Here is a 144179-nt window from a genome sequence, read left to right as displayed (position 1 = left end):
CTGAAATCCCATGCTGTACAAGAATCTGCTAATCCTCTCACACTAAGCTCTTGGTGCTTGCTTTAGTCCATACAATGCCTTCTTTAACTTGCATACATAATGCAGATATTTAGGATTCACATACCCTTCAAGCTAATCCCATTCTAAATTCCTCTTCTAAAATTCCCATTCTAGAATGCATTTTTCACATCCATTTGATACACTTTCTAGCCATATATAGAAGCCAAAGCAATCATTGATCTCAGTGTAGTCATCTTTGCAAAAGGACTGAATGTCTCCTCATAATCTAATCCATATGTTTGTGCATAACCCTTTGCAACTAGCCTTGCTTTACATCTTTCTAGATAACCATCCAATTTTCACTTGATTTTGTACACACATTTACAACCAATTGATTTCTTTCCATGAGGTAATTGCATTAAATCCCAAGTCTTGTTTTTCTTCAATGCATTCATCTCCTCATCCATAGCTTGTCTCCATTCTTTGCTTTCCACTGCTTCCTCAAAGCAAGTAGGTTCCACATGCTATACATTAGAAACCATATAAGCATAATGCATCTTTATGAATCCATTATATGCCAATCTATCAACAGGATATCTAACCCTTTCTAATCTCCTCAAAACTGAGTTGCACTACTTGGTGTCTCAATTGCTCTTGTATGTGGTGGCACATATTTTCCTGCACTTCTAGTACCCGGAGTTTTCACATGAGGAATACCATACTCATCATCGATGGATTAATTCTCTGAACTTTCAGCCATAGGCCTCTTGCCTTTTGCAATTTTTGCACTCTTTTGTGAACTCCTCAACCTACCGCTCCATGGACTATAGCTGCCACTACTTTTTGCGTTCTCCTTAGGTCTAGACATATCTTCCAAGTGTTGATTTCCAAGCTTACCATTTGCTGAAATTTTCTTCCCATGAGCATCAGCATCACTACTCTCATAGGAATCCAAGTCCACTGCAATCTTGGGCTTGTACCATGATTCATACTCACTGAATCTGATATCCCTACTAATGTAAAATTCCTTAGTCACTGGATCATAGCATTTGTAACCCTTTTTCTCATTAGGGTATCCAAGAAAGGTGCACTTTATAGCCTTTGGTTCCATCTTCTTCCTCAAATCATCAGGAACATGAACATAACAAACACATCCAAAAACCTTGAAGTAAGCAACAGTGGGTGTCTTGCCATACATATTTTCATATGGTGATACATGATGAGTCAATGCTATAGGTGTCCTATTCATGATATGCATTGTAGTATGCACTGCCTCTGCCCAATATGTCAATGGCATATTCATTTGGTTCATCATTGCCCTAGCAATCAATGATACGATTCTTCCTTTTTGCCACACCATTCTATTGAGGTGTGTACCTACATGTCACCTATCTTTTGATTCCATGATCTCTCAAAAAATCTGAAAATTCATGACATGTACTCTCCTCCATTATCAGACCTTAAGCATTTTGTGTAACACCCAAATTGTTTTTCAACCATAGCTTTAAACTCCAAAAATATTTCAAAGGCTTCACTTTATATGCTACATGAAATAACCCAAGTCATTCTAGTAAAATCATCAATAAAAGTGATATAAAACCTGCATCTCCCACTCAATGAGAGATTCTAACATGGACCCCAAATATCAGAATGCACCATTTCCAAAGGATAACCGCTAATTCTCCCCCTCTTTCAAAATGGTAATCTATCTTGCTTGCCAAACTGGCAAGCCTCACATACATTATCATAATTAACATAACCAAAATGAGGCAAACCACGAACCACCTGTTTAGTTTGCATTTGTTTCAGTCTTTGCAGGTTTACATGACCAATTCTCCTATGCCATAATTCAACATCCTTATCTTGACCATTCCCACTTTCAACATACATATAATTTTGAATGACGGGAGTACTTGGATCCAAGGCAAATAACTTGCCCTTCTTCTTCCCTTTTGTAATCAATTTGCCATGCCTTCCATTTCAAAATTCCTCAATGAAACATCCATATCTATTGAATCTCACCTGCATTCCTTGGTTTGCCATTTGACCAATTGATGCTAAGTTCTTAGTGATTGTAGGTACATAAAGTACATCCCCAAGATTATTTTCAACTCCTTCTCTAGTAACAAGTGGCACACTACCAATATGAGTAGTTTTATGCAAAGTGTCATCTCCAATAGCCACATATTCTTCATTCTACATTTGCTACTTTGTGTCAAACCACTCAACATGATGAGTCATGTGATTTGTAGCCCTTGAGTCCTCATCTTCACTGAGAGGGTGTGTCATGCTCCCTAGTAAATGTTCCATGGCAAATAAATGGCCTCTAGCATAGCCACCTCTAGATCCATAACCTACACCTCCATAATCACCTACATAATGGTTATATTGAGTCCTTCCTTGTTGACCCCTAGACATAGCCTTTTTCTTGTGATAACATTCTCTTTCAAAATTTCCATACTGCCCACAATAATTACATGCACCATCTCTATGTGGAGGACTAGACCATCCTCTACCTCTAGAGTAAGCTCTCCCCTTGCCTCTAGGTATGAAATCACCACGACCAAAGGTACCTCGACCACGTGCAAAGCTATGCCATAAGATGAGCCTCTAGCTCTAGATGGGCTGCCATGCCCTCTTTGATGATAAAAGACACTATCTCCACTTCCATTGTTGCTACTAATAGATGCATTCAAACCCAACTTTGTTTCTTCTATGAGTAGCAAGGCAATCAATTCTTCAAAGTTTGGCATAAAGCATCCTCTAACTAAAATATAGGTATCCAAATATTTATATGCTGGGCCAAGTTAATTAAGTGTGACTGAAACCAAGTCATCATCATCCACTGGTGTATCTATAGATGCAAAATCTTTTGCAACACATTTTCTCAATGATCTCCCATGCCTCTTTACAAGTATTTGCCTTCTTGATATGAGGAATCAAAGTCTCTGATATGCATATAGAGATCCAATGCAAAACCTTCATGTTCTTTTTTGTCCAATCCTTGTATGCCTTTTTTTCCTCTTCCGTGGGCTCCTCAAGAAGCTCTAGACATGCATCATCACTTCTAATGAGGTCCCAAAGACCTCTCCCCATCAGAAAGTTCTCCATCCTATATGACGAGACACTATGGTTGTCCTTAATTGTCCTTGGTCAATTTATCTCCAACAATCTTGGTAATTTGAGCTGTGTCTGACATTTTGATGGCTAAAATTTTAGAAAAACTAGCAATATGTGTTGTCCCAATCAAGCATTCAGCAACATGAACCAATCCACTACCTCAAATGGTCAACCCGAGACCAAAAATCACCATAAATAGCCCAAAAATTTCATGCTAATTCCCTTCCAAGAGAATGGTTGCTACACATAAATAGCCCAAAAAATTCATGCAAATTCCCTTCCAAGATAATGGTTGCTACACATAAGCTCAAATGCTATCATATACATTCATACACAATGCCCATACATCATACAATGATTGTCCAGCAAGAAACATCCAAAACAAACCTCAAACGGTGCTCATATGACCCAAAAAGCATCAAAATACATGCTTAAAATCAACCAAATTTCTTGCCCTTTTTCTATAGTTTTTGTTGGGGGTAAAGGCGCCTCCGTCGTGCCGCCCCGTGTATTACTACACTGACAGTACCCGCCACTGCACACTGCAGGTGGCGGGCGCCCGTCACGTCACTTTATTCTTTATTCTTTTAGTGACAGTTTGAATAAAGGAAGGCCCGGTCACACATTGTGACTGTTGGAGTTTCCATTTCTTGTCTCTCTCTTTCTTTATCTTGCTCTCCCGCCATAGCTCGCGTGCAAGCTTCGATCCTTCTCACCTTTCAACTGGTATCAGAGCTTGGCATTCTCTTGCTCGAGCTCGACTCGGTGCTTCCCGACCTTCGCATCGACTCGCTTCACGCATTGGGTCTCCATCCCGGCAGCCATAGCCGACCTCTTGAGCTCCCGACTCTCCCCGGCTTCCTGAGCTCCATCCTGGCCTTCTTGAGCTTCATCAGGGCCTTGCCCTTGAGGTATTGCTTCAGCATTTGCAGGCATTTGAGTGTATTCTCAGATTGAAACAGGGCAGGAACAAAGGGCAGCCACTCTTCTTGAGCTCCATAGCTCATATCTTCCCTCCCCTTTGCATTGGGCCTTCATGGCTTGGTATGTGCCTACCTTGGGCCATCATTGAGCCCCCCATTACCCCCTTTTTAGCCCATGTGGAGCAACAACAAGTTCAGCACCAACAGGGCAGATTGCATCATTTTTTCCAGGCTGTGAGCACTCATCTACTTCAGCTCCACACTTGGCCATTGCTTCTTGCTCTCTACCTTGATCAAGAGGGCTATAGACTTCATGTTTGATGTCATTCAAGCTTTGGGTATTGGTCTTGATCTTTCAGGGCTGATTTCTTCAGATTTGGGACTGTCATAAACTGTCATAACAGGCTGAAAACAGGACAGCACCATTGGCATTAGCATTTGTTGCTTATACTCCATTCCGGTTGTGCTATTTGATGCCCGTATGCGGTCTACATGATGCCTAGTGCCTTGGGAATGTATGCACATGATTATGCCATGATTTTGGCTTGAAATATTGGCTGATTTGGGACAGTTGGATGATGCAGGATTTCATGTCTGTTTTGGGGATTCTGCCTGGAAGATTACCAAAGCCGATGTAGACCTTGATTCGGCGACCTTCTTGCTCCAATTTTTTGCTCCTGTGCTTATGCTCTGATACCAACTGAGAATAGATGAGAGATTCAATGGGGATGCACAACGGAAGGTGGTTGAGACACAGATATGGAGGCTCAAGCTTTCTTCATTCTCTTCTTCTTCATTCTTCTCATTCTATCTTCTCTATAGTCTACTTTTTCAAGTCTCTCTCTAGGAGATAGACCCTTCCTTTTAGACACTTTGCACAACCTCTTACACGCTTACTTAGTGAAACCATAGGATAAGGCTTAGGCTATGCCTTGTTTCAGGGGGAGGTGTTGTGAACATGACTTAGAGAGACAAGTCTAATGAGCATGAGCTCAGGAGTTGGTGTGTCCTGCCCTTGATCTGTCCTAAGTGTGCAATGGAGGAAAATGGCTATGGTACACCCTAGGTGCAGTGATGGTGACTCTTAGTGGAGAAATATGGCCCTTGTTTTTGTTGTTGTTTTTTTTTTCTCTTTCTTTCCTTCTTCTTGATTATGACCTTCAAGGAGCAATACAAAATTGAGGATCTATTCCTCGGGCTCTTGAGTGTGAGATGGGGTGGTAGTGGGCTTTAGTGATTTACTAAGGAAGCTCCTACTTAGCATGTACCCTTTTTGGCCTATCCTAACACGAAGAGGAGTGATGGACAAAAATGGATGGCTATAGCTAGTGAAATGGCTATCGTTCATATCCTCAAGGATGGTTAAAAAATGACAGGAGTAGAGCAGCACTGCAACATCAGCTGGGTCATGGCACAGCTATCTATTCTCACATTAATATAAAAAAAGAGCAACAAAAGATGGTATTTTGTAGGTGTGGGGTGTTTCTTGAGGAGTGTCCTAAGTAATCTAATATAGTTACATGTTCTTATAAAGGTGAGGTTTGGGCAAGAAGAGAATTCACCTAAGAAGTGGGCCATGGAGTCCCCTAAATCTTTTTCTAAGAAGGTGAGTGCTTCCTCGAGCATTGTGGTGTTGATGTTGTATATCTTAGGGATTTCATATCAGCCATGGATGTCAGGATAAAAATCTACTCCTACCCTCCTAGGATACCGTAGGTAGGTCAGATCATTTCGCTCAAAGGGCAGGAAGCCATAAAATGACATCCATGCATCTAAATTACCATTCAAGACTCTTCTCCTCCATTTAGGTTGGGATTCATAGCCTTTCACTATGTGGGGTACCTCCTCAACCTTATTTTCCCACTGGCCTAGAGATTCCGTCCCCCATGCAGTTGGGTTCTTCTCTCTTTCAATGGCAAGACATTGATCACCAAGCCATCTTCCCATGGTGATCACTTCCTTTACTACTTAGGTTGATAGCACTCTGCTCAAGGCCGCTAGCTATCAAAAATTGAAATCAAAGGGTTGGCCCCGATGGTTTTCCCACTGCTCCCACACTGATAGCTCTGTGTTCCAATTCATGGGTAAGAAGTCTTTCTTTGGTGGGATGGGAGACTTTGGGATTGCATGGTGGTTAGAATTTTACTTTTTTGCATGCCTATTCAAGAATTCTAGCTCTTTTCTTTTTAGCTTAAGCTTTTCTTTCTCTTGAGGTATTGTGTTCTTGAGCGGGTTCTGGCTGTGGCGAGGGAGGTGGTGGGACCATCTCCTCATCTCGTTGTGCCTTGTCATGGCTTGATCCTACTTCTGCTTCCTGTGATTGTTCCTCTTGGAGTCCTAATGCATTCATTTCACGCCGCGTCAAGCCTGCTCTCAACAGATTTCTCATTGGACTTGCCAAGTCAGCCTGACTCTTATTACCTGGACTTGGGAGCACATCCCTTGCCTTATTGCCTTGCAAGCTATTTCCAGGTTCCTTTTAAGCGTATCAACTACCTGCTCCTCTTTAGAGAGTGTGATGTTCAAGATTGTGTTAAGGAAGGCACCTTGCTGGGCCTCTAGACTTGCTTGAGTGGTATTTGCCCTGCTTTCGGCTAGTATTCTATTTCCTTTTGCAAGGGTCAATCAGCTCACCAGGTCTTTCACTTTCTTCTCACTCTTGGCCTCCCATTCCTTTGCCTTCTTTTTCATTTCTTCCAAGCCTTCACGTTTCCTTTCTGATAGGGCCACTATTGTCAACTCCTGCCCCTTCCATTTTTGTGCCATTTCTTCTTTCTCCTTTGTTAGGCACTCGATCTCTCTTTCCAATCTCCTTTGTTCTTATATCTCCCTTTGCACTCTATACTCCACTTCTTCCTTCTCTCTTTGATGTTCATCTTTTTCTTGTGCTCTCTCTACATCTAGTGAGCTGAGCTCTTCATGTCCTCCTGGAGTCTTCTCATCCATGTTTTGAGCTTCGCTTGCTATAGGACCAGGAGCTTGTACTCCCTTTGCATTCCTACTAGCTCCTGGTTCTCTTCTTCTAGTCTTTCTCACCAGTATTTGTCATTATCTTCCTTGGCCTTGGGGTTTGCTTTTAGCTCCTTGATTTCTTTTTGTTGTATGGCCACTTGGTGTGTATTTTCTAGTTGGAAAGTAGACGACATTTCTCTTTCAGCTTCTAGCTTTGCCACCACAGTTTTCTTCTCCTCCTTTGCTCTTTCCAATTGAGCATAAAGCTCCTTGACATGCTCATCATGATTAGTGGGTTGCGGCCACGTAGTGGTGGTAACCTCGACTCTTTGTCGCTTGGGCCCCTACTAGGATTCAGCATCCACAGCTACCGGTCTTTTCATTCCTGTCATTGGGGTCCTTGCATGAGTGTTGGGGTATGTGCTTTGTCTACTAAGAACTGCACCCATGCCATGATGTTGCTAGTATCAACTATGGTTGGGGTGCCTTGTGTCACTGTAATGGTTGGGGTGGCGAACCATATGGTGGGTGGGATTGGGTGGAGTGCAGCCTTACCTTTTTCTTTTGGAACGGGATTGGAGGCAAGTCTTTTGGCACTTGACCACTAGTCCTCGGTCTGTCTTGCCTTGGTGGGCTCATTGTTGCCAAATCCTCGTGTCTGCATTGCTACTCAATGGACATGTGCACAACTCGTGTTGCCAAGTCCTCTTCTTCCTTCCTCCCCAACTCTTTGTCTCCTTCTTTTGCCTTCCTTCTCCTTTCCTCCTTTGCCCTTTTTTATTCTTCTATTATTCTCTATAGTTTAGCCTTCTCTTTGTTTCTTCTCTCTTCTTCATCATTGTTGGACTTTGCAATTTTAGTAGCTCTTCCTTCTCCTTCTTTGTCATTCTTTCTTTAGTTTCTCTTTTTGATTTTGGGAGTCTCTTTCCTTGGTATTTGGGGCTTCCTTTGGGTTGACTCGGTCTGTTTTCCTCAGTTCTTTCACTTGATGGCATTCTTGGCCTCTCTTGCCTTCTCTTGGTGTGTCTTTCAACCCTCTCCTTCTCCATCATTTCTTCTTCTAGTTCTTGTTCTCTTCTTGTATTTGGAGACTACGATGGGCTTCTGGGGCTTGGTGGTACATCTTGCTCTTGAGAGGGTGTCCTATTTGGCATCTCCTCTATGTGCTAGAGTCCTTCCACCTCCCCAATGGGATCTCTAATTAAAGCCATGAGAATCCCCTTAAAGCCGATAAATGAGGGCTTTGATGTAGGGATTTTGCATTCCTTTTCTATGGTTGATGCCGGGGATTCTCCTCCTACCTACCTTGCTGATAGTGCCTTAGCTGAGGCCTGGATTGTCTTTTGCACATATGAGTTTAAGTTCACTTCATCCAGGGCAGCCTTGGCTGCCACGCTTTGCACTCGGCTAGTGTTTTTATCTCCATATCCAACACATCTTCCAAGTTGATGCCATCATTGGTGTGTATCTTGTCCTTATCCATCTATAGCATGGAGTATACATCTCTTTTAGGCCTTCTTTTGGGATTTTGGACCAATCCTAAGGATCGTTCTTGATTAGATCTAAGTTGAGTCTCACCTCCATCTCCTTAATCTCTCCTCCTTGTTTTATCTTCACTTTTCCAACATCCCTCCTGGCATCATAAGTCCTCAGGAAATCTAAACACTTTTGGTGGTCGAACTTCTCTACATATCTGACTAGGTTGCATTGATCCACAACTTGCTTTGCTACTGGTTCCTTGGCTTCCAACTCATTCAGGCTAGTGACACTTCAAAAATTGAGTTGGTTGTAGTTGCAGGTCTCAAAGCCAATGCCATATCTATGGTACTCATCGTGGGTGAAAGGAAATAGATGTCCCTTGTTCTTGTGTGCTACCATTCTTGGTTATTGCATGGCAAAAATGGCTTTTCATTAGCTCGTTATTGAGGTAATTTTACATTGTGGAGTGACAAGAATGACAAGCTTCTTTAATATTGACAAAGATTTTCCTTTTATGTCATTCATACATTCCAAGCAAGCATAAGTATACCATTATTTCGCCCTTCCTTTCACTTTATGTTGTTTTCTTTTTATTTTCTATACTTATTCTATTGTTTGGTTTGAGTTTTGGTTTTTTGATTTTGGTTTAATTTTTCCATCATTTTTTCCCCTCCTCTCCAAATTTGACAAAAATACTTCCTAGGGTTGGAGAATGAAGGGTTAAGGGCATTCAGCATGTGTGGGGCATTACTTTCACATGAGCCACACATAGAAGTTTGGATTGTACTTTAGGGTACCATAATAGTCCATGTCCAAAGGTCGGATGCCTATGTGAGTGATGTAGGTTAGGGCATCTATTAGGAAGTCACCGAAGTTGATTCTGCTAGCAATATGTAACTCCTCCTCGGAGATAATGCAGTTTGAATAAGGATGGGTCATGAAGTGTTCCTCTAGGGGTTGATTGTGGATGATGGTCAACACCCTATATGAGGTTGGAGCCAAATCATGATAGACGTGCAATAAAAACCTCGGATGGATTGTCATTAGCATTTGATTGTCAGGCATTGGAGAGGGCTTGGGGACATTAGCAGTGCTAGGTTGAGGTGGTTTAGGGACAGCATGCTGTGGTTTTGGTTGATAGATTAGTTGAGGCTCTATAGACTTAGTGATCTTGTGTTTGGATGGGCTTAGCAGCTTGATCTATTGGTGGTTTTGGTTATGGATTTATCATTTAATCTTACACGGTCAAGCTCGAGGGTTGTAGCTGAAGGGTGCCATTGGCAGTTTTGGCTTTAGGTACCCATATCCAGGTATTTCCCTCATAATAACCTTGTGCCTGCAATAAGATCTTAGGGATCCATCTCAGTTTGATTGTTCTTTTATGCCCATAATGTCTTTTTTGCCTCCTAGGTATAGAGTACAGGTTCCTAGCATTGTGATGTTGTGTTTGAGTACTTTGAGGTGGTGGTCTTTGATGTTTAGGGACCCAAGTGAGCCTGGGTTCATGGGTCTTGGTTCCACTCGCAATGGTGCATTGGTGTTGAGACTCGGCAGGTTGTGACAAGTCACCACCCCCTTTTGAGACTTAGTTATGTGTGTCTCTATCAGTGGCTTTGCGATCTTTGATAGAGTCGTGCTACCCTTGCTGAAAGCCATCACTATGCATACATTGCCAATGGCAAGGTGGATGTGCTACGACTCATAATCAACATGATAGTGGGTCTGTTTTTTAAACGTGTGTCCTGGTAGTGATTCCTTACCCACATCTTTTGCATTCGGAAACACATAAAAGATTATGGGTATGCTCTCAAACTCGATAAAGACTACGACATTGCATTTTATCAAAAGTGCACGTGATTGACTAGGATTGAGCTTTGCATTTGTGGGTTATAGCTACGATTGGCCAATTTGGGTCCAATGATTGTGGGCCAGAATGTTACAGTCAGCTCCTTCATCTATCAATGCATCAAATGAGGTCATGTTCTGAGCAGTGACTGTTATATGTAATTAGGCGAGTGCTACAGTTTCTTCATCCTCATCTTCCATCTTTGTGAGGGTGGCAACTTTGACATTGACAGGGGGTTCCAGCATCGGGGGTTCGTGGAGTGGATGAGTTAGAGGATAGTACCTCTTGATGCGACTACTATTGAAAAAACCTATGCCCTTGATGTCTAGGGTTTCCAGTTCCACATTATCTATTCGGTTGGTGGCACGGACTCTAAAAGGTCCTAAGCCTTTGAACTTCATCTTTTTCTTATCTCCCTTTACTGAATATAGTAGTACAAGGTCGCATTGGTTAAAGTCCCTCTGTTTGACATGCTTGTCAAACAAACTTTTTTTTTGTGCCTTCTCACAAATCAATGCATGTGTTGCCAGAAATCGAGTCTTGGATAAGCCTTCCAACTCAGCTAAATGATCCATCCATGCTTCCCTTCCTTCCCATCTCTCCTGGATGGCTACCCTTAGACTAAGAACGAAGAATTTTGTTGGTAGAATAGCTTCTATACCATAGGTCAGTTGGAAAGGAGTCTATCCCACAGCCCTTTTTAGGCTGTACAATAAGCCCATAGTGCTGCCATCAATTTGTTGTCCCAGTCAATGTGCAAGGCAGAGACAACGTTGGTCAGCACATTCACGAGAATTTTATTCGTGGATTCTACTTCATCATTTTCCTAAGGATAGTAGAGTGAGGACTTTTGATGCATGATCAGGAAGGTGGACACGAGGTGGAAAATCACTTTGTTGGTGAAGTGTGTGCCTTGGTCACTAACTTGCTCGATGGGACAACTGAATCGTGAGATCACGAACTATAGGAAACTGCCCCCCTGAATTGCAGGAAACTGCTATGAATCGCAGGAAATTGTCCTGAATTGCAGGAAACTATCCTGAATAGCAAAAAATTAGTCCTGAATTTTATGAAAAGGAGTCATATACTTACAGGTTATATACATCACTGAATACCTAAGCTGCAACTATGGCAAATGCTCAAGGCATTGACAATATCACTCAAATTGTGGGACAAAAGCTAGATAACAAAAATTTTGCTTTATGGAAGTTTCATATGAATAATTTTTTGGTTGGCTGAGGTTATTGTGACTTATGTATAGGTGATGAGTATGTATAGGTGATGAGGCTGAACCTGAAATGCCTGAAAGGAATCTGACAAATGATCAGAAAATGGCTCATAAGCTATGGATTGAGAGAGCATGCAAGGTGTTACATTGGTTTTCCTTATGTATATCAGATACTATGGTTATACAGATTACTGGATGGAGTTTCCCAAAGGATGCATGGGATATACTCATGAAGAATTATGGAAATGTAACACATGCAAGAAATATTTAGCTGAAGCAATAGTTCAATAACATGTCTAGGAATGGCAGAAGCATTCAAGCCTACACTACAAAGATCAAGAACATAGCGGATCAACTTTCCACCATTGGATCTTCAGTGTTTGAGGATGATATGATTGCATTGACATTGAATGAAGTTAGCAAAGAGTATAAAGCATTTGATACGTCTATTTTTGTGAGAGTTGAATCCCTTGATTGGGATGAGCTGATTGCTCTGCTGTTGCATGAGGAATTTAAGATTGGGCAGAATACAGGTTCTAGTACGTCTCAAAGCAGAGACATTGCTATTTACTCTAGCTAGCATGGCAGAGGCAGCAGAGGCTATGGCTCTTTTTGAGGTTGAGGAGACACTCAAAACACTTATGGACAACATCAGTAGAATGCCTGGCATGGCACGAATACACAGGGACAGCGTGGATCTAGCGGTTTTCGAGGTAGAGGGAGATTCCCTAGAGGCACAAGGATCCTAGCACTCAAATGGTCAGTCCAATAGGGATAAGGACTTTCATCATTGTGGTAGATATGGGTATATATCCAAATATTTTCATAAGAAGCAGGCTGACACGAAAGCCAAGGGTAGACATCATGGAAATTATGCTTCATCTAGCGAAGTTCTTGATGATCAAGGTGATAGGTTGTTTGCTATGACTCATGTGTCTAAGAATGCATCTAGGCAGAATAGAGATGAGAGATGGTACATTGATTCAAGGGCTTCAAATCATATGACACCCCATGGAGAATGGTTTGATGAGATGGTTGTAGGTTTGCATGGACATGTTTGTACTGGGGATGACACCCAGCATACTATTAAGCATAAAGAATTTGTACCTTTGTTGATGCATGATGGTAAGAAAAAGAGCCTGCATGATGTACTACATGTGCCTACAATAAACAAGAATATTTTGTTAGTTGGACATATGGCAAAACAAAATCTGCAGGGTGAGATTAAATAGAGATGGATGCTTTGTTGAAGAATATGTTAATGGCTGCAAATTGATTGCTAGAGGCCGAAGAGATGGTAGAATGTTTACTCTTGATGCATCAATTCCAGAATTGAAAGTAGCCATGTTTGCACATGATAATGGTGCTATACGGGATGTTGAGATATGGCATAAGCAGATTGGCCATGTGAATGTACAAAATCTGAAATCTATGCAGCAGAAGGAGATTGTGCTTGGACTACCTAAGTTCAAGTATCATGACTTTGGACATGTATGTGATGCATGTCAATTTGGAAAGCAGGCAAGGTTTCCATTTATGAGACATGTACAAAATAGCTTACGACCCTTACAGTTGATACATTCAAATGTATGGGGTCTGTCTCATAATGCTTCATTGGTGGTACTCGTTACTATGTATCTTTCATTGATGATTTTAGTAGGTACACTTGGCTTTACATATTGAAACATAAGGATGATGTGTTTGATGCATTCAAGGACTTTAAGAAGCATAATGAAAATGAGTTGAGCTGTAAAATTTCATGTCTTAGATCAGATGGAGGTGGAGAATATGTCTCAAATTACTTTGACAGGTACCTTGCTAAATATGGGATCAGATGACACTTAACTTGTAGCTATACACCACAGCAAAATGGTGTAACAGAAAGGAAAAATAGGGTACTGATGGAATCGGCAAGAGCTATGCTGAATGAGAAGAGTTTGCCAAATGGTTATTGGGTTGAAGTAGTAGTGACTGTTGTCTATGTGCTGTGAATAGAGCCCCTACAGCAGGGATTCATGATGTAACTCCATATGAGAGGTTGTATGGTCATAATCCTGACATTTCACACTTGAAGGTATTTGTCAGCATTGCATATGTGCATGTTCCTAATGAGAAGAGGAAGAAATTGGATCCTAAAGCTATCAAGAGTGTGTTCCTTGGTTATGCACAAGATCGGATAACTAGTGTGCTACCATGGATGAGGAGTAGGCAGCCCTGGTTGAAAATGAGACATGGGAATTGGTTGAGTTGCTTGAAGGCAAAGTCCCCATTGGTTGCAAATGGGTGTACAAGGTTAAGTGCAAGTCAGATGGTTCGTTAGAACGCTATAAGGCCAGGCTGGTTGCGAAAGGGTATGCACAGTAGTATGGCCTTGACTATGAGGAGACTTTCAGTCCGGTGGCTAAAATGCAAATAGTCAGAACTCTCATTGCTTTGGCAGCATGCAAATGCTAGAAATTATGGAAAATGGACGTCAAGAATGCTTTCTTGAATGGTGATTTGGTTGAGGAAGTATATATGGAGCAGCTTGAAGGCTATGTTCACCCGAACTTTCCTACATATGTATGTAAGCTGAACAAGGATTTATATGGGCTGAAATAGGCATTTAGAGCATGGAATGCTCAGATCAACAGTTATTTACAGCAACATGGATTTAGATTTGGTGATGTAGATCATAGTTTGTTCACGAAGAAGAGTGATCATGGATGTGTGTTTCTAACAGTTTATGTAGATGATCTTATCATCACTGGAGATGATGAAGAGGGCATTGTTGAAATTAAATCATGTTTCAATGCTAAATTCAAAGCCAAAGGCCTTGGTGAGCTGAATTATTTTATTGGGATTGAGGTAGTCTCTATGTCTCAAGGTATATGACTGCTACAGAAGCAGTATGCTCATGACATGTCACATAAGTATGGTATGACTGGATGCAAGCCTATGGAGACACCTCTTGAACAGAATGTCAAGCTACAGATTGATGTTGGGAATGACATAAAGAATGTGCCCATGTATCGACAAATGGTGGGTAGCTTGATATACCATCCTGACTTATGTTGTTCAATGGGGCTAATCAGTAAGTTCATGCAAAAGCCTCGCAAACCACATTTAGATGTAGTCAAGAGGATCATGAGATATGTAAAGTAGTGTACTACAGATTATGGGTTGTTTTATGTATATGGAAAACTCCTTGACTTGACAGGGTTTACTGATGCTGATTAGGCCGGTTGTGCTTATGATAAGAGGTCAACCAGTGGATATGCATTTGGATTGGGCAGCAATATGATCAATTAGCAGAGTAAGAAATAGCCTATTGTTGCATTGTCCAGTACAGAAGCTGAGTATAGAAGAGATACCTTAGCAGCTTGCAAAGTAGTGTGGTCGATGAAACTACTGAAAGACTTGGGAATACAATTGGAGAGCAGAGTGAGATTGCATTGTGATAACCTTAGTAGTGTTATGCTGGCTAACAATCCTATCTACCATGCTAGGTCCAAACATATTGAGGTTCACTACCATTTCATCAGAGAAATGGTTCTTATAGGGTAGACTGACTTGATTCATGTGAAGACTAAAGACTAGGTAGCAGATATATTTACCAAGTCTCTTGGTAAAGAAAAGTTCATATACTTTAGACAGCTACTTGGAGTTTATCAGATGGTTTGAGCTTGATCAGCCATGCCATTCTGTTGAGGTGTGTAGGTGTATGTAAGCTGCCTTTTTATGGCATATTTGGTTAAGTATCTATCAAACTCTTTAGAGACATATTCTCCACCTCCATCAGACCTTAGACATGAAATGTAGTAGCCAAACTCATTTTCAGCATGTTTATTAAAATCCTTGAATACATCAAGTACCTCATCCTTGTGTTTTAGAATGTACAGCCATGTATATCGTCTCAAATCATCAATGAACGATACATAATACTTGGAACCACCAAAAGAGGCATTATGGGATGGACCCATACATCCGTATGTATCAATTGCAAAGGTCGATAACTATTTCTGACATGCCGCATAAATGGAAACCTTGCTTGTTTTCCAAACTAACAACAGAACAGACATGTCCTAAATCATTGTACTTGAACTTTGGCAAGCCAAGTATACCTTACTTCTACTGTATATTTTTCAACCTCTGAATATTTACATGACCAATGTGTTTGTGCTAGATTTCTACATCCCGAACTATTCCACTGTCATGGGCAAACATGGCTGCTTTCAACTCGGAAATAGACACATCGAATGTGAACATCTTGCCATCCTTATGCCATCTGACCAACAAAGAGTAGGTTCTTAGTGATTGAAGGTACATGTAGTACATCATGTTAACTCTTTTTCTTTCCATCATGCATAATCAGGGGAATCACACCTGTATGTTGAATATCATGTTGTGTGGCATCACCAGTGCAAACATATCCATGAGATCTTCCTACTAACTTGTCACACCATTCACTGTTGAAGCGTCATGTGATTAGATGATCCTGGGTCTATATACCACTTTTCATCCTTGTCTGGCTTAGGTATATTCTTAGAAACATGATGCATAGCAAACAGTCTATCTCCCTGATCATCCTATGTACCACTAGAAGATGCATAATTTCCATGATGTTTGCCTTTTTCCTTCATATCTACTTGCTTTTTATGACAATCCTTCGCTATGTGTCCATATCTACTACAATAATGATAGTCTTTATCTTAGTTAGATTGATCATGTGATTGCCAAGAGCCACCTCTGCGTCTACGTGATCTCCCCCTGCCTCAAAAGGCTCCAGATCCATGTTGACCTTGCACATTAGAACTCTGCCGTGCATTTTGCTATTGTTGTCCATGTGCATTCCGAATGTCCCATCAACTCAAAAAGATCCATGGACTTTGCCACCTCCTCTAGCACGCTAAGTAGAGTAAAGTACAATATCTCTTCCCCTTAGAGGTACTAGAACTAGTGTTCAATCCAAGTTTAACTTCCTCATGTAGCAATAGAGCAAGTAACTCATCCCAATTAGGAGGTTTTGCTCTCACAAATATCGATGTGCCAAATGCCTTATACTCCTTGTCTAATCCATTCAATGTAACTGTAATCATGTCATCCTCTAACACTTTAGAACCAATATGTAATGAAAGAGACCTAACTAGCCTAACTAAGGAAGAGAAGAGAGAGAAGGACTGCAGGAGAAGAAGAAGAGGAGAGAGAAAGATAGGGAGAAGAGAGAGAAAGAGAGGAAAGGGGAAAAGAAGAAGAAGAAGCCATGAAAGCTTGTGAAGGTGAAAAGAGAGATTCTTGATAATTCCGTGATGCCTCAGAATATCCTCTTACACCTTATATACTGTCAATGTGACTGGTATGTTCCCATGTCCCCCGCTCGTTACAAACCATCCCGTCTCATAGAGTTTTTGTCCTAAAAAACAAGGGATGAATCGGAAAAGAAAAGTGGGAGCTCCCAAGTATGACTCTGCGCATGATGTAATGGTAATAAGTAAGGGTAGTAGGACCAGAGAAGAGAAATGGGGTGCCAAGGGTGTGAGGTATGGGAGACCATATGGGAGGGTCTCACCCGCATTATAATCCACCATTTCATGATAGACAAGACCCTGGATGGGGTGGACAGCATGCTATCCCGTAGGGGTCTGATGTAGGAAATTAGCCATAACTTTGTGTAAAAAACTCTGAACGGGACAACTGAGGTGTCATTACGGAGCCCACGAGGCGTACTTTCAGCCCATGTGGGTGAAGGGGGGCTGAAAATACGTTAGGACTAAAACTATTGCAGAATAGATGGCTGTCTAGAAGTAACTAGTGTGCTGTCCAAGATAGTATGGCAGGAGAAAAACAGCCATAACTTCCTCTAGGAAACCCCGATTGGGGCAAGTGAGGTGTCATCGCGGAGCCCTTGAGGTGTAATTTCAGCCCATGTATGGGAAGTGTGGCTAAAAATGTGCAAGGACCAAAATTGGTGCAAAATAGTTGGCTGTCCAGACGCAGACTGCATCCCAAAACAGGGGTCAAGTGTGGTTAAGTTCCAGCCAATATGGCCTCCTTGAGGTGTGGAAACTCATCCAAGATAGAGGTTGGGCACCAAGAAGCTTCCTCTGTTGGTAGGCCTTGCCATTTGATCAAGTATTCATGAATAGAACCAAAGATTTAATAATCCTAGAGTACCAAAAGCTACTAAATGCACCCTACGTTTTCATGTATACCAAATGCAACCCCTAAAGCTGATGCACCAAAAAGAACCAAATGTATCAAACATGACTAAATGTATAAAGAGTATAAGAAACACCAAAATATACCAAAAAGAGCCAAATTTTGCACCAATATGTTTTTTAGCAAGGAGATTAGCTAGAGAGAGTTCCAAGGAGCACCAGATGGTACTGAAAGGATTTCAAGAGTACCAAATGTATTCAAAATCACCAAGTGCTCCCAAAACATTAAGAGGTAGTACCAAGCACAAACTAAGACAAAGTACATTGAGAATAACTTGCTCAAGCTTAACTGCTTGTCTGAGCCATTTTATGTTCTTACTAACCCTAAGACATTGCAACATTCGTTAACTTGCTCCTAGACCATGCTCCTAGGCCGGCTTCCACCTTCTTTATCTTTACATCATTACATAGAATTTACTATTTGAGCTCTTGGAGGTGTGCTTCATACACTTTAATGTCATCCTTTATGATCTTGGCCATTGCATTTGACCCCTCATACACCTAAGCAGCATCTTGAATTTAGCTCCAATACCCATGCCTCGGCTCTATACAAATCTTGCTCACAGATTGGTCCTACATACCCATGCCTCGGCTCTATACAAATCTTGCTCACAGACTTTGCAAAGTGAGGCTTCTTTTGTTGAGAGTCAAGCTCATTTACTATGATACTCATCTTGACATGATAGCTATAGACCCTAGCTATCAATAGCCATGTGTGTATCATTCATAAGTTGGGCACACTAGGTTAACTAGAGTTAGTTAGTTGTAGTTAGGAAGGAAGATGTAGCTTGATCTTACTCTACTATAAAAAATGGAGTGTGAGAGTGAATGAAGAATAATGGAAGAGGAAGAGAGCATATTGCTCCCAGTTCTTGCTCCATCTCTACTACTATATCCTTTCTCTTGCATTCTTTTTTGTCATGGTATCCGAGTAGGTTTAGACCTTGATGGCTAGTGGAAGGCAAGAGGAATTGGTGATGGCTCTCCTAATTAGCATTCTTGGAGGTCAGTAAAAGGAAGAATAGAAGAACTATTGCACACTTTGATGAGTGGATCCACGAGACTATCTTTGCCAACCAGGGTGACGAGATATTCCAGGTTTTCTCTAAGAACTTCAACCTTGAAAGCATGCTCTCATCGTTGGATCCCCCCTTTCAGGTTTTGGAAGACTTTATGAGCACCATTGCTACATGCACATACTCCATCGAGGGATCCGACATGACTTGGGTGCCTCTGGAACAGATCATGGCATTTCAGGTAGGGAAGAATCACCAAAAAGTGGTGAGTAGGTGTTTGGCCCATGTGGATCCTTCGCATAGAGTATGCACTGTTCCTATGGGAAGTGCACCAAGTACATCACCTTTGAATCTCGTGGAGTGTGATTGCGCATTGACAATTTACCTCCTTGCATTGGATACACCCCTAGAGGAGGAGAGCGATGAAGATACAACTCCACAGGTTGTTTTTATCACATACACAAGAGAAGAACCGATTGAAGAGCTCATAAATGTTGAAGAGGAACATCGAGTGGTGACAGAGAAAGGGTTGGCTCTCATGGTGCCATCTTTTCAGAACAGCCATAAGTCGACAAACCCAACCTTGCCTCCTTGATACACATTGAAGTAGATGGTGTACAATACTTACTTCTATCAAATGTACTGCAATACTTGGAAGTGAAGGAAGAAGAGTTGTTTTCTATCCTAGTCAGGGATTCAATGAAAGACCTGATCGATTATGATTACATGGATGTGCATCCAACACTGGCAGAGATTGGAAGATATGATGGCACAATCTTAGATACTGTGAGTGCGATCATAGCAGCATAGGAGCATATAACCTCGGTTGAAGAAGATTACCTTGTGCCCGATGCTAAAGTTCAAGCACTACAGCATGATTTGTTCAAACCAAGGCCCCAGCTTCCTACCAAGGAGTTTGTAGATCCCTTTGCCCAAAGAGGTGCCTCCCTGACACACGAGGAAATGAAGATACAAGATGATCTGAAGAAGGTAAGATTTCTAACTACCATATATTTTTATGCAATGAAACTTGATGGTAGGGTGCGAAACTTGATGGTAGGGTGTGTCGGGTCCCTCAAAGTCCACCGGTGAAATCTTGGCCAAAAATGATGCCTGCAGCTACCCTGTCTGAAGTCTGGCGTCTGGGGCCACTTTCTGGCCTATAGGCATCATTTTTTGCCAAGATTTCACCAATGGACTCCGAGGGACCCGACGCACCCTACCATCAAGTTTCATCACTTTTTGATAACTCTAGGTTAGTTGCTAAATATATTGTTTGATTTGACTTTGTCATTCAGGACATACTGTATATAGATGACTTTGCATCAAGACAAGGAGGAGCTCGACATGCGGACCGACGCAAGGATTCAACTCTTAAGGAGTATATTGGTAACCTTGTTACAGATTTGGTGGTCTTCCATAAGAAGTGCTCACTAGGAGGGCAAGAAATAATTATGAAAATTGAGCTTTGACCAAGTTTGGACCTTTTCGAGCGATACCTGTGACATCTAGCTTAGAGAAGGTGGTGCTAATCAAGTGGTCAAAGCTTCTTTATTTGTTTGATCAAACGTGGGGTGGAGCTATGTGTGTGCTTGCGACATTAGGCGACCTCACTAAAGTGTCAGATCCGCTTCTCCTAGAGAAAGAGCTGAAGGGGGAGCGCATCATTTTTGAAGCAAAGAAGGAACTTATATTTTCATCGGAAGCTGGCCCCTCCTGTCCACCGAAGAAAAAGCCAAGGAACAATTGAGAGTTCTTGTTGGCTATCGGTTTTTTGTATCTACCATCACTAACAACCATCACATGTATTTTTCTTGATGAATATAAGATAATTTACTTTGTCCCTACAAATAAATATTTATTAAATAAATGTGTGGTTCATATAAGTGTGACGATAATGTGTGGTACGTGAATGACACATTCGTATACGTTAACATAATTCAACGCGTAGTACTGCACTTGCAATTGTGTAAGTGTGACGATAATGTGTGGTACATGAATGACGCATCCGCATATATTAACATAATTCAACGCATAGCACTGTACTTGTGATTGTGCATAAGCAATAATGTAACTTGTATCCATACGTATTACTACTTTTGATGCATTCATACATTAAACAAAAATTAAGAGTCATGCGTTTCAAGAAACAAAACAAAACAACTTTACTCAATTATTTGAATTCAGTACACATCGCACGAGATATTATGTATATATAAATAAATATTCCAATGTGGCAGAGTACAAAATTTTTTGGGCTTCCAAGATGTTATGGCACTATATCACTCATTACAAACCTTGCATCATTAAACTAGTAAACTATGGCGGGGTCCCCTTTGCCATATCGAAGCCGAATGATAAAGTTCATGTCTTTGTCTGTGATTGTAACACGCTTTGCATGGATGGCTGCAAGCTGTGTATCATCAAACAAATCGATGAGAAATCCCTCTACAGTGGTTTTTTGTAGGGCCTCCATGGCTGCAGCAGTCCACCTTCTTGCTAGTGGGCCATCCCGCACTCGTGCCCAGAATCTTCCCATCCCTTTCAGCTCCAAGTCTTGCATGACTTCTCGAACAACTTTATGAAAAGAACTCTTTTGGATGAGAAGCTCGTATCCGCGTTGGATTCTCCTTATCTCTTGAAGAGCGACAGTGCCCAGTTTCCATCTTCTCTTCTTCTGTGGTGGTCCTTGTGCTCTACGGGGAGCACATGTTGCTGCACTAGAGGAGGCTCCACCTTGTGCTCCAAGTGGCGGGCCTTGGCATGATGTCTTCCTGGGGCCAAAACAGTGACATGCTTGCTTGGTCTGTGCCATGCAAGGAGGGCAAGACGGAGAAGAGACAGAGATTGGGATGTGAAAATGGAGGAAGCAAAGAAATCAAGATGTGAAAATGAGAAGAAGAATGAACTTTTAACCCATTAAAACCCCAAAACTGGGTTAATGGAGCTTCATATGCACTGTCCATCATATGATCATAAATCCATAACCTTTTATTGAAATGCGATGAAACTTCACATACGCACTCGTTGGGTGGCCAAGAGCCCTTTTTTTTTTGAAAAAAAAGTGACAGTAGACCCGTGGTCCGAAGTTTGGCGTCTGGAGCCAGTTTCCGAAGTTTGGCATCTAGAGCCAGGAAAAACTGGCTCCAGATGCCAAACTTCGAACCAGGGGTTTGCAGGCACTTTTTTTTTCAAAAAATAAAATTGGGCTCTTGGCCACCCAACAAGTGCACATGTGAAGTTTCTTCGCATTCCGATACAGTTTAGTATTTTAAAAATTATCCCACACCAAAATTATGGATGGATTGATAATTGAGAAATCAACATCACGACTACTGGCCCTTAGAAACTTTGCACCACATAAACTATACAGAGGCATTAGGAGTAAAGTCTACAACAAGAAACGGCAAATTTTTGTATGTTATTCCTATTGAAATTGACAGTGCTAAAAAAAACTGTAAGTAAGAATTGAAAATATAGCAAAGATGCACAGTCAAAGTTGAGAGCGAAGGACAAGTGTAAATTTTTAATTCATATTTTAAGAGCGCATACAATAGTTTTGCACTGGGACATAGTCTTATGTCCAATGCACGAGGATAACACTATGCCAAAAAAGATAACATTGCAAACTATGTTCATTCCATTGGAACGAATGCATCCTTTACTGCTTGAAGATTTCTTACAAGTTGGAAGTCCTTGGGAGTTACAGTGATGCGCTTCGCATGTATTGCACAACATTGAGCATCAATCATCAAGTCAACTAAAAAGGCCTCTACAGCACACCATAGAGCATGAAGACATTCTTTTGTGAAGTGATCAGGTCTATCCTGACCTTGTACCAAAAACCACCTCATGCTTTCTGTGCGATAGAGGTCTTGCACAATCTCACGAATAAGTCTCAAGAAGCTCGCCTTCGGAATGATGAGATCAAAAGAGCATTGATATCTTCTAATTTCTCTCAAGGCCACAGTACCTAGCTTCCACTTGTTTTTCTTGTGGGGATGCTGAGGAGGACCCTTGTGAGGGCGACTTGAGGAAGGTGGATTAGGTTGAGAAGGGGGTGCATTTGAGCTAGTAGATACTCCAAGGGGCTGAACACGATATGGGGGTCTGAGTAGAAGCTTATTTACAACTACCTTAGACCTAGCCATCTTTCCTGCACAAGAGATGTCAGAACTCAATGAATAAGATAGATAGTCAAACCCTCTTTTATATAACCCTAAACGGTGAGACTCATTCGCATAGATGGACACTCTCTCTTTCTCTCTTAAACTATAAATTGCATTCACACTGACTCACATTGTTCATCTTACTATCTTAGCTCTTTTCGAACCCATTTGCTGCCTTGTCGAAGCCTTGTTTCTAGCCACTTGGCATGGTTTTCTTTGGCACTTGAGGCTTCATAATGCACTCTTTTAGTGACACGACGTGATTCCATCATGTTTGCACCCGATTCATCAGCACTTTCATTTGCTCACTTTTGCGAGAGTTTAGCTTCATCCGCTACTATAATCCTATACCACCAAGATAGCAATTGGATCATTAGATTGCTACCATTCACCCCTCCACCATGATCTGTTTTTCTTTGTTATGCACCACACACGCTATCCAATGTGAATTTTCCATCCCTTGAGTGGATCAAATTCCAATGCTTTCCTTTTCTGTAAAGTATGGCCCATGTGCATCAAGGATATACTACAAAGACACATATCACACATGAGTAAAACTATGCTCAATAGTTTATACAATTTATACAAGTTTAAAATATTAACTTAGTACGCACCATGTAATGTGTGATAGAGCTTTGCCCCATGCTTCCACCATGTTTTCGTAGAAGCTATGCACAACATTGATAAATTATTGCTTATCTTCATTGTTAAACACCATCTTGCAAAGTAAGGGAGCTAATTTGTTAAGACTTATCCAAACCTTAGCTTTGGCCAATCTTGTTTTTCCTCCATTACTTCGATCAGGAACTCCAAAATGTAACTTTTTTCACCCATCGTAATCTTGCGGTCTACGAACCACGACATTCCCTTTCTCATTGATGGGTGCTGAGAGAAACTTCCTAGCCTTTGCTCCTCCAAAGCAAGGCTTTTTTGGCAAGTTACCAGATTTTCCTGATCTCTTCTCATCTTTTTCAATTGTCACTTGATGCTTGTGTAGCCCAATTTCTGATAGCACTCGCTCCACATTCCAACACGTTGCAATGGCTTTTTTTTCTGGTTGCATCCTATAAGCAAAGCAAATGTGAATATTCATATACAAGTTTCTCCATGATTCTGACAAAAGCATGCAATGAACAAATGTGAATACGATCCAAGGGAATGTTGAAGATGGGCTTCCAAGTGGGATCTTCTCTATTGTGTGTCAGTGCAGCACTTGTCACCTTTCGCCAGTTCTTCTTTCTTCCACCCTCTCTGTCAAGCAATATAGGCATGGATTCTTTGTATTTGCACCATTGGAGATTCCACACATGCATTTTAAAGTTTTCAAGTCTCCTGCAAGATTTCATTCAACCAAGTATTGACCATACCCTTCAATCGAGAGCATCTCACCATGTTCCTGGCGATCGATGATGCTTGGAATGCTTGTGTGCATAAAGAATAGCTGCAACACCTCAAATGTTTCCTTAGGAACTTCAAATGCAGCGAGCCACCACACATGGCACTCAAATTTAACACTAAAGTTCCTTGGGTTGTTCTTGTCGAATTGTAAAGCTCTATTCATCAGAGTTACACTAACTCTTTCAAGCTTTACTCCTTTGACGACCTCACTTTCATCTAATTTTATAACAAACTGCAATTTACCATTACATTCCTCAACAGACATATTGTAGTACATTACCATTGCCGACTGCACCTTGTTCAAATCTAAATCGTAATTATTGAGTTCGGTGAACTTCACCTCAGGTGCATTTTTGGTCCCAACCTTTAGTGTTTCCACACATTGAACATGCATGGGATCTCCTAACAACTCCAAAACCTTTGTATTAAGTTGTCGTCGGGCCTCTATTAACTTTGAAGGTTGAGGAAGAGGCACGATTCTATTTCTCTTCAGCACACGACCAAACCCAGCCTTCACACCTTTGAATATCTTTGAGTAAGTCGTTGTGCTAATGCCGGCCCTGTCACAAATAGATTGTGCATCCACAACTGAGAACTCATTTGACACATCTTTTAATGTGCACTCAATCACCTTTTCCTTCACAGCCTTAAACTTACAATTGCTCAAAGTGTTTTCTAGTGCACTTGCATTCAGCAATCTACTAATACACGATCCAACCTCACCCTCACCTAGGTTCTCTTTCCGAGCTACCGTACATGCTTTGATACGTCGCTTCCACTGGCCACTATTCACAATTAACTCATTGATTAGCTTCTTCTTTCGTTTGCGCTCCTGTGTTAGCTTGCTGTTGATCTTTCTCAAGTCTTCCAATTGTGCCTTTGCCTCCTCATATGAGATACCAATGTCATGGATAGTGTCCTGCATTGAAATAATTTGATTGTTTTGTTGAATTACAATGTCATTCAATTGTACCACTTGTCCTATGAGCTGTTGTATATGAAGTTAATGTGCAACGATCACATCATGGCAATTTTTTATGGTTGCCTGGCAAGTTGTAAATACTTTGAATGCCTGATCATTGAGTCGCCTAGTATAACCAAGTAACCCATTTTCACCCTCACACACATACTTCAGCAAATTTGTGATTCCTGAGAAAGTTGGAGGTCTATTGTTTAAGGGGTCAATTGGGTAGATTCCCCCATCAACCCACAAATCCACATGTTTCAATCCCATTTGCCTGTAACTCTGCAAAACCTGAGGGTTGACACTGGTACGCTAGGTTCTTTTGAATAATGGGGCATATTCAATCTCTACCTCAATATGCAGCTCCTTCTTTCCTGTATTCATTTTACTATAAATAGAAATGGGGAGCCTACTTGGTTGTTACAAGAGGTAGAGTGGAGATGCACAGAGAGGCACACAAAGATGCCAAGGGAAAGGAGGGTGTAAGTAATTCACTTTGTTAATGAAGGTTGTATAAACACAAAGAAGAGGTCACAATGGAGCCATGAGAGAGTATAGATATGGAGGGAAATAGCTCAGAGGGTAGGGATGTCCAAGACTTTTCGTATTTTAGATATTTATATTTTGCCTCCAAAAACATCTCCAAAAAACACGAAATTTGACTAGTTGGTTTGTTTTTCAACCAAAAGCTAGGATATAAAAAATCTCCAAAATATCTTAAAAGGAACTTTCGAAATTTCATTTTCCTTGTTCTTGATTAAAAAATCAATTACCTCGTATCTACTAATCATTTTTCATTGAAAACGAAGCACCACACTCCCGTAACTAACTCCTTTTTGAATATAAAATTTGGTTGAAAAAGATTTCTTCAATGAGGAGAGAGAAGGAATCTGAGTATATCTTTGTAGATAATATAAAAAAGGCAAAATGAGATTGCAAAAGTGGAGAGAGAGGAGGATTATTTTATTGTTCTTCTCTCCTCTTTTCCTTGTTTTAAGGAGGAGAGGGGGGGGCTAAAAGGCCCATTTGTGAGTTCTTTTTTTTCCTAATGACTTTGAAATGCTAGCATCCAGAGTAAACATATGATCATGTATTCTACCCTTAGCAATTAGGTTACAACCATTTTCAAACTCTTCAATAAAACAACCATGTGTATTGAACCACACTTGCAAATTTTTATCTACAAAACTGAAAGTAGATTCTTAATAATGTAGGGGACTTACAATACATCATGCAAATTCTTCTTTTCTGGCTATTATGAATAACCAATGGAACTACACCCTTATGCTCAATGTTATTCGGTATGTTGTTACCTATATAGACATAGGCATGCTTATCAAAGACCATGTTAGTAAAACATTCTCTAAGTAGAGTCATATGATGGAATACCCTAAAGTCAATGTACCATGCATCATCTAGCTTGTTTTCTTTAGTAGCATGGTTATGAACATATGTCATAGCAATCAACCTATTAGTGGTAGCATCCTCAACATGATTAGACAAAGCATAATGACCTTGTTGCTTGCCTCTCTAATTCACTTATTTCTTCAAGCACCCCTTGGCAATATGTCCATACTTTCCACAATAGTGACAGCCCTTATTCTTATTTGTATTCTCATGCGTCTATGGGATTGCCATGACCCTTTGCCTCTAGATTTGGATCTCCTCCTTTCTTAGAAGTATCCACTACCTCTAGCATTTTGCACCTATTGATTATTCATATTCTAAGATGCATTCTGATTAGCCCCTTGACCACGAGAGAACCACCTACCATGGCTGCCTTGGCCACTTTGACTCGAGTAAAAAACTACATCTATAGCCTTTGAGCCACAAAAGCTAGTGGCTAATCCAAGCTTAACTTCTTCATGAACAAGCAATGACACCAAATCATTAAAATCATGCATCTTTGATTGCACTAAGAGAGATGTATCAAATCACTTATACTTGGGTCCAAGACTATTCAATGTAACTACAACCAAATCTTCATCAACTACCTCAGCTCCAATAAAGGCTGGCTAATCAACAATGGTCTTTATCTATGTGACGTAGTCTTGTATGACCATCCTTTTCTATACATGGTGTTAAATATCTATTTCAACTAGATCTTTTGTGCATTAGTAGTAGTAATATAATACCACATCAAGATATCCCATTCATCTTTCAATGACTTGCAATTCATGATCTACATGACCATTACATCATTGGAAATACATAGTGAAATCTAGTTTAAGACTCCGCGAGCTCGTTTAAGCCATGCATGATGTGCTCTCTCTGCTATTCAGTAGTGGGATTTGTTTTTTGAAGCTTTGGTTCAACCAACCTCATCTCTTATCATCAAATCCCAATTTCCTTGTCCAATTGAGAAATTCTTCATACAAAACTTCCATATTGCATAGTTGTTATTATCCAACTTTTCACTAACAATCTATGTGATATTGTCCAAACTATCTGCATTTTCTATATTGATAGCCTTTGATTTCATCACCAAAAAGGATAAAAGATTTTGGTCTGCATCTCAAAAAATCATTTAATTTATCCAAAATCTTTATTATATGTGCACATTCATTGTACTTTTTTATTATATGTTTTGGTGCACTTGTAAATGCTTGTCTTAGAGCTATAAATACCATTGCATATGTTATTTCATTCAAAAACCTTAGGGAGCTTGCCTAGAATATATGCAACTCGCTTAAAAACCTCAGACCTTTACTTTTTGTATGTTCAAAATATTTTTAATTTAATAAATATATAAAGAGGTGTGAAAGGAGTCTCAATAAATTGTGGTTGAGGGGGTCGGAGCATGGCTAATGCTTGTGGCTCTTTAACTTCTCTCTCCCTTCTTTCTCAAAGTCTCTTTGTCCATTCTCTCTTCTCTCTCATACTTGTGCAAAAATTATGGATTCTTGGTGTGTGAGTCTAAAGGAGAAGCCACCCAATCTTGTCTCTCATGTTTGGTGTGGATGTCTTGAGTCTTTTGTGTGCATGTATTTCTATGCAAGAGAGATATACTCGTAGGTTTCATGGTAAGGAGCAAAGCTCCAGCATATAATTTGTTGCTCGGTACACTAGTTTTGTGCTCAATGAAGTGCTAGGTGGTGAGAGCCAATCATTTTTGGTTCCGCACCATGGATTCTACAAAGAAGAGGGTGCTTGCGGATGGTCTCATGTGCAAACTTCTCAATATTAAAAACCATGAAGAAGAAGAATATTTCTTTAGAAAGAGTGTACAACTTGCTTTCTCTCCTTTCCAACATCTTGAAAATCTAGTAGGTAGCAATTTGTCATCTTATCTTCATAATGGACATTGTGACTCTGAAGATTGGTATTTTCAAATATGGCATCTTCAGAGGATAGGAGATGGGCTATGAGCACATCAACAACATCAAAGCAAGTGAAGGTATTGAGTGGAGTTGCACATCCAAAGGGCAATAAGAAGAAACATAGCAAATAGAAGAAGAAGAAAAAGAAGCAGCTACATGGAGTAATAAAGAAGAAGAAAAAAGAAACATAAGCATGTTCTCAACCTTGTACCCTCATCCTTGATAGCTTGCCTTCTCCCTCCATGTCTCACATGACTCCCACTTTGGTGCTACTAGTGTCCTGCCAACCTTTCTTGTATAATGTCTCTCTTCTACAATGTTTCAAGTCTGAAGGAAAAGAAGTGAATGAAGAAGAAGAAGTAGTAGTAGTAGTAGTAGTAGTAGTAGTAGTAGCAATGATATCTACCATCTTGCCATCATGTGCAACTACTCCCCCTCTTTTTTTCCTTTCACTAGCATAGTGAAATAGTGACCTAGATCCATAGTGATCTAGATCCACAATGAAATAGCGACCTAGATCCGCAATGACCTATTTTTCTTCTCACGCCTTCATTGTCAATAGCCTGTAAAACGAGCATGGAAAGAAAAAGAAGAAGATAGCATTACAAGAAAAACAAAAAGAAAAAAACCTTAAGGTTTGATCCTTCAAAGAAAAAAAGAAACTATTTCATATGCAAATGCGCTTTGAGCCTTATTAGCGATGTTTTCTTTTCTTTAACTATGCCAAACACATGTGGGATCACTTCAGCGAATAAATCCAATAGGTGGGAGTGCGTATTGAAATATCATTTTTAGGTTTTTACCCTTCTTGGTGATTGAAGTGATGGAATTTGATTGTTCCTTCTTCATGGAGATGGTGCCATATCCCAAAAGCAAAGTGTCATGGTATTTGTTTCTCATCATTCATTGTTTATTGAAGTAAAATGTGTGAATTTTTTAAACCAGGATAGTTTCAATCCTACAATAATTGCACTAATATCTTTGCAATAACCAATAATATTCCAAGTCAATTGCATGACAAACATCTTCATCTATCTGGCAAGGTGTCTAAGTGTAGTAGCATGACCAAGTAGACATCACAAACTGCATAGATCTCATACAGCCATGACCAAAACCCTTCCAAAAATTAGTGACCAGACATGCGGTTGTTATACCAATAGAAAATTAGTTCAAAACTAAGAATTTAGTGCTCATAGCTTCTGAAGAACCATTTCATAAGGATATACCACTATACAAGCGTGCATAAGCATCTACACTGGCTTTGGTGAGTTTAAAGAAATCAAGGTGTAGGCTATTAGTCCACTTCCAATGATCTAGATACATGAGTATAACACCAAGTTCATTTGCCAAGCATTCCTCATTGTTGAAGTGTATCATTTTCAAGCATTAGATGACTAAAATTTATGATCAACACTGTTAGAGACCAAGAGCATTTTCCCTCAATTTACTCTAATTTATACATGCATACTTGCTATTCATTTGTAGCTCAATGGATGCTTAACCCAAGCCAAGAATATCTAGTGTCAATGCTCAGGGGGATCTTCCAATTTCGGAGTGTTTTCACCTCTCGAATGAGTTGTTATTTTTTTCCTTTAATGCTCACAAAGTAGGCTCCTTCAATGCCTAGGAAATAGGTGCATTCAGTGTTTAGCATATAGATGATTGGTGTATAATTGGTAATGCCCACACAATTGATTATGGGGATTGCTAACTTGCATAGAGGGCTATTATCTAGCATACTAGTTATGACTACTAACTAGCATGCGTGACTTTAACTAACAGACTATTTTAGACATGTATGCTAGTTAGCAATCTACTAGTTAATAATCCTACATGCTAGTTTGTAGTCACCACAATCATTTGCATGCTAATTAGCAGTCACCATAATCACTTGTGTGCATGTTACCATTCACCACAATCATTTGTATGCTAATTAACTCATGTATGCTTCTTAACACTAACCTATATGCTAGTTAGTTGTAACTATATGTTAGGTATTTCATGTGTGTACTAGTCAATAATGCATGCATGCCACTTAACGATAATATATATGCTAACTATCATGAAAATGCATGCTAGTTACCAATCATCTATATGGTACTAGACTCATAATATAATGCAGTAATCTATATGCTAGCTAGATAGTAGTTGTATGCCAGTCAAGGATCATTTGTATGCTTTTTAGAGCTAATCAATATTAACCTATATGCTACCTAGTTAATACTTGAACATAGTAGTAAACACTACCATGCATCGCCATCAAGAATACTAACAAATGTTGAGCAAGTAGCATGCAAGGTATCAGAGAAACATGCAAACAATGCTAATTATGTATTGAAATATAACTTGAAGCTAGGAGAATTTAGCATAATTAATACACTCGAGGTTCATTAAAGTAGATGGACTGGATGTTGGAGGTAAGTTTTCTTTCCTAATATTTTTCTACATACATCCTTATTAGTAGGAGAAACACATGACTTGGCCTCCCAAAATGTGTAAACCATTTGTTTAACTTCCACACTTATTGTACTGTTATGTGCTTGCTTCCAATATCTTGCCAATGAGAATAAGCCATTTCCATGACCTGTATTGGGTTGGACATGGGACCTTGCTCAATACAAGGATTTCTTGGAAACTTGTAGAACCCTTGCGACCTTATGAATTAGCATTGCATGAAAGATTCACTTGCATGGTCAATGCACTATTCTTCAAGAACAACTCTTCCATGTTTGTTGGTTTCTTCACAGTGGCATTGGCCACTAGTGTTACTTGTATTTCGTACTCACCTCTAGATGAATGATGTCATAATCCTACCACTATAGGATATTGTAGAAATTGATCAGATATTTTACCCCTCAATTCTCTTCCCATGCCTTCAACAAAGAACTTTACTATTTCAAGCACAATTTGTTGCTTTTTGGTTCATCAATCTCCTCCAAATGAGTTAGACGTGTTTTTCATGATAATTTTTGATGAGTTGGCTTCATGATATGGTAATTCTACTGCAGTGGTTTCTGATGGACCAACCAACACTACTAATGCTGAAAATTCTTATTGAGCGAGTACTTCTATAAGTGGTCCTACAGATGATGCTTCATCTGCATTTAGTCCTTGGACAGGATGACTGCATAATCGTACTCCTACATCCACTAACACGGATATGTCAATGAGGGGGAGATTGGATAAAGGAAAGGAAAAGATGTTTGATGATGTGACTGGTCCATTTACAACAGGATATGAGTCACCTGGCAGTGACAATTTAGACAATGAGTTGGAAATACCTTCAATTATGATGCCTGGTGTAAGGCATAGTAGGTATGTGCCATCTCATGAGAGGCAAGCTCAAAGTGAAAGGTCTGGAAGAGTCAAAAAACCAATTGACAGGTTGACATGTAGTGGATATTTAGCCCATCATTATGCTTACATGACTAGAGTAACAGGTTTCAAAGAACCTACGAAGTTTGATGATGTAGTTGCATATGAGAATTGATGTGCTGCCATGGATGAAGATTATGCAACACTGGCTAAAAATGAAACGTGGGATTTGGTCAAGTTACTCGAAGGCAAAGTACCCATTGGCTGCAAATGGGTCTACAAAGTAAAATGCAAGTCAAATGGTTTGCTAGAATGGTATAAAGCCAGGCTGGTTGCAAAGGGATATGCACAGCAATATGGCTTGGATTATGAAGAGACTTTCAGTCCAACTGCCAAGATGGCAACAATGAGAACGGTCATTGCATTGGCAGTGTCTAAGGGCTAGAAATTATGGCAGATGGATGTTAAAAATACTTTTTTGAATGGTGAATTGCTTGAAGAACTGTATATGGAGTAGCCTGAAGGCTATGTTCATCATGATTTTCCGACATATGTTTGTAAGCTAAGAAAAGCTTTATATGGGGCTAAAACAGGCACCAAGAGCATGGAATGCTTGAAAAAGCAATTATTTACAACAACATGGATTTTAGATAGCTCATGCAAATCACATTCTATTCACGAAGAAGATAGATCATGGTTATGTTTTTTTGGTGGTTTATGTAGATGATCTTATCATCACTAGAGATGATGAACAAGGGATTGCTGAAATTAAATCATTGCTACAGGGTGAATTTAAAGTTAAAGATCTTGGAGAGCTAAATTATTTTCTTGGGATTGAAGTTATAGCTATACCACAGGGTATATGGTTGTTGCAAAAACAATATGCTCATGATATGTTGTAGAAGTATGGCATGACAGAGTGTAAAGCTATAGAGACACCTTTGGATCAAAATGTCAAGCTGGAAATTGATGTTGGGAATGAAATAGAGAATGTAACTATGTATAGACAGATGGTGGGCAGCTTGATCTACCTTACTATCACTCGTCCTAACTTGAGCTGTGTAGTGGGGCTGATCAGTCAATTCATGCAGAAGCCTCGTAAGACACATCTAGATGCAGTTAGGAGGATTATGCGGTACGTGAAGAGTACTGCAGATTAGGGGCTGTTTTATGAGTATGGGAAATCCCTTGATTTGATAGGTTACACTGCTGCGGACTAGGCTAGTTGTGCCTATGACAGGAGGTCAACGAGTGGTTATACATTTGGTTTGGGCAGTAGTATGATCAGCTAGAGTAGTAAGAAATAGGCTACCGTTGCTTTGTCTAGCATGGAAGTGGAATATAGGGGTGAAAATTTAGCGGCATGAGAAGCTGTTTGGTTGATGAAATTGCTGAATGACTTGGGGATACAGTTGGACAGCAAAGTCAAATTGCATTGTGATAATCTCTGCAGTATGATGTTAGCTAGCAATTTAGTCTATCATGCTAGATCCAAACATATGGAGGTTCACTACCATTTCATCAGAGAAATGGTACTTGTAGGGAAGATTGACTTGTTGCATGTGAAGACTGAAGACCAAGTAGTAGATATCTTTACCAAATCACTTGGTAAAGAGAAATTTATCTACTATAGACAGCTACTTGGAGTTCGGCAGTTAGTTTGAGCTTGAGGGGGAGTATTGAGACTTCAAGATCAAGTGCTCATATGTATGTGTGTGTGGTTGATATTACCTACATCTGTGTCTAGTTGTACTCATGTGTGGGACATTAAATAAGTCGATGTTGACCTAATCATAGTTATTCATGGTTAGTGATAACCTAGTTGTACTATCTCTTTCATGTTAGTATAGACTGAATAATGAAGATGAATGAGATGAGCTAATTGCTCACTCTTTGGCTCCACTCTATCTCTCTTATCTTTGAACAAGGAAGGTACTAAGTCTACGGTTTGGAACATGTAGGTTTTGTTAAAGTAGATGGCCCTTATGTTGGGAATCTTCGGGAAGTTGTATCTACTATGTTTGCTCTCTTGGTACTCCTTGGCATGCCTCTTAGGGTAAAAGCAATAGAGTAGATCTACTTGTTTTTCTTGTCATGAGTAATAAAAGGCTTCCCAAGCCCTCTTCTTATTCTTGAGGATAGGACAATGCCATTCTAGTAGGCCTAGCCATGCTTCTCCGAGCTTCAAGTTTAGGTGTTTACCCCTACTCTATTTTGGTCTGCATGATCTTTGATAGACAGTGACATCCACATGGCCTAGTAACTTCATTGCAATGTTTTCAATTGTTTGTATGAGTAGCCATAGTGTGCACAAGGGAAGGAACCTTTTGAACCTACTTTATTCATTAACTTTAAAATTAAACATTGCCATAGTGTTGGATTCTTGGTTCAGTTGGTATTTTTCACAATTTATTTCGGATTCTCTTCCTTCTCATGTGGTAGGAGCTCAATGAGAATGGGATGCTTTGTTACCTTTCCTAACTAAGCTCTTAAGTTTTGTATCATAGTTGTGTATGCCTCATTCTACTTTTGGATATTCTCTTCCTCTATTGAGAAGTCTTATGACTCACAGTGTCAAATTCTAGTAGCTCTCTGGCATATTAATAGGGGGTGTCATGATTGTGGTGGTTGGGGGGTTCTAGAGTGATGGGAGAGGACATGGTGTCTTCAACTCATGCTCCTCATATCCCTTCTTCCTCTCATGTGGCAAAGTAGGTCTTCCTCATTCATTAGATTGAACTTTTTGATCTGCTCCATGTTCTCCAAGACACTTGAGATCTTAGCCTTAAACTCTTCAAGATCATATGTATGTGGGATGTGGGCCATCAATACCACTTCTCTAAATAGCTCTTGCTACTTGGACATCACAAACTTATAATCTTCCAACTACATCGTATGGTGGCTTTCATTGTATAGTACTATACCTAGGTTGTTGGACAACTTCATTAGGGATGTTTCATACAATCTTTGTGTTTCAATTTCCACTTAGACAATAGACCCTATCAAGCTAGCAATGATTTCTTTCTTGTAATCTTGTGTATGCATATTTCAACTAGCCGATGTTCTCTTGTCTGATATTCATTTAAGGTTGTTCTAGCTTTTTCTTGAGCTAACTCGAGGGAATTATCTGTCAGTTTCTAATTCATGTCAAGTAGCTTCTTGCATGACTTTTCCACGTTTTCCTCATTAACCTTAAGTGCTATATCTTTTTCTCAAAGCTCAAAGTCTTCTACTTGAAGCTTAAATTTATTTTTCTTGATTTGAGCTCTTGCACTTGGTCTTCAAACTCAATCAAGAACTTCTTGTATGCTTCTTGAGTTTCATTTAATCTCTTTTGAAGATCTTGCCTTGCTATTAAGGCTTCAGAATGTCTCTCTTAAGGCCCTCACACAATTGGTCTATTGATAAATTTGCATGTGTGCATATTTGAGTGGTGCCTTCTCTACATATAAGAAACAATATGAACTAGAGCTTGTACTAGATCTTGCATGCAAAAGGATGAGGATGTTGATTTGGATGGATAAAGGTGTGAGTTAGCAAGTCAAACTAGACTAAATGCAATGTATTTGATGTATCCATTTGCCTATTTAAGAGACAACTATCATGCAATAGAGTGTGTGGTTTTCTTTGCTTTCTCAAACTCATGGCGTGCTTTGTCTAAAATCCTCCTTAAAATCTATCTCTTCATTTGGTATCAAAGCCAATGGTAGGTAGAGACATATTATTTTTCCCTTTTTTAAGAGCAAGGGATTTTCATTCTTTTACTTAAGAGAGAAAGAGTCTAGTACCCCACATCTTGATCCTTATCATTTCTTCTTCATCTTCCTATCCACTATCAATCTACACTGGATTCAAACATGCCTCTCACTTGTCCTCTATTGCTACATTCTAGACCCCTCTCCTCCTAACATCCCCCATAATCAGCCATATTCCATTCTCTCTATCAAACTTATCATTTCTTCTTCTTCTTCTTCTTCTTCCTGTCCACTATCAATCTATGTTGGATTCAAAGGTGCATCTCACTTTTGGGTGTAAGAAAGTTAACCCTTACCAAATAGCATGTCCCTTGACATTACTATGTAGCAAATGTTAATAGCATTTTTTTCATTTGGCCAAAAGTTCATTTTAAATTTATATTTTATTTATCATGCCATTCCTTGAAGGAAGATTCTATATATTTTATTTATCATGCCATTCCTTAAAGGTAGATTCTGTTAAAAATGTCATAGACATGGGTCTCCTTCCCATCTCTTCCCCCCCCCCCCCCCCCGCCCCCCCCACACACACACACCCATTTTTGTGCAATGGAGGAGCAAATTGTGTCTATTTCTAGTGGAAATAGAAACTTGGAACACTTTCTTCCATTTTTGCTCTCCACCCATTATATCTCTTAGAATCTATCACACTCTATATCTCAATAGCGTGCGCGCGCGTGCGCACGCACACACACACACACACACACACACACACACACACACACACACACACACACACACACACACACACACACACACACATGCATGTGCACGTGCACGTGCACATGCACGTGCACATGCACATGCACTTGCAGGTGCAGGTGCATGTGTGTGTGTGTGTGTGTGTGTGTGTGTGTGTGTGTGTGTGTGTGTGTGTGTGTGTGTGTGTGTGTGTGTGTGTGTGTGTGTGTGTGTGTGTGTGTGTGTGTGTGTGTGTGTGTGTGTGTGTGTGTGTGTGTGTGTGTGTGTGTGTGTGTGTGTGTGTGTGTGTGTGTGTGTGTGTGTGTGTGTGTGTGTGTGTGTGTGTGTGTGTGTGTGTGTGTGTGAGAGATCAAACTAAGTTTGCTTGTATTGGCATAAAAACATGCAACACCCTCTTAATATGTCCATATATGCCACAATAATGATCGTCTTTGTTCCTATTAGGCTGCTCATTTAACTTCTAGGATCCACCACCTATGCCTCTAGAAGATCTCCCCCTGCCTCTAAAACCGCCGGCCCTACATATTCGAGATATTCCATGCATTCTATTGTTGCTATCCATAGGTATTTTGAGTGTCTCCTCAACCTCGAAAAGAACCACGACCTCTACCACCTCTGCCACGCTGGCTAGAGTAGAGAACAATGTCTCTACCTTGAGACAAGAACTGGAACCTATGTTAAGACCAAGCTCTACTTCTTCATGTAGCAGTAATGCAAGCAGTTCATCCCAATAAGGGGGTTCTACTCTTATGAAAATAGAAGTATCAAATGCCTTGTACTCCTTGCCAAGCCCATTCAATGTCACTGCAATCATATCATCCTTTGAAACACTAGACCCAATAGTAGCCAGATGGTCGACTATGGTCTTTATCTCTGTCGTGTATACTTAAATGCTCCTGCCATTTCTCGACATACTATTAAATTGCTGCTTAAGTTGCATCTTCCTTGCATGCGTGACATTACCATAATTTTTCATGAGTGTATCCCAAGCATCTTTTGGGGATGGACAACTAGTAATCTGCATAGGCATTGAATCAAAAATGCACAAAGAGAACCAATGTAGTACTTTGCTAGCTCTTTTTGACCATTGTCGGTGAGCTCTTCACTAATCCTGTGTTGGATTTCGTTCAAGTAATTCAGGTTCAGCTTCAATCCCCATGCATAAATCCTAGTATCCTGTGCCAATCAGAAAATTTTGCATCCTGAACTTCCATAGTGTGAAGTTCTTGTTATCAAGCTTATCACCGACAATTGGGTCATGTAATCAGTGCCCTAAGCATTTGCCATATTGCAGCAGACAGTTTTTAATAAATGCATGACTCCTCGCAAACCAAGATGTCTTACTGACCAATTTCAGCCTTCAACTCTTATGGCAATATTTTGCAACAAAATCCTTGTTGAAATCACAGTATTTCATCCCACAAACATGTCATGTACATCCACAATTAAGTGACACAACATGTAAGTACATCAACCAATTCATAGAGCATGTAGTTGCTCTTGTGTGCATTCAATCTTATTGACAGTATAGAAACATATAGTCAACAACCATTAAATGACCAACAGTCTTTTCTCAGTCAAAACACAGAGATATTTATGTATCAAACATGCCCCAAAACATCCTAGACATTTGCCACTATATGCGAGGAGTCCATACATGACCTTTTGGGCACACTTAGTACACGTACAAGTATAAGGGCATATCTTCTTGGCTAATAACAACCAGCCAATACGCAGTCAAAAAAAGGGCAATGCAATCTCAAAAGCTTCCCAAATCATAGCATACATATGCCAACACATGTAGAGACCAAGACATGATCATATCGACATTCATATATGCCCTAACTCATGTATTGTTCATGTACAGCCAATAATCATGTCAATGCACTTGATTTTCAGCTCCAAAAGTTAGCATTCAATGCTCTTTTCAGTTCATTCAACATCCAACATGCTTATGCCCATAATCAGGGTCCATAGATACTATCTAATGTCATAGATTGCTTCAAGAAGTAATAGATGCTTGCTGTCCAAAGTTCAGGATAGATTTCCAACCTATTAAAACCTTCCAAAGCTGAGCATTCGACACTCCAGAACAGGCACTCCTTGAGTGATGTTTCTTCTCTTATGCAAATACTTGTATTTAGTTCATTTATTATACCCCAAAAATAAAAAATGAAAGAAAGAAAAATAAAAAATGAAAATAAAAAAGTGTGTTGTACCTTCACCACACCTAGGATAACACCTGAGCCCACTTTTCCACATCATAATCTCAAGGCACATCAAAGGCAAGACATCCCAGGCATAATCGGAGGACCTATCACCCTAAGAACAAAACAACACCACAACTTCACACATACTAGGTCCTCAAGTGTGGGACAATGTTCCAAGTTTACTTAACTTCCAATTGCACGTGCACGCCTACAAATCATTGCACAAGTAAGGTAAACACACCCTGTAGGGAGAGCACAAGTGACACACAAGTTGCAATGGAACCCTCACAAGACCCATCAACATTAGTGGCCCACACTCATCACTCTTTCCCTATTTGAAATAACCTACCAAGCATTAAGTTCTTCAGCATCACCATTTTAAGCCCACTTCTCAATCCCTCTACATCAACACACTATCCTTCCTCTACAAGAATCCTTCATTGGTCATCCCAGCACCTCTCATTTTAGTAATAGTATGCTACCCTTGGTATGAGTGCCATGGGATTGGCACTTGTCTAGGGAGGGTGATAATGTTAACTATAAAAGAAAAATAACCCCGCATTGTTTTGATAAGAAAATATTTTTTGTAAAAAAATCATTAGATATTTTTTTAAGGGTCGTGCTCCCTCTTGTGCAAATTATATCAATAAAAGGTCATCTTGAGGTTACAACTTGTATTAGTAAAGTTTCTAAATTTTTCTAAACAATACTAAGGTCTAGGTGCATATAATAGGAGATATGTTTGGTGGAAAGGCCACAAAAAGGGGCAGGATGCCCAAGGGGGATGAGAATATCCTAACCCTAGAATTTATGTATAAACATGATGAAAACTAATGGAACCATCTATTCATGTGCATGCAAACTTTACTCTCTTTCTTGCAACTCTTGTGCCTTGATAATAAGAGTGAAGGAGGGAGAGTGTGAGAGCATGTGTGGAGTGAGGGACATGGTTATGCAAAGCTCCTTGCATTCTATCTTCTTCCTCCCCATACCATCTCTTTGGTGAGTGCCTTTGAGAGTGAGAGTGCATGAATTGGGAGTGTGAGAGGGTTAGGAATGTGGAACGAGAAACCTTCCTCTTCTCTTCATCTCCTTGTGCTCATAATGGGTGGCTCCTCTCCATTGTAGCAACAAGGAAGTGAGATCAAATACAAAGAAGTGTGCACTTGGATTGAGGATGAATCAAGCTAATATAATGACTACAATATGGCAAGTATAGGTAATCATGTTCTCCCATCATTAGTCATTGATTCAATGTGTGAGTAGACTAGGTCAAAGCTACTCACATGCTTGGTGTGTCTAACTCTTGAAACAATAAGAGTGTGTCAATGGTCTTGACATCAAGCTTGTAGAGTGTGGCATTGGTAACAAATTGTTCACTTCATGAGATAGGTCGACTTCATATGACCCAAAAAGACATTTCATGAGAAATCCTTCACAACATCAACCTCCGAAGAAGAGAGCCTTCACCATTCAGCACATATATAGTAGATTCCAAGGAGTACTAGGAGAGCAAACATAGTAGATACAACTTCCCGAAGATTCCCAACATAAGGGCCATCCACATTGACAAAGCCTACATGTTCCAGCATGTAGACCTACTACCTTCCTTAGGCTCTTTTGTAAAAGGCTTTACAAACTGCCCTAATCCCTCCTTCATCACCACCTACAATTATCTCAAGCTCCTCATTAGGCTTCTACAACAACTAGTGACACTATTTTAAGATGGACTCCCATTGCTATTCTTTGATATAAATGCAAGCATCAATTGAATGGTGATGGTTCAGCTTCACTTCTAAGCCCTACTACTACCAACGTCAATCTCTGTGTACACACAATCCTTCTATCAAGAGTCATCTTACAACTATGCAAATCAATTAAGAAATACATTCTCAAAAGGGATGTCTTCAATATACACTCAAGGCACTCCTTGAGTGATGTGTCTTCTCTCATGCGAACACTTGTATTTAGTTCATTTATTATACCCCAAAAAGATAAATAAGGAAGAAAAATAAAAAATAAAAAATAAAAATAGAAAAGTATGTTGTACCTTCACCACACCCAGGATAACACCCTAACCCACTCTCCCACATCACAATCTCAAGGCACATCAAAGGCAAGGCATCCCAAGCATAATCAGAGGACCTATCACCCTAAGAAAAACACAACACCACAACTTCACACATACTAGGTCCTCAAGTGTGGGACAATGTTCCAAGTTTACTCAACTTCCAATTACACATGCATGCCTACAAATCACTGCACAAGTAAGGTAGTCACACCTTGTAGGGAGAGCACAAGTGACCTACCAGTTGCAATGGAACCCTCACAAGACCCATCAACATTAGTGGCCCACACTCATTGCTCCTTCCCTATTTGAAATAACCTACCAAGCATCAAGTTCTTCAGCATTACCATTCTAAGCCCAATTCTTGGTGCCTCTACATCAACACACTATCCTTCCTCTACTAGGATCCTTCATTGGTCATCCTAGCACCTCTCATTTTAGTAATAGCATGCTACCTTGATATGAGTCCCATGGGATTGGCACACGTCTAGGGAGGGTAATAATGGTAACTGTAAAAGGAGAATAACCTACAATGTTTGGATAAGAAAATAATTTTTGTAAAAGAATCATTAGATGTTTTGTTAAGAGTCGCGGGCTCCCTCTTGTGCAAATTATATCGATCAAAGGTCATCTCGAGGTTACAACTTGTATTAGTAAAGTTTTTTAATTTTCCTAAATAATACGAAGGCCTAGGTGCATATAATATGAGATATGTTTGGTGGAAAGGCTACAAAAAGGGGCAGGATGCCCAAGGGGGATGGGAAAATCCTAACCCTAGAATATGTGTATAAAAAGGATGAAAACTAATGGAACAATCTATTTATGTGCATGCAAACTTTACTCTCTTTCTTACAACTCTTGTGCCTTGAGAATAAGAGTGAAGGTGGGAGAGTGTGAGAGCATGAGTGGAGTGAGGGACATGGTTATGCAAAGCTCCTTGCATTCCATATTCTTCCTCCCCATCCCATCTCTTTGGTGAGTGCCTTTGAGAGTGAGAGTGCTTGAGTTGAGAGTGTGAGAGGGTTAGGGATGTGGAATGAGAAGCCTTCCTCTTCTCTTCGTCTCCTTGTGCTCATAGTGTGTGGCTCCTCCCCATTGCAACAACAAGGAAGTGAGATCAAATGCAAAGAAGTGTGCACTTGGATTGAGGATGAAGCAAGCTAATATAATCACTACAATATGGCAAGTATAGGTAAACATGTTATCCCATCATTAGTCATGGATTCAATGTGTGGTTAGACTAGGTCAAAGCTACTCGCATGCTTGGTATGTCTAAATCTTGAAACAATAAATGTGTGTCAGTGGTCTTGACATCAAGCTCATAGAGCATGACATTGGTAACAAAATGTTTACTTCATGAGATAGGTCAACTTCATATGACCCAAAAAGACATTTTGTGAGGAATCCTTCACAACATCAACCTCCGAAGAAGAAAGCCTTCACGATTCAACACATTAGTAAGAAGAGCATAAGGTTCAGTTTGAGCAAGAAGATAATGGAGAGGAAGCTTCCATCTATCTATCTTCAATCCGATTAGTGGTTGTATATAAATAGATCGAGATAGATATTGATATTGGCCTCCTTGAGAAGAAGGCCTCCATCAAACAATTGATAGATATCTACATTCAATTTGATTAGTAGGCTGTCAAATCAACAAGAAGAGTAAGAGGTTAAGCCCAAGTAAAAAGATGGAGGAGAGAAGGCTACCATTACAAATGATTTGAGCTAGACCTTGGGATCAACCTCACTAAGAAGAAGGCCTTCTTCAAGTAGTAGATAGTAATCTACCTTCAATTCCATCTCAGTAACAATTTTCTTAAGTAGGAAGAATAGAAAACAGGATGTGCAAGATGAATTTGAAGAACTTGATGAAAAGATAAAGAAGTGGAGCACCCCTTGTTGGGTTAAGAGAGAGTGCTAAATCCTCATTGGGTATACTCTCTAACCTAGATGGGTGGGTCTACAAATTAAATTCCATCAATATGGAGTGGTCTCTTTCTCTCTCTCTCTCTCTACTTCTCCCCTTTTTTAATGCTAATCAAGTACCCATTCCTTGTTCTATGAGAGAGAGTCCTTAGTTTGGCAAGTGGACCCCCATATATAATGTGAGAGTATCAAGTGGCCCTTCTTTGTTCTATGAGAAAGAATACTTAGTTTGGCAACTGGATCTCCCTATGTTATGTGATAGTATTAAGCTTGGCATATGTACTCTAGAAAGGTTCACAAATTTGGAGAGAAACACTCATTTAGAATAATGCTTTTAATATCTTTTTATTAAATTTAGAAAGAAAGAAAGTTTGGGATCATGCTCGTTCTAGGCTTGTGAAATCTATCAATTATAAGATAGTATGGATATAGATATAGAGTATAAATAGATAATCTAGATAAAGATAGTATAGATATAGATATAGATAGATACAAATTACTTTGTATTTAAAGATTGTTTTTCTTTATTACTTTCATAACAAAAATTCTCAACCCCCATAATGCATGTGAAGGGTGCAAGTTAAACTTACATAACTACCAGAGAAGGTATCTATACTACAAATTATTTTAGGATCTACCAAAGCAATTACCAAACCTGCTGACAAAAACCTATGTAGCATACTTTCCAAGAACCTCATGGCAAACTCTAATATTTTCGAAACATCTATATCTATACTACCTATTATTCAAATTAGTATTCTTTGTCTCTCTCCCCTCATTAACGGGAGCACCATGTCGCCTCTCTCTCTCTCTCTCTCTCTCTCTCTCTCTCTCTCTCTCTCTCTCTCTCTCTCTCTCTCTCTCTCTCTCTCTCTCTCTCTCTCTCTCTCTCTCTCTCTCTCTCTCTCTCTCTCTCTCTCTCTCTCTCTCTCTCTCTCTCTCGCGGAGCGGCAATTAGTGGTAGGGAAAAGCAAGTATTATCACTTTGAAAACAATTGCAACCGTACAGAGACTAAATGTTGGAAAATACGATGTATGATTTTTGATGCATATGTTCTACATATGGTATTATATGGAGTGGAAGTGTGGTGGTGGGGGGGGGGGGGGGGGGGGGGAGCATCTCCTCATCTACATGGAACAACATTGAGAAGCTGCAGAAAGCTTTTATTCGTAGACATTTGGGCATCAAAAGCACCATACCATATGTACTTATGCTTTTGGAAACTGGTCATCGGCCAATTGAGGTACATGCTATGATCTGAGTACTAAGATATGCCACCCGAGTATGTCAAATGGATGACACTAGGCTCTCCAAACGAGCATGGGATGCTAGCACACACCTATAGAAAACATGAAAAAGTAAAGTGCTTTCAACAAGATGGGTTTTGGATATGCAAAAATGGTTTAAAGGGTGGGGACTGGATCGATATCTAGATATGGCATCCGAAGATATATTCATGGACACATTTCAATCAGACCTCTTACGAGTGTATCAAGCAAAACATCAAAGCAAGGGAGAAAATGGAAAACTTGATTATTACAGTATGCACATCTATCCTTCATGTTGGGAGTGGATAGATATCTAGATATGGCATCTGAAGATATATGCATGGACACATTTCAATCAGACCTCTTACAAGCGTATCAAGTAAAACATCAAAGTAAGGGAGAAAATGGAAAACTTGCTTATTACAATATACATATATATCCTTCATGTTGGGAATCCTACATGGAGGCAAAGGTACACGTGCAACCATACATAGCCAACCTGCTCTCAGTGGTATTTAGATACAGTATTGCACAACTTCAAACTCGATCACACACTTTATTGATCGAAACAGGTGCATGGAATGGACAAGCAAGAGAGACGAGGTTATGCAAGCTGTGTGGACTACACAGTGTAGAATCAAAGGAGCACATGATTATGACATGCCCAGCATATTCATAATTTATTCACACTAAGAGTTCACTCGCATTTAGAATTGACTCACTTCAAAAGTTCACTCACATTCAAAATTCACAACCCACATATGCATCACATTATTACACCTCATTGCACCACCTCACTCAGTTGCACCACCTAGGTTGCATTACAATTGTACCACCCAGTTACACCCACCCACAAACCTACAACTTGCATGACCCACTTGCACCAACTAGGTCTCATTGCACTTGCACCACCCACTTGCACTACCTAGGCCGCTTTGCACTCACACCACTTGTACTATCCTTATGACTTGCACTACCCACCTAAGTTACTTTTGTATTTTGTATGAGAGATAGATCCAGAAATATACATACTTATTGGACTATCGAAGATAGGATTTATGAAGAACCTAATTGATGCACATACGGGCCAACTTTGATATTCCTTTACAAGGGCCACTTCACCAGTTTCTGACCACTACTCCTATATCGAAGTTAGGGGCTCCTATATCGAAGTTAGGGGCTCTCATCACCTGCATGTCACGCTTTCGAGAGAACCATGCTGCATAGATCACTCTTTCACCATAGCTACCCTTTACGACCATTTGGAGGAGAATCATTATATATCTGGAAAGGTCCCACGAGTCATAATTTGGCCTTCCGTGGATGACTCTACTCTACTCTACTCTGCTCTCTCTCTCTCTCTCTCTCTCTCTCTCTCTCTCTCTCTCTCTCTCTCTCTCTCTCTCTCTCTCTCTCTCTCTCTCTCTCTCTCTCTCTCTCTCTCTCTCTCTCTCTCTCTCTCTCTCTCTCTCTCTCTCTCTCTAGAGATGCAATAGAAATGGAAGCAAATATGCCACAAAAGAATAATGGAAGCGCTTAAATGTATTAGGGGAAATCCCTCTCTAGCTCCAACCTCCGAGCATGAGAGGTAAGGTAATAATGCTCGCAGCCATAATCATGGTCCTAGACATGCAAGATATACCATGGACATGGTCACATACATGGGCATCCACAGAGGCGAGGATCGGCTATTGGTCTTCATCGGCATGACCAACAACTCTCTCACTTGGAGACCTCTTACGTGGACTTGATCAATGCCCAAGAAGCATGGGTTGGTGATTGCCCCTAGATAGAATTGAAGCTTTGGTCTATTGTCGCCCGCCGCAGTCTCAACATCAAGCCACCTCTAAGGCTCCATATGATGGCCAATCCCATGGCTTCATCACACCCACACATGATAAAGCCCACATCTAACACCAAGGGTTTGTGCAAAGGGAAAAAAGAACTGTCTCAACCTTATTTTAATGGTGCTTTTTGCTTTATCACCCTCATGAATGATAAAGCTCACATTTGACACCTAAGTTTGTGCAAAGGGAAAAAAGAATTGTCTCAAACCTATCTAAATGTTGGGTTTTGGGTTGTGATTGGATAATGAGTAATCCCTCGAATTATCTTATGTTCCATGTGGTGTATCTATGTGTGCACATGTGTGTGTGCATGTATGTATGCTTGTATATTTTTATTTTCATCAATAGACTCCTTGGTATGTAGGACAATCGGGTGTGCTTTGGGTTCTACTTTTCTCAAGTATTTTCACTATGCTTAATCTTTAATCAAATATGTGTTATTTTCTTTCCAAGAATACACTCCTCTAATAGTTAAGTATGATAATCCCACATCCTCAATAGACAAGCACCTTGACACCTGTGTTTGTGCAGGTCTCTTGCACAGATGTGGGAATCTTAATGTGAAATTTCAATGTTGTACCTTTTCTTAGCTTATGTTTTTGATTTAGGAAGGTAGGTTTTTATCGAGATCATATGCTCTCATAACCCTACAAGAGGGGTTGGGAGCAAGAGTAAAAGAAAGAGAAAGTGAAGGAGTGACAAGGCTCAAATGCTTGCAAAAATATCCTATCATTTGGACACATTCTTCTTTATGATCTCTCTTGACATCCCTTTAGGTAGAGAGCTTCCTCTGTCATAAAACCATTTTCAACATTGCAACATCTTCATCCAAGTCATGTTTGGTCCTCTCCACATCCTTGAATAGAATAAGGGGGAAGAAAAGTGGAGATGCCACATGGAGGGGAGTATATGGGAACAAGGACATGTGGCACAATCAGAGAGTAAGGATGGGGCAAGACTACAACTCCATGCATCAAGGCAGAGGTGGGCATCAAAATATTGGCTAGGTGTATGCACAACTTTCGTGCAAGATCCGGAGTGGAGGAGCAAAGGATGAGAAGGAGAGGAGGGAAGAGAGGATGTTGGTGGAGAGAGGAGGAGCCTATTAGGTGAGGGTGCAACAAGGGCGTTGTTTGAGAGCATGAGGGTGGGATGGGGTGAAAAATGGGAGACAAAACTTGAATTGTTTTGCATCACAATGTATTGCATGTCAACTCATCCATGGACTTCCACTCCCATGTATACCTGAATATTAACCTCTAGATTCACATTTCACACATTCCTTATATTATAATATCTCTAGTAAAAGGAAGAAGGTGCCATCGACAAAATTATTTTAGCAAGGACAATATTGAAATATGAAAGACATTGAAAATACAAGTGTTTGAAGGACCATTTTGTAAACATACCAAGCATCCTTTACTATTATCAACACCCCCCCTCAAATGATAGTCTCTACCCTTGCTGGCTTTTTCCCCCCTACATGATGACATGGTCTAGGAGACTAGCTCTTTGGTAGCCTAGTCAAGTTAAGGCTTGAAACTTTACATTTTGGTAAGGGTTTTTACAATATCCATTATGGGAAATTTCTTCAAAACTTTTGTTTCTTTTTAGCAGTAGAACTTTTTTTTTTCTTCATGCTTCTTTGGCATTCTTGGTAATATCCTTGTTCTTCTTGGTGTCTTTGATCTTCTTGGACTCCTTATTGGTCTTTATGCTCTTTTTCTTTGTTCATCCTTTTGTTGACACGTGGTACTTCTCTTTTTGTTTTAGTCTTGTTAACATGATCCTTGTGCTTGCATGGCTTTGACTTGACAATCTCTTTGTGGCATTCATGACATAATTCTTGGGATACAAAGCTTTGGGATACATGATTTTTGGAAATTTATTTGGCTCAATAGATAGACAAGCATTTATAGGATATGACCTAACATAGGATTTGACATCAGGCTTTTGTGCATAGTGCAAGCAAATCATTTCTAATGTGGGAAGGTCTTACCGATTGGTGTTTTCTACTCAATGGCAGTGTCTAATCCCTTTTACAAAATGCTTTAACAGATATTGGAATGGATGTGCGGTGCTAGTGTCAAACACTCGATGGTATAGATGCTCAATGAGTTTTTGCAAGGACTCAAGCACTTTTTATGTGTGTGCAAACAAGAGAAAATCAATTTGAGTGTGCATGAAAGCAAGGCTTAGTGTGAGAAATGATTGGTGTGAAGAGGCGTTAGTGATAAGGATTTTTAAACCTTAGATAAAATAAAAGGAAAGGACAATGAGAGTAACGTGACGAACAGAGATGGCCACCAACAAAAATGGCGCAATTTCAAACAGGTCGAGATTCTGGCATCAATTGTGGAGAGGGCTCCTCTAGCACCAAGCAATGATCTTTAGAGCTTTAGATTATCTCTTCTTTGTCTCCTCTTTGACTCCTCTTCTCTTCCATGTCTTTGTTTTGAAGACAAAAGCAAACCCCCTTGCTTACAGAGTGCTGCAGCGCATGAAGTGCTCCTCCAAGCCTGACTAGTATGTTATCTTAATAGGCCCCCTTCGATGAAGCAAAGGAACCCAATCGCCTATCTTGAAAGAGGATTACTGTCTATGTCATCTGGCAACATGCAACATGCTTTGGTCCGTTGTTATAGCAAAGACTCCTTTGAGGTTAAAAGCTAAGGATGATATGGACAAGGGTGAGCTTGTTTCTGACGAGTTGGTGGTGGGTAGCCTCATACACACACTAGATATTGGATGGCTTGAGAGATTGGGATGGAAATAGACTTGTACAAGGAGAAGAATGAAAGAGGGATAGATTGTAGAGCTTCCAAAGAAGAAGAAACCACACCACTAGCTACCTAACTCAGCCATGGCTCCGATACCATGTTGAGAATCACAGACCTAGAACTAGATAAGCTATAGTGAACTCAAATCAAACACACGATACATGATCAGAATGAGAAATTGTAACTCAAGTGAATTAGGTTTCAAGATATATTAGCTTGGACTCATAAACACAACCTTGAGTGACTCAAACTGATTGTACCATTCCATTGAAATGAGTGTCAAGTACATGCCTTTATAGCTTTTTGGATAGTATTGCTTTTCCTCTCTGTGCTTATGGGATTTTGGACATCTCTTCCCAGAGCGCCTAGAGCATACATCTTTGTCATATCTCTCATACAAAGCCACTTATGGGCAATCCTCTTTTAGGCACACATCTAGTCTCTATGGGCATACATACAAAGCATCATTTGCTATTCTCAATAGAGAGTAAGCTAGAAAACTTGATTACGAGATGTGTAATACATTTGGTTATGGTGGACATCAACAGCCTACCATCCTTGAGTAGATGTGCTAACTAAGCTATCTCATCCTCAACCAAATTTCCTCACTATCCCACTCTCTATCTCACATGCATGTGTCCAATATCTTGGTCACCACCTTAACATGCATGGGAATCTTAACTTGCTAAAATTTTTGCCTCTAAGCCTTACCATCAATCCCCCCCCCCTTTAAAAAAAAAAGAAAAAAAGAATTTATGCCACACCACTAAAAACTCTACTTTGATCACTAGGTTTCCTTACTATGTCAAATGAGACCTCTTCCTTGCAACCATTACAATGCATTCTCCCTCTCTCTCTCTCTCTCATAAATTACATGGACAAAGAATATGAGGTGTTTCTCACATGACTCATTTAAGTGGGAACATTGAACCTATAAATAGTACATCAATCCTCTTAACACTTACACAATGGTTAGGGCCATCGTGAGGAGTCTAGCACCATATCACTCATTTTATAGGGGGAAGGGCTTTTCCTTGCTACTAGAATACCATGTGTGCATTACGGTGTAGTGCCAAACCAATCGTTCTTGGACCATGTCGTATGATTGCAATAAGTACTTGCACCACATCCTATGGTCAATAGATTCCTCCAATTTATCTTGAATAACCGATCCACATTGGTTGGTATTTCCATATAATAAATGCATCTGCAAATTTTTCTTGGGAAAATGAATTGTTTATGGATTTACATGAACTAATATGGTCCTTATCTTGTCTTCATGTAGTATAATTGTTTCATTTCACTCTATTAAATTTTTGTGACCTTCTTTGTTTCCATTGGATAGGAAAAAAGTTTATGTGTGAGCATGGGGGGGCATTACAAATAGCAAAGTCTTTAGCAGAAAATCTAGCACAAAGTGCAATGAGCAACCGCTCCACCGCGAGGAGTAGCGCGGAGCGCTAGTCTATACTGTTAGTTAAGGAGAGGTGGGGGACGGGTGCCACGTGGCAGCCCCCACCTCCCCCACCAAAAAAAAAGAGAACGTGGGGACGGGTGCCACGCGTCCAGCACCCGCCTCCCCCTCCCCCCAAATATCGCGCCCGCCGGGACGTGAAGCGCCGGGGCGAGCTAGGCACGGAGCGCCTAGTGTTAATGAATTTACCTTTTATTAAAGCATATCCCTAGAACAGGTGGCGAGAGTCTGGAAGCCTCCGTAGAAAGCAAGTTCGAGAGAGGCAATGGCAAGTTCTGGGGTGCGTCTTGCGGATTACAACGTCTTTGCCCATTTTTAAGTAGCCCCGCAACAGAAAGCAGAGATCAATGGCGGAAGCAGAGACGAGAAGCGAGAGCCCAGCGAGGCTTGTGAACGAGGGCGAGGGGTCTGGAGCGAGACGGGAAAACTGCCTGGCCAGGCTCCACAACAAGCTGCACGAAGGCTTGTGCATCGTCAAGGACTTCGTGTCGCGCTACATCATGGACAGGATTGGTGGCCGCGGAGCCCCGCCGTCGTCCCCACTCACTGCGCAGTAACTGAGCCGCCTTCCTGAGCAGCTCGCACATCTCTCCTGAAATACCTGACAAGCATTTCCCGTCTACTTTTTTGTATGTATCAACCACCTGGTGTTTTCCGGAGCAGTTTGCATGCGTGGAGATGTATTGAAAAAGAGGAGGACCATAAGGGCCTTTTGCGACAACTTTCTGATTGGAATAAGGCCTCTTGCAGCTTCATTGCTAGAAATGTTACTTCTTGTGATTACTTAATTAGTTTCCAAATTTGTTTTCCCCATGGGAACTCTAATTTACTATAAACTAAGTTGGTTTCTCTTTCCTTCTGTTTACATGATGTTTCATCCAACATATTTGTGCTACTCAAAGCAGAACCACATGAACTTGGGAATGTACACTCGAAATTATATGCCTAAGTAGTGGAGCAAGAACAATTGACCTTGAACATAAGTCTATCACCTAGTCTTCTCTAGGTGTTACACGCTGACGAAGGAAATTCGGTATAGTAGCTTCTATACTATGCCAAACTTCTTTCTGCCACCACAAAGTGAATGAGATAAGGGCACTACCTAGTCATGGAAGAACGAACTAGGATGGTATGTAAGAGGGAGAGGAGCTTGTGAGGAAGAAGAGAGTTTTCTCGGATCAACGTGAACTTATATTTGGCGTTATTATTGGTTAATCTACTACACATCTTAATGCATGTCTTGCATGGCAATATAATTCTCTTATTACTTTACGCAAGTGTTCTCTCAGTGCGTCGCACCAAGGTTCGAGGGACCAATACCCTAATCTATCTTTTACAATATCATGAAAGAAAAAGTATTAAGAATATATAAAAGTGAAAAAGAACACATTAGTGAGAGTGATAAAGATAGGGAGTTGAGAGTATTAAAAGTATTGAAAAATATTGTCTTCTCTTTGTGTGTGTGTTTGTGTGGTTGTGCACAAGAGTGGCTTCACGAACACAAAGTGCACTTTACCTTGTTCACCTTACTCTTATGTGAGATGCAAGAGGTGTCGTATATTATTTCATGATATATATTGTGTATATATTATATTAAATATATTTTATAATATAATTATAAATGCTCATCTTATTTTTACAAGAGTTACATGTACAAGCTTCATAACTTAAAAATTTGATAAAATTTTCATGTTTAAATCAAATTTATGTATATAGGCTTTATTGGCTTATACCTTCTAAAATATTTTAGTGTGTAGATTTTTTTTAAAAAAAAATCTAAAATAGAGAAATTATTGTAATGCTTAGAGATAGACATGATGGGCTCCAAGTGTAAACTACGCAACCTAGCATCTAATGATTATCTAGTAAGCTTAGAGATAGACACCACGGCCGCAACTATGCAACCTAGGGTGGAAACTCCTCCTCCTCCTCAAGCTCTTGCTATTGCAAAGGGAACCTCTTTTCTATTGGAGTACTATATAGGGTGGTTGTGCTTCAATCCTTTATGTTGCTCGATAACTTGCAACAATGTCATGTATTAAGAAATGCCTACTGCAAACCATGGCCACCAAATGCTCATGTGTAATATACTTAACAAGCGATGGAGGCTTGGACAAGACTACCATGTGTACGTTGCATAGGTAATTTGTTTGCAAGATGATAGAGAGAGGATGTATGTGGCCGGTGGGGTGGATTGCATTAGCAAATCAACATCTCCTTGTTCAAAATATGACTTGTTACTATGACTTTTAATGTATGAAAGCATCAAACTTGTTATATTATTTCCTAGATACCTAAGTCCATAAATATTCTTCCTCAACTTCCACACCAGGTATTCCCTATCCTTTTTCACAAAGCTTGTAGGCTATTGCATATATATATCCTCATGTAGGTCCCCATGTAAGAAAGTCATTTTTATATCCATCTAGTACAAGTCTAGCTTCAGCTGTGCAATTGAAACCAAAACTAAGCAAAGGGTAGTCATCTTGACCATAGGGGAGATTATCTCATAAAAATCAACTCCCTTTTCCTATTCAAAACCCTTAGCAGCCAAATGGACCTCATATAGTGGCTTAGGGTAACCAAGGGTGTTCTTTAACTTATACATCCACTTGCATGGCAATGCATATTTTTCGCTAGGCAATGAAATCAAATTCCACGTATGATTATTCTACAATGAATCAAACTCAGACTGCATGGCCCTCTTGCAAGGGTAGACTTACCTAGCTCATGAAGCTCTTTCCAATCCTCTATAGTATAAATTTCTAGCTTTATGCCCTCTAATTTCAATGGCTTGGTTTGCTTCTTTTTCACCAACGCCTTCCAAATCTAAGTCTTTCAATATTAAAAGTTATTACCATCCAGCTTCTTCATGTTGAAGATGTCATTGTCATTGCAAGTGTTTGAAGCACCTTCTATTATGTCTATAAAACAAAGAGAACGTTGAAAATAGAGGAAAGAAACGGCTTAGATAGTAGGCACAAAAAGCATGAGCTATCTAAGAGGGGCTGATGACTACTAGGGAGCTTGGCGATCACGTGGTAATGCAAGGGAAGTCTTGGCAAGACCTTGGAACAAGCTAAGATGATGAAGGGAAGTCAGTTGTACCTCAAATGAACTCAAGTGGGGTTGCCATGGAAGCTACAAGTGAAGCTCTCTTTTCGAGCTAAAATGAATGTTAACGAAGCTTCTCAAATGCCTACTTTGATATGGTTGAAAGGTGGAAATGATGAGTAAGAATGAGAGTACAAGAAAAAGCAAGAAGCAAGAGCTATGTGAGAAATGCAGGATTTAGAGCATGGCAAAGGCAGAAGCTATGGAGGATGGAAGGAGAAGTGTGGACTCATGATGGAAAAGATACTGTTTGTTACACAAGTGAATTAGGTTCCAAGATTGAGACTTGGACTCATAAACATAGTCTTGTGTATATGGACAATGACATTGACACTTCACTGAAAAGAAAAGAGTACAATCATTGCATTAAGAAAAGGAAGCAAGTACAATGCTTTATAGGAAAGTAGGAAACTGCAGTAGGCACCACTGTGCATATGGGATAGGTAAGTCTGCATGTCCTTGGCCCTGAAGCTCCATACAAAGAGGCTATTAGTGAGTGTGATTGTTGAATCTCAACACCCCTCCTCAATCACAACTAGATAGGCACAAAGTGTGTAGAGGCTGTAATGAGAACCACCTGCAAAGTGTGGGCATACCACAAACATGGCAAAACACCAGAGGCTGTCGCAGAAAAGGCTAAGTGTGGGTACCATAAACATGGTGGACATCCAGAGGCTGTAACAGGGTCCTCACAAAGTGTACAGGGACTGTAATGCCAAGTTACATAAGGAGTTTTACAAAGCTTATGGTAGGAAGCATTAGGGCAAGGAAGTACAAGGCTTTTAAAACAGTCTATCAGAGTTATGAGAGTAGAAGGACTGATGAGTCTTGTCCTTCCGATCCTGGTGGTCTTCATCTTCATCTTCATCTTCATCTTTTGGTCCATGGTCTTCTTCTTCTTTTACACCTGCAAGATAGGCCTTTTGGGACCTCTTCCTAGCATGACAGAACTTTTCAGTATGTCCGGTCCTTTTGCAGAAGTCACAGAAGAGTGGTTCCTTTTTACCTTTGTATCTGTTGTTTACATATAACATTTGTTCATCCTTTGAAGTACTGGGCTCTTCTTTGCTTTTAAGTTTCTTTTCTTCTTCTAACAGAGATGCTTGGATATCAACAAGTTCAAGATTTGGCATGTTGATTAAAGTTGTTGATACATTATTATATTCAGGAGGCAAACTCTTAAGTAGAACACCGATGCAAACATCTTCATCCATTTTAATGTTGATTCCTGCAAGTTGGGTTAAGAGTCCTTCCATGTAATTGAGATGTGTGGCAAGTGATGTGCTGAACTTCATTTCAAGCCTGAAGAACTCAATCAGGAGACCATACTTTGATGATTTAGATTGTGCGCCGAACAGGGTGTCAAGTCTTTTCCATGTATCCTGTGAGGTCTCACAGTTATCCACATGGTGGATATAACTGTCGTCTAGCTCCAGTTTGATAATGGCCTGGGCTCTGTCATCATTCTTTTGCCAAGTAGTTGCAAGGTCCGCGTCCCGAGGTTTCTTCTCTTTGCCATTTGTGATGGTCCAGAGACCCTTTTTCATCAAGATGAGCTTGATGCGGGTTTGCCAGGTGTGAAACCCAACTCCTTTGAATCGAGCATTTGGAGAGTCTTTTCCCATGTTGAGGTTGCAAGATCAGTAGCAAATCAACACCAGAATTCTGAGATTTTATCAGTAGAAGAGCAGAATGCAGTGTGTCAAGAGACACAGTTAGTGACAGTGTGAAAACACACTATGTCAGTGTTGATGTTGAGCTTGATTCTTCTTGGACGTTCTTCAATCTTCTCAGGTCCTTCCCCTCCTTGATTTGATGCTGGGTCAATGGATTAGAGTGACAGAGGCTTGGGTTGAGTGTCAGGAGAGAGAAAAACGAAGGAAAAAAAAGCTTGAGAAATTTTGGCTATGGTGGAATTAGGGTTTCTGAGACAGGGGCCTGGTTTTTTCAACATTGCAGGAGCTATACTTGATCATTTTCAAAAAAATTTACATGCCTAGGAAGCTGACTTCATGGGCTATCAAAGCCCTATGAAAATCGTCAAGATCGCTGGCAGTATGGCGCGCGCAGGCAGTTCGAACAGATTCGACGGAGTTCAGGACAGGTTTCCACGATTTTTGTAATGCCAAGGTCAGGGCGCAGCAATGTGATCGATTTTCATGCTAGGATGAAGCGCCTTGAGTAGAGGAACAACTCCCTAGAAGAAATCAAGAGCTGAAGTGGCCTAGTTGAGAAGTTATCGAAGCTCCAAGTGAGGTAGGTCATGTCTGGCTATGGCAGACACAGAGCAGAGATTGAGAATTTTCACAATGCTGAGCTCCAGATGGTCAAATGTCCTGGATTGATGTGATACAGGGAAGCTTTGTGAGTTGGGAAATACTTTTCCAGAAGGAAGCTCCAAGAGATTTGACCGGTGGAGTGAGATATAAGCAGTTCAATCTGACAGGGTGCTGCTGGCTATGGCTGCCATGGAAGCTTCAGTGAGAGTAGAGTTGGGAGATGAAGTCATGAGCTGACATTGAGCTAGATTGATGTTGAGAGGAATCAAGAGAGGTTGAAGAAGCAATGACATGCCCAACTGGGCTCTGATACCATGTGAGAAATGCGGGATCTAGAGCATGGCAAAGGCGGAAGCTATGGAGGATGGAAGGAGAAGTGTGGACTCATGATGGAAAAGATACTGTTTGTTACACAAGTGAATTAGGTTCCAAGATTGAGACTTGCACTCATAAACACAGTCTTGTGTATGTGGACAATGACATTGACACTTCACTGAAAAGAAAAGAGTACAATCATTGCATTAAGAAAAGGAAGCAAGTACAATGCTTTATAAGAAAGTAGGAAACTGCAGTAGGCACCACTGTGCATATGGGATAGGTAAGCCTGCATGTCCTTGGCCCTGAAGCTCCATACAAAGAGGTTGTTAGTGAGTGTGATTGTTGAATCTCAACAAGCTATGGAGGTTGGAGCAAAAAGAGAGAGAAAGACCGTATGTGGAAACTCCAACAATCACAATGTGTGACATGTCTTCTCTTATTCTATTGTCATAAAAAAGAAGAAAGAATGAAGTCATAGTGGTGGGCGACTGCCACCTATAGTGTATATGCATGTAGAGAGTAGTACAAGATAAATATATGCAGCTAGGCAAATATGACCTTTAAGCCCTAACACTGATAAGAGGGTTGGGTTTTAATAATAACCATGTGTGCTTTGTTCATGGTATCCATAAGATTCTTATAATCTACCTACCTTGGACAAATTGAGTCATTGGCCATTAGAGGTTTAATCTCTTAGTTATACCTTGTTTGTAGAGCTACCAATTGCATTTTTTGGTTTGCCTTGGAGGTAGGATTGGTTAGAGTGAGTTTAATTCTCATAAACTGGGTTTCTTGGACTCTTTGATACCTTGGTTTCTAAAGACTTTGATGGAATGGGTGAAGGTCTAAATGAATAATCATGTGTTGCCATATATGTTAACTGAGCTTGGTTGGAATTAGAGATTAAAATACCCTTGGTTGGGTTGCGAATAAGGCATGTCAGTTGCCTTGATGGACCAGCTAATGCTTGAGTTAGGGACTAAGATACCCTAAGGTAAAACCCAAGGGAAAAATGGAAAGTATAAGTCAACTTACCAAGACCATTTGCTTGCGTATCTTGTTTGAAATTATTGGCATCTCGCTAAGTCCCGAAAAGACCCATGATCGGATACTAGAAGCATGCGGGAAAAAAGGAGTCACACCTTAGCAGTCGGTCGTACAAACGACCTCTGAAATGTTCGTGCTTGTACCTGGGTACATTATTTGGTCTCTTTGCTCAAGGAACTAATTCAAGGAAAACACTTAATGCTTCAGGTTGAAAGCCTGGAGAGAGAGGCAGGAACAGTTATCTCCGACTATCTGCCTGGCCCTATCCAAGGGGGTTGTTAGCCGCGCCAGGTATATGGACCTAACCCGCCGTGAGAGGTCTCTCCCTGGGTGCTACTTGGAGCGGGAGGACACTTGGGTGCCAGGGGAGGCTCTGGCTGTAAATCCCTTGCCTCTGGATCCCGCACAAGAGGCCGACGTGACTCAAGATGGGATCTCGAGGCCCATGTACTAGTCAACGGGCAAAACTTAGAGCAGCAATCCTGTAGATTGCTGGGATAGCCTTCAGGCGTGATATTGGATGTACTCCAAGATTTTTATAAATAAAGAGCAGTTATTGGAGAAAAAGGAACTTGTTTGGTATTGTTTTTGTGTCAGTGCCTAAGTTACGTGAAGGAACCCGTGATTAATTTTTTTAATTAAGGAAGTTGATTTTACATGTCAAAACGTGATGTGTTAGGTAATTAGATAACTAAAGAAAACTGAGAAAATTACGATGGATGTGACTTAGGTTTGTCCTATGGAAGGGTGGTCTCGGTTAGCTGGGAACTTTTCTCAAATGATGAGATAATAAGACAATGAAGACCTTGTGTCAGTAGATGTAGAATTTCTAGTTTATTCTGTTTTAGGGGAAAGGAATGGGACAATGCCGTATGGCAGAGAGGTTGATCTTCTCATCCCTCTCATTTCCCATTCTCCATGAACCAAGTGCAGCATGAATCCACTTCGACTCTGTTGTTCCTACGCAAAGTGGTACATCTGGAGCTCGACGCTAGCTTCTTCCTAGAGACTTTGCTGATAGGAAAGGAGCCCTGACCTCAGGTCAATCCCAAGTGGGAACGGTTGGACACTTCCGCTCGAGGCAGACTCGGAAAGACCTAGATTTCAAATCTTGTGTCATTCCCTACGAGTGCCAGGCGGAGCCTTCTAGACCCTCCTCCCGATGGGCTGCTAAGACGTGTTCCGCAAGCGGACAAGCGGGCATGTTACAATCGGTATCAGAGTGAACCAACGGGATCTAAGATTTACAAGGGAACTTAATGGAGGAAAATAAAGGGAATAAGGGGACAGCCAGGGGAAGGTGAGTGGAATAGAGCAGTGTTTTCTGTTGAAAACATTTTCTTACTCACTTGTAGATGCTGGGTTGCAGAGTCACGAAGCATGGAGCAAGTTCTTGGTGTTCCAGGTCGTATTCATGATTGCAATGCGTACTTCGGATTATCGTCAGAGGCTAAGCATAATGAGTATTCTAGACCGCATCTACAACCCTTCACCCCTGTATGTGGAATGGAGATGGACGGGAGAATCAGGATTATACTACATAGCAGCCCACCGACTTGCGTACCTTCAGACCAACTTGAAGAGAATCAAGTGGATGGAGGATTTAAAGATCATGAAGCTGTTCATCTTTGTCGAAGCTCACGCAAATGCAACCCTGCATGTTGGCGGTCGGCAAGTCAAGCAGAACAAGTATGTGTATGAAGAAGTGACTCGGGTGATCCCTGCCGATAGAATCAAAGTGCTAGGGCGCTAGAGGAAGAACGGGTATCAAAGGAAGGGATACCCCAAGCTTCCTATGGCTTATCATTTCCTGAAAATCCATGACCCCACTCCATATTATTACTCAGTTCCTGTAGCCGATTGTAACACAATCCTATTTTCCCTAAACTGATATACCAATCAGCTTGTTCTACTTTCCCAAAATAAATGTGCCGTCATGAATGAATAAGAATTTTAACTATTGTCTATCCTGATTGTCAATATTGGCAAAGGAGTTAAGTGATTAGGTCACTTGGCTAAAAGCTGTGTTGGTCATATTAACGTAATATGGAAAATGTTTGATAAGTTTTTAACATAAAGAATCTTATTGCGCAGGCGCAACCCCAAGTTCAGGTTCCAAGTCCGACCCCTGTACTAAGTACAGCTGTGATTCAAGAGAAGAAGTTCCATCTCAAACAAATTAAGCCACCTGAGTTCGATGGCAAGGGAATGACTGTTCAAGTTGACGGTGAGATTTGGATCGAGTCCATGGAGGACTATTTTGAGGCAGCAGAAACTGCACCTACTAACCAAGCTATGCTCGCCAAACTTAAGCCTCCAGGCGAAGCAAGACTTTGGTGGAAACAATGGTGCAGAGACCAAGCGATCTAGGAAGGAACAGTCACTTGGGAGAAGCTTAAGGAAGCTGTGCAAGGGAGGTATCTGCCACCTGCCTACCGCACACAAAAGATGAACGAATTCTATGAATTGAAGCATCTTGGACTATCCCTTGATGCATATTATTCAAAGTTCATTTCTCTCCTAAAGTAGGCGCCTCCAATGGATATGACACAACATGCATCAAAGTTTTGTGCTAGGTTAAATCCCCCCATAAACACCCGCTTGGAATCAATGCGCCCAACGGACCTACAAGACGCACTCATTCGAGCTGCACCAATAATACATGAGGTGCAGACCAAGCTAAGGAACAACAGGACTTGGCCTTACAGGGATCAGAACAAGGGAATGTATAGGGCTCAAACTAAGAGAGTGCAGGGTCAAAATCAGGGACAAAGAAAGAAAGCTAGGACCAATGTTGTCAACAACTTTGTTCCTACATAAGGTAATGACCACAATCTACGTTTCTTCCATTGCAACGAGCCTAGATACTTCAAGAGGTAGTGTCCCAAACTTAGCAGAGGACATCGCCAAGGGTAATTCCAAGGAGCTGCCCATGGCCAAGGAGCCACAGTCATGGCCAGAGGAAGAACCTCCAGTGTTTCCAACAAGGAGCTGGGCGACAAATAAGATCCATCCATGGATGCTAACATTGAGAGGGCAACGGTTTACGCTACTCTTCACAAGAAGGGTCCAAATCCCCAATTCTCAGTTATCCAAACTCCATCGGATTATGAAGGTAAAAGCTTCAAAACCCTAATTGATTGTGTCAGTACACATTTCTTCATTTCACCGATCTATGCAAAAAGGCTAGGGATAGCCACAATAGACACACCTACTTTACTTGTGGAATTGGCAAATGGTTGTGAGGTCTCTTGTACTAGGCAAACTGCTAAGGTGAAATTCCTACTGGGTGGGAAGCCAACTTCGGTGAGATTTAGGGTAATGAACCTAGGTGTCCACGAATTTTTTACTTGGAATGGATTGGCTAATACCCAATGATGTCCACATCCACTATGGAAAGGGCCAAGTCTCCTTCCGAAATTCTAAAGGGGAACTAGTTACAACTCAAGGAGAGGCTAATAAGCCAAAAATCCAGCTGGCAAAAGCAACATGGATAATAAAAGGAGTTAGGAAGGGCCTACATGTCTATCTGATTAAACTGAATAAGATAGATCAAAATCAAAAATCTAGGGAAGAACCTTCATGGTTAAAGGAATATGCATCCATATTTCTTGAAGGGCTGACAGAACTTCCTCCTCAAAGGGAAGTCGACCACGAAATCAAGCTGACACCAGGAGCTGTACCAGTCACAAAGAGGCCGTATAGGATGTCCATCCCAGAAGCTATTGAACTGAAAGAGAAACTCAAGCAACTGTTAGACCAAGGCTACATCCGTCCTAGCAGTTCGCCATGGGGAGCTTTAGCATTGTTCCAAAAGAAGAAAGATGGAACGCTTCGACTATGCATTGACTACAGAGGGTTGAATCAATCAACCATAAAAAATAAATACCCCATTCCAAGAATAGATTAATTACTAGACCATCTTCAAGGTGTGAATATCTTCTCTAAGATAGATCTCAGATCTGGATATTATCAGATAAGGATCAAGGAAGAAGATATCCCGAAGACTGCATTCAGCACAAGGTATGGACACTTTGAATTTCTAGTGATGTCATTCGGGCTGACAAATGCTCCTGCTATCTTCAACAGGTTAATGTAGGATATCTTTAGGCCCTATCTTGATGACTTCGTACTCGTCTTCTTTGATCATACCCTAGTCTACTCTAAACAGGAAAAAGATCATGAACCCCAGCTTCACATTATTCTTGAAACAATAAGAGCACACAAGCTTTATGCCAAGAAAAAGTGTGCATTTTTCAAGCAACAGATTGAATATCTGGGATTCATTGTATCAGCGGCGGAAGGAATTTCAATAGATCCAGCCAAGGTCACAGACATTCTAGAATGGCCAACACCAACTTCTGTCAAAGAAATACGTAGCTTTCTTGGATTGACAGGATGGTACAGGATCTTCATCAAAGATTATGCTTTGATTGCAGCGCCTCTGATTGATCTACTTAAGAAGCAAGTAGCAATTGTATGGTCACCTGTCGAATAGACCAGCTTTGACAAGCTAAAGCAAAGCTTAGTATCAGCACCCATCCTAAAACTTCCTGATCTTAGTAAGGAGTTTGAAGTGGTAACTGATGCTAGCACACTTGCCTTAGGATGTGTGCTTATGCAAGAAGGTCATGCCGTAGCATATTCTTCAAGGAAATTGAAGAGCCATGAAAGGAATTATACTACCCACGATCTGGAGCTGTTGGCTATCATCCATGCTCTCAAACTTTGGAGACATTACTTGCTAGGTAACAAATTTTCCTTAGAGACAGACCACAAGAGTCTTAAATGGATCTTCACCCAAAATGAGTTCAACATGAGGCAATGTCGATGGATCGAAGTTCTGGAAGAATATGACTTTGAAATCAAATACAGGCCTGGAAAAGAGAACGTAGTTGCCGATGCACTCAATCGCAAGGCATTTCTAAACTCTCTTATTTTGCAAGATTCATCAACAGCAAGGTCACTAGCCACAAAGGTATCAATGCCAAACAACCCAATTCTTGAGCCAGCTAGAGAATAGGCATGTCATGACCCAGTCTATCAGAAATTGCTAAGGGAGATCCCCGTCAAGGATCAAGACCCGAAGCTAAAAATGAAGTATCAAGAATTCTCTGTCAGTAGTGGACTTGTCTACTTTACGACAAGATTATGTATCCCCACAAGCCAATCTCTCAAGCAGAAGATACTTTGGGAAGCCCATGACTCCCCTTTCTCAGGACATCTTGGCTATGCCAAGACCCTTAATGCGGTCAGGAAGAGCTATTATTGGGATAGGCTCAAGGGTGATGTTCTCAAATATGTCACGGAAGGTTTGTCTTGTCAAGGCATTAAGGCAGAACATGTCAAAATTCCGGGGAAATTGCAACCACTTGACATTCCCCAAATGAAATGGAAATTCATTAGTATGGACTTTGTTGTTAGCCTACCCCAAGTTCAAGGAGGATACAACTCTATTATGGTTGTAGTAGATATGCTCACCAAGGTTGCACATCTCATCCCTGTCAAGACAAACTATAAAGCCTCAGACATCGCAAGATTATTCATCAAGGAAATATTCAAACTGCATGGGTTACCTAGAAGAATCATTAGTGATCGTGACTCTCTCTTCACATCTCACTTCTAGAGGGCTATCTTCGAGGCCATTAGGACTCAACTCTGTTTCAGTACAGCTTACCATCCCCAATCTGATGGTCAAACGGAACGAGTCAACCAAGTCATTGAAGATATGCTTAGGGTATACTGCTGTCGCGAACCCAAAAAGTGGATTCAATATTTGCCACCACTGGTTGAGCTTGCCTACAATGCTTCTTACCAACAAAGAATTCAGATGACCCCTTTTCAAGCATTGTATGGACACGATTGTCGTACTCCTTTGAGATTCTCGGATCCAAACTTGAGGGTAGAAGCTTCAAGGCAGATGCTGGAAGACATGGATGATCAAATCAAATCAATAAGACAAGACATCCAAGCCGCCAAGGATAGACAGAAGGCTTACGCGGACTTGAAACGGCAAGACAGATCCTTCGTTGAAGGTGATATGTGTTGAGATATCGAGCTCCACTCGTGATATGCCAAGGTGACCATTGTGCATTTATGCCACCGACTTATTAGTTGCAGATGTGGTTGGTATACCGCCCATGAATAATAGCTAGATGACACCTATCCTTATCTACTCTAGTTCGTGGTTCAGTTAGTATGCCACCTTAGTTAGTTGAGTTTGGTTTAAGACCCATATATAGTGTTCTTCTATTTCTTTGTATGAGAGTTTTTTTTGTCTTACATAACTAAGAAGAGGAAAACTATTTTCAGCCTCCACTTGTGTGTGCATTCCCCCATTGTGCAAGCAAGAAAGCTACAAGTGAGACTTCTTCCTTCTCTCCCACAATCTTGACATGGTATCAGAGCCTTGTTCGTGGTAAGGAGCTCAAGAAAGCAAACCAAGTTCGCGGTGTTCTAGTAAGAGGACCAATGTTGCTTTCATTTTTCTATTTTGGGAGCAAGTCTCTGCAGGTAGCAAAACCGAAAAGTGCAAGAGTGCATTGTCTCAGATTGAGACGCCCTTCGTAGTGTAGCAAGAGGGCAGTATATGCTGTAGGAGTAGGGCTTTAGGCCTCAGTTGCCCTGTTTTTTTTATTTGAGGCCTTTTCGGGGCCTGTTTTGGAGACGAAAGTTTTCCACACGCACTCAGAAAAATGCCATGTTTTATGCTATGCGACCACTGTTCTACAGGTCGGTGAAAAGTTACTGTAGAAATTGCATCGTATGCCTGTGCACAGAGACATTGGGAGTTACAAAATCATCCTTGTTGCCTGTTGATGCAAAATCGTCACTAGGAAGTGACTGTGTGGTCAAATACCACTTTCTCAGTTTTGCAGATTTGCCCTTGTGAGGCTGAAGCTGTGTTTTTTGCACTGACAGAATTTTTTGCAGTGTTCTGTAATGGCGTCCGATTCTCTTTCACGGATTGTCATCGAAAAGCTTGACAAGAACAACTTCCAAGCATGGAAGTTTAGAATGACGAATTTCCTTATGGGAAAAGGATATTGGGAATTCGTTGCAGGAAATGAAGAAGAACCAGTTCTTCCTGATGTTCCAAATCAACAGAAAATGCAGGCATTTAAAGCATGGCATGAGAGAGCCAGGAAAGTTATGTAATGGCTGTCTATCAGCATTTCAAACTCTATGATTGTGCATATTCAAGATGCAAGTACGCCAAAGGAGGCATGGGATACTTTGTCAAAAATGTATAGCACAAATACGCAAGCCAGGAAAATGCAGCTCAAGCAAGAGTTGCACAATGTGCAAAGAGAAAGTATGAGCATCAATGACTACCACATGAAGGTGAAGAAGATTGCAGATGCACTTGCTTCCATTGGGTCACCAGTGGAAGATGATGATTTAGTTTCTGTGACCTTGAATGGTCTAGGAAAGGATTATGCACAGTTTCGAACATCAATTTCCGTTCGTGAAAGATTTCTTGATTTTGAGGAGTTGATTGCTCTTCTAATTTTTGAGGAGCAGAGAAATGGTGGTGCATCTTCTTCAGGAGGAACTTTAAAAGAAGCTGTATTCTACTTAAATGCTGGAAGAGGTAGAGGCAGAGGTAGAGGAGGCCGATCTGGAGGCCGTAGTAGAAATCAGAATATGCAGCAAACTCAAGAAAACCAGTCCTATGGAGGAGGACGTGGTAACTCTAGATGCAGGGGGAGCCAAAGAGGCCAAAATGCAAATAGCAATGTTGAATGCTACTACTGTGGTAAAATGGGTCATATGGCTAAAGACTACTATAAAAAGCAGAATGACATCATGAATGGAAAATTGCAACAAAGGAATTATGCATCTTCTAGTAGACAGGGTGATGACAGAAATGAGCATTTGTTTATGGTGCAACACATAACCAATTCTGTGACAAGTGCAGAAGAAAGCAACGAAGTGTGGTATCTTGACTCAGGTGTGTCAAACCACATGACAGGTCATGCAAAATGGATGCAGGATGCAAGGAAAATGGAAAAACCAAGATTTGTGGAGACTGGTGATGATACTGCACATCCTATTATGTAGATTGAAAAATTTCCTTTGTCTATGCAGGATGGGAAAAAGAAATACCTGTCAGATGTATTTCATGTCCCGAATATCACCGAGAATCTAGTTTCTATTGGTCAAATGGTTGAGCAGGGCTTGCAGGTCAGATTTAATCCTCATGGATGCTTTGTTGAGGATATGAAAAATAAAGGTCGCTTGATAGCAAAAGGAAAGAAGAAGGGCAGAATGTTTACGTTGGATGCAGACATGTCTGAATTGAGTGCAGCAATGTTTGCACATGGGACCGGTGTAGTTACAGATATTGATATCTAGCATAAACGCATTGGTCATGTTAATGTATAGCGACTTAAATCAATGCAGGCCCAAAATATTATTGTAGGATTGCCTAAATTCAAGGTTGCAGAAATGCATAAGGTATGTGAATCTTGTCAATTTGGAAAACAGGCAAGGAAACCATTTCCTAGACATGTTCAAGAGAGTAAGAAGCCATTGGAATTAATCCACTCTGACGTGTGTGGACTACTAAAGTTGCATCTCTTGGAGGCTGTCATTATTTTGTCACTTTTATTGATGACTATAGCAGAAAAGTTTGGGTATATTTTATGAAAAAGAAAAGTGAAGTTTTTAGGCATTTCAAAACTCTTAAAGCTATGGTTGAAAAAGAAACAGGCCTGCAAATAAAATACCTAAGGTTAGATGGAGGGGGAGAGTACCTCTCAAATGAGTTTGCAAGGTTCCTGCAGGAGCATGGCATAAAGCAGCAATATTCATGCAATCATACCCCACAACAAAATGGAATTGCAGAAAGGAAAAACACGCATATTGGAGAGGTATCTCGTGCCATGCTCAACGAAAAAGACTTGCCATATTTTTACTAGGCTAAAGCAGTTGCTACAGCAGTCTACATAATGAACAGAACTCCCACTGCAGCAATACATGGGATGACTCCAGAGGAGAGGTATACTGGTAGGAAACCAGATATTTCTCATTTGAAGATTTTTGGTTGCATTGCCTATGTTCATGTGCTAGATGAGTTGAGATCCAAGTTGGATCCAAAAGCTGAGAAGTGCATCTTTATTAGTTACTCTCTGCAACAGCAGAAAGGGTATAGATGCTATAACCCTTCTACTCGTAAGTTTATAGTGAGCAGAGATGTTATTTTTGATGAGATGCGTAGCTGGTATAAACCAGTAAATGTGATTGATGAGCACAAAATGGTAATGCTGCATAGTATTCACAACAGCAGTCACAAAATATTAGTGGACCTAGAGTGTTCTCTAGCAGTGGTTCACATTCTTCGCTGTGGACAGACAGCTTGAGATCAGGAGAATCTCCTCAAAACAATGCAGATAGTGGTATGCAGGTTTCATGAAAAGGAAAAGAGAAGGTAGATTAGCCCATGTTTGATGTGAATGCAGGTCACTTTTATGTGGATGGTGAATCCAGTGGCTCAGAACAGAGCATTGATGATGAGTTGGGTATTCCTTCTATTGTTACACCTGGAGTAAGGAAGACCAAGGTTGTTTTGAGAGCACCTGGAAGTGAGCCTACTTTGCGCAGGTCTATTAGAGCTAGGTATCCTGTGGATAGACTAAAATATGATGGATTTATAGCTATTCATTATGCCTATATAGTCAAAGTGATATAGGAACCAGAACCCACTTCTTTTGAGCAAGCTATGGGAAAAGAAAAATGGGAGAAAGCTATAGATGAAGAAATGGATGCCTTGGAAGCAAATGCTACATGGGAATTGGTACATTTGCCTAAAGATAAGAATGCAATTGGTTGTAAGTGGGTTTATAAGGTGAAACACAATGCAAATGGTTCTGTGAATAGATACAAGGCAAGATTAGTAGTCAAGGGGTGTGCACAAACATATGGCATTGATTATGAAGAAAAATTCAGTCCGGTTGCAAGGATGGCAACCGTAAGAGCAGTCATTGCTACGGCTGCATCAAAGGGATGGTCTTTACATCAGATGGATGTAAACAATGCCTTCTTGCATGGTGATTTGCAAGAAGAGGTCTATATGGAGCAGCCACCAGGTTATGTGCATGCTGTTCATCCTGAGTTTGTTTGCAGGTTGAAGAAAGCCTTGTATGGCTTGAAGCAAGCACCTAGAGCATGGTCTGACAAGATAGGACAGTATCTTGTCACTATTGTCTTTCAGATTTTCAAGGCAGATTTCTCACTTTATGTGAGAAAAATAGAGAAATGTATTATGCTACTTGTCATTTATGTTGATGATTTGATTATGACAGGTGACAATGATGAAGATATCCTTCATGTGAAAATGCTATTGAAGCAAAAGTTTGAGATGAAGGATTTAGGAGAGCTGCGTTATTTCTTGGGCATTGAGGTGATTAGATCACCAAGTGGGATATGGCTCTTGCAGAGGCAGTATGGATTGGACATGCTGTCCAAATATGGGATGACAGGCTGTAAGCCTATTTCAGTTCCTTTGGAGCAGAATGTGAAGTTGAGCGCAGATGCAGGTGAGCTTCTTGAAGACCCTATTATGTACAGACGCATAGTAGGAAGTTTGATTTATATGACTATTACCAGGCCAGATTTGAGCTATGCTGTTGGATTGGTAAGTTAGTTTATGCAGGCTCCAAGGAAACCACATTTGATGCGGCTAGACGCATACTCAGGTATGTGAAGTCCACATTACAGTATGGACTATTTTATGAGACTGGGGTTCAGATACAGTTGCATGGATACACTGATGCTGATTGGGCTGGTAGTATTTCTGATAGATGATCTACCAGTGGATATGTGTTCTCTTTTGGGAGTGCTGCAGTCACTTGGAGTAGCAAGAAACAACCTACAGTTGCCTTGTTGAGCACAAAGGCTGAGTACAGGGGTGCAGCAATGGCTGCATGTGAGGTAGCTTGGTTGCATAAGCTACTTTATGATATGCATCAGCCTATAGATGGGCCAGTTGTCATTTATTGTGATAACATGAGTAGTATACACTTGGCAAATAATCCAGTCTATCATGCTAGAACAAAGGACATTGAGGTGCATTATCACTATGTGCGAGAGAGAGTTTTACTAGGTCTTATTGATCTAGTTTATGTCGACACAGAGGATCAGGTAGCTGACATATTTACGAAGGCATTGGGCGCAGAGAAGTTGCGCAAGTTCAGAGATCTGCTTGGTGTGCAGGAATTGGGATTGAGCTCGAGGGGGAGTGTTGAGATATCGAGCTCCAATCGTGATATGCCAGGGTGACCGTTGTGCATTTATGTCACCGACTTGTTAGTTGCAGATGCGGTTGGTACATCGCCCATGAATAATAGCTAGATGATAGCTATCCTTATCTACTCTAGTTCGTGGTTCAGTTAGTATGCCACCTTAGTTAGTTGAGTTTGGTTTGAGACCCATATATAGGGTTCTTCTATTTCTTTGTATGAGAGTTCTTTTTGGCTTACATAACTAAGAAGAGGAAAATTGTTTTCAGCATCCACTTGTGTGTGTATTCCCCCATTGTGCAAGCAAGAAAGCTACAAGTGAGACTTCTTCCTTCTCTCCCACAATCTTGACAATATGGTCTTCATCCACATACACCCTAAAAAGAGTTCACTATCCTTGGGAGAGTACAAGAAGCTAAGTCCAAGGTATTGTGGACCTTATAAGATCACTAAGTGCCTAAGACTTAATGTTTACAGACTACAACTTCCTGCAACCCTAAAGGTTCATAATGTATTCCACATTAGCCTATTGAAAAAGTATCTATCTAATCCAAATCATGTACTTGATGATTAGCAAATTGTAATGCTTAGCAAAGGAGTCCTTGAGCTACGGCCTGATAGAGTCCTGGATATCAGGGAGAGGCAGTTGAGGTCAAGGACCTTGAGAGAATACCTCGTCCAGTGGAAAGATTATCCCGAAGAGAATGCCACATGGATGGATGAAGATACTCTAAACCAACAATACCCCCAGGTCCTCTCGAGATGAGGACATCTTGATTCCTCTAAGGGGGAGAGAATGTAACATCCCATAGGACCCCCCTGTAAATTCAAAAAGAGAAAAAAATCTATTACCTTTAGTACAAATTTTTTTACTCCCCCCTCTCTCCCCGCCAACAGCACGTTGGGGGGGAGAGAGAGTCGGAGTGGTGGTGATGGGGGGAGGCATGCAACCTCCAGGTGGAAGGGGTGGCCATGCCACCTCCCTCCTCCCCTCCCCTATATAAGGGAAGGCTTCTCCCCTCCCCAGGTGGAGAGACGAGGCTACGCCTTCCATACGTCGCCACCCTCCCCCCGTCAGCTGTTGCCTAGGGCCTTGGGGCCTCTGACTACAGGCTTTCCCCCCTTCTCGCTTGGCGGCAGACAGAGGCTACATCCCCCCTTCCTTATGTCACCCCCACCACTTGGTATGTCAGGCGCTGCACACTCCTCCCCCGGACCTTCCGACTAGGGCTCTTTCCCCCTGCCATCATGCTGCTAAAGCGGGCCCTAGGCCTCGACCATAGTCCCCCCCCCCCTATTTACTAAACGCTGTGGGACCCTCCTTGGGCCCTCCAAACAAGCCGCCTCCCCCCTAATTGCCATCCAGTTCGGTTGTGAGGAGAGAAGTGAAAGTAGGAGTGAGAGAGAGAAGAGGAGGAAGAGGGAGAGAAGGAGAAGGAAAGAAGAGAAAGAAGGAGGGAGAGAGAGAAGAGGAGGAAGAGGGAGAGAGGAGGAGGAGAGAAGAAAAAGGAGTGGGAGAGAGAAGGGAAGAAGTGGAGAGAAGGAGTGAGGAGAGAAAAAGAAGGAGTGGGAGAGAGAAGAGAAGAAGAGGGAGAGAAGGGGAAGAAGAAGGAGAGAAGAGAAGGAGAAGAAGAGAAAAGGAGTGGGAGAAGAGGAAAATAAGGAGAAGGAGAGAAGAGAAAGAAGGAGGGAGAGAGAGAAGAGGAGGAAGAGGGAGAGAGGGAGAGAGGTAGAGGAAGAAGAGGAAGAGGAAGAAGGAAAGAGGAGAGAAGTAGTAGAAGAAGAAGAAGAAGAAGAAGAGTAGAAGGAGAAAAGAAGAGAAGAGGAAGAGAAAGAGAGGGAAGGAGAAGAAGGAGAAAAGAAGTGGAAGAGGGAGAGAAGGAAAAGGATAGAGGGAGAGGAGTGGGAGAGTGAAGAGAAGAAGAGGGAGAGAAGGAGAAGGAGAGAGAAGGAGAAGGAGAGAGGGAAAGAAGGAGAAGAGAAGAAAAAGAAGAAGAAGAAGAGAGAGAGAGAGAGGAAGAAAGAAGGAGAGGGAGTGGCAGTTAGTAAGTAGCGGCAATAAGTCACCCAAACCACTCCCTCAGCAAAGGACCCCATCCAGCAGTCTTTCCTACCGAACCTGTCAACCCGAAACCCGTTAAGGTCCGAACTGCCCAATCTCCACGAGGCGAATGGCTCCCAAGAAGAAAGTCGTGGGAAGCGTAGGTGCCCAAGCTACCGGTAATGCTGGAAAGGCAAGTGGAGTGACCAACGCAACAAAAACGAATCAAACCCAGGTTCTAAGCTTTAAAAAAATTAATTAGGTATTATTTCTCGTGGAAGAGATGAAATGGTTTGTGACGTGCATGGAACAAGAATGAGTCTTAGGGTTTTGTTTACTCTAAGTACTAAGTTACATGCGCAAAATGGTAGAGTTGGAATTTGCATAAGATTTTATGCATGAAATGATAGCTTTTACTCACATAAAATGATAGGGTTATCGCCTTACTTCACATAAAATGATAGCTTTTTAACCAGTTCAGTGCATGAATAGTCATTTAGAATTTATGTTTCGCAATCATGGTTAAAAGAAACACATGAAATGTTAATTTCTGTTCATGAGATACACTTGCATCGTTAGACAAAACCCTAGACTTCCATATACGCAAGTCACATGTGATCCGGTGCATTAGAAATAAGTACTCGTTGCCAGGAATAAAGAGAGATAAAAGTCGTCTAGGAGGTACAACTATACTAAACGCGCAATGTGCATGATGGTTAAGGTTGATTGGAAAATCTTGCATAGAACCGTACTAAGAGAATTGGAAGGATCCCATGCATCTAGACTACATCTTGAAGGTCTAAATGAAGAATCATGTGTTGCCATGTGTGTTAACTGAGCTTGGTTGAAATTAGAGATTAAAAGACCCTTGGTTGGGTTGCGAATAAGGTACGTCCATTGCCTTGACGGACCAGCTAATGCTTGAGTTAGGGACTAAGATACCCTAAGGTAAAACCCAAGGGAAAAAGGGCAAGTATAAGTCAACTTACCAAGACCATTTGCTTGCGTCTCTTGTTTGAAATCATTGGGATCTCGCCAAGTCGCAAAAAGACCCGGGATCGGATGCTGGGAGCATTCGGGAAAAAAGGAGTCACACCTTAGCAGTCGGTCATACAAACGACCTCCGAAATGTTCATGCTTGTACTTGGGTACATTATTTGGTCTCTTTTCTCAAGGAACTAATTCAAGGAAAACATTTAATGCTTCAGGTTGAAAGCCTGGAGGGAGAGGCAGAAACAGTTACCTCTAACAGTCTGCCTGGCCCTATCCAAGGGGGTTGTTAGCCGCGCCGAGTATATGGACCTAACCCGCCGCAAGAGGTCTCTCCGTGGGTGCTACTTGGACCGGGAGGACGCTTGCGTGGGAGGCTCTCGCTGTAAATCCCTTGCCTCCGGATCCCGCACAAGAGGCCGACGTGACTCGAGATGGGATCTCGAGGCCCGTGTACTAATCAACGGGTAAAACTTGGAGCAGCAATCCTGTAGATTGCTGGGATAGCCTTTGGGCGTGATATTGGATGTACTCTAGGATTTTTATAAATAAATAGCAGTTATTGGAGAAAAAGAAACTTGCTTGGCATTGTTTTTTTGTTAGTGCCTAAGTTACGTGAAGGAACCCGTGATTAATTTGTTTAATTAAGGAAGCTGATTTTGCATGTCAAAACATAATGTGTTAGGTAATTAGATAACTAAAGAAAACTGAGGAAAGTGAGGTGGACGTGACTTAGGTCCGCGTCCTACGGAAGGGTAGTCTCGGTTAGCTGGGAACTTTTCTCAAATGATGAGATAATAAGACAATGAAAACCTAGTGCCAATAGATGTAGAATTTCCAGTTTATTATGTTTTAGGGGAAAGGAATGGGACTATGCCGTATGGCAAAGAGGTTGACCTTCGCATCCCTCTCGTTTCCCATTCTCCATGAACCAAGTGTAGCATGAATCCGCTTCGACTCTGTTGTTCCTACGCAAAGTGGTACATCTGGAGCTCGACGCTAGCTTATTCCTAGAGACTTTGCTGATACGAAAGGAGCCCTGACCTCAGGTCGATCCCAAGTGGGAATGGTTGGACACTTCTGCTCGGGGCAAACTCGGAAAGACCTAGATTGCAAACCCTGTGTCATTCCCTACGAGTTCCAGGCAGAGCCTTCTAGACCCTCCTCCTGATGGGCTGCTAAGACGTGTTCCACAAGCGGACAAGAGGGTACGTTACACGTGTTTTCTACATGGCATATTTTTCCTGGACTATGTAGAAAACACATGTGTTGCATTTATTAAAACCTTAATCATATGGAAGCTTTTGGGCACCCAGCTTGGTTTTGTGTTGCTTTGTGGTTCTTCTTCTGTAGTACCACCTAGTCTTGTTCTACCACCTTGAGGGTTGCCTTTTAGGTGTCTTCGTGTAGAGTTGTTGAGGTTTCATGGTTCCCATCTTTTGTGCTTCTTTCAACAATTTCTCATCCTTTCTAGGTTTCTTTAGGGGCATCACTTGACTCATAGGTTTCTTACCCTTTTCCAATGCTACTTGTAGTGCACTCATTGAATATTTATTTCTTTTAGCTCCATGTTTTTAGACTTGCTAATGAAATGAACCCTAGAAGGTCTACATTTGCAAAAATTAATTTTTTGTATGTGTCCCTTGATTGAATATGGGAGATTTAGGTCAATTCTCTTGGTCTACCAACCATTGCCATCCTATCATTCTTGAATGGCTATCCTTAAGCTCATTATGAGGAATTATGGCATGACAATATTGGTGCTATATGTAGAACATCAAGACCTCTTGAGATATTATTGAAGAATACCTTGATGGTAGGAAAGTTGCAACATTTTTCCCCTCGAAAAACCACATAACACGTAGCTTCAACCCTCATTGGTGTATGTGACTAGGAGACCCTATAAGAGTGACCCCATTGACTTTGAAGAGCATTAGTATGCATAATCTCTCTCTTGAAACTACCTCCTCTAGGTACTTCTATAGGAATGCCTTGAGAGTACTCCTTTTGTATCTAGACTCATTTGATTCTGCAAAAATTAAAGATATTAACCACAATTACTCAAAGTGAAAATAGATCTTGTGACTAGAAAAGATTGCTGGTTTTTGCCAAGAATAGCACACAGACCTGAGGCACTATCAAAGACTTTCCAAGAAGACTTGGAGTCCTTACATGCTACCCATCTAAGGACCATGAATGGTCAAGAAAGATAGAGTAATTGAAGGATTAACTAAGTATTCAACGGTGTCGCAGCGCATAGGGTTGAAGGTCACCACAGGGGTTTGGCAAGAGAAGAACGTATGGGGGTTCAAGAGCTTAGACTCCAGGGATGGTAGAGATCAAAGAAGGGTTGAAGGTTTCAATCCAAGTTCTTGAAGATGTTAATAGAGCTTCCAACTGCATGTTCTTAGCAAATATCACAAGAGTATTATCTCAAATCAAGCTTGTTTTCTTGACTGTAAGAGCAATCACAAATTATAAAATCAAGTACAACATGCTGTCATGTTTCATAGACAACTATGCATCCCATCATTCATACATGATACCATAGCATGAATAAACTTTGCATGATTACATTCAATGTAGACTGTTACAGACAAAAGCTTATGAGTCAATTACAAGGCTTGTAGAGCAAAGAGACTTGCTTCAAGAGAGCTTCAAATTGAGTTCCTGATAAGGATAATGTTAAGATTCAGAGAAAGAGACAAGAGTGAAGAGCTGAGTGCTCTCTACTTCTTCCATTATCTCATAGACCACACACATAACATAAGTGTATACAATAGTACTAAGGTCCGTAGGACCATTCACACTGGGTCTAAGACCACCGACTTATTTAATGTCCCACACTTGCTGATACAGTTGGACACAGCTAATGTCGGTCATACATACTGACAGGAGAATAATGGGAGCTTGATATTCTAACACTCCCCCTCAAGCTCAAATCATCTGATGAACTCCAAGTAGTTGTTTGAAACTACTAAACTTATCTTTACCCAAAGACTTGGTAAAGATATCTACAACCTATTCATCAGTCTTCACATGCATAAGATCTACTCTCCCTGCAAGAACCATCTCTCTGATAAAATGATAGTGTACCTCTATGTGTTTTGTCCTGGCATGGTATATTGGATTTGTTGCCAGGAGTACACTACTGAGATTGTCACATAATAAGGTCACTGGGGCATTCGCCTGAATATCCAAATAAGCCACAAGCTTGAGTAGTTGTGAAATCTCGCATGCTGCCAATGCAACACCCCTATACTCTGCCTCAATACTAGACAATGCAACCGTTGGTTGCTTCTTGCTGCTCCAGCTGATCATGCCACTTCCAAAGCCAAAAGCATAACCACTCATAGATCTGCGATCGTATGAGCATCCTGTCCAATCCGCATCTGTGTATCCAACCTATTTCAAGGGCTTATCTCTCATATAGAACAGCCCATAATCTACAGTGGACTTAACATATCTCATAATCTGCCTAACAGCATCCAAATGTGGCTTCCTGGGTTTCTGCATAAACTGACTTATGAGCCCAAGTGCATAACTCAAATCTAGCCTAGTGATGGTCAAGTAGATCAAACTTCCAACCATCTGCCTGTACATAGTCACATCCTGAATTTCAGCTCCAGTGCTAATGTCCAGCTTGACATTCTGATCAAGGGGTGTACCCAATGGTTTGCATTCAGCCATGCCATACTTTTTTAGCATTTCCATGGCATAGCCATAAACCATTTTCAGCCTTGATTACCTCAATACCCAAAAAGTACTTCAATTCACCGAGATCTTTCATGTCAAATTCAGATTTCAGCATCTTCATTACATGCTGTATGCCCGAGTCATCATCACCAGTGATTATCAAATCATCAACATATATGACCAGCACTACCAAGCCATTGTCAGTCTTCTTTGTAAATAGGCTGTGATCAGCCCTACCAACAGTAAATCCCAACCTCTACAAGTAGTTACTGGTCCTAGCATGCCAAGCTCTCGGAGCCTACTTCAGCCCGTACAATGCATTTTTCAGCCTGCATACATAATGTTGAAAATCAGGGTGAACATACCCTTCTGGCTGAACCATATAGACATCCTCTGCTAAGTCACCATTAAGAAAGGCATTCTTCACGTCCATCTGTTGTAATTTCCAGCCTCTAGCAGTAGCCAAAGAAATCACAGTGCGTATGGTTGCCATCTTGGCAACAGGGCTGAATGTTTCCTCATAATCAAGTCCATACTGTTGGGCATACCCCTTAGCAACCAGCCTGGCTTTGTACCTTTCCACACTGCCATCCGACTTGCATATGACTTTGTAGACCCATTTGCAACCAATGGTCTTTTTTCCTTCAGGCAGTGGCACAAGATCCCATGTCTTATTTTCAGCCAAGGCATTCATTTCTTCATCCATAGCTGCATACCAGTTCTCATCTTCCACTGCTTCAGCATATGTACCTGGTTCTTTGATCTCCATCACTTTTGTCATGTAAGCATAATGCTTTGCAGAGTAGCCACTATATGTCAACCTGTCAACAGGGTATTTGACCCTCTGTGAGCATCTAGGCTATGGTGCACTGCTCGATTCCCCTCTCTCATGAGGATGTAAAGGCTTTTAAAAGCTAGACATGTATATAATATCTTGAAAATAGTATCAGTATTTTAGATTCCACCACATTTATTGTGTTCTCGATCTTTGAAGTTGTCTTCGAAAAAACCAATTGAATAACTCCTAAAGGACATTGGTTTTTGTTGCTCCTCCTCCATGTCTGGTGCTCCAAAAGAAACACATACGTGCTTGGTAGTGAGATTTCTCCATACCTTGGCTATTGTAAGTTGCTAGGGGCCCTTGCTCTTCCACAAAATAAGGCCCATGAACAAGAATAATATGCTATGACAATCCAACAAGAAATAATCAGTTTAAATCATAAAACCTTGTTTTCAAAGCAAAAAGGTTCAAATTTATGTATATCTTACCAGGTAGAAAGTAATATCTTTTTCTCCCCAAGCTTCCTTAATTGCTTGAACAAGATTCACAATTGAAGGTTTGTACTCTTCTGAATAGTTAGATGTTATCTTTTGTTCCCTGAGCATTTTTTAAAATATGTCAAGATGTCTCCAAACCTCCATTCATAGGAATGCAAGTCATGGTGTGCTAGCCACATTTGTTGTGATTGCACACAACTCTCTCCAGCACTCCCACAATGTGTTCATTTGTTTACCAATATGATTTCTTAGAAATCGTCTAGCTTTTGCACCCCCATAGAGACATCTGCTAAGACCTCTCTTGTTTTCCCTGAGGCTATTGGGTGAACTTGACCTCCATGAAAACCCATTTTTGACAGTAAAGCCTCACATTTATCAATGCAGTCATCTGACAAAGATACTGTCTTTATTGAATATGCATACTCAAGATCAATCTAAGCAACTTATCAATTATTCTAATCTCTGCATATAATGTACAAATATGAACGTTCCTTAGAGAGATTGAGAGAATAGGATCCCACAAGCCATCCCTGTTTTTGAACTTACTCAAATCTATAGAGTTCCGAGTCGGGGCTCTTCTTGCTGGCCGCAAAGTACTCCATTCTTTGGATCCCAAACTCTCCATGCAATAAATACAATGATATTTTGCATTGGCCCCATTACTTAATCCAAGCATACATTTGATACTTTTTAAGTCAGCACTCATATGCCATTCAACAGTAAAACTACCAACACCATTGACTATCAACATTTCACCTTCACTTTGAGACTTTATAATATCAAGAATACCTGTATGAGAGAATAACCATTTCAAGATTTCATGACTTTCAATTGATACTTGGGCCGCACCAATCCACCAAAGCTCAACCTCGAATTGTATCTTAAACGGTTGTTCTTGCCCCCTACCAGTACTGTACTCCAATGCCCTATTCATGATACAGATACTGACTCTTTCTATCTTTTTTCCCTTTTGAATATGTGCTTCATCCAATTTAAGTGTGAACTTCAAAATACCACCACATTCTTAGATAATAAATTTATACATATGGACCATTGTAATCTGGACTCTTTTAAGATCAATCCAAATATTATTAAATGTGTTGTATTCAAAAAAGGCCTTTGTTTTATGTTTTTCATAGGGCATAGATCTTTCTATATGGATATACTCTCCAAAAACATCTAGAATCCTATGATTCATAGCTGTCCTAGCAATTGAAACTGCAAGAGGCCGAGGCAAACCAAATGCACTTATTCTATGACATTTAAGATTTGTAAACCACAATTTAGAGAGAGCACGATAACCTCTACGACTGATACCCATACTATCACATATTTCCACTATTTCATTTGGTTTAACTGTTCCTTTTAAATCTTTCACTAACTCTTTTAGAGTTTGGCTTCTCAAATCTACATTTTCAGGAATGTCCTTCTTTGTCATGGTTTCTTTAATAATCTTAATCCTCTCATCATTCTCTCGAATATTAATACCTGAAATATTAGAGACACATCTCTTTGCAAGATTTAGTCTCCTTTTCTTCACCCGACTACACAAGTCCATTATATTTTTAAGTGGTCTTTTTCTTTGTCTAAATCCTATAGGAGTTTCTTTCAAGCGCAATAATTTTTCTTGCAATGCCTGACTAGAGTTTTCTAGATTATCAACCTTGTCCGTTAGCTCAGAAATAGTTTTTTATGCCAATGTTAATGCTTCCTTCATTTCATGCATTTGTTCTCTAAATGTAAAAGATGCAGAATATAACCTCATGCAATAGCCAAGCATCCCATCACAACCATCTCCAACATACCTTATGAAGTCGTGAATATTGTAAAAAGGAGGATGTTTACCTGTAGAAGGGTCCGATGGATAAATATTTCCATCCATCCATAAGTCTACATGCTTTTTTCCTTGTAATCGCAACATGTTAGCTTCATCCTTGTCCAACAATGCTCGATGGTGTATACTCCTCCAAGATGAATAGACAGGATCTAACTGAATAATAAGTTTATACTTGTGTGGTGGGGCTATGCTTGTATTGCTAGAAGAGGTACTGGTAAACATTTTGGTAGGGAACCCTAAATAGGGCAACAATATCACAGAGAAGGAAATAGAACCACAGGAAAGAGAGGTGCAGAAAATGAACATCGAGGAATAAACAAGTGACGTCTTTTGGTGAGAAAATTGAAAAATACAAGATTTTGCAATTTCCAAGAGAATAAGACTGAAAATGTGACACTTAACGTCCATTAAATATTGATGATATTTAATACCTGTCCTCTTAAATGAATCATATATTCTCTCATTAACCACGTTCAGGAAGCCAAATTTGGAGGGTTTTTCTCTTCTAAACCTCTTCTAATTAGCAACTTAATCATTTTCTTATGAGTGTCGTTTTGAAACATTTTTGTCCCTAATGCTGGATTTGCCTTTCTTGCAATATGCTTTAATTCAGGGTTGAGAGATTTAATATATGCAATCCATCTTAGCATAGCAATGTCGGGTGTAGAGCAGTTGGCAATCATTCCCAAGAGTGGAAGACAATTAGTTTCTACCACTACGGAAGCACCTTTAAAGTATTCACGATCACACTTTAATGCTATTACAACTCCCCACAATTCCCTTTTTACTTGTGCATACCTTCTTTGACGTTCATTGAGAACCTTTGCTCCAAAACGAATTGCATACCTATTACCTTAAAGGTCTTCTTGGCCAACAGCCCATCCTATCCCAATGGGACTTGTATCCACATTAAGGATGATGGGTTGACCATTTGAATAATCAGCCCTTTTGAGAGTGGGGGCTGAAATTAACAACTTCTTTAGTTTGTGTACAATGAGAGTATGCTCTTTCCCCCAAGAGAATCTTTGGCATTTTCTTAATAATTGATAGAGATTTTTGGCTACATGAGCAAAATGTGGTATCCATATGAGATAGAATACACATGCTCCAAGAAATCTTCTCATCTCTGAAATATTTGTGCATTTTTCTTACATTCTACTAATGGCATCTATCTTGATTAGTGAAGGTTTACGTTCGTAGGGGCCACACAGATGTCCGACCACTAGGACTTCTTCTACTCCAAAAATCGACTTAGCTTAAGAAAGGGTAAGATGTACCTCTTCTAGCCTTGTCAAAATCCTGTCATAATCATGAATATAGTCAATTACAAATGTCCTACAACCGTCTTTGTCAAGCTCCTCATTCTTTTCATTAACTTCACATCATCAAGAAATGGAAGAGTAAGTTGTGGAATAAAGTCTCTTAAGACATTGTGCATGGCATTGATCATATAGGCTACGAAGTTTGTTGCACCTTGTGGTAGAGTGCACATGCAAACCAATCCAAGAGTGTCTTCATTGTGGTAATGTCTCGGCTTTCTAATGAAAGCTAAAATTGGTCATATCCTGAGTATAGGTCGCCCATAGAATAAATTGATCTACTTGCAAAAGCTTCAGCAAACTCGTCAGCAATTGGACCCGAACCAACATTTTGGATTGTGACACGATTAACATGCTATAGATCTTGGATGAATCGTAAAGATCTATTTTTCTTGGGTACGGTAAACCATGGATTTGAGTAAGGTGCTGAAGAAGATTCTAAAATCTTCATTCTGATCTTCTCATTTAGAAGTTCCAATAATTTGGGCAAATGCGCCCTTGGAATGGGAATGGGCTTGATGTTCTAAGGCACATGTGGGAACGTAAAAATGACCATAGGAGCCACAATATTTGGATCCACACAGCCTATTTCACTTGGCTGAAATGCAAAATCTTTTCCATGTTTCATTAGCATTTGCATAAAAGAGTGTTTTTCAGCCGACGAAAGGAAAGAATTTTCACCTTTTTTTAGCTCTTTTATGCTTTCAAATGTGAACTTGTGACCAATGTTGGAAGGATCACGAAGACTTGGCTGATTTGCTGCCCTATCAACTAGCCCTTCACTTTCAGGAGAGGCAGTGGGACTACCACAGGCTTGACTTTCTTATCCATCGTCTTGTATTTTGTCTCCAGTTGTGCTTCAGCTTTGTTGAGTAAACCAATGTCTTCCTACTCAACAGATTCTTGAATTGTTTGATAAAAATCCAATGTGCATACTTCTATGGACTGATTTTCAGCCTAATTTTCTGTATGAGTAGCTGCATATATTTCAGCCAATGTGTCAGTAGTAATTAGTCCAAAAAAAATTCCCAAAATATCTTCATTTTTAGCTCGCATCATGTCGTAAGTTTTCAGCTTCCTTTTTACATGACATATTTTTTTTCTTTAAACTTTAGTCATTGCTGGAAGAGACTTATAACATCCCATACTATTGGCTATACATAGTTTTTGTAGCATAAGGAGGTTCAATCATTTTACATGATACACTGCCATAACCTCCTTTTATAGCAGTGCAGCCCGAAAACCCTTGAATTATCGGGCATTAGGAGGCACAGGATAATCACGCACTCGATCTCTGTTTTGATGATGGTTAACACACATAATAAGAAATTGGACAATCGTTCATTATCCTTGCTTCGGATTCGAGCATAGGAAGAACCTTCATCTAGAGCTTTTGCTTCCAAGCGGGTTTCAAAAATATAAGATTGCCCAAGAATGATAGGGTAACTACAAGAGTCTTGAACAAAAAAGTGAAAATTGTCTTTTATGTCTCCAATAGTTACGTGCACATTAGAACATGCAGCATATAACTCTCCATAAGAGTTTTTTGCAGCTCTCATTCGTCAACCTGGATCAACATCTATGGACCATCCGTCACTTTCATAGAGACTCCTTGCCATGACGTTTATCTCCGAGCCATGGTCTAAGAGTGCAATACATGGTGTTTCTTTTCATCCAATTTTGACAACTGTCTCCGTTGATGCTCTTGCCCAATGCGTACGGGAGTAGTGACTGCTTGGAATGAACCGAGCCTCTTTCTCCTCATGCATGTGCTGTAGACGCCCTTCTTTTTGAGAGGTGAGCTACCCAATTGGTTTGGACCAATCAACCATTACATTTTCAGCATTCACTTCTTTAATTTTAACATTCATGCTTTCTTTATCTTCAGCTTCAATTGCTACAATTAATTCTTTAACTGCTTCGAGATGAATTCCTTGTGAAGTCAGCTTCTCTTCATCCTACGCAAAAACTCGAAGAACTTGCAAAAAAGCATGCACTATTTCTTCAACTTCATCACCAACATATTGTCTTTTCCTTTTGATTACATTAATAATTACATCATGGAATTCACGTTTGGAAATTCCAAGAATTTCGCCTAAGGTGAATTCAATTTTACTTTCCAAAATTCGTTCTTCTAGGACTCGTTTGAGATCGGTTGCAGATTCTATGTCAAACTGCAATTTGTAGCCTGGCTGCTTGCCTTTCTTCTTTCCTTCGGTCTACTTTGTTTGTGGTGCATCTTCCATCTCTTGATCTCGGGTTATATTTTCAACAAGCTTCTCTTCTTCTCTTTTCTTCAATCAAGACTTCTTTATGATTGACGTCGGCCAAATGTGCAAAGGTAGAAAAAGAATTTACCAATTCTTTCCAATCGGTTATTCCTCGAATGCACTGACTGGCATTAGCCAAATCTTCTTTGGTTGCTTTACCATGTCCATTTGATCTAGTGCTTGTATCCATACTTTAGATTGCACATTAGCTTTACATGCTTTTAAATTTGACTTAGTTGGTTCAATTTGCAGCCCATAGGTAGCTAAATCAATTTCTGCATAGGCATTCATTACAACTAAATCTTCTAATCTTTTCTTCATTCCACCATTGCCAAAATTTGGCTCCAGTGGAAGACTAGTTTTAGCTGCATGAATTTTTCGATCTTTCCAAAAGACGAGCTTCTGTGCTTCATCCTCACAGAAGGCAGAACACTCCCTCTTGTCATGTTGTTGGTTGTCCACCAAATACAGCGCCTCTTAAAGCCTTCTCTCATGGGTCTTTGAGTTTATGATTGTCCTCGTTCTTCAACTTTGATATCTAGCTTCTCCACCTTGGAACTAATTTCTGTAAGATTTAGATAAAGGTCACGTATGATTTTAATGAGTTCATCCATGACATCTTTTTTAGAAGGAATAGAAGAAGAAAGAGTTGGTTGATTAGTCAAAGTAATAGGGGATTTTGAAGGTGAAACAAGCTCCATCAATAGAGTTGTTGAAGTTGAAGTAGAGCCCAATCTTAGTCGCATCTGCTCTCTTCGAACAATCATGTTAACTGCATCAGTAACATCTGTCCATGCAGTCTTGACTCCTAATTCGGAGAGGTAGCATATTCTAGGCGATCAGCAAGCTTCTCTTGCAGAATTGGATCTGCACCCTTAAGGAATAATTCAATCTTCTGATCTTCCATACTTTGTTAGTCTTTAGCATCAAGTTGTCCAAATTTACTTTCAAACTCATGGTATAAAGCTATTGTAGCTAAACCTTTGTTGGGTTTCTCAACCCAATCAATGAAACTTTTCTTTGTCATTAGGCTAGAGTCTTCTAAGAAGAATTCTTTGCGTAGGGCTTTTTTGAATGCAGCCCAATCCGCATCTTGCTGAAAAAGACCATGGATTCTTCCTTGAAGACCGTGCTTGGCTAGTCTGGCAGAATAGTGACTCTATGCATGTTGTGGTATACCAAAGAAGAGCATTTTCTCAACATACAAGCGAATGAAAACAGATACATTTTGACCATTAAATTGTTTTGATTCCCGCCCTTTGATTCCCGCCCAACTTCCTCTAGGGCCTTGATAGCTGTGGAATCAATCTTCTCTTCGTCTTGCCTTTGTTTTTGTTGTAACATTTGGATTTGTTGTTGCTGAGTCTGCTGCAATATGTGCACCAATTGTTGTAGAGTATCTCCTTATGAATCCTCCATCTTGGAGTTTTCTTACACCGACATTCACGTCGGGTTCACCAATGTTGTAGCGCGTAGGTTTGAAGGTCACCACAGGGTTTCGGCAAGAAAACTTCATCTATGCTCCTCAGATCGCCAATCTAATGCTTCCATTGGCTCCGAAAGGGAGGTAAAATACAAGCATACCTGGCTAGAATTCTGCCAGATCACTCCTTCTTTATCTCCCCCTTCAGAGTGATGTTCACTGCTTGAAAACAGTAATCGCACATCGCGTGATTTTGTCAATCTCTCTTTTTACATAAAATCCTCTCAAATTGGCTGAAAGCTACATGCTTTCTTTTACATGTCATCCTAATCTCGAAGTTTTCTATAGTTTTATGGATTTTTACAAGAGATAATATCTAGAATATCAAAAATTGGCTAAAACTTGTCCAAAAATCTAATATTTTTGAACCATGGACACTAACACTAATTTCTAAAGGGGCATTGGCTCTCTAAATCAATAAGAAAGCCACACTCTATTTTTTTTACACGATGTGCGCGTAGCGGCACGACAACGGGACCAAGTTGAATAGAAGTGACCTTGGACATAAAGAGAAAAAGAAAATCCTCTTTAAGCTAGAAAGACTTAGATCTTGGAAGACCAAGAGCCAAATTCTTGTTGTAAGGTCCATCCTTAGAATTGGAACTTTATTTTATTAACATTTGTCACAATGCTTGATAGAACAAGATGCATCTTTGAATAACAATCTACCTAATCTTTCCTTCTCTATAGGCATATTGGGTAATTCCTTCAAGAGCTTACAAACCACATACATTGGTAGTGACTATCTCTCACATAACCATACTCATGGCCTACTCTAAATCGATCACACACCTACCATTTCTATCTAAGAAAAGATAGACATAAACTAATATTAAGTGTAGTGGGTAATGGCATACCTCTTCATTACGGTCTCACTCCAAGGCTCTAAAGAGAGTAAACCCTAAAGTGGAAGCATGGAGAGGAAGCAAGAGCTATGGTGGAACGAGCAAGAGCAAGAGAGTGAGAGACACAAGATGTGGGAACTCCAATAGTCACAATGTGTGACTGGCCTTCCCTTTATTAAAATGTCATTATAAATAATGGAGTGTCATGGGCACCCGCCACCTATAGTGTATATCTGATGCACTCATAGAATTTGAATGGAGTGTAGGGACCTCATCACTAATGCCAAGGTCTACTACCAAAGGGCCTAACCAAAGAGCCGCCTTGCAAGCCTCAGTGTTGGCTGTGACATACTCTACCTTTGTAGTAAATAGGGCTGTGCATTTCTACACCCTAGATATCCAAGAAACAGCACCCCCAGCAAAGGTGAAGACATAGCCAACGGTGGACTATATGTCCTTCATAATCAAAGTCAATGTACCCCATGACTCCTATATCTTGGCCACCATAATGGATGCACATAGCTATTGTGCCCTTTAGGTATCTCATGATACCCTTTACGGCCACTATAACTAATCCATACAGGGCTCAAACCATTCAGGTTGTCATCTCTCTAGTAGACCAGCTCACAATAGGTTGTGGGGCCTGTGCATCCTATGGAGCATCAGGGACCTGGACCACTGAAGCATCAACTCACCGCTGCTACAAGATGTCTAACTGGCTATACAGTGGTAGGCTCCTCCTAAAATATCACCCTATCTACCTCAATGACATACTCAAAATGCTTATGCATTTTCTCCTCATGGAAAACAACATCATGGCTACATACAACCTTCTAAGCATGCAGATCCCATAGGCGCTAGCCCATCTCACTTGTATCTCCATAACCAAGAAAGATACATTTCCTAGACTTAGGATCTAGCTTATTGCACTTTGTTCAATATTCAAAGAAAGGGAGAGAGAGACACACATATGAGGAGCACAGAGAGTATAGTCCTCTCTTTATTCTTCTTCATTTTCATTAATCATTTTTCTACTAACTTACATATGAGGAACACAGAGAGCATAGCCCTCTCTTCCGTCTTTTTCATTTTCATTAATCATTTTTCTACTAACTTACACACCCAATATCATGTAAGAGCTAAGTCTGCATAATAGTGTAAAGGGACTTAGTCACTAACTAACTAATACAACTAGTTCTAATCAATATTATTATGGCACACTTGTCATCCAACTAACCTATAGCTAGAGAGAGTCAATACATTCTTAGAGCTTGATTCTTCACACTCCCCCTCAAGCTCAAGTCACATCATGTATTCCAAGTAGCACTTTGAAGTGAGTAAACTTATCCTTACCAAGTGTTTTGGTAAAGATGTCCACTACTTGGTCTTTTGTCTTCACATGGATAAGAACTATCTTACCTCCAATAACCCTATTTCTAATGAAATGGTAATGTACTTCTATGTACTTTGATATTTCATGATAAATAGGATTACTAGCAAGAAGCACACTGCTCATGTTATTATAGTATAGCTTGACTCATTTATCCACACATGCGCCCAAGTCATTCAACATCTTAACCAGCCATATAGCTTCTCATGCAACTAAGGCTATACCTCTGCATTCTACTTCAGTACTTGTCGAGAGAGCCACAATGGGTTTCTTTTGAGTCTACTCCACCTAATCATGCTGCTACATGTTGAGATATCGAGCTCCACTCGTGATATGCCAGGGTGACCGTTGTGCATTTATGTCACCGACTTGTTAGGTGCAGATGCGGTTGGTACACCGCCCATGAATAATAGGTAGATGACAGCTATCCTTATCTACTCTAGTTCGTGGCTCAGTTAGTATGCCACCTTAGTTAGTTGAGTTTGGTTTGAGACCCATATATAGGGTTCTTCTATTTCTTTGTACAGGAGTTCTTTTTGGCTTACACAACTAAGAAGAGGAAAATTGTTTTCAGCCTCCACCTGTGTGTGTATTCCCCTATTGTGCAAGCAAGAAAGCTACAAGTGAGGCTCCTTCCTTCTCTCCCACAATCTTGACATGGTATCAGAGCCTTCTTCGTGGTAAGGAGCTCAAGAAAGCAAACCAAGTTCGCGGTGTTCTGGTAAGAGGACCAGTGTTGCTTTCATTTTTCTATTTTGGGAGCAAGTCTCTACAGGTAGCACAGCCGGAAAGTGCAAGAGTGCTTTGTCTCAGATTGAGAGACCCTTCGCGGTGTAGCAAGAGGGCAGTATATGCTGCGGGAGAATGGGCTTTAGCCCTCACTTGCCCTGTTTTTTTGATTTGAGGCCATTTCAGGCCTGTTTTGGAGGCGGAACTTTTCCACACGCACTCAGGAAAAGGCCCTGTTTTATGCTGTGCGACCACTGTTCTACAGGTCGGTGAAAAGTTACTGTAGAAATTGCATCGTATGCTTGTGCACAGAGACATTGGGAGTTACAAAATCATCCTTGTTGCCTGTTGATGCAAAATCGTCACTAGGAAGTGACTGTGTGGTCAAATACCACTTTCTCAGTTTTGCAGATTTGCCCTTGTGAGGCTGAAGCTGTGTTTTTTGCACTGACAGAATTTTTTGCAGTGTTCTGTAATGGCGTCCGATTCTCTTTCACGGATTGTCATCGAAAAGCTTGACAAGAACAACTTCCAAGCATGGAAGTTTAGAATGACGAATTTCCTTATGGGAAAAGGATATTGGGAATTCGTTGCAGGAAATGAAGAAGAACCAGTTCTTCCTGATGTTCCAAATCAACAGCAAATGCAGGCATTTAAAGCATGGCATGAGAGAGCCAGAAAAGTTATATACTAGCTGTCTATCAGCATTTCAGACTCTATGATTGTGCATATTCAAGCTGCAAGTACGCCAAAGGAGGCATTGGATACTTTGTCAAAAATGTATAGCACAAATACGCAAGCTAGGAAAATGCAGCTCAAGCAAGAGTTGCACAATGTGCAAAGAGAAAGTATGAGCATCAATGACTACCACATGAAGGTGAAGAAGATTGCAGATGCACTTGCTTCCATTGGGTCACCAGTGGAAGATGATGATTTAGTTTCTGTGACTTTGAATGGTCTAGAAAAGGATTATGCACAGTTTCGAACATCGATTTCCATCTGTGAAAGATTTCTTGATTTTGAGGAGTTGATTGCTCTTCTAATTTCTGAGGAGCAGAGAAATGGTGGTGCATCTTCTTCAAGAGGAACTTCAAAAGAAGCTGTCTTCTACTCAAATGCTGGAAGAGGTAGAGGCAGAGGTACAGGAGGCCGATCTGGAGGCCGTGGTAGAAATCAGAATATGCAGTAAACTCAAAAAAACCAATCCTATGGAGGAGGACGTGGTAACTCTAGAGGCAGGGGGAGTCAAAGAGGTCGTGGTGGATGGCAAAGAGGCCAAAATGCAAACAACAATGTTGAATGATACTACTGTGGTAAAATGGGTCATATGGCTAAAGACTACTATAAAAAGCAGAATGACATCATGAATGGAAAAATGCAACACGGGAATTATGCATCTTCTAGTAGACAGGGTGATGACAGAAATGAGCATTTATTTATGGTGCAACACATAACCAATTCTGTGACAAGTGCAGAAGAAAGCAACGATGTGTGGTATGTTGACTCAGGTGTATCAAACCACATGACAGGTCATGCAGAATGGATGTAGGATGCAAGGAAAATGGAAAAACTAGGATTTGTGGAGATTGATGATGATACTGCACATCCTATTGTGCAGATTGGAAAATTTCCTTTGTCTATGCAGGATGGGAAAAAAAAATACCTGTCGGATGTATTTCATGTCTCGAATATCACCAAGAACCTGGTTTCTGTTGGTCAAATGGTTGAGCAGGGCTTGCAGGTTAGATTTAATTCTCAAGGATGCTTTGTTGAGAATATGAAAAATAAAGGTCGCTTGATAGCAAAAGGAAAGAAGAAGGGCAGAATGTTTACGTTGGATGCAGACATGCCTGAATTGAGTGCAGCAATGTTTGCACATGGGACCGGTGTAGTTGCAGATATTGATATCTGGCATAAACGCATTGGTCATGTTAATGTACAACGACTTAAAGCAATGCAAGCCCAAAATATTGTTGTAGGATTGCCTAAATTCAAGGTTGTAGAAATGCATAAGGTATGTGAAGCCTGTCAATTTGGAAAACAGGCAAGGAAACCTTTTCCTAGACATGTTCAAGAGAGTAAGAAGCCATTGGAATTAATCCACTCTGATGTGTGGACTACTAAAGCTGCATCTCTTGGAGGCTGTCATTATTTTGTCACTTTTATTGATGACTATAGCGGAAAAGTTTGGGTGTATTTTATGAAAAAGAAAAATGAAGTTTTTGGGCATTTCAAAACTCTTAAAGCTATGGTTGAAAAATAAACAGGCCTGCAAATAAAATGCCTAAGGTCAGATGGAGGGGGAGAGTACCTCTCAAATGAGTTTGCAAGGTTCTTGCAGGAGCATGGCATAAAGCAACAATATTCATGCAGTCATACCCCACAACAAAATGGAATTACAGAAAGGAAAAACAGGCATATTGGAGAGGTATCTCGTGTCATGCTCAACAAAAAAGACTTGCCATATTTTTACTGGGTTGAAGCAGTTGCTACAGCAGTCTACATAATGAACAGGACTCCCACTGCAGCAATACATGGGATGACTCCAGAGGAGAGGTATACTGGTAGGAAACCAGATATTTCTCATTTAAAGATTTTTTGTTGCATTGCATATGTTCATGTGCCAGATGAGTTGAGATCCAAGTTGGATCCAAAAGCTGAGAAGTGCATCTTTATTGGTTACTCTCTGCAACAGCAGAAAGGGTATAGATGCTATAACCCTTCTACTCATAAGTTTACAGTGAGCAGAGATGTTATTTTTTATGAGATGAGTAGCTGGTATAAACTAGTAAATGTGATTGATGAGCACAAAATGGTAATGATGCACAGTATTCACAGTAGCACAGTCACAAAATATTAGTGGACCTAGAGTGTCCTCTAGCAGTGGTTCACATTCTTCACCATGGACAGAAGCAGATTGAGATCAGGAGAATCTCCTCAAAACAATGCAGATAGTGGTATGCAGGTTTCATGAAAAGGAAAAGAGAAGGTAGATCAGCCCATGTTTGATGTGAATGCAGGTCACTCTTATGTGGATGGTGAATCCAGTGGCTCAGAACAGAGCATTAATGATGAGTTGGGTATTCCTTCTATTGTTACACTTGGAGTAAGGAAGACCAGGGATGTTTTGAGAGCACTTGGGAGTAAACCTACTTTGCGCAAGTCTACCAAAGCTAGATATCTTGTGGATAGGATGAAATATGATGGATTTATAGCCATTCACTATGCCTATATGGTCAAAGTGATACAAGAACCAGAACCCACTTCTTTTGAGCAAGCCATGGATGAAGAAATGGATGCTTTGGAAGCAAATGCTACATGGGAACTGGTACCATTGCCGAAAGATAAGAATGCAATTGATTGTAAGTGGGTTTATAAGTTGAAGCACAATGCAGATTGTTCTGTGAACAGATACAAGGCAAGATTAGTAGTCAAGGGGTATGCACAAACATATGGCATTGATTATGAAGAAACTTTCAGTCCGGTTGCAAGGATGGCAACCGTAAGAGCAGTCATTGCTATGGCTGCATCAAAGGGATGGTCTTTACATCAGATGGATGTAAAGAATGCCTTTTTGCGTGGTGATTTGCAAGAAGAGGTATATATGGAGTAGTCACCAGATTATGTGCATGCTGTTCATCCTGAGTTTGTTTGCAGGCTAAAGAAAGTCTTGTATGGCTTGAAGCAAGCATCTAGAGCATGGTCTGACAAGATAGGGCAGTATCTTGTCACTATTGGCTTTCAGATTTCCAAGGCAGATTTCTCACTTTATGTGAGAAAAACAAAGAAAGGTATTATGATGCTTGTCATTTATGTTGATGATTTGATTATCATAGGTGATAGTGATGAAGATATCCTTCATGTGAAAATGCTATTGAAGCCGGCATGACAGGGACTGAAGTCCTTTTCTCCCATGACCGATATGTATATATTTTCTTTTTCTTTTTTTTTCTTTCGAATTAAGCAAGGGAATGGTAGAAATACCATTTGTCAGAACCCACCTCGCCACTGCCACTAGTGGAAAATAGAGGATAAAAGATCAGGGCTGGAAGGTAGGGTTGAGGGGACAGAGGGTTGTGTCCACTTCATCATGAGTGGTTGAAGAACGGCTATCAAAAGTAGCATCATAAGAGTGATAGTGCCACGCCAACAAGGGAAAGGATCAGATGACCGTGATTGTCAAGATCCCCAAGGAGGGAAGTACTTCTTCAGGCAATATCCATTGATCAGGAAGGGATCATCAAAGGCATCAACGGTCTGCACTTGGATAGAGCCATTAGGGTTGACAGCAAGTACCTTATATGGGCCCATCCACCGCTGTTGAAGCTTTCCAGGAAACTTGCCAAATCGTGAATCATAGGCTAGGACCAAATCACCTTCTTTGAACTCCTTGTGCTTGATGAAGCTGTCATGGTAAGCCTTGCGGCGAGCTTGCATGGCTTCCATGCACTGTAGAGCCATCCTACGAGTTTCGTCCAAACATTCTAGGTGCAGGAGACGGCGTTGCAGTGAATCATCATCCCCCAAACACTCTTTGATAGCCACTCGCAAAGAGGGCAATTCCAGTTCAACAAGGAAAACAGCTTCTATACCATACACCAGCTGGAAGGGTGACTGTCATGTTGCTGCTTTATGGGAGGTTCTGTACACCCAGAGGGCCTCTGTAAGTCGATCGTCCCAATCACGACGATGTGCGGCAATTGTTCTTGTCAGGATCGAGCAGAGGATGTGATTGATGACTTTGACTTGGCCATTGGCTCTGGGGTAGTAAGGAGTGGACTTGCGATGGCGGATCTTATACAGCTCTGTTAACTCTTCCATGACTTTATTAATGAAATGAGTGCCTCTGTCACTTACCAGCTCTAAGGGACTGCCAAAACGGGTGATGATATTCTCGTACATGAACAAGGCCACGTTGTTACTATCGTCCCGCTTTAGGGCTTTAGCTTCACACCACTTTGTGACATAATCCGTACATACGAGGATGTATCGGTTCTGCTTTCTTCTGGTAGGAGGATCGATCGGACCTACGAAGTCGATGCCCCACTTCTCAAACGGCTTTAAAGGAAGGATAGGTTGCAATGGCATGGCACTTGTCTTGGTAGGTTTCCCCATTCTCTGACAAGCATCACATCTTTTATAGTAATCGTAGGCATCCTTATGAATGGTAGGCCACCAGTATCCTGCTAGCAGAGCCTTCCTAGCTGTGGCTTCTCCTGCAAAGTGGCCTCCACACGGCTCGTCATGGCAATCCTTCAGAACAATCCCAATCTCATCTCCTGCAACACATCTTCTGAGCACTTCATCTTTGCCTTTTTTGTACAGTGCACCGCCTAGCAGGGTGTAGGGGGCTGATTCTAACATAAGCTTCTTTCTTTCCCTACTAGAAATACCAGGAGGGTACTGTTGGGTTGCCAGTAGATTGGCAATGTCTGCATACCAGGGAGTTACAGTTTCTACCAGGAATAGGGAAGCATCAGGGAGGTCTGGATCATCCTGCTCCTTGTCTGCAATTTGTGGGATACGCGACAGATGATCAGCCAGAATATGGGAACGACTAGGTTTGGTAATTACCTCAAAGTCAAACTCCTCGAATAGAAGGAGCCATCTCATCATTCGTCCTTTCACATCTACTTTGTTCATCAGGAAGGACAGGGCCTCATGATCCACATAAAATTTAAAGTGGGTAGACAGTAGATAGTGGCGGAACTTCTCTAGGGCAAACACCATTGCCAAGCACTCCAGCTCTGTCACTGTATAGTTCCGTTCCCTATCCATGACTTTTCGGCTTGCATAATAGATGGGTTGATCCAGCTTCGAGGAGCCCTTCTGACATAGGACAGCACCTAGCCCTTCAACTGATGCATTAGTGTGTACATGAAACTCCTTCGTCCAATCATGAGGCTGCAGAATGGGTGCCTCAATCAGACACTGCTTCAGAGTGTTGAAGGCTTTGTCACATTCTTCCGTCCAAATAAACTCTGCATCTTTCCTCAGAAGCTTGTGCAAGGAGGTTGCCTTTGTTGCAAAATGATCTATGAACCTTCTGTAGTAACCGACATGGCCTAAGAATCCCCTCAACTGTTTGAGGTTGGTGGGTACTGTCAAAGCTGCGATCTTTTTTATCTTTGCAGGGTCTATTGATATCCCTTGTGCAGAGACGATGTGGCCCAACAGAACTCCAGAAGAGATCCCAAAGATGCATTTTTCAGGGTTGAGGGAAATCCCATACTCCCGGCATCGGTCAAAACATTGTTCCAGGTGTCCCCAGTGTTCACGGATCAAACTATAGACACAGAAGTCATCCAAATATACCTCAATAAAGTAGTGCAGATGATTTTGGAATGCGGCCATCATGACTCGCTGGAAGGTAGCAGGGGCATTGCAGAGTCCAAACGGCATCAGATAAGTGTAGGTCCCCCATTCTGTGGTGAAGTTTGTTTTGGATTGGTCTTCTTCTGCTATCTGCACTTGGTTGTATCCACTGAATCCATCCAGAAGGGAATAAAGCTCATGTCCTACCACTGTGTCCAACAGTTGGTATGTGAAAGGAATCAAAAAGTGATCCTTCTTCGTCTTTGAATTGAGCTTTCGGAAGTCAACACATATTCGAAGCTTGCCATTCTTCTTGGGTACAACCATGATGGGTGAGACCCATTCACTATTTGCCACTGGATAGATGAACTCGGCTTCCAGAAGCTTCAGCAGCTCTGCTTTCACCAATGTGGAATAGTTCGGGTTCATCCGCCTCTGTCATTGCCGTACTGGCTTGGCATCAGGCTCCAAGTCAATATAATGCTGACATATTGTGGGATCAATCCCCTTTAGGTCTTTGTAGGACCATGCAAACACATCCAAATTCTCTTTCAACAAGTTGTACAAGGTTGACAACTCCTCTTCTGGTAGGCTGCTACCCACCTTCAAATGGCGTTCAGTGCCATCTGCATCCACAAAAGTTAACTGCCTTTCACCTTCTACTTCACGGATGAAGGTCCCACGGACTGCTTCTGGATACAGATCCGACTCCTTCAAGGGAGTGGTGTCCTCTTCTGATGTCCCACTAGAACCAATTTCTTCTTTTGGTGGAGACTTAGGTTGCTCCTTGAGATGTTGAAATGGGATTAGAGCCGTTTCAGGTTTGGTTTCAAGATTAGTTACCTCTTGGCTTGAAGACTCATCTTCTGATGACACGTCCAGGAATGTCACATAATAGGGACCCTCTGATGCCGGTTGGAATCATGAGACTGGTGCTTGTTGACAGGGTGCATCATCATCATCTTTTCTTGGCAAAGATGGTTGAGGATGGCAAGAGCCACTGCTGAAAGACGGTTTGGTCTTCTTTAACCATTTCTTATAAAGATTTTGCATATGAGAAGATCCATTTACCAGACCAAATGGTACCCTCGCCATTCTGTCCCACAGCATGAGCTCGTCTGCTTTTGATGCCTCTGGAACTTCTTCTTCATATATAACCTCTTCGGGTGGGATAGACTCTTCCATCTCGCTTTCATAACCGTCTTCTTCAATATCATCTCCATCCTCTTCTGTCTCTGTCTCTGCCTCTGTCTCTATCTCTGTCTCTGTCTCTGTCTGTGTAGGAGCTCTGTAAGAGAAGAACAGGTTCTCTGTTTCATCTTCTGCCTCTGTCTCTGGCTCTGCTATGGCCATGTAATAGGGAGAGCAGTACATCCATGCTTCTATCTCACTGTCAGAAGTGATTTCGGAATCATTCCTGGTTCAAGCAGAAAGTATTCACCCATTGATAATGGCTTGGCATCTTTTGGGAGTCGGCTTACAGTATCCACTGTTTTCTTGGGAAGGATCTGTTTGACAGCATCTTCGTCTACTGATGTTCCGTCTATAGCCTCATTAGGAAAGTCAGAAGATAATTCCAAGGAGGTGGATTCATGTCCTTTTTTAGCACCATATAGCTTCAGCACCACTTTGTTGGGTCCTCTACCCAAGGTCAAGGTTCCTTTGAACCAATCCGTCCTTGCTCTGGCTTCAAAAAGCCATGGTCTGCCCAGTAAACAGGGGATAGGATGTACCATAAGAGTTTGGCTTCACCACCAGATAGGTTAGCCAATAATCTTTTCCAGCCACTGTAGTCTTCACATATGGAAGAATGCCCAAAGGCTTGATTCTGCTCTGATCCGCCAGTCTGATGAGCCATTGGGTGGGTTGCACACCTTGTAGGCCTAGATCCTTCATTGTCACATCCGTCATAATGTTCATTGATGACCCACTATCAATCAGTGCATTTGCAATAAAGCAGTCTTCTATCCACACGCCAGTCTCTGGGGTACCCAGATCTAGGAAGGCGTTAGCCACGTCCACTTCTTTTACAGGCTCTGGAGCTTTGTTGGACTTTGTTGCTGTTGAGGGAGCAATCCTTAAGCCACGTCTTCTTGTCAGTATACTTTTGAATCTTTTTCGGAAACTGGGAGACAACATCAATAATTGTCGAAATGTGAGGTTTGGTTTAAAGGTATCTAGATCTCTGACCAGATCGTATTCCTTAATAGGATCCATTGGCTTCTCTAAACGGTTAGGGAATGGGGCAACACCCATTTTCATTTTCCTTGTTTCTTCCAACAGGGGAATCATAGGGACTTCTTCTACCACTTGTGGCACCTCCTCCTCTTCTATCTCCTGGACCTCTGGTCCTGTCTCTGGAACTGTCTCTGTGACTCTCTGTGGCACTGTGGTGCTCTGTACGGCACTGTCTTTTCTGTTCTTCTGGTGGAAGATTGAACTTCACTGTTCTGGCAGGAGGATTATTTTCTTTCTAGATAGGTGGTTCCTTCTTCTTTGCACGCGTGATGGCAGCAACTTCCAATTCCACTAAATTGGAGGTAGGCTCTTGGGCCTTGGCCGGACTATCAGTAGCATTGTTTTTCATTGGGGTTGGGCTTGGACAGTCTTTTGCAGTGTGGCATTCTCCTTTGCATCAACTGCATAAGGGCTTGTAATCCACTGACCTTCTGGGATTTTGACAATTTGGTGAAATGTGTCCCTTTTCTCCGCATCTCTAACACTCTACTTCTAATCTCTGACCACCGCCAGACTGTCTTCCTCTGTAACTTTGAGAGGGAAACCTCCTTGGACCGAAATTAGGACCAAACTCTCTAGGCTTGGGTCCAATATCCTGTGTTGTCATTTTGGATTCCAGCAAGTTGAATCTTGTGTCTTCTTCCTTCCTTCTCCTATCATGCATCTCCTTCAGAGAGCAAATATCCTCTGTATGGTTCTTCCGTAAATAGTAGGAACAAAAAGCTCCAAGGATGGTTGGTTTTCGTATACATTCAGTGGCTAAATGGCCTGCTTGATGACACTTACAACACCAAGTATTTGATCGCATCACATCTCTTCCTGCTCCTGCAACGTTGGATATGCTGGCGGTATTCACTTTCAGCATCTGTAGCTGCTCTGTAATCACATCCATCAACTCCTTTTTGATATTTGCAATTGAGTTGGATAAATAATCCTTCAAGCTTTCTCCTCCTGAGGTACTGGCAGTAGGGTTTTGAGGAGTCTTTGTAATCACTGCATAAATAGGTTGGGCTGATGCAGAGGGGTCTCTGTTCTGATTCTGATTCAGAGCTCCTGTTTGAACTATTGGATGTTGGCTCCAGTTGGTAGGGTTCCACTGTTGCTCTGCTGATTTGGCATTGGGAAAATTGGTTGGGACCATTGTTGTTGTAGTTGAACCATCATTTGAGGCATTGATTGTGGCCACTGTGGATTTGGTGCACTGTACTGTGATACTGGGGGCATCTGTTGGTAGGGGTAGGGGATTGTCCCTGGGACTACATTTGGTAGGTACATCATTCCTGGTATCAAAGGAGGTAGGACTCCTCTTCCTGGATTCATCGCCAATCTAGCTTCCACTTCATCGTACAGTATTGCACCTTTTGTTGCAGCTTGCAGTGTGGCTGGTCTTTGCAGCTCCACAAACTTACGGACTTCTGGTTGTAATCCTCTGAGAAACACCCCCTTCTGAATGCCATCATCTAGATTATGGTTAGTCCATCTCTTCAGGATGGATTCCATTCGTGAGACATAAGCTTCTACTCTTTCTCCAGAGGACTGACTTAAATTCATAAATTCCTCTCACATCCGCTCTTCAAAACCTTCACGCTTGAATTTAGTGAGGAAGGCCAACTTCAGGTCATCCCATGTGCCAAAAGCTCATGCTGCTTGTCTCTCATACCACTGAAACGCCGCGCCTTTGAAAGTGGCGGGGAATATTGCTAACCAATGCTTAGGGATTCTGGCATTGTTAGCCACGCATGCTACCATAAACTCTGCTACATGAAGATCAGGATCTTCATTGTACTCTCCCTTAAAAACTAGCAATGACACTATATTCGTTGGCCTGTCATCAATATTTCCAGGACGGATTTGGCTTGGAAGTGGATCTCCAGCAGGAGGAGAAAGGGCTTGATGTGCCATTGGGACTTCTGTAAAGAGTTTCGCAAGGGCGTCAAAGGCAGCTTCTGTTGCGAGCTCATTCTCAGCTTTGATTTTTGCCTTCTCTCTTCTCACATACCTCTGGACTCGTTCTAACGCTTGCCTCTTTATTGTGTCATTCATCAGGGGGTTGGCTCCACTCTGTTGTTAGTGCTCCACAGAGGGTTAACAGAAGGCTTCAGTCTCTGGAGGACTCTCTTGCCAACATTTCTTCTACTTCTTCCTTTTCAACGTCTCTAAATTCTGCTTTCATGCCACTGCACAGAGGAAGGTATTCTGTTCTGAAGGTGTCAAAATGCATACGTCTAAGCATTGTAGTGGTGCCATCATCATAGTAATGCCAACTTCTTATGGTTTCAACAATGTATGTTGTGAAGAACACTCTGCCTACCAACTTCCAGTGGGTTGCTAATTGAACTAACAGAAGATTATCAGAACACCAAGCATCCCATGTATCTTGCTGTTGAGCATCTATGAACAAAATCCAACTCTTTTCCTTCTTGTCTTTGTGAATCTCTACAGACCAAGACTCCTGAAGCTTCTTCACAATCTCCCACTTGATGATGTCTGGAAACTTCTCAATGAATGCCAAATCTTCCACGTATGGTCATTCTCTCCGTTTCTGCTCTTCAGTTTGCCACCAAGATGCAAGTTTCTGCTGCTTCAACAGGAAGAGGAAACTGTCCACCACATAGAGCATGCATCATGATGGTGATATGTTTCCACCATTGTGGGATGAACTTCTTGTGGAAAGTGGCTTTGATTATGAGAAATTCCAACTCTTCAGTGGAAGAAGGAACTTTACAAACATCCATTGAATTATTCTCTTCTTGGCAATGCCATTTCCTTCATTTTCAGCCTCTTCTGGTGCTTGTTGATGGCAAGGTTCCCCGGCTACGCACCAAAAACATGGAGCCCCAAGAGGAACACCAAGGAAAAGGGAATTCTCTTGCAAGAAAATCTATCTTGTAACATCAACAAGCTTTTTTATTAGGTTTTATATTATCACAATGAAGAAAATATTACCAGGCACAACAAATCTTCATGCAGCATCATGTAGATCTCCCACGAATTTGATAGAATCAACCATATTCTTCAACATCTTCATAAAATCCATCAATAGAACAAAGAAAGCAAAGGAATACACCATCTTTTAATGGAAATGCATCACATAGTATTCATCTTCAATGTCTTCATAGTCTTCTCTCTCAATCTCTCATATATAATCACTCTGTTTTAGTAGAATTGGCTCTCTCTCTCTCTCTCTCTCTCTCTCTCTCTCTCTCTCTCTCTCTCTCTCTCTCTCTCTCTCTCTCTCTCTCTCTCTCTCTCTCTCTCTCTCTCTCTCTCTCTCTCTTTGTGTCCATCAATAGTACATCATATCCTCACTACAATCTCTCATAATCACTCACAATAATCCTTCTTAGGCCGTGGATACCCCTCCCAAGAGGTGTGTTTGATATGAAGAGGCACCAGAGCCACTACAGTGTCCTTTCGTAGCTCACCACTATCACTTCACTCCAGTCTTTACTTGAGTCTTCAGCAGCTACTTCTTTGACTTCTTTTAGCTCTTTTGCACTTGTATTCACCTCTTTCCAAGGCTAGAAAACTTTTCCAAGCTACACTCTCATCCATCAGAACACATACAGAAGCATACAGAAGGTTTACAGAGGCTCATCAGAAGCTCAACAGAGAGTTACAGAAGGTCAACAGAAAGCATCAGAACCACATAACTCATACCAAAACCATTCCAAACCATCCAAAATCACTCAATAAGCTTTTAAACAATCTCAAACCCTATCAATCAATACTCCATCCCTCCTTACAGAGAGAAAACATAACAAAACAGAATAAAACAGAACCAATCAGAACATCATCAGAACTTCACATCTCTACTAATAAACATCATGAGCTTAATAAAATCATTCCAACCTATCCAAAACACTCTCAAAACACTTCCATACCAATCAATCATCTCATAAAATCAACCATTCAGCTCTCAAAAACAACAAAAATCAGCCAAAAAATAGGTCATTTCAACACTCAACATTAGCATGACTCATTTTTCATGTCGACTAATCCCTTCTTTCCTAGGCCTTAAGTCTGCCCTGATTTGCTCTATCGCTTTTCCCTCCGTGTCGTACTCTATCGTGTCTACTTCTTCTTCACTCTCTTCTCCCGTAGAGCGACAGTCCTCATACTTCTCATCGTCCGGGTCCTGTCCTTCTGACTGCTCATCATCCCCTAAGCTTCCCTCTTCAGTCTCCTTGTCGTCAGTAACTAAAGCCCAATTATATAACAAGTTCAAGTCGTGGATCTTGGTCCATTTCCATTCTGGTTTAGCTAGAAGGTCACGTAGAGGTTTTAAGTTAGCAGCCAAATTGCCATCCAATTTATGGGTCAGATACTCTACGATTTCCTGAAGGTCTAATTTGTTGTTGGGGATGCAGGACGAGACCTGTTTGCCTGGGTTGAGTGAGCTTACTGTCATCACGCAAAGCGGCACAACTGGCTCCTCAGTTGGCATGGTAGCGGTTTTAGCAACCTGCTGATGTGGTCCTTCCTCATCCGAGAATGGTAGGTCAATGGTTGCCAACACGTGCATCCAATCCCTCTCATCCTCAGGCAAGGAATATATCTAGCGAGTGATCCATAGGGCTTGGTCGTTTGAGTATCGCCTTTTAGCATAGCCGAGATGGCAGCTAGGTCAGCAGGCGTCATCATCCAAGTATCCATTTCTACCCTCACTGCACTAGTTCTGTTCCCTAGGAAAATCAATCCATTGCCCCAATCCTCTATGACTCGTGCATTCCTCATCCAAGGTCGGCCTAATAGTATGTCGTAATCCACTCCCTTCATGACAATGAAGTTTACTGAGAATTGCACACCGGCAATCTTTACCGGCCAATTCTTTAAGATCCCAAATGGTCTTACCTTCATTCCGTTTGCTAGCATGACATTGAATCTAGCAGTCTCTACAGGAGGGTTTCCCCATGCCTCTAGGACCACATGGTTTAGCACACTAACACCGGCGCCTGTGTCTACAATTCCCTTCCGAGTCATGTCTCCTAAGGCTAGGATGGGCAAAACTGCATGCATTTCAGTGCCTTCCCAAAAAGCATTGATGTGCAAGGACTTAGGATCTGCGTGTAGAGTTAGGCTTGGGACCCGTGTAACTGCATCATGGTCTTGCGGATCAGTACCCGCAAGTTCTGCATGTCCCTCGATTGAGTCTTTTAACTCCTGCCACAAGGAGTGATTTTGCCTAAGCAGATCCTCCAGGCTTAAAGTTACTGGGGTGGACAGCAAAGTTGTGAGGAGGCTATTGGGCCCTTGTCTTCCTCTGAGGCTGGCAGTTCTAGCCCATGCATTCTGTCTGCCCTGGTAAGCTTCCCCCCGGCCTTGCTACTGAGTCGCTCCTAGTGGTGTAGGCATGCTCCCAGCCTGTGGTTTTGAGGGTGAGACTGGTGTGCTAACACTGGAGAAGTCGTCCATAGGATCTTCAAATATGGGTTCAGCATCCTCGAGGTGCTTTTGGGCATCCTTGACCCACTCCTTGACCTTGGCTATAGCTTCAAGTTGCCGTTTGGGATGGGGATATTCCCCTACCTTGGCACTCCCTAGCTCTGCTATCTTAGGAGCCGAGGTCTCTGCCTCTGCGTCTGTGACCCTCTTTCCCGTTACCAGCGTAATCATTTCCTCGGTTTTAAGGGTTATCTTCGCATCGGTTCTCTTTTTCCGTCTCCTCCGGCTTTTCTTCCCTATTGAGGTTGCATCAAGGTTACTTGGCCCTGGCAAGGAGATGCCTGCTTGTTTCATTTGAGCTCGCGTCATAGCATGTAGTGGGATGGGCGTATCCTCACTACCGAAAGTTTCAACTCCAAAGAGCCCCAAAGGCACTGATGGCATGTTGGCAGCGCTCGTTGATGGCTTCCGCCTAGGACAGTCAAGAAAGAGATGTGTGATTCCACACTCTGTGCATCGGAGATCCGCTTTGTCCTTGTTAGCTTGTTCTCGCTCTGGGCAGTGTGATGAAATGTGGCCTGAGTGGCCGCAAGTCCAGCATGTGACTAGATCCTGGCTTGGCCCTCCAAATCCTCTGCCTCGTCCTCTTCCTAAAGCCATCACCGGCACTGGCCGATAGTCCATCAGGACTGGGTTGCCCTCCTCGTCGTAGGATACATAAGGATTGACATATGCCTCTTCCTCATTAGGCTCCTCCACAAAGTGAACAGGAGCATCGCTAGGTGGGTGAGTCACAAAAGGCCCTGGTGGCCTGGGTATACCAGTTGGGTTCATCTCCAGCCTAGGCACGATAGGTATTGGGTCAGTTGGTGCTGGAAGAGTTAACTGGGTTCCCCTACCAAAGAAATTAGGTGGCCTATTACCTAAGTATGGAGGGTTGTACTGATGCGTATATGGGAGTCTGCTCGGCATTCTGCAATGCACTGCATCATGTCCGAATCTACCACAATTTGAGCACAGCCAAGATCTAGGATCTTGGCACTCCACTGGGAGGTGATTGCCGTCGCAGTACACACATTGTACATGCGATCTCACCGGCTTTCTAATGAGCTCTTGTAGCCGCGCAATCTCCATTCTCATCTCTGCCATCCCTTGATCGTGGTCTGCACTCTTTCCCTTGTCCTGCGCTCTAGCAGTTGCTTTTTCCTCTAAGGGGGTTGATCTCTCAGGGTCCCTCTGGCTTGCATTATCTCGGTTGGTAGCCCTCATGCTTCGCTCCCTAAGTTGATCATCTACGCGTATTGCCTCCTTGAAGACTCGAGCTAGCACGTCTCGTTGTAAGGTGGAGTTACTGGCCAGAGCCTTGTAGAGCTCCTCACTCCGAATCCCGTTCATGAACACTGTAGACATTGCCCTCTCGGTAGGTCGCTCATTGGCAAGGATTCTCTTGTAGAGGCTACGCACCTGAGTAACGTAATCCCTAACGTCCTCCTTCTCCCTTTGACTGATATTCATCAACCTAACAATGAGGTTTTCCGCATACCCTGCCTCTGAAAACCTCTTGATGAAGAGGCCCTTAAGGCAAGCAAAGTTTGTACGTTCTACGTCATCCAAACTAGAGTACCATGTCCTCCCTTTATCACCTAAGCACAGGCCGAAGGCTTGAGCTCGCTGCGCAAGGTCAGTAAGACCGTTTGCCTCACATACTTGCTTGAACTACTCCATGAAGCTATACGGGTCACTGCTAGGTTCGTATCGAGCTAGTTGTTTCGCTACTATGGGGGTTCTAGCCTGCCCTTTAGCCCCTTGCGTGACTCCCAATCCTAACAGTAGCGCGGTGGCTAGGGCAATAGCACTTTGCTCCACGGATGTATTGTCCATGAGTCGCTTTGCCACCAGTTCACTCAATGTCATGCCAGCCTCTGTTGCCCATTCCCTCTCTACATTCGGTCTGGACTTGGCTGCCCCAGCTAGGTCTAGTACTCGTCTAGCCTCGTACATGTCCACATCTTGTTGCAGCCTTCTAGCCCTTTGCTCATGGTTGTAGGCAATTATCCCTTCCAGCGCTCTCTTGATATCTCTTCTCTCTTCTTCCAGGTTAGCCACCACTTCCTCTACAGGTCTACCTTGGATCTCAGTCCTGGTGAGTAGATCGTAGTCGTGTACCAGTTTTTTCTGGACCGAAGTTGGAAATTCTCCTAAGTCTAATTGGTCTTCCCCTTGATCGCCTCTTGATCCCGACATTGTTTCTACTTCCAGCTCCATGAGATTGTCAATGAATCCAATCAGCTTTGGCAGCTTCTAGGTACTACTAGTAGGGCACTCGGGCACCTATCTAAGTCTTGGGGTCTCCTCCTACTAGTGGGTTCCTTAATGTTATTAGGTATCCAGATGTGTTCCTTGTTATTTGAAAGCAGCGGCGATCCTTACTCACACGTTGTGCTTAGTGCTTTTGTGGTGCTTGGTGCGAAAATAGGCTTTTCACTTTTCTTGTTGTGTAGGGTTAGTGGAGCACAAAAGTGAAATGCCGATGCAGAAAGCGTTTAATGCAAACTCCACCTTGTTTCTACCCACGCTCAGCCTAATTTGAGTTTTCAACTCGGTTCCTGGCTATCCTACGGTCTTTCCGCACCCCAAGTTTGATTAGTCTCTGTGGTCCTAATGGTCAAACTGGGTCTTGGGGGTGTTCAGGGTTGCGTCCTGGGGTCAGGTCTGTGGCAAGGTCAGCAAAATATCCTTATCTTTTGGTTCTGGCAAAATGGTCCGACTCTAGCAGTCGAACGGTCCGATTCTGACAATCGGACCTGTTTGGTCCGACTCTAACAGTCGAGCGGGGTTGGTCCAATCGGACCAGTGGTCCGATTTTGGTCACGCCCGACTCTAGGAGTCCGATCAAAAAAGTGGTCTGATTCTAGTAGTCTGTGGTCCGATTCTGACAAGGGTGGGTCCGATTTCCTTAATCGGACGAGGTGTCCAATCGGACAGGTTGGTCCGAGTCCGAGTGCCATGTGGCATGTCCGATCGGGTTGGTCCAATTCTGGTAATCGGATCAGGCTGGTCCGACTCTCTCTCAGTCGGACGGTCCAATTCTGGGAGTCGGACGGTCCGACTCCAGAACTCGGGTGGTCCGATTCTAGGGATCGGACCACTGCGGGTTGGTCCGACTGCGTCGGCAGGCGCGATTCCGGCGCGTTTGAATCCTTCCTAATGCCTGATGCACTCAATCACCACAACCTTCCCATAACCGATTAGAGCGCCAATGGAACACACTGGACTCACCTGAAGCAGCACGAATCGAATGCGCCTAGAATCAGGGTCGCGTTTCCTCGTCCTGTGAACCAGAAACTCTCTCTCTCTCTCTCTCTCTCTCACAGGGCCAACTAAAGAAATGAGGTCTGTCCTGGCTTCCCAAACCTCTTAAGGTCCTTTCCCAGCACTGCAGAACCTTACAGCCAGTTCCCTGTCCCTGTTTCACCCAAAAACTTGAATCTGGGCCCCTGTTTTCCTGTTTCCATCAATAACCAAAACCCCTGTTTTCTCTTTTCCTACCCTAATCTAACCTTAATCTAGTGCAGGCAATATGAAAAACAGAAATGCAGAACAAAGTCCTAATCTAATGCTTGCAACAAACCCAAATACTCACATGTTCCACGGATTAAAACCTCCTAAATCTCCTAGTTATCTCGAGTACTGGTTCAGGCTGCAAACCCTACTTCCATGCTCGATCTGATGCGCCCAGTGCTCAAGGCTCGATTCCGTCGGTCCCGGCAACGGAACCAAAATGTGGGAGCTCTTCAAGCTCTACCACGAGACCTACGGACCACTTATTGCTCAAGTGTTTCGAACCGAGCAGCCATGGCTGCCTCTCACATAGCCGACGCGCAATGCCTACCTTACGGGTGTAGTGAGCTTACCTTGATGCTCGATCGAGTACCCTCCTCTCTCTTGCACACCGGCAGCTCCACAATCCTTGAGGCAAGCTCAAGCAACCTCATTCCCTCTCCCATGAGCTTCATCCTCCATACCCACGCGCGAGACAAGAGAAGAGAAGAGAGGAGGAGAAGATGAAGAGAGAAGATGGAGAGCTTCTTCTCCAAGATCCCTCACTCTCACACAATCACTTCCTCACTCCCTCACACTCTCTCAATCCCTCTCTCAAGCACAAGCAAGAAGGCAAGAAACAAGAGGAGAAGAAGAAGAAGCTTTCTGCCACACACGAGAATGAGCTTCTCATTCACTTTTCAACTTTATATACATGCCCTAATTTACATGGGCGGTCATCCCCCTTTTTTCCATGGCCGGCCATTAGCCTAGGCCCCTTTTCTCATTGCCATATCTTCCTAGCTTCCTTTCCACCACCTATCTACATTTACAAATTGCACGGGTGAGAGTCCGACGCTCTTTTACAAGATTTCAGGGTGCACTTTTTTATTTTAAAATGCGCCTTTTTCCCTTTTGCGTTTGCCTTGGACTTTTAAGGTTGCCCTTGCACTTTTGGTCTTCTTTCCTCTTCTTTCTTCAGTCGGGCTACCTTTTTTCGGCCTTTGCCCTGCGTCTTTCCCACTTTCTTTTGCTTTCTTCATGTTGGGCTTAACACCATCTGAAATCCAAGATTGGATTGCATCTGCTACATACCCCTTATGTAACCAAGTTGTCTAACAATGGACATATAAGTAGTCTATAACCAATAACGTGTGAATAACCGAACCCAACTTTAGCACTGCTTATCATCCACAAACTGATGGGCAAATAGAACGAGTTAATCAAGTGATTGAAGATATTTCGCATGCATATTTCAACAAGGAACCTAAAAGGTGGATTCAATATCTACCCTTCGTGGAATTTGCTTATAATGCCTCCTATCATCGAAGTATTCAAATGACTCCATTTCAGGCACTATATGGTCAAGATTGTTGTATGCCACTTACTTTTTTTATCCTACTCTAAGGGTAGAAGCTTTGAAAAAAATGTTAAAAGAAATGGATGATCAAATCAAGATTATCATACAAGATACTCAAGATACCAAGGACTGACAAAAGGTGTATGCTGATCTAAAAAGGCAAGAACAAATCTTCAAAGAAGGAGACATGGTCTTCATCTGTGTCCATCCAAAGAAGAGTTCTTTGTCTTTAGGAGAATTTAAGAAGCTAAGTCCAAGATATTGTGGACGCTATAAGGTTCTCAAGTTCTTAGGACCAAGCACTTACAAGATACAACTCCGTGAAAATATAAAAATCCACAATGTATTTCATGTTAGCTTATTGAAAGTATACATAGCTAATCCTAACCATATCCTTGATGATCAACAAGTTGGAATACCTAACCAAGGAGTCCTTGAGCTACAACCTAACAAAGCAATTGATGTAAGGGAGAGAAAATTGAGTAGAACCCACACAGAGTATCTCATCCAGTGAAAAGACTACCCTAAAGAGGATGCCACTTGGATTGACCATGAGTCACTATGTAACCAATATTCCCAATTTCATTCGAGATGAGAATATCTCGATTCTCTAAGGGGGAGAGGATGTAATATCCCAACTTTGATTTAAAATCTTCCCGACTTCTCGCAAAATGGACTTGAAGAACTCTAAAATCATTGAATAGAGAAGATCTCGAGCAAAAAAAAAAACTAGCATATTTTTAGACATTATTTATTGTAAATATCCTAAAAAGGTATGGAAACTTCTAGAATAGGGTGTCATATCAAAAAAGCAAGTGGCTTTTTCAGCTAGTTTTGGAGATTTAATGCAAAGAGAAGGATTGGTGAAATCGCGTGTCATGATTGCAGTTTATAAGCAACAAACAACACTCCGAATGGGGAGAAGAAAAAGGAGTGATCTAGAAGATTTCTAAGCAAGTGTCCTGAGGTCTCACCCCCCTTTCGGAGCCAATGGAACCATCAAATTTGTGATTTGAGTATCAGATTGCATCTTGGAAGCTTCATTTTGCTAATTTTTCCAAGATCCCCTCCATAAAGAGCTCTTCTTAGCCACAACCCTTCTTCTCTAGTTTAGCTATAAATAGGAGGCATGGGGAGAAGTTGACACGACAAGAGGGGAGAGACCCTTCTCGGGAGTATAGAGTAAGAGTATCTACCTTGGCTATGTGAAGCTGTAAACTACACGATGGTGTGATTGTCATTAATTGAAAGGATTGTTTGTGTTTGTTAGAATCTAGATCTCTGATTAAAAACATTGACAAACAGGATAAAAGGAAAGATCACACTGGGCTATCCCCAAGCTAGCTGTGAGTCCCTACTCCAAGGGGATCATGATTATCGCTTCGAGAGGCTTAGACCACCTCCATAGTAGAAAGGTCTGTTCATAGGGATATTCTTGAGAAGTAGGAAATGTGGATGCCAAGGGGGCTTCTAGCCATAAATTCCACATTACTCCTAGAATCTGATGAGCCCCTTCACCACCCAAGATGGGATCTTGGAATCCTAATACTAGTTATAAGGGAGGAATCTTGGTGGACACAATACTCTCATGGAATTATGTATATCCTCCGCAGGATCGGAAAGATGAAAATTGTAATAAAATTTCAATATATTTATTCAAAGATTGTTTGAATTATATGTGTGTCCGTGAAATAAAAAATTAAAAGAAGGAACCTGTGATTTAACACACTAATTAAGGAAGTTAGTTGTATATGTTTCAATAAATGTGTTGTAGATAATTAAAAAACTAAAGACAATACTATCATCAAAGGAAAGTGACTGCGCGTGACCCCTGACAGGTGGTCCCAATTAGCTAGGACCACCCTACCATCCAATGGTAGGGTGGTCCCGATTAGCTGGGAGCTTTTCTAAATCGGTGATAGAAATAGGAAGATGATAAATTGACCAACTAGTCATTAGGTAGAACCGACTTGCATTGTTTTAGGGGGTCGGAATGGGATTTTTCCTTATGGGCAAGAGGGTTGACGTACCGCACTCCCCTCCATCTCCTATTCTCTTTGAACCAAGTGCAATGGCAAGTCTGTTCAATTCGAGTAATTCTATAGAAAGTGGAAACTCGAAATTACTGACGCTAGCTAGCTGTTAGGAGACCCGTCTGATTTTAGGAACTTGAAAATTCAGGTTGATCCTAGTGGGTTCGGCCAGAACTCTTTCGTTGCAATCTAGACTCAATAGGGCCTAAGTAAAAACCCCCATGAGACTCCAAGGGAGCACCAAGCGGCATCATTTTGGAAAACCTATTGATGGACTACTAAAAGGTGCGCCTTAGATTGAGACTGGCAAACACCTCACATCATGACTTATCATGTGAACACATGCATAATATTCTAATCGCATTATGCTTGGTAGATAGATTGAATGATACTAATGGATATTATGTTGTAGTGAGCAAATACTTAGATAGAGTTAAGTGGAATTATTATTTGGAGTGCACAGTTTATTGCATGGAATTTATGCATGTCACAATGTGGAAAAATATTGCGAGCATTATATTTTGTATGCACCTCTTTTAGCGCAAGAACTTTGCATGCACACATGCACAATAGATTTATTTTAATGTATTTATTAAAGAAAATATTAATTTCATAAAGTTATTAGAATAGAGTGTGTTTTAATTTCTTTGCACAAAAGAAAGTCGTACAAGGTAAGGAAAAATAAGAACTCAAAAAGGATGCTTTCAATGTATTTTGAGTACAAAATCTTAATCTAATATTATAAATACATGCATGGGGGAGGTGCTCACCCATGCATGGGGGAGATTATATCGAATCTTGTGTTTTGCATGCTTTTTCCAATTTCTCTTCTCTCTTCTCATGTTCTCTTTTAATTTTTAATTAATAATTAGTTGTTTTATGGTAAAGGTCTTCCACACTTCTAACTAGGATCTTCTTGCCTTCTTTTTCTGTTCAAAAAATTTGATGCGCTCTCGGCCTCCTAACAAGTGCACACATTAAGTTTCATCACATTTCAATAAAAGATGATGGATTTAAAAATAACATGATGAATCGTACATGTGATACTCTATTTAGCCAATTTAGGATTTTAAAGGATTAAAAAGTTAATATTCTTCTCATTTTTACATGTCACTTTTAGTCTTTCCTCCTTAGCTTCCTTCTCTTCTCCATTGTTCTCTCCTTGAGCTTGCATGGCACTCACTAGGCAAACCACTCTCACTATTATCCCACCAAGATTGTGCACATGGTGCCCCCTGGGGCAATGGGTGCAATATGCTCTAGGATGGCAATTCTCCCCCTAAGGCATGAAGATCTCCACAAAAGCAGAGAAGATGCCAATCGAGTAATGTAGCCCTATGAGAAATCAGGTGAACCTAGACTAGTTACAAGCTCTTGGTACCAAAGGTATAGTTCCAAAAGGTGGTTCATGAGATCTTGTAAAACTTTCGCGCTTGGTGAGCTTGGGGGGATTTTAGGACCAATTCATAGATGGCTCAACACCATAAAAGTCAACCACTATAAGCATGGAGGCCCTACAAACAATAGTGAAGGTGTATCTCATTGACCTCTTTCATGATATATAACTAGCTGCCATTCATGCAAACTAGGTCACCATGAAACAAGATCACTACGCAAAGCAAGTCACTATGAAACAAGGATATGAACTTTATTGTTTGCCTTCATCAGGGGGCAAGGGACCCACTCTTAGAATTTTCACATGATTTTTTGCTATTTATGGCCATACATTGTAAAATTCTTGAATGTTAATGCCTTGTGCAAAATGTTCAAATATGAATTGTGTGGGTGTGCGTGTGCATGTGTGTGTGCGTGTGTTGTGCGTGTGTGTGTGTGTGTGCACGTGCGTGCGTGCGTGCGTGCGTGCGTGCGTGCGTGCGCGTGTGTGTGTGTGTGTGTGTGTGTGTGTGTGTGTGTGTGTGTGTGTGTGTGTGTGTGTGTGTGTGTTCATTCTATATATTTGTATATCATTGTCTTTATTTTGAGTAAAGTTAACTATTGTGTTTCTTTAAATGCTATGCATAGCCATTATTACACATGTTTAAGAAAAATAAATTACTTTTAATAGATTCAAGCTATGTTGGCATGTAAACAAGTAACATGCATCTACCGAATCAATTTAAGGTTTTATTATCGCATACAAATGTATCACATGTTTATACAATTGAGTTGCATTATGCTATTACATGACAACATGCCATGGACTGGCTAATGGAGGAAACCCTTCAAAGCACACACGGTTATGATACTAAAAGGAACGTTGATAGGGTGTAGCAACATAGTGCTTGGCTCAATTTGACTTAACATTTGATACAACAACCGTAAGTATATCTAGTTACAAACTCAAAAGACCCAAGGAAAGGTGATAAACCTAAAATCAATATAGGGGCCTATAGTCAAGCTAGCTTAGCATCCATGCCTTGTAACTCAAAGTACCTCAAAGGTAGAGATCTAGTGACACTCCTCGTCTCTACAAGGTCTCTCAATAGGATGTCAAGTCTTAATACAATGGCAATACAAAACCAAAAGTATGAGCTCTAGGCTCATTTCTCATGAAAGATCATCAACCCCAAAAATCAATAGAATTTATATATTGGATAAAGCATTAAAGAGTCCATAACCAAGGCATACACATTGAATATGCCAATGGGCTAGCTAATCCTATGAGTCAATTCTACTTCCACTTTTCTAGGCTCCAACTAGAATGGGCACATCAAAATGACCTCCCCTCTACCTCCACCTAACAAAGGCACAATGATCAAAGACCCTAAATGACTTCCCACTTTTTCCTCTTTTCAATGTATCTAATTCATTAATAATAAGAGGGTTATCCCAATTTCATCCCCCAACTACCCAATCAAACACAATGAGCCCAGGCTCTTGTAGACAGCTTATTTCTCTTCTCTCCAAAGTGGCAAACTTATTATGCCTTGAGCATTACCATATCATATGCAAATCAAGTGGAATGCATAATGTCTCCCACCTATGATCTCAACCCCAAGAAGCTACAATAAGAACTTTAGGCACCACCCTAAAGTTCCAATCATAGCTTCTACATACCAAGTTATTTTGGCAAACTTGAATCCACTAATGATCATCCTAGCTCAAAATAAGTGTTTACAAGACTATCATAATCCAATCAAGTATCTAAGGCCCAAGACATACAATGTGCAATCCTTTCCTTTTCAAAAAATGAGAAGAAAAGAATGACTCAAGAGTCCAATAGCATACTACATATTACACCAAAGCTATAAGAGACTTTCTTTTTTTGTATCTAACCCATATGTTAGGCTTCCACAAAATATTTACAGTCTACTTTTTAAAAATGGCTTCAAAAAATCCTAAAAGGGAGCATGTTATAAGGGCATCAAGCAACTTCTCAAGTGCACACAACGATAGAAGGCTTATTTCTCATGTTAAATTGGCCATAATCTCCTATAATTGTTCTTTAAAAAAATGCATATCACATCACTAGAGGAAACCTAGTCATATGATAGGGATATCATCTTGAAGGCGAGACTCTGACATGAGAGAACTGTCCACTTGTTGTTAAGTGTTTCTTATTGTAGCTACAACAAAGCATGGCTATTGAGAGAACTCAAACGACATCTTGAGATTATTTGCTAGTCTATCTCTTACAATAATCTATCGTACAATGTGATTCATTATTGCAACCTATTCTAGTTCCTAAATCCCTATCATCCTTTGTGTCCAACTAATAGGAGGAATATCAATCAGCTTTGTAAGACAATAGATTAGTTCTTATAGATGTTGCTGAAGGGATAGAATGAATTGATTTGAACAATGATATTTCTCCTTGATTGAGAATTTCCTTTGTTGGATGAATTCCATATAATGAAGGTATGACAACAGTTGTGGTACTGGCACTTTTTGAAATAACTCAAATCTTTGCAAAAATATCTCTTTGTCAACTATTAATGCCACAAACATCCATGAAAGTCCTTTGTATTTATCAGTATAATAGTACAACAAAGCACACACCAAGAGTAGCCTTGAACTCCCAAAATAGATATTCTCACTCTGTATAGATGACTATCAATGTTTATATCATTGACTTTATCTCAACTATATATATATATATATATATCACATATCTAAAATCATTAAAAATTATTTATCATAACATTCTTATGGCTTACATCAAACTTAAAAATCTAGGTGTTCATAAAGGTGACCGATAATTGCCCCAATAAAGATCCTACCTTCTCTTCATAAAAGAAAAATTGAATACTCAATTTGAATTTTTTTCTACTTTTGATTACCTCCCTCCATTCTCATAGTCTTCTTTCATCTCCTTCGCTTTGGTAATTTATTCCTAATTCTTCTTCTTTTTGAATTCACAAAATTTTTATATTAGAACATTTAGATCACATCTTTGGCTATGAATCAATCCTCCAATGATATCTCTAATGCAACTAAAATATCTATTTATCATCTTTACATTGAGCTAGAGAGTGAGTATGAACCATTAGGAAAAGAACAAAACCTAACACTACTTTAGAGTCCATGAAACATGTGTTTAGATTTGAAGAAAAGAAGAATCTTGATCTTTGGTTGCATGGAATTTTATACACCAAATAATCTATCAAAAATAGCACACCTCCTTTTTATAATAGCTCCTCCTTAAGGATGGTTATTGGTAATGGTTATAATGGATTTGTTATACACTTAATCTTATTGGCAAAAGAAGTATGTTCTTAGATTGGAAAATCACTTATTAACAAAACATAGAGACGATTTGTTGCAAAAACTATAGGATTATCAATCGAAGATCCATTCATTAAAGAAATGTATAAAGGCATGCTAGCCAAAAAAAAAAAAGTATTTATTGAGACCAACAAAGAACTCTCAAGAATTTTGAGAATCTCAAAAAAGGAGGAGGTGGTAAGACTAAAATGATCCAAGTATGGCAAGGTACACCTATTTACTTGAGAAATGTTAAATATAATATTATTTATAATTGTATTTGATTTGTAATATTGATCTTGTTTAAATCTCTTCTTTAGTCAAATGCAAGTGAGAGAGATGCTTCAAAGGCATCTTGATTTTATTATTATATTTTTCCTTCAACAATCCCAAACAATATTCTTGAGAGGAAGGAATTTAACAAAGAAAAAGACAATGCTTGCATTATTCCATTAAGTATCATCCTTCGAATACTGAGTTCGTGCATGCAGACAAGTCTTAATAGTATCAACATTAGTCAAGATGCATATACAATCAAACACACACAAAAATTAGCTAATACAATCAAATATGAAATAGGGTGAGGTACACAATTGCTTACTTTCAAGGCCATCTATGGGTGAAGACTATTAGACAAAGAGTTAATGGTAAAGTAATGGAAGCTTTCAGTGAGCCTTTCCCTACCAAGTCCTACTTCAAGGGGCAATAAAAAATAGGTTCTTTTCAATAAATTCATTAATTTTTTCCTTGACTTACCTACCTTGTAACATTTGATGATCAAATTCTATAATTTGTCTCTAGAAGAGGCACAAGGGGTAGCCAAATTTGTGATTAAGCTTAAAAGTGAGATTTTGATATGTACAAAATTAGAAATGGTCTCTATTACCTTGATGAATAGAGAACTTTCATCAAATCCATGTAGTGATTGAATTCCATTAAGTGTTCAATTTGAACATAATATCTAGTGGTTAAGAGCCTTTGAAGTTAATATCATAGATTCTAGTATACTATAATGTGTTTTCCATCAAGCTTCAATACCTAATGTGATTAAAGTCAATAAGCAAGAGAATAGCCATTTGTTGAGAGATTCGAAAACTACAAGATGAAATGGCACATAACTGGGAATTTGAAGACACTCAAATGCATGTATAATGTGTGTCAAAGGTAGCCAACTCTAGATATCCTTGTCTTTACTGCATGTTTCTAACTGTAGAGTTGAATCCAAGAAATTGAAATAGAACTCCCTCCAGGCACGTCAAGTATGTGGAGTTCAAGCTAGTTTTAGATATTCCTTTGGCCAATGCTCGTATTTGTACACTTCATGCACTTTGTAATTGAAAAATCTTGTTCATCTTTAAATAGGGTTTGCTTAAAATTTGAAGCTCTTTTTAGCTATAAAATATGCAATAACTAAGATCGAGCAAGTTTTATCTTCATTGATTTTCATGGAGGTAATATTGTCAGTTAAACAAGACCAATGATGAAAATTCTATCCCAAAAAAAAACCATCTATAGGTGGGGTGAAGGTTAGAAGGTTCTTGGGATGTCATGGAAAACTTGATAAGTTAACCTCCAAAAAAGGTGGCACCATCATTAAATACAATCAATGAAAATCACTTCATAATGCAATTAAGGATTGTGCTGATAATGGACAAGCTTGGAGTAGAAAAACTAAAGTTTGGGAAACACTAGACAAAAGCAATTTATTACAACAAATTTGAATGGAAAGATGGTGATCTCAAAGACTTCAAAGACCAATTAAACCTTTCCAAAAATATAATGAAAAAATCTTGGGATAATCAACACTTTATTCACTATATGGTACTAAGCTCTTATTCTTATATGTCTTTATTATCTAACCCAAATAAGACTTTCAATCAATTTCAAGCATACAAGACATAGAGGTGGAAAATTCAAAGCAAATATATTGTTGGAGGTTTTTCAATGGTTTTATAGACAAATCTAGCAAAATATTAAAGATACAAGTACATCATGTGATATATCCTATTTGACAAAAATTATATGAATAGTAACTTAGAAAAGAACAAAGGGATATATAAACTCCTATGCAAATCAAAGATTTTTACAATGGCTATAAACAAGGCAAAGAGAAGGAAAAATATGGGTTTCAAGGCAACCCTTGACTTCTTGATGGCTCTTCAAAATCAATTTCAAGACAGCAACCAAAATAATTTCCTTTCTTAATGGTCAGAAGGCAGGAAAGCCTGTATGACAAAATTTAGACATATCCCTTGCTTTACAAAGATCGGGACAAAGGAGACAAGAAGTATACAATAAGTTCATGTGCAAATGTAAAGTTTTTACAATGCTTGGCCTATAATGAGAGGCAAGGTAGAAAACGGGCCCACAACCTATTATACTAAAGAAAATAAAATGTCTTCATTGGTGGTCAAGGGGAAACCCTTCACATAAATGTTAAGGAATGAAGAACCATTTCATCAAGGATCAAATATATCAAAGCTTTATTTCCCTATCTATGTAAGATTGAAGAAAGTGTTCTTATCTTGTTTTTTTGCCTTTTATCATCTTCATCACCTTCGTTCCCTAATGGTGGCAACTCTATGACTAGTGTTGCACAATTTGAAATAGTGATTCTATAGGAGCCCTCCTTTTTTTGCTCACAAAAATTGCATTTTTCTATAAGGGTATAGTTCTTCTAGTTCATTGACTTCTACTACAATATCATGAGTATCATAAAGAAGTAATAAAGAGCTCTCAGTGATTGATACCAATACCCAAGACCAAAAACCCACAATGCAAATTGCTTTTCGACCACCATAAGTTTTTTTTTTTCATTCACTGGAAGGATATAACAAATATAAGCACCACAAAGCCCAATTAATACTTTGAGAACAAAAAGGGGGAACCTTGTGTTGTCAAGAAGAGGACTAAGAATTGAGAGAAAGAAGTGCAAACGAGAGAGAATGAGTGTTGAGGAGAGAGAAATATTAGAAAGATAGGAGACGAGAGAGAGAAGTCATGAAAGCTACAAACAAGAACATGAAATCAGATACAGTAATTTTATTACAAAAAGTGATCAAAATTACATGTCTCTCACCTTTCATACTTGTGTTGATGTGACAATGTATTATTTATAAACTCCCTCTCAAATAATATGTCTTTTTAGCTTCTTACAATCCATTCCTTCCCAAAGATTTTTGTCCACAAAAGAAAAATTACAATGACTGAAAAGGATGGATAAAATAGAGTACTGCTCTGATTTTAGTTATACAAATGATGGAAAATGAATGAAGAAAATAAAATCTTTTGAGTAAAATGAAGATGTAAAGATAAGAATCTACCATATACACAATCTAGATATCTTGAAATGAGATTTTGGGACTTTAGATCTTCAAGGAAAAGTCCACGTAGTGAATAGATAGCTTGCTTGAAGAATAGGCCCTCCGAATGAAAACTGCAATAACTCCTGATAGAATAATCAAAATGGCGAATGCACTCTATCAAAGAATAATTTGAGCCTATGTAGGTGGTGTTTTCTAAGAATAGGCCCTCCGAATGAAAACTGCAATAACTCCTGATAGAATAATCAAAATGGGGAATGCCACGCTATCAAAGAATAATTTGAGCCTATGTAGGTGGTGTTTTCTAAAAATTACGCAAAGTAAAAACTATTCGAAAACAATCTATTGTCTAGGTCTTGTCTACATCATAATTGGCTCATCTATAGCTACGCTTTGGTCCCTAATGCATCCTTTAAGTATAGAAACTTATCCAAAATAGAATCAAGCCTCCAAGAAGCTTCCTGTAGTGGTAAACCTCTCCATTTGATCAAGTACGCAATAATAGATCAGGAGCAAAGCTCCTTCTCATGCTGTCTTATAATCTCATTAAGGATGTACTAAATAAGACCTTCTTCATCTATAGGAGGTAGTTCATCAACTATATTAATTTAAGCGATATAAATGGTTTGAGCCAGTTGACATGAAACACGTTACGAATCTTAGTGTAAAAGGATAGTTCCAGTCTATATGCCAAGTCTCTGATACACTTCAAGTTCCTGTAGGGTCCATAAAACATGTGAGCAAGTGTATTACTAGAACCATCTTTCAATGTAGAGTAATGAGACTTGGGTAATTTGTATAAAACTCTCTCTCTTTCATAGAACTTCAAAGGGCACCTCTTCTCATCAACATACATCTTCATTTGGTCTTGGGCTTTCCTAAGATTCATGTTGCACTCATGAAGAAGGATATGCATCCTTTTTCCAATTCCTCATTTCTATGAGGGTTGATCTTCTCACTAAAAATGACAATGGGTAATGGCACTTTGTAACCATACAAAGCCTCAAAGGGTGAAATCCCAATACTAACATGGATGTAGCTATTATAAGCAAACTTAGCCAAACGCAACTAGGAATCCCATGCATACTACACATTATGATAGAAATGGTAAAAGTAGATCTCCAACCACTTATTTACCTTTTCTATTTGGCCATTAGTTTGCACATGATAGGCTATAGAAGGAGCTAATTTAGTGCCCATGGAGTTGTCACATATCAAAAGTTACTCCATGAACTTTGTGGGCCAATTTCTCTTTCTCAATGGAAGAGATGAACACTTGAGCCATCTTTACTTTCAAATTCTCCCAACTATCAACATGTTAGTTCTCTCTTTTAATGTACATTCACCATGTGTGGGCAAAACCCTCAAGGTGAACCATAGCAAAATGGATCTTCTGATTGTTAGATCTAGGAATGATGTCAAAGTAAGTTTCTAACTTTGAGGTCCACTCCTCTAAATCAATTGGTGATTATGAATGGCCACTATATTTTGTCAGTATTTTTTTATCATGAAGATCCCTCTCTACAAAGCCTTGTTACCAATTTTATGCTTGGATGTCCATATAGCTACCAATGGGAACTAAAAGATTGAAAGTACTCCTATTATTGGTTTTAAAATTTCTTGGAGGAATAGATGGCTGACTTCTAGCTCTTGGAGAAAAGTTAGATGCATGAATACTCAAAATAGGCTCATCAGTTGTCTTAAAAGAAGTCTCCCCAATCTCATAAGTGGTATGTGGTATACCCTTCTTTCCAATGATATTAGGTTGTGGGTTAGGATTGAAGGGTTGAAATGATTGCTTGTCTCTACTCTCTTTGTCTATCATTTGTACTACCACAAGCATAGAAATGTGAGCACTAAGCTTATCTAAATATTCTTTAGTGGAAGAGGAAAAGTTCATCAAGTCTAGTCTCACGGTCAAAGTGTGGCATTCAGAGTGCTACATGCACCATATTCTTGGGATTCTTTGTTATCATGATGTGGCTTAGGTATTTCTTCATGTGCTTCTTTGATTTATTGTTAGACATTATCATTAGCTTTGTTCTTTCACTTGTTTTAAGCCATTTCTACACTATCACATTACAGTCTAAGTAGACTCCTCATCACAAAAATGGCTATAACTTTTTACCATGATATCAAAGAGCTTGTTGATTCAAAACAAAGCTAACAAATAGCTCTTCAAAATTGAAATAGAATATTTTGTAAATATTCTTTTTTCCTATGTAGAACAATCCAACACCTTGTAAAAATTCTTATTTTTCCCTTTCCACTACCTGTAGGTCCAAACTAAAGTCTCCAAACCTTGTAGCACCCTGGATAGGACCTATAGGTACCACCTATAATACCCTATATAAGCCCTAGATAAGATATAAGATACTTTGCAACACCTATGACCAAGTAAATAATGCACAAAAATGGGTCCTGATACCATGTTTCATTGTAATGCCCTGAAAGCAATCTATAAGTGGCCTAGAATAACCTATGGTACCTATAAATAGCTGAATATCTACCCCAATAAGTGCCCAAGGGCTTGTTATTCCTGCATTGCTTGTACCCTACTAATATAGGCCGAATAAACTATTGTAAAAAACCTATAATCCATGTTAATCCCTATGAACTGATCAACAAAAGCCCTAATCAAATGCTCTTTAGTTGAAGTCTTCAAGTCTTCAATTTCTTCACTTGCAGTACCTTTGTGAGGGATAAAATGGTGTGATACGATCCCTACACGAGCTCTGAATCATCAAGAAGTGGGCAAAGCTCCCCCAAGTTGGTTGATCACACCCCTTTAAGATCTTCAATAATGAGGGATGGTCACCTCTCTTTTATCCCACTATCTCCCTTGACATCCACCTTTTTCCTTGGTGGGTATGTCCATGGCAAGAGCATTCTAAACGGGTATGATAGGCATTATTAAAATGATTCTTTCAGTCTTCAATGACATGCATAGATTTGATCAATCAAAAGAGAATTGAAAATGGGATTTGGCTGATGGTCTTGCCACTACAAATCAATGGCTCAGTGGTTGCAATACTTACCCTTTATAATTTACTTCTTGGGTACAAGAGAATCAAAAGATCAAATCATAGTTATACATACGCCATATAAAAATGTAATCATGATTGAATGGGAATAAATTCAATGCTTAATTTTAGTTTAGAAGCTTTGATTTCCCAAGGAGGTATTTAATATGTGATCTAAGGTTTATTCAAAGGCTCAAATAACCAATATGTCTCATTAGAAAAAGTGGATAAGCTTGAGCAAGTGGATTAAGAGAGATTTTAGAGATTTTAGATATTAAAATTGAAATACCTTTTGTAAGCTTAAAGAAGATGGAATATTTGATTAGAATCAAGCTTCAACCCTCCAATTCAATCCATTAGCTCCATGCTCCATAATCCATGTAAATCATCATGTCCTTTGCTTGAACCATAAAGCCTTGGCAGAAGTGCCCTAAGCCTCCTTTAATGCTTAAATGTAAAAAATTCAAGATTTTTGACCAAAAGCCCCAAAATAGAACTCCATTGTGCTTGATAGGCTGAAATATCCTTCAATGTCTTCAAAATTGATGCATATGTTGCTTGATGATCCAAACTTGAAGAAATCTTGAGCTTCAAGGTTGAAGTTATGGCTGCCGTGCTATACTTTTAGGGTGTCAAAGAACAGGATGAAGATCAAAGGTTGAATCTTGCCAATACTTACTAGAATGGCTTTAAAATGAGTGCACAATGATTTCTTGATTAACATTGGAGAGATTAGAGGTGGCAATCAAAGTTGGAGAGAGCAAAAATTTTACCACAAAATGCATTGTGATTTTTGGGCTATTCTCTGATGCTTCCACTTAATTAAACACCTTCATAATGATGCTCATAATGCTTGACAAAAGCTCTTGAATCTTTGCCCTAATGTTTCAAGAAGAGATGAACTACTAAGTGAGAAAGAGATATGATTCTTTGCTATCCTCCATGAAAGCTTTCAAAAATCTTAAAAGGAAGAGGAAAGGAAAAGCCTATTTGAAAAATAACTGGACTTGTAACCTTGACTAACTCTATTTCCCCTTTCTTTAACCATTTTATCTCCAAAATGGTCTATTTCTTGTCCACAACTTGCCATTTTGTCCATGATGCTTCCAACTTGGTCTCCATGTGCTCCATTTAGCTCTAACTAGAGTGGAAATCTCCTTGATATTTGTGCCTATCCACTTCAAAGACCATGTTCTTGAGAAACTAGAAAGTAACTGGCCTAAGAAGGAAATATAAGGAAATAATAAAACCAAATGGATCAAAGACCAATGCTTAGATACCAATTTTCAAGAAGGTGACTAAGAGGTGAGAGAAAGAAGTATAGAAGAGATAGAATGAGTGATAAGGAGAGAGAAAGATTAGAAAGATAGGAGAGAGGAGAGAGAAGCTATGAAAGCTATGAACAAGGAGATGAGATGAGAGACAGTAATTGTATTCTTTACAAAAAGTGATCAAAATTACACGTCTCGCACCTTTTATACTTGTATTAGTGTGACAATGTATTATTAATAAACTCCCTCTCAAATAATATGTCTTCCCAACTTCTTACATGTGTTTTCTAAAGAGAAATCATTATGGAATATTACGATCTATAAAGTACAAACATATTGTATGTACATCATTTCTAAAACAATCTATTATTTTTAAAAATAGATCACAGGCCATTGATTGTATGTATCTTACCTTGCTATGATTCAATTGACTAATATACTAAGAGAGAGATGCATCTTTATTATGACCTATTGATTTTGAGGTACTAGCATCGAATGTCCTTAAGCCGCCTCATGATTGCTTAATGAAGTCATCATCATAAAATAGGACATGGAGAAACTAACTAAGAACTATTCACCAAAAATCAAGAGCACAAATAACATAATACCCATTGATTTTCATCACTTTCAAGCATATAGCACATCCACTAAGGGATGGTACCCATGCAATCCTATTGTGGTGTTGATGCCTCAAACATGCCCATGTTGGCCAAGCCACATGGTTGACAAATTGCAATTCTTTCCTGCCCCTAATAAGCCTTGGCTTTTCTGAACATCCATTTGAGGATTTTCTCTCCCTTCAACCACTCAACATCTTGGGCTACAAAAACAACTATGAGATAGAGATCTACTTCATCCTCTACCAATTAGCCTCACTAAACTAGGCTAAGACAGCAATACAATAATCTTCATAGATTTTTGCAAGTTCATTATGTCAAGCAATAGCACATAATGTAGCTCATTTGACATGGTGAAGAAAGGAAACCATAAAACTAGCATGTTTCCTTCCTCACATGTGTCAACCTCATGTGTAGTCTACTCGAGATCATCGGGGACACTAGCCAAGGTTGACTCAAAAATTTAAAAAATAGTCTAAACTCTCTCTTCTTTTAGATCAAACAATATTATCACTTTCGGTTCTTCATTATCTCTAACTAAAATGATAGGATGGCTACTGTCCCCAACATGCATCACTTGTGATGCCTCTGAGTCCATCTATATGAAGATGCAAATGACGCAAAAATGTAAATGAAGATTCAAATAAATGAAACTTATTTGAGTGCACTAGGTAACTATCCATGACTTTAACAACATTCGTGGGTATCTTTTCAAGCGAGTGACATAGCTTTCTCTTTGTGACCTTGTTGGCAAAGTAATTTACATGGGCATATTATTCTCCTTGAATGGTGACTCTGCTACTAGAAAAAATCCTTGAATACTCCTCTAGGAGCTTAGCCCAAACAATCTATTTAGAGTAAAGAACCCTCTCAAGAGGGAAAGGCGTGTTAAACATGGCCGAAAACTTAAGAGCTCTGGTGTGACCATGTGCACAATAAAGAAATATAAAAAGTTTCTTGGAGGTGTTGAGATGTCAAGCTCAACACCATGATCTGACGCTCACACATCTAGGTGATGGTTTTCGAATCCATATCATTGATATGGTTGGTACCTACATTGGCATATGCTTCTAATAATACTTTATAGTTAGAAATCAGGTAGGTCCACCTACTTACGTTATAGGATATCTAGCTAATCATCTTTCTAGTTCATATTCGCACTATGGACAACTTGTATAGCATGTTTGTTGTACTCTCTCTTTATTCTTGGTAGATTGCTATAGTGGAAAAGAAGAAGAAGAAGAAGAAAGACTAGGATTTTAGCTTTCTATCTTGTGTGCATTCTCTATGTATTGTGTGTTCTTGCAAGAACTCAAAGTCCCTCTCTCTCCCCCCATCTTTTCACGGTATTAGAGTAGTGTTTAGTTGAGGAATTGTGAGCCACAAGCACAATAGTCTACAAGGAATCCTTGCTATGGAGTACACCTATGGAGATCTTTCTCCTATGATCTTTGATTGATGAGCCATCTTTGCAAGCTTGGACTACTCAAGGGAGTGTTATAAGTATTTAGTCTATGTCTATGTAGTCGAATTTGCATTCTGTACATGTTTTGGCCTCCATTTGGGAATTCGAATTCTTTGTGTGTAAATCAAGATCTCTACAAACCTTATCATTTTGTAAACAAGTTTCATGTGTTGGGTGTGGCAAATATTTTTTGCAAATTTTTCGACATTATAGGTGTAACTCAGCGTATGCTTATGTATTGAGATCAATACGTGTGACAATTGACTTGGATTAGAAGGTTATTATTGATCATAATAGATTTTAGGATTTTATTGCACAATGTCTGAGGGATTTAATTAGATTGTTAGTGACAAGCTTGATAAGCATAACTTCCATGCTTGCAAGCTCAAATTGACCAATTTTCTTATGAGTATAGGTTATTGGAATTATATTGAAGGAGATAATGCTAAGGCTCCAAAGTTACTAGAGAAAATTGCAACACATGAGCAAGACAAGGCATTTAAGGAATGTAATCAAGATGCTCAAAAAGTGATGTAATGGCTTCTCATCAGTGTTTCAGATAAGATTATTAGATATATACTGGATGTAGATAGTCTTCTAGAAGCATGGAATAATCAAGTCAAGCTATTTGGTACAAATATAAACGCTAGAAAGTTGCAATTGAAGTCTAACTTAAGCATTGTCAAGTGTGGCAATCTATCTATCAATGAATAAGCATTGAAGATTAAGACCATTGTTATAGCTCTTGGGTCAGTTAAAGTGTAGGTTGATGATGATGATATAGTGGAAGCATAATGGAAATATGTTTGGATAGTTTGGGAGAAGAGAACAAGTAGTTCCAAACCTCCATCAACACAAGAGATACCATTCCTCATTTTGCAGATCTAATATCTATATTGATATTAGAACACAAAAACTTGGGTCTTGCTACATCCTTGTCAAGTAAGAACATTTCATAACATCTGCTTCTCTAATATTAGTAGAGGTAGCAGCTATGATGGTTAGAGCTTGCCATGGTGGTCATTATAGGAAAAATCAAGGGCCATCTCATGACTCATAGGAGTAGTCACATATAGGTATTAAAGGTTAGAATTGAGGTAATGCGAGCCATAGAGAATGTGGCACATAGAATTTATGATAAGAAAGAATACTATATTTATGGTTAGAAAGGTCATATTGCATATGACTGTCTAGAAAAGAGAAGAGGTGGAAATAATATAAATGAAAGAAGAAAAGATAACAATAATGCATCCACCAACAATCAAGTCGATAATAAGAAAATATTTATTATATAGCAATGAATGGAGTGAATGTAGATGTATAATCATAGTGAGTGATAATGTATGGTATATGTATTTAGGTGCTTCTATGCGTATGACATCTCATGGAGAATGGTTTAAAGAAATGAAAAATCATGAAATGCTTTGTTTTTTTAAATTAGGTGATAATACAATGCATCCTATTGCTCATTTTTGTTGAGATTTACAATCACACCCACTGTGGCCTCTTTGTATGAGGTAGTTCTAGGCTTAGGACATGCAGGCAGACTGAATCCCATAGGCACAGAAAGGGAAACTGCTACCCATCCAACAAGTATAAAACATTGTACTTGACTACCACTTTTGGATATATGATGAATGTAATATCATGATGCTTTCCCATTTCAGTTAGTGTCTTGGTCATTGTCATTCTTATACACAAGATTGTGTTTATGAGTCCAAGTCTCAATCTTGGAACCTAATTCACTTGTATAACAGGTCAAGTCTTGTCTATGTCATCATGAGCTTAATCTTCATCTTTGATCCACCATAGCCACTCTAGATCCCGCACATTACCACATGGTATCAAAGCTCAGTTGAGCATGGCACTACTTCTCCGGTCTCTTCTCACCTCTGATCATCTCTACTTAGCTCACATCCAGCTCAGGCCCTCATTTTCAACTACATCTTCATCTTGACCTTGAGTCTACCATAGCCAAACAGCACATACCTCTATTGGAGCTTCTTGATCTTCTCATCTTGGCCATAACTCTCGAAGCTTTCTTCTAGAGATATCTTCCCCAAGTTGAGGCACTCCTCCCTGGCCCATCAAAGCTCGACATTACTCGTCTCACAGAGCCCAACATTGCCTAAATTCATCATCGTTGTCTCGAAAAGGCACAGAGCAGGTCATACTGTTGTTGCTGCACACATAGGTTGCAATCTTCCTTGCACACATAGGGCTTTTGAAGCCCACCTCATAAGATTTCTATCCACCAAATATCTCCCACAATGATTGCTTGTACACGCTGCTGTCATTAAAAAACCAGTCGCTTGTGAACCCTAAACAAAGGTCAGCCATACCCCTTGAGCTCAAAGCTCATAAGCCTATTCAATTTCTCATTCCTTTGGGCTCAAGCAACAATTTTCAACAATCTACTCAATGCCTCATTCAAATCAACAAGGGAAGTGAGAAATCAAAGCTCAAGAATCAACATCAAGTCCTTGAATTACATAGTATCTATTAATACTAGTCTAGTGCTTCTTGGCACTTGTGTTTTTTTAACACATTCAAGATCATCTAGATTGCTAGTTATTCTCAGTCATTTGAAGCTGATCTCTGGTCATACTAATGCCAAACATGAAGATCTTTAAGTGGATGCTTCTCATGAAGAGTAGCATTACTCTTGCTGCTCATTTCAACTACATAGAATACTTATTTATTCCACTTGTAGGGATGGATAGACTTACTCATTCTAAAGTGCAATCAATGATCTCATTTGAAGCTTTTGAATACATTCAAGTTACCTCAGTAATCATGCAAATCTCAAAGATGATACCTTTGCTTGAGGGGGACATGAACATGAAGACTAATGCAAGCAAAGTCAATAAAGAAGAAGACTAGGAGAACCTAGAAGAAGAGGACAAAAAGATCAAAGTGGTGGATACTGAAGCTGCAAGCAAAGTGAAGAATAAGTACAAGATCAAGCTAGACTTCATTGACCAGAAGACCTGTAATGAATTGAATATCTATGCTGAAAACTGCAAGGGTCTAACGGTCCTTGACCCAATTTTTTACCAAACCTTTTTAGTCTTGTAATGCCTAGCCCAGATGTCTTTATCATAAGCTTGTAAATTCCTCATGTAGCCTTGTACTACAACCTCTATACACTTTGTGAGGCCCCTGTTACAGCCCCTCGATGACCACCATGTTTGTGGTACCCACACTTAGCCTTTTTTCTACGATAGCCTCTGGTGTTCGGCCATGTCTATGGTGTACCCACACTTTGCAAGTGTTGCCTTCACTAAAGCCTCTGTATGCTTTGTACTTTTGGTTGTGATTGAGGAGGGGTGTTGAGATTTACAATCACACCCACTGTGGCCTCTTTGTATGAGGCAATTATGGGCTTAGGACATGCATGCAGATTGAATCCCATAGGCACAGAAAGGAAAATTGCTACCCATCCAACAACTATAAAACATTGTACTTGACTACCACTTTTGGATATATGATGAATGCAATATCATGATGCTTTCCCATTTCAGTTTAGTGTCTTCGTCATTGTCAATCTTATACACAAGATTGTGTTTATGAGTCCAAGTCTCAATCTTGGAATCTAGTTCACTTGTGAAACAGGTCAAGTCTTGTCTATGTCATCATGAGCTTAATCTTCATCTTTGATCCACCATAGCCACTGCCATGCTCTAGATCCTGCACATTACCACAATGTTGGGAGTGTGCCATTGTCTATGCATGATCAAAAAGTTGTATTTGGTCGATGTGCTACATGTACCTAACATTACAAAGAACTTTGTTTCTATTGGGCAAATGGTTCATCAGGGATTGTAAGTAAAGTTCAATAAAAATGGCTACTTTCTAAAAGATTTTAGAAATGGGTGTAAAGTGGTTGCAAAAGGTAAGCACATGGAAAGAATATTTACCTTGGATATAAATGTACTTAAGCTAAAGGATATTTTGTTTGCACAAGATTCATGAGTTATGGCTAATATTAACATTTGACATAAATGTATTGGCCATGTAAGTGTGTAGTGATTGAAGAATATGTAGTCATGTGAAATTGTGATGGGCTTGCCTATGTTCAAAGTGATTGATATGCAAAAAGACTATGAAGCATACCAATTTGAAAAATAATCAAGACATGCATTTTCTCATGATAAGAATGTAAGCATGTATTTAGTTGATATTGAACATATGGATGTGTGGAGTCCTACAAACATTGTATCAATGTGTAACGTGTTCGGTTGTCCAGGCACGTTCTTAGCGGCCTATCAAGAAATGAATCTAAGCGTCGCTACCTGGCACTCCCATGGAATGTTTCGAGGTTTGTCACCTAGGGTTTCCTGAGTCTGCCTCGCAACACAATGTTCGCGGCCAAACCCACTAGGATCGACGTGAAATCTGGGCTCCTAGTCCTGGACATCCTACTTTATGCAAAGACACCTAATCTGAAGCTGACCCATACCGCACTTGGTTCAAAGAGAATGGGAAACAAGAGGGATGCTCTACTCGACCTCTCTGCCCGTAGGGCATAGTCCCATTCCAGTCCCCTAAAACGGTATGAATTGGGGTTCTATCCTAACAATTTCTAAGGGTCAATCACATTGGTAAACCTTGTGAGAAGCCTCCTAGTTCTCTAGGACCACCCTGCCGTAGGACGGGGACCTGTCGAGAGTTTCGCCCACCTGCTTCCCTCATTAGCTTTAGTTTTCTAATTAGGTCCTACCACATTTATGTTCGACACTTAAAATCAGCTTCATTTATTAAGCCTTTTAGGGAACAGGGTTCATTCAAGTAACTTACAGCATAGACACAAAAACAGAGAAAGAAAAACAATTTCAAACAAATTCCTTACTCACATTAATCTTTGTCTCCCACCCATACATGAAAAATTATATATCCCTTCTATCCAATAGAAGTAACTGGTCCAAATCACATGGCACCACAAATTCCATATCTTTCCGACCCAGCAAAAGATACACAGAATTCTACGAGGGTATTCTGCCCACCAAGTTTCCACCCTTGTAACTAGTATTTAGGGTTCCAAGATCCCATCCTAGGTCATGAAGGGACTCGTCAGATTCTAGGAACAATGCAGGATTTACAGCTAGAGCCCCCTTTGGCACCCACATTTCCTACTACCCGAGACTATCCCTACTGGCAAACCATTCGCCTACAAAGCCGGTCCAAGCCTCTCATAGCGATAACCATTACCTCCTTGGAGTAGGGTCTCGCCGCTAGCTTGGGGGCAGCCTAGCGCGATCCTTCCTTTTATTCTGTTTGTCCATATATTCAATCAGAGATCTAGATTTTAGCAAACACAAACAGTCCTTTCAAATGTATATCAAATGATGCAATGACAATCACACCATCATACAATTCATAGCTTCACATATCCAAGGTAGACCTTATCCTAAGGTAGCCTTACATTCTAATGAGGATTCTCCTTCCCATAAAGAAGCATTGAGTGCATTTCTTATAGCATATTAAGCAAGGCATGAATTTCCCATTTGGGCTATCTTACCCAACTTAAGCAAAATTCCTTAAAGAAATATATCGTGCCAATAACTCAACAAGATGACTTATAGGACTCTTAAATAGATAATCAATTTTATAATAAGCGTTAGTCAACTCTTAACCTTGTCGTATTTGACCATAACTATATTGAATGCGCATAAAGACATATGTACAATAACCTTTGGCAATTACTTCTAACATGATTCTATGACTTAGAATCTCAATTAATCTAGCTGCAATTCATAATGATTAATTGTTTATGCTCATTCTAGTATGCTTTCTAGATGAGTTATCAATTCGTGTAAGTGAAGAATATGGAAGCTAATATCTTATGTAATTATTTTATATAGGAAAATAATAATCTAGTAATGAATAACCTGGTTTGGCAGCATGACAACATTAGAAATTTCATCTTTACTCACACTTGCATTAGCCACACCCGATGTTCCGTTGGTAGTGGCAACGCCGGCAACCTCGGGCACTCCCATATCTTTGGCAATACCCGTTGCTTAATCGGTTATAGTGGTTCCCATGGTCTTTCCACTTCGTCGCTTTGGATCCATCATCCACGAGTGGTTCGAGAAATAGGGAAGGCATAATAGATTCAAGATAGGAGAGCGTAAGAGAAGATGGCTTAGTCGAAGACCGAGATAGAGGAAAATTCAGCTAACTTTCTTCCTCACAGCCTCTCGAGATAACTCCTCTCTCTCTCTCTCTCTCTCTCTCTCTCTCTCTCTCTCTCTCTCTCTCTCTCTCTCTCTCTCTCTCTCTCTCTCTCTCTCTCTCTCTCTCTCTCTCTCTCTCTCTCTCTCTCTCTCTCAATCTCTTGGGGGAGTATCCTTCTCTCTACCTCTCTCTCACAGTCTCTCGGGGTCTCCTTTTTACTTCCTTGTACCACCCCATGCCTCACATTTATAGTGAATTAGAGAAAAGGCCTTGTGGTTGAGAAGTGGAGCTCTTTGTGGAGGGGATCTTGGAAAAATCAATGATCTGATGCTCAGATCATAAATCTGATGGTTCCATTGGCTTCAAAAGGAGGGTAAAACTCCAACATACTTATTTGAAAATATTTTAGTTCACTCATTCTTCTTTTCCCTGTTTGAAGTGTTGTTTTCTGTCTGTAGACAGCGATCGCGGCGTGCGCAATTTTGCCAATCTCTCTCTCTCTCTCTCTTCTTTTTATAAAATTTTCAAAACTAACTAAAACATCACTTGTTTTTTCTTTTAAATGACATCCTAGTTCTAGGAATCTTCATATCTTTTTAGGATAATATCTAAAATATCTAGAATATGCTAGTTTTGCCCAAAATCTAATATTTTTGAACCATCCAAACTATACACATTAGTACTAGTGATTAATATGGCTCATAAGTCCCGTTCACGTTGTAACTTCCGTAAATGGTAGCTACGGTCCTTATCAATTCGAGAAAAATATCAGATTTACGACTCTCAATTTTTTTTAAATATATTTTTAATTAAATAAAAAATTAGCTATTAACGTTAGTTAGTTTTTACCTTAGTTAGTCTTTAGCTAGTAATCTTACTAACTTATTAATTGACTAACTAACTTTCGAACTAACCAACTAACTTTTATTGTGTGGAAATATTACACAATGGCTAGATGTAAGTATTATGTAGCCTCATCAAACAAGGAAGGTATGGTTATATTTCATGAAGGAGAAAAGTGAGGTGTCCTCTTGCTTTCAAGATTTCAAAATTTTGATTGATAAACAAACATGTATGTAAATTAAGTGCATGAGGTCAAATGGAGGGTGAGAGTATCTCTCCAATGAATTCAGTAATTTTTTGAAACTACATGAATTTAGAGACAATTCACATGCATGTATACTCTATAATAAAATTATATCACTAATAGAGAGAACATATACATTACAGAAATTACATGAGCTTTGATGGTTCAAAAGAACATGCCTCATTATTATTCAGTTAGCTATCTCTACAACTTTGTACATTATAAATAGGACTCCCATTGTTACAATGCATGATGCAACACTAGAGAAAAAGTTTACTAGCAACAAACTAGATTTTCCACATGTTAAAGTATTTGAATGCATTGCATATTTACATATTCTTAATGAGCTAAGAAAGAATTTGGATCAAAAAGCTAAAATTTATAGATTTGTTGGCTATTCCCTTGAGCAAAAGGATTACAAGTGTTATAATCCAATTAAACACAAAATACAAGTGAGCAGAGATGTGGTATTTGATGAGATGAGAAATCGGTAGACTATTGAAAAATGTATTATTCCAAATTATGTAAAAGAAAAGGTGGTTACAAAAAATTGTGGGTCCATAGTCACAGACATTGAGTGGGCCAAAAGAGTTCTTCTGTAATAGGTCTATTGAGAGACCATGGAGTGGAAAGTTGCATGTGAATAGCACTCCTCCAAAAGTGTAGAAAATGTATCACAAAAGGAAAAATAAAAAGTGGTTGAGACACTTGGCATTCTAATACTTCTGAGGGCTATTCACATGCAAATAATGAGTTTGTATAAAATCAAATGAGCCCACTTATTTTGAGGAGGCTACTGGTCATGTGCATTGGGAGAAAGCCATGGATGAAGAAATGGTGACTACATTGGATGTAAATTAAACTCGGAATTTAGTATCAATGCTTGAGATAAAAAAAGCTATAGGTAGCAAGTGGGTTTACAAAGTAAAACACATTGTACAGGGAAGTGTGAGTAGGTATAAAAAACAAGATTGGTTGCCAAAGATTATCACAAACTCATACGATTAATTATGAGAATACATTTTCTCTAGTGGAAAAGATGGCAACTAATAGAGATGGCATTGTAGTGGCTTAGTAAAAAATTAGGCCTTGCATCGTATGGATATAAATAATACATTTTTACATAGTGAGTTATAAGAAAAAGTGTATATGGAGCAACCACATGGTTATGAGAGCATAGTTCACCTCAATTATATGTGTAAGCTATGCAAAGTCTTGTATGGGTTGAAAGACACATCAAGAGCATGGCATGATAAGATAGCATAGTATCTTATCTTTATCAATTTTCATGTTGGAAATGCATATCACCTGATATTGGGTATTAGAGTGGTAAGAGCATTGTTATGATCACTTGTATGTGGAGAATTTGATTGTTGGGGGTGGTAATGTGCATAAGGTGAAGCATGTGAAGAGTCTTCTCAATTAGAAATTTGACATGAAAGGTTCGGAAGAGTTGAAGTATATCGTATTGTAGGTAACTCAATCTTAAGGTATAGCACACATTCCTCTCCATGAAGTAATTTAAACGAGGTGTGGGTAGTAGCTCATTTAAAGGTCATATTATACATCCATACTACCACATATAATTTCTTATCTCAATATCGTTTCTTTTCTGAAACGATCTTTGATAGGATTTTCACAAGCTACTTAATGGCACTTTCAACTTGCCCATTTGCTTGTGGATTGTAAGGTGTTATTCTATTATGTTTAATTTTCCAAGCCTCAATCAAGCTTTGATCACCTTATTCAAAAAATGAGTTCCATGATCTAGCACAAATCTTTGGGCGCAGGCCAAAACCAACAGATTATTTGTTCAAGAAGGAAGCTAGCTATCTCCTTTGCATCATCCTTCCTTATCACTCTTACTTTTGACCATTTCCTAAAATAGTCAGTTGTTACTATGATATACCTCTTCTATATAGAGGATGATGGGTTAATGGGACCTAAAAAGTCAATGCCCCACTTCTTGAAAGGTAATAAAGCCATAATAGGAGTCAATGACTGCTTCCGATTCTCTCGACTATCATGTTGGCATATATCACATCTCTTTACCCATGCAAATGCATCCCAAAAGATGGGGATGCCACTGATATTTGAGTCATAAGGCTCTTTGTATAGTCAATCATCCAGCAAAGTGCCCTCTATAAGTGGAGTCATGACAGTCTTCCAAGACAAACGGAACCTCATCAAGCATAACATGTTGGCAATACAGATCATCTACTCCTTCTGCTGATATAGAGTTTCTACAATCAAAGCAAACTTTAAAGCTTGCCATTTGATTTTCCTTTTCTCCACCTTAGACAAAGAGACTCAAATCTCTCTTGTAGATAGATAATGCATTATTGTAGTATACCAAGATGGAATGGAGGCCTTGTCTATTTTAAACAAACCCTTGAGGTCATTAACTTCAGCCGATACTTCTTTCAACTCCTCAAAGTATACAAGACACCCCACGATGCCTTGCAATCTCAGTAGCTTGCTCTTAATCTCATAATAGAATTCTTACAAAGGGATTAACCACTTTGCTAGAAGATTGGGCAACTATAACTTGTTCAATAATAACTCAACCCTTCTAGCTTTGTATAAAATAGTACTTTCTCATATAGGATACAGTGTCCAAATTTCTTTGTGATGGCAAACACCATTCCAAGATACACTTTTTTTCATGTAAGTATAATTAATCTTACGTGGAAGCACTGCTCGAACCCATCAAGCTTCTTCCATGGCTCCTAAGAGATGTCGAGATGCTAAGCGAGGTCACACTCAAAGAGCTTGGAGCCCCAAGAGGAACACCAAGGAAAAGGGAATTCTCTTGCAAGAAAATCTATCTTGTAACATCAACAAGCTTGTTTATCATGTTTCATATGATCACAATGAAGAAAAGAACACCAGGCACAACAAATCTTCATACAGCATCATGTAGATCTCCCACGGATTTTAATAGAATCAACCATATTCTTCAATATCTTCACAAAATCCATCAATAGAACAAAGAAAACAAAGAAATACACCATCTTTGAATGGAAATACATCACATAGTATTCATCTTCAATATCTTCATAGTCTTCTCTTTCAATCTCTCATATACAATCACTCTGTTTTAGTAGAATTGGCTATCTCTGACTCTCTTTCTCTCTCTCCATCAATAATACATCATATCCTCACTACAATCTCTCCAAAATTACTCTCAATAATCACTCTTAGGTCGTGGATACCCCTCCCAAGAGGTATGTCTGATATGAAGAGTCACCAGAGCCACTACAGTGTCTCTTCACAGCTCACTACTGTCACTTCACTCTAGTCTTCTCTTGAGTCTTCAACAGCTACTTCTTCCTCTTCTTTCATCTCTTTTGCACTTGTATTCACCTCTTTTCAAGGCTAGAAAACTTTCCCAAAATCACACATACATTCCACAGAACACTTACAGAACAGTCTACAGAACAGTACCAGAACAGTTACAGTACAGAACAGAACAGAAACAGAACAGAAGCAGAACAGAAGACCTACAGAAGGTTACAGAAGGTCATCAAAACCTCATAACTCATTCTCAAACCATTCAAAACTCTCACAAAACATTCACTAAGCTTTCACAATATCTCATTCTTCATCAATCAATACTCCATCCCTCCTTACAGAAAACAATCAGAACAAAACAGAAGGTATACAGAACCATTCAGAACCTATCAGAACATCACAAAACCACCAACAAACATCATGAACTTCCAAAACACAATCATTATCATCTAAAACACTCTCAAACCACTTCCTAATCAACCAATCATCCCATAAAATCAATCATTCAGCTCTCAAAAACAACAAAAATCAGCCAAAAAACAAGTCATTTCAACACTCAACATATCCCCACACTTAATAAGGAAGCGTCCTCGCGACCCAGGAAAAAGGGAATACAAGTTCATTGAAAAGCTTCACTGTGATCTTCAATATCTTTTTACAAAGAAGCCATCCACCACGACCCCATCTTATAACATGTTTCTGATATAAAAATACAAAGAAAGGAAAACTCTTTTGAAATTAACACCTCTTATCAAACTAAAAATCACAACAAATTTGTAAAGGATATAAGAGTTTGCTTCTTCTTCATCAGCATCAACTTCAACTCTCCAACCACGACCCCATCTCGACAAATCTCCAAAATATAGCTCGTACACAAAATCCAATAGGAAACCACCACGTTCGTTTGACATACATGAACTCACAACACAAACACTAATACACAACACAACCATCTGAATGACTTCTTCAAAAAGAAGAGTTTGGCATTAAAAAGCTTGCACCATACATTGGAAAGGTATCAATGAAGATGATCCCTCTTAAAAGATTGATGTTGTCGGAATCGATCCATAGATAAGGATTCATCTACAAAGTTTTTAGGAGGATTTTGGAAAAATTGGAGACAACACATCCTTTCCAATAGGACCAAGTATCTGCTAGGCAAACAGAGGGCATGAAAATACAGTATCTCCAGCTGTTGGGAATCAATGCTAACATTGACATTCATGCACAACTTTGGAATAGGCTTTGAATCAGTATGAGAGTGCCTATGCATATACGCCAGGTACCAAGCAAAGTGAGCAGTTAATCTCACTAAGGGATCTGCAGACTGTGAATATTGTTGGGCAAAATGAACATAGTTTTGATAAGCTTGACTTGAAGCTGTCCATTCCCCTGGAATTACTGGCCAATTAATCTGCGGTCCTGTAAGGCAATCATCCGAACTCCATCCCCTTCTTCTGGAAATCTGATTATCAAAACCGTCACAGTCACTAACCAACTGAGGTAGTTGAGATATGGAAGTGTTAGGAGAGGGTAATGGAATAAGGGAAAGTGGATGTAGGGAAGGATAGGAAAAATCATAAAAGGAAGAAAAGGTTAAAGAAGGAGTGGCAGAAATTTGTAAGGAATCACTAAGGAAAGGTGTTAACTGATAAATAGGAAATGTGGAGGGTACATTTATGAGGGGTGAAGAACAGGGTGGAGAAGGGGAAAATACCCTATCCTCAATAAAGGAACAGTAAGTGAAAATAGGAATTTGAGGGAAATTGGAAGGTTGGAAAAGAAGGGGTAAAATTACTGTGGAATTAGTTTGACAAAGGGAAATATATATAGCATAGTGGTGAGCCAATTGTTGGTAATAAAGGAGGGTAGGAACAGAAGGTCCTAAAAGAGATCGTCTCTGATAGGCATCAAAGAAAGTAGCATCAAACGGATTATGTTTGGAAAGATAGGTTAAGAGATCCATCCTCAGTTGGTTAGTACTCTGTACAAAGGTAGGAGCTGTGTTTTGTCTTTGATTGAGGACCACCAAATCAATCATGGGATGCCACGAACTATCCTGACAATCAGCTACTTTGGAGGAATAACTTTGAAACATATCAGCTATGCACAACTCCAAATGATTGACATATAGAACAGCCTGTAAGACCACATCCCCCACATACCATGCCATATCTACCTCATCTGGAATTAACAAATCTCCTCGGAGATACATATATGACATCAGCATGGTGTCTGGCGTGACAGAATCTTCAAAGAGCATTCTAACTACCTCTGTCAACAACTCAGCAGACCAAGCCCCACTCCAGCCATCCTCTGGAAAAGGTAAATCCATCGTGGAAAGCTTCATATAGAAGACCAACTTCTGTAAGTGGTAGTGGACAAAGAAAGAATGGTCTGGTAAGACATATTCCTGAAACTGCTCAAAGGTAGACCATAACAAGTCCATTCTGGACTGCAATCTTTCCACTTTGTCTTGGAATAGAGGGCACAAAGTAGCCTGTCTCTGTAGGGCAGCCAAGTCCTACTGTGAAAGAGAAGGAATTAATGAAACGGGAGGGCTTGGAGGAACAGAGCGGGACTTTGCAAGCTGATCTTGCAACTGCTGGATTTGGGAGGCTTGGTTGGCCACTGTGTCATTAGCCATCTGTAAAGCTGAAAGCTTGTCATCTAAGAGAACTTGGAATTCGTTCGCTTCACTGGACATCCTCTCCTTCTCTGCTGAAAGGCTAGTAACCTGTGACTGAGCCTCGAATAACTGGGTCTTCAATGAAGAAATCTCATCACTTTGAATGGCAACCAGTTGGGTTTGCTGTTCCATTTGCTTAAATAGATCTGCTAGGGTATCCTTAGCAGAAGCTAACTCAGATGTTGCCTTATGCAACTGGTCTTTGGACTGCATGAGCTCCTCATAGAAAGATGCGTACAGCTGTTGAACACAGGCTGTCACTGACAACTCAATGGAACTTTGAATATCCTTGCAGAGGAAAGGAATGGCATCTCCTGAAACGAGACTGTTCAGGGAGGGAACTGAGATCTCCAAGGATCCTTCTCTATGTGCTCGGAACAGATTATTGCAAGTGAGATACCCAGGGAGTTCACTGCCAGAAGTAGCAGGGATAGACACTGAGGGAAGTACAGCAAGGGCTTTATCCGCTACCCGCTTCAAGCGTTTGCGTTGTATGACCAGGGGAGGCGGAGAATCATCATCCTCAATGTCAATAGGTGCTGACTCTTCTGAAGGTGGAGGAGGAGGTACTGGATCTGATGGAGGAGGTGGAGGCACAGTCTTCTGTAAACCTGAATAGGTCAAGAAGGCAGACAAATATGATCCGTAGGTAACATTGGTAACATTACCCCTCGTGACTTTAACAAAATGCTAATCCATCTTAGTAAGGAGATATGTGCTCCAATCAATGGCAACTCCTTTTAGCACCATCCTGGAAGCTGTGAAAAGCTCTTTGGACAAATAGTGGGATGGCGTTTTGGCAGGCATGAACCTGTCCTGAAGGAACTGGCACATCGTCTTCCAGACGGGATCAGTGATCATAGAAAACGAAACTCCTGAAGAGTTTATCACCTTCTTAATATCAAGGACTTCCCTTGTCTGCTTCTGCAACAGTTTGAGAATCTCTTCATTAGAGAAGAGCTGACGAGTGGTCACAAAAGGTTCTCCTTTGGAGGGTAAGGACAGAGCCTTCCCTAAGCCGCGAGACGTCAATGTCATAGACATGCCTTGGACTACTCCTGTCTTCTTGCTGTAAGAGGCCAGGAACTCATCACATACGGACGGATCCTCAGGAAGTAATGGAAAAGGAGTGGCCACAAAAGCAGCAAGTCCTGCCTTCGTGAGGGGCTCAAAAGTAAGTAGGGACGAGTAATCCCTACTAACTAGTGGGACGTACTGGATAGGGGGAGGAGCATGAGAATGCGCCATTCAGATGGTTACACACACACCACAAACACAGACAATCAAGGAGAATGCCTGCAAAGCAACAGACAAAAACCAAGGATAAGAGAATTACCAATCAAAACGTGACTCGACCTACTAACCCCAAGCAAACCACATCCTAGAAAAAATTTGACATGACCTTGAGACAAATGCGACCGAAAGCTTCATGCGATGCATCAGACAAACACCCTGAACCCCGTATCAGGCAACAAAAGAAAAAACTACATACCGTACCCGTAACCGTAACAAAGACAGGAAACCAAAACCATACCATATCCGACACATATCAATACGACATCTGTGATAGACCAAGACTGGACCATGGAAAATAACACTAATGACTGCGTATACCCATCCCACGAAACGGTTCATTAAAAAGGAAATTAAGTGCAGTGAGGGGGGAATTATTTTAATGAAGGGTTGATTTTAATCATGTATTAAAAATGGGTGAATTTTTATTAGGTGATAAACCTTAATAAGAAAACGACGGTTCCTTATTATAAATTTAATTACCAATTATTAGGTTAAACGGTGCAGTTATGCGATTCTCGGACTTCGATTCCCGACTGGGTCTCTAAATGCAATTCATTGATTATAAATAAGGTGATGTGGAGCGCTTTTTTGCCAGCGCGTGCTTATGTGACGGCTGGTTGATTTTATTTAAAAATTTAAAGTGCCTCTTTAGCGCACGTAGCGCGTGCTAAGTGAACGGCTGGTTTATTTTAATTAAAAAAGATATGTGTGTTTAGCGCGAATGCGCGTGGAAACGGTGGGTGGATTAAAGGGTTCATTTTAACAATTAATTGTGATTAAGGGGGGAAAATAAATAAATAAATCACAGAAAATAAATACCTGGAAGGGTGTGTATGTAATGCAGGAATGCGCACGGAAGAGTCCCAGTAAAGGAAAAGTAAAAAGCACTGATGAAACAACAATGAGAACACCTTAGCAGATGTGTTAAGTTGGTTTATGTTGGTTTGTTATTTTTATTCATTTTATTTTATTTTTAGTTGTGATTTTTTTTATGTTTGAATAAACGGAAAATAAGCAAGGGAGGTGAGGGAAATTGTTTTAGAATGTTTTGAGAATTTTTTAGAATTTTTTACAATTTGTTAAATGATTTTTCCATATTTTTTGGCAATTTAGGGATAATTTTAGGAAATATGGACTTTTCAGAAATTATAGGGAAGGCAATTCCTAGCAGACAAAGTTCCAAAAATTGGCAACTGGTAGAAGGAATTTTTAGAAATTTTTCTGAAATTTTTTTATGGAAAAATTAATGTAGTGATTAATTAAGTCACATTAATCACATTAGTCACATTAGTCACATTAGGCATAAGTCAGGTTAGTCGGGTTAGTAGGGGTAAGTCAGGTTAGTCTACCTAAGGCTAGTCTGGTAAGTCAACCTAAGTCTAGGCAGGTAAGTCTACCTAGGTTAGTTAAGTTAGGTCTAACTAAGTCTAGTTAGTTAAGTTAGGTTAGGTCTGTTAAGTTAAGTTGGATTAGGTTAGTGTTAATGATTAATTTAACCTAAGTTAACTAAGGTTAGTATCTAACCTTAGGAGGTGGGGGTGGTGGAGGAGAAGGGAGGTGGAGGTCGTGGGCGGCGAGGAGGCGGCGAGGGCAGCGGTCATGGCGACGTCAGGCGGCGGCTGCAGGCTGACGGCGGCGGCCAACGGCAAGGACGAGGGTGACGAGCAGCGAGGCGGGCGCTGTCGGCGGCGTGGGAGGAGGGTGAAGACGACAGACTGGGGGGGGAGGAGAAGTAAGGGAGGACAAAAGGAGGAGAGGGAGGAGAAAGGAGCGGGGGGAGGAGAACGCGCTGTGAAGGAGGGGGGGTGGAAAACGCGCTGTGAAGGAGGGGGGGTGGAAAGACGGCGGCGGACGGGGGGCAAGGAGGGGAAGGATGAAGAAGAGAAGGGAAAGGAGAGGAGGATGAGAGAGGAGAAGGAAGGGAGGAGGAGGTCGTGAAGGGGGGAGGAGAAGGAGGAGAGGGCGCAGGGAGAGGAGGGCGCTGTGAGGGAGAAGGAGAGGAGAGGGAGATAACCCGCTGGGAGGGAGGAGGAAGAGGGAGAAGAGGAGAGGGAGGTGGAGATGGAGGCAGGGAGAAGAAGGGGAAGGAGGAGTAGGAGGAGGGGGGAAATGCAGGAGGAGGAGGGGAGAGGAGGGGGAGAGAGTACGCACAGAGAGAGAGAGAGAGAAAGAAGAGAGAGACAGTTGGCGGGAGGCAGGTGGGGTGGGGGGGGTCGGGGTAGGGGGGGATAGGAAAGGGCATTGGGGGGGGGGGGGGGGGGGGGGGGGGGTGTGGAAAAAGGGGGAAAGGGGATGGGCAGGGTGGATGGGCAGGGTCAATGGGCGGGTGGGTAGTGGAAATAGGGGTGGGCAAGGGCAATGGTGGACGTAACCCCGTCCCGCGCACGTGCGCGGGGCGGGGTAAAAAAATTTGCCGTGACGGGATTGAAACGACGCTGGGAAGACGGTACGGGTTACGCGGACACGACTGGGGCACGTGGAAACGCGTTAGATCGAAAAAGGGCACGTTCACGCGCAAAACGGGCGCGAGAAAAAACGGAAAAATAAAGAAAAATTAATAACTCCCAATCCGGATGTCAAAACGAAATATCGTAAAAACAAAAAGTGGGCAGGACGACAGGGGGGAAACAAGAAAAATATGGGACGGGGGTTCCGGGAGGGGTAAAGGGCGGTCACGTGCAAAAAACACAAAAAACGAACCAAAAACGCAATTTAAAAATTAATATCGAAAGATCCGTGCATCGGAATGAGGTGCAGAAAAAAGGAAAATTGTGCAGAAAGATGTGCCCGACAATCCTATCCTATCACATCAAAACATAATTCCGACTGAGATAAGACGTGTTCACATGGGAAAAACACAAAAAACAAACCCAAAAATGGGATCGGAAATTAATATCGGACAAACCATTCACCGGAATGACATGCAGTAAGAAGGAAAAATGTCCGCAGGAAGGAGTGGCACAGGGTTATCACGTTAAACCACAGTTCCGGCGGGAATAGGAGGGGTCCACATGTGAAAAACTCCAAAAATACTCTCGAAAAGTCATTTAAAAATTAATAAGTAAAAATTCGAACGTCGAAAAAGGGTGGAGGAAAAAGGAAAAAGGTAGGGGAAGGCATGGGGGACACGACTGTCAAATCAAATTGGAATTCCGATGCAAATAGGGCAGGTTCACATGGAAAAATGTCAAAAATACACATGAAAAAGGCGCGAAAAACCCGGAAAATTAATAACGGACAAACCGTGTATCGGAATGATGTGGAATAAAAAGAAAAAATGTCAGGGAAAAAGCGTTGGTCAGGGCTATGACGTCAGATCATGGTGTCGAAGCAAGAAAATCGTGTTCACATGGAAAACCAGCGAAATTGCGCAAAATATTTCAAAATTTAATAACTCAAAAACCGTGCACTGGAACAAGGGTAGGTAAAAAGGAAAAATGATCATGTCAATGGGAGGAACAGGGCTATAAGGTTGGATTGGGACTTTGGTGAACGTAGGACGCATTCACATGGAAGGACTTGAAAATCAAGGAATGAAGGAAAACTGCAAGGAAACAGTCCCAAGGGTGGGTGGAACATAACCGGGCGGGTGGGAAGGGACCCCAGGAGGGTAAAAGCAAGGCAAGGTATTCATGCATGAGCAAGATAAGGCATATGTAAAGGATATGCACGGTAGACGCGCAGGGACGCGTCCCCACACTTAAGACCTTAACGGATAGGATTAACCGAGCAACAGGGACCTAGGACCACGCCATAGACCATCCACTAACTTCCCCACACTTAAAACATGAACATCACTAAGAAACAGAAGTTGTAGGGTTAGAAAAACTTGGCCCGTTTCGTCCAGAATCAAGGTTGAGTGTCGATGGCACGTCCGGTGTTGTTGTCGGCGCTGGAGGGACCAAGACATCTTCTCAGCACACGTCCGTCATGGCAGGGACCACGCAGCAGTACCCAGGGAGGTAGCTGATGGAAGGAATCGTAGGAAATTCGTCGATGATAAGGGATATTACACTCAACTCACAATCACTCAAATGAAATGAAAGATCAGTCACTCGCCCCATGACTAATATCACTTAAGGAAAAAGGATGGAAACCCGTATCTCATACCCGGTTGAGGAATCGACAAGGGGAGAATGGTGTAAAAAGAGTATGCCAGGGTGCACAGTTGATGGTGCATTAGTGCGTCCAACCCGTCTGGCATAGGTGCAAGGAGGAAGGCAAGGGAGCCTTACAGTGCCGTGTACAGAACAGGGTGATGTGTCTTGTGATGACGGCAAAAACCCATGTCGTGGGTGCATAGGGAAACGGGAACATACCTGACTCCAAGTGTCGTAACGTCCCTCAATCTCACCTCTCGGTAATTGATTGAAGAAACTCCAGTCACACTCAACCCACCCTCTGTCTCACTCTCTGTTGATAGATATAAGAGGGCAGCCTTTTCCTGAAACCCATTGATGTAATCCTCACAATCACTTGTGCAAAGGGTGTATGCCTTGTGCGCAGTTGATGGTGCAACAGTGCATCCCGCCCTGTGCCGGCATACGGTGCGAGAAGGAAGGCCAGGGAGCCTTATGGTGCAGTGCACAGAACAAATCGTGCTTTGTGCTTTGAGAGGCCCATCCCGTGGGTGCAACACTTCATTCTCACTACGCACCTCTCATTTGATTTGAAGGGAAAAGACTGGTCTCTCGCCCCACCTCCTGTCTCACTCGTTGTTGATAGTTACAGAGGGCAACCATACTCACTTCCTCATCCGGTTAGGATGAAAGCTCACATCACTCTATTGTTTGTCGATGAAGATCGCGTCATCAATTGTTGAAGAGGCGTACCCAGGGAGGTAGCCATCAAATCGAACATTGTGTTGGATAGGAACATGTCGTCTGCTAGAGGACAGTTAGTCACTTTGCAAAGAGACCCAGACACAGCGTACCAAGGGAGGCAGCTTCGGAATTGGATCCGAGGGATATCAATTAATGAATCCACTTTCTAGACTGCTGGGTGTTACCACCTTTTCCACAGCCAGCTTCTCGCCCAAGGGTGTTTACCACCTTTTCTTGGAACGAGGCCTGCTATGACAGGGAATTGCTTCCTTTTCTCTCATAACAGATTTGTTTTTCTTGTTTTTTTTGTTTTTTCTTATTTAGGTTATTTTTCTTTTTCTTATTTTCCCCTATTCCCGAGGGTGTTTCCACCTTTTCTCGAAGAATAGGTCGGCATGACAGGGACCTAAGTCCTCTTCTCCCATGACCGATATGTTTTGTTTGTTTTTTTTTTCTCTTTTTTTTTTCTCTTCAAATTGAGCAAGGGAATGGTAGAAAGACCATTTGTTAGAACCAACCTCGCCACTGTCGCTGGTGGAAAATAGAGGATAAGAGATCAAGGCTGAAAGGGGGTTTTGAGGGGACAGAGGGTTGCGTCCACTTCATCAGGACTGACTGAAGAACGGCTATCAGAAGTAGCATCATAACAAGTACAGTGCCATGCCAACAAGGGAAAAGATCAAGTGTCCGTAATTGTCAAGATCCCCAAGGAGAGAAGTACTTCTTCAGGCGATATCCATTGATCAGAAAGGGATCATCAGAGGCATCAACGGTCTGCACTTGGACAGAGCCATTAGGGTTGACTGCAAGTACCTTATAGGGGCCCATCCACCGCTGTTGGAGCTTGCCAGGAAACTTGCCAAAGCGTGAATCATAGGCTAGGACCAAATCACCTTCTTTGAACTCCTTGTGCTTGATGAAACTATCATGGTAAGCCTTGCGTCGAGCTTGCGTGGCTTCCATGCACTGTAGAGCCATCCGACGAATTTCGTCCAAACATTCCAAGTGCAGGAGACGGCGTTGCAGTGAATCATCATCCCCCAAACGCTCTTTGACAGCCACTCTCAAAGAGGGTAGTTCCAGTTCAACAGGAAAAACTGCTTCTGTACCATACACCAACTGGAAAGGTGTCTGTCCCGTTGCTGCTTTATGGGAGGTTCTGTACGCCCAGAGGGCCTCTGTAAGTCGATCGTCCCAATCACGACGATGTGCAGCAATTGTTCTTGTTAGAATCGAGCAGAGGATGCGATTGGTGACTTCGACTTGGCCGTTGGCTCTGGGGTAATAAGGAGTGGACTTGCGATGGCGGATCTTATACAACTCTGTCAACTCTTCCATGACTTTGTTAAGGAAATGCGTGCCTCTATCACTTACCAGCTCTAAGGGACTGCCAAAACGGGTGATGATATTCTCGTACATGAACAGGGCCACGCTGTTACCATCGTCCCGCTTTAGGGCTTTAGCTTCACACCACTTTGTGACATAATCCGTACATACGAGGATGTATCGGTTCTGTTTCCTTCTGGTAGGAGGATCGATTGGACCTACGAAGTCAATGCCCCACTTCTCAAACGGCTTCAACGGAAGGATAGGTTGCAACGGCATGGCACTTGTCTTTGTGGGTTTCCCCATTCTTTGACAAGCATCACATCTTTTACAATAATCATAGGAATCTTTGTGGATGGTAGGCCACCAATAACCTGCTAGCAGAGCCTTCCTGGCTGTAGCTTCTCCTGCAAAGTGACCTCCACATGGCTCATCGTGGCAAGCCTTCAGAACAATCCCAATCTCATCTCCTGCAACACATCTTCTGAGCACTTCATCTTTGCCTTTCTTGTACAGTGCACCGCCTAGCAGGGTGTATGGGGCTGATTCTAGCATGAACTTCTTCCTTTCCCGACTAGAAATACCAGGAGGGTACTGTTGGGTTGCCAACAGATTGGCAATGTCCGCATACCAGGGAGTGACAGTTTCTACCAAGAATAGGGAAGCATCAGGGAGGTCTGGATCATCCTGCTCCTCGTCTGCAGTTTGTGGGATACGCGACAGATGATCAGCCAGAACATGGGAACGACCAAGCTTAGTAATCACCTCAAAGTCGAACTCCTGGAATAAAAGGAGCCATCTCATCAATCGTCCTTTCACATCTGCTTTGTTCATTAAGAAGGATAGGGCCTCATGATCCACATAAAATTTAAAGTGGGTAGATAGAAGGTAATGGCGAAACTTCTCCAGGGCAAACACCATTGCCAAGCACTCCAGCTCGGTCACTGTATAGTTTCGTTCCCTATCAGTGACTTTTCGGCTTGCATAATAGATCGGTTGATCCAACTTTGAGGAGCCCTTTTGGTAGAGGACAGCGCCTAAGCCTTCAATTGATGCATCAGTGTGTACATGGAACTCTTTCGTCCAATCAGGAGGTTGCAGAATGGGTGCCTCTATCAGACACTGCTTCAGAGTGTGGAAGGCTTTGTCACATTCTTCCGTCCAAGTAAACTCTACATCTTTCCTCAGAAGCTTGTGCAAGGAAGTTGCCTTTGTCGCAAAATGGGCTATGAACCTTCTGTAGTAACCCACATGGCCTAGGAATCCCCTCAACTGTTTGAGGTTGGTGGGTGCTTGCAGAGCTGAGATCTTTTCGATCTTTGCAGGGTCTGTTGATATCCCTTGTGCAGAGACAACGTGGCCCAACAGAACTCCAGAAGAGACCCCAAAGATGCATTTGTCGGGGTTGAGGGAAATCCCATACTCCCGGCATCGGTCAAAGCATTGTTCCAAATGTCCCCAGTGTTCACTGATCAAACTATAGACACAGAAGTCATCCAAATATACCTCAATAAAGTCATGCAGATGATTTTGAAATGCGGCCATCATGACTCGTTGGAAAGTAGCAGGGGCATTGCAGAGCCCAAATGGCATCACTCGGTAAGCATAGGTCCCCCATTCTGTGGTAAAGGTTGTTTTGGATTGGTCTTCTTCTGCGATTTGGACTTGGTTGTATCCGTTGAATCCATCCAGAAGGGAATAAAGCTCATGTCCTGCCACTGTGTCCAACAGTTGGTCTGTGAAAGGGATAGGAAAGTGATCCTTCTTTGTCTTGGAATTAAGCTTTCGGAAATCCACACATATTCGCAATTTGCCATTCTTCTTGGGTACAACCACGATGGGTGAAACCCATTCACTATTTGCCACTGGATAGATGAACTCGGCTTCCAGAAGCTTCAGTAGCTCCGCTTTCACTAATGTGGAATAATTCGGGTTCATTCGCCTCTGTCGTTGCCGTACTGGCTTGGCATCAGGCTCCAAGTCAATATGATGTTGACATATTGTGGGATCAATCCCCTTTAGGTCTTTGTAAGACCATGCAAACACGTCCAAATTTTCTTTCAACAAGTTGTACAAGGTTGACAACTCCCCTTCTGGGAGACTGCTACCCACCTTCAAGTGGCGTTCAGTGCCTTCTGCATCCACAAAGGTTAACTGCATTTCACCTTCTACTTCACGGATGAAGGTTCCACGGACTGCTTCTGGATACAGATCCGACTCCTTCAAGGGAGTGATGTCCTCTTCTGATGTCCCACTAGAACCAACTTCTTCTTTTGGTGGAGACTTAGGTTGCTCCTTAAGACATTGGAATGGGATAAGCGCCGTTTCGGGTTTGGTTTCAAGAGTAATTACCTCTTGGCTTGAAGACTCATC

Source organism: Lygodium microphyllum, chromosome 6 (genome assembly GCF_053477565.2).
Source record: "Lygodium microphyllum isolate KBCC chromosome 6, Lygodium_microphyllum_v1.1.10, whole genome shotgun sequence".
Classification (NCBI taxonomy): domain Eukaryota; kingdom Viridiplantae; phylum Streptophyta; class Polypodiopsida; order Schizaeales; family Lygodiaceae; genus Lygodium; species Lygodium microphyllum.
The sequence above is the reverse complement of the archived record's forward strand: the minus strand, read 5'-3'. Positions refer to the sequence as shown.